Source organism: Rhineura floridana, chromosome 10 (assembly GCF_030035675.1).
Source record: "Rhineura floridana isolate rRhiFlo1 chromosome 10, rRhiFlo1.hap2, whole genome shotgun sequence".
In the NCBI taxonomy this organism is placed as follows: domain Eukaryota; kingdom Metazoa; phylum Chordata; class Lepidosauria; order Squamata; family Rhineuridae; genus Rhineura; species Rhineura floridana.
The window spans coordinates 70,826,126-70,970,304 of NC_084489.1; positions in this window are offsets into that span (position 1 = coordinate 70,826,126).

Here is a 144,179-nt window from a genome sequence, read left to right on the forward strand (position 1 = left end):
CAGCTAACATTTCCCCAATGAAATGTCCCTGTAAGGCTACCCTGTAAGACCAAACACTTTTTTAAAAGATAGAACAAACCAGGGAAGGCTCAGACCACCTTGTAAAAATGTAAATTGGAATGAAACTTGTTCTGGAAGGGTCTGTAGGCATGTGGTCTAATCTGCAGGTCTATATTCCTATCAACGCATGATCCAGCAGGTGCAGAATTGTATAGCAATCGGAAATCTTCCTCCATCACTAGCTGAATCAAAATCTATCTATCTATCTATCTGTCTGTCTGTCTGTCTGTCATCAGCTGCTTTTCTACCCAAAGGCCTTCAAAGATGCTTACAAAATAAAAATATGAGTGCCAAATCACATTACTGCATGGGATAAAAAACTAAGAACACAGAGGGCCAGAAAAATACAATGGTAACTAATACCAAGGAGCTAACCCTGCCCCCACAGAAAGAATCACTGGTGAAACAAAACAGTCTTTGTAATGTCATATTTCACTATGAAAGGTTTCCAGGAAATTCCCAGATGTAATTCCACTATGAAATCAGCTAACCTTGCCCCGGCAAATGAGTTCCCATGGAAAATCTGCCAGGTTTTATTCCAGTGACTCCTATACTGCTACAGTTTCTCTTTTTCATATTTCATGGGCCTCAGATGTCTTCACATTTTCTCTTTTTGCTTACACTTTCACTGCATCCTGAGTGTTGTAGAATAAACTATGTATCCCATGACTGAGAAAGACTATGAGTGATGCACATGTAATATTAAAGAATGAAAAGATGCTATTACAATGGCTGGGATATTTAGAAGTCTGCACCCCAAAATTTGGCACAGGTTCCAAACTTAGTGGAATTGTAGATTTTGTCCTAAATTCTGTTTTAAGCCAAATTTGGCAGCAGCACTTAATTCCCATAGAAACACAGAATGCAGTCAGTTCTAATTCAACATCTCACATGCAAACCATTACTCACTTTTATACTAAAATACAGCCTCTTTCTTCTCTAGCAAAACAGGAGGTCAACACAAACAAGTCTCCTCAGTACAGAGCAGACTGCATGTCTACATAGCTAAATAGATTAACTAGAATTTCTCAGTTTTACTTGAACTATTGCAATCCATCAACTCCCAAACAAATGCTGAGCTATTATGTTCCTAAAATTGCTAATGAATCTTCAAGTACAGAAAAGTTTACCTTTTCCAAATAGGCAAAATAAAGCCTAATTACAAAAAAAGTGTTGGTTACATTTTCCTTTACATAGTGGCTTTAACATGTCAAATGTGGTGATAAGAACATGGTCGAGGCACAGTTGTGAGCAGCATATATAATGTGCTGTGTCACCAGATAATTTGACATGAGATGGATAATGAAGGATACTAGAAAACTGGTGTGTAAACAAAGTATAAATAACAATTCACCACCACCCCTTTGATCTTACAGTTAAGGAACCAATAAGAATATCTGCAAGAATTGGTTGATATATACCCTTGAAGATGACTCAGAAACTTCAACTAGTCCAAAATGCAGCAGCTAGATTACTGGCTGAGGTTCCCTTTAGAACTCATATAGCTCTGTTTCAGAACAGCTGCATTGGTTGCCAGTTCATTTCTAGGCCCAATTTAAGGTGCTCACATCTGTGTTTAAACCTTTAAATGACTTAGGTTCCAAACATCTGAAAGATCGCCTCCTTCCCTACAGACCCACTTGGGTGTTGAGATCAGCAGAGGGGGCCCTTTTGGTAGTTCCGCCACCCCCAGAAACTCAGGAGAGGGCATTCTCTGTGGCAGTCCCTAAGTTGTGGAACTCCCTCCCTACAACTTCACTATACAATTTTCGGCAAATGATGAAGACACACCTTTTTACCCTGGATTTTGACAGCTGAGATGTATATTTTTAGGACTCACCTATTTTTTGTTATGTTGTGATTTTAGTTTGTTTTTAACTATTTTTAATGATGTATTTTAAAACTGTTGTGGCCTGCCCTGGGACCTTTGGGTGAAGGGCGGGCAATAATAATAATAATAATAATAATAATAATAATAATAAAAACTATGTGCAGAGTTAGATTGTCTTTCTTAGGTCATAGAGACTACATCGATCAAAGAAGACACATGTGATTTCACTCTACAGATGCAAGCCCCTTTCCCCAGCTTCTTAATTTTATATGAGAAACAATTTAATTTAAGATAGTACCAATTAGCTGAGCACAAAGGAGGTCCCCTCTTTTATATAAAAAACACAACAAAATTATATGGGTTTTGTTTTGTTTTGTTGCAATGCAGGGTGGCCAAATTATGGTCCAGAAGGCACATGTAGTTATTATCTACGGCTCCCAGGCAGTTCAAACTAAAAAAACAACACTAAAGTGGGAGAAACATCTCTCTCAAGCCTCTGTGCTAGGGACTGATGAATCTGGCAATTTTGGATTCTCCCCGTTTCTCATTCTTCCAGTTGCAAGTTCAGCTGTCCACATTCCCACATCAGTTTATTTTATTTTTTAAAAGACCCACCTCTTGAAAATTCGTCAGCATCATAGTGCACATTTCTTGTAATACACATATTTCATATGCAATTTTGCCTAATACAAGTATTTTTTCAAACCAATTTTCCCTAATACATGTATGTAATTTTGACTAATATGTATACTTTACCTGAGCATATACAGGGTTTTTTTGTACCTGTTATTTGACTGGAGAACTGCATTGCAAAGAGAAGTTGGGATTTTGAAGGATGGCTGTGCTTTGGTTCGTGTATTGTTCCAGAAAGTGTAAATTAAATAAGCTCTCCTTTAAATATGAACTGAATCAAATTTCTCCTCCATCTCTACTCTATGTCCAAGGTTAGAAGCAGAGACAGAAAGGTCATGTGCCAGTCATGAAAAACAGCAATTCCACCTCTCCTCCTCTTCCTCTGTCCCAAATAAGTATGAGAGGAGGATGCACTGTTCCACTTTACTGGCTGCTGCAATGACATCATATCACAAGTTTTGTTTCTCTGTAGTTTACCAGGGAGGTAAGTGGAGGAGAGACAGTCATGTGATTGCGGCTTTGGATGGCAGCTATAGACCTGTTTGGGGATTCATTTCCCTCGCATGATGGCAATCATACGAGGGAGAGTGGGGGAACCCTGCTGAGCCCTGCCTACTCTGGGATGTCATGGTCCCCATCTTTTCAGCCATCTACAAGTTGAAGATAGAGATGGGAAAGAAATTTGGTTTCGACTGCATTTTAAAGAAGAACCTACCTAACTCACAGTTCTCAAAACAATACACGATCCAAAACACAGATGTCCTTTGAAATTCACACTTCTCTGAATTTTGTAATACACTTTTCCAACCCAGAAATGTGTAGAAAGATGCAAGCCCCTTTCCCTGGGGGATAGTGTGCATAAAAAAGCAAATATCCGTGAAAATAAAATTAAAATGCATTATATTAGAGAAAATTGCTTGCAGAAATGTGTTGTATTAGTCAAAATGATATGCAAGAATCTGTGTATTAGGAGAAATGCACACCAAGACGCTTATGGTTTGTTTTTTTAAAAAGCAAGAACTGATGCAGAAATGCTATATTTCTAAATTTAAGTTTGGGAAAATGTATTAAAACTATAGGTGGTGTTCAGTGTTAGTCCTAGTCAGAGTAGCCCCATTGAAGTTAATGGACCTGACTAACTTAGATTCATTAATTTCAGTGGGGCTACTCTGAGCAGGACATAGTTAAATACAACCCTATATTGGCAGGTTTCTCCATCCCTAGTTGAAGGCCACCCTGTTGAAGCTGAGGGCATCTTCTACTCATTGATCCTTCCCACCAGCTCACCCCATTTTAGGAACCTGATTATGCTGGGTTTTAAAAGTTGCAGGTAGTCCACACTCGACTTCAGAAGAATGTTCAACTCATGGAAGTTGAAAAAGACAGAGACTGTAATGAAACAGATGGGACAGGGCTTGGCAATGCACCACCACTTTCCCACATGTGACGCCTGAATGAGGCTTATGTGCCTGTTCTAACATAACGTAATCTTTCACATCTATAATCCACCAGATGCTGAATTCAGTCATTTGAGGTTCAGCTTAAGTTGCTTTGCTGTTCTTGGCTCTGACCCAGAATCCTTTTGTGTTTGGTATCCTGCAATTTTGTGCTCCTGAAATTCTGTTAATGCAAATTTGTTCCCCAGATTTTAGAGCTCTAAATTACCAGGTCTTGTTTCCAAAATGGAATCAATGTGTTAGGGTTTCTCCACTCTTTTCATTGTTATCTCTGAATTTTGTGCAACTTTCAGTAGCATTAACTCATTACCTATATTACTAATGCACATAGGCAAACCACCACCACCAAGAAGAAGAAGAAGAAGAAGACCTGATGTACATATATACACTGTTGTAGCAATATTCTTTGGGCAGGGTATTTTATAAATGTGAAGGAGTGCACAGCACACTTACCTGGGAGTAAACCCTTTGAACTCCATGGGAGTAGTCATGCATAGAATTGCACTCTTCGTATCATAAATTCTTATCCTACCTTAAGAATCTCAGCATTTCTTTTTTAATTTTACTATTACTTACCATTCATATTTGCATACACAAGTCACTTTCCTGTCTAAACAAGGCAATGAGAATGTAGTCCTATCCCCACTTGTCTCGGAGTGAACCCCTTTGAACTTTGTGGTACTTGCTTCTGAGTCCTTATGCTTAGTATCTTCAATTCATTTCATACTTATACTGTCCAAAGTATGAGTTCATCTGACCTAGATTGGTTCCCACATAGGGATCTGGAGCTTCAGTGTCTAATATGGCAGAGTACCCCTCTACATAACTAGTGGAAGCAAACAAAGGAAATACATGAAAAGGATACTATTTGCAGAACTTGGCACATAATTTAATTGGGTTACTTTGAGGCATTCAAGAGGCAGCTGGACAGCCATCTGTCGGGAATGCTTTGATTTGGATTCCTGCATTGAGCAGGGGGTTGGACTCAATGGCCTTATAGGCCCCTTCCAACTCTACTATTCTATGATTCTATGATGCAGAATTTCTGATACAATATCTTAATTCTTTTAGCATGGTGTAGTATACCAGAAGACACCTGCTTATGAACGATGGCCTCTGTGTACTACAGAATCATTAGCTCAGTGGTGCAGCATATGTTTTGTACACAGAAGGTCCCAGATTCCATCTTTGGCTTCTCCTAGTAGGGCTAGGAAAGACTCCTGCATAGATAGTGTCACTAGATAGGCATAACTGGTGCAGGTGTTAGTAGTACTGGTGTGGAGTCAAAACATCCCTTTTGTGGCTTTTTTCATGTTTAAGAGACACAATAAAGTACTTTTTTTGTTTATTTCTTTACTTTCTCACATTTTATTGTCCACCTTTCTCACATCATGGAAGCCAATCTGGCATGCATGTGGTTGTTAGGTGGTCACCCATCCAAGCACTGATCAGCCCCAGACCTGCTTAGCTTCAGCAAGATGGTGAACCATACTATGGAACCTTGTCTAGCTTCCTGATTGGGGTGTCCTCTAAGCTTTCCACAACAACTCCTGTGTGAACCACTCGGAGAGCTTCTGCCATTCATTGTAGATAATGGTGAGCCTCCCTATATCCTAATCACAGAGTGACTTTGGACACTCTAAATAAGCAGAGAGAGAGGAAGCGTAAGCACATGGTGAGCACTCCCTGCCTGCTTGAATGTCCAATGCCTCTCTGATTCAGCCAGTCTTGTCACTTGGCATTCTCTGGTTCATCCTTCCTGGATAGTGGCAAGCTCTGTTTGTGTGCGATATGACAGTAATCAAAATGGATGCTGCTTAATAGTGATGCTGTGACAACAACCACTTTAATGCAACTTCATTAAAATATACATATACTGGACAAATGTCTTGTAAAACCGGAACACCTCACTTGCTGAACTCTATTATCATTTATGGAGGAAGTGGTAAAATGTAATTACACGGGCAATCTGTTTGCTGTTATTCATCATTTGTAAGAGCAGAAAGTGCAAGTGTAGTGACTATTTTTTCAGAGGGTATTAAAAAGATCACCATCCATAGCCAATAGGTTGAAAATGCATCCTTTGCTTGGCTCTTATGTTAAGTGATAACTTATCCTTATCAAGTAGACACATGTGCATTTTTTTAGTATAAAAAGACCAGAGTATTAAGCCACATTATCTGGTGGCAGACCTCCTTAAGGTTATATGTTATTTTACTTATTTTTTTAACATTTATTACCTTCCCTTCAACCAAAGATCCTAGGGCAGGTTACAATCATTTTCAAATACAGCATTAAAAATAATTAAAAGCAACCTAAAATCACAAAATAGGGTGGGTCTTAAAAACATACATCTCAAGTGTCGAACGCCAGGGTGAAGAGGTGTGTCTTCAGCATTCACCTAAAACTGTACAATGAAGTTGCCAGATGCGTCTCAGTGGGGTGGGAGTTCCACAACGTAGGGGCTGCCACAGAGAATGCCCTCTCTCAGGCCACCCCCCAAGCTTCCAAGGGTGGCGGAACTACCAAAAGGGCCCCTATGCTGATCTCAACACCCAAAAGGGTCTGTAGGGAAAGAGGCGGTCTTTCAGATATTTGGGACCTAAGTCATTTAGGGCTTTAAACACTAACATGAGCACCTTGAACTGGGCCCAGACATGAATTGGCAACCAATGCAGCCATTTTAAAACAGGAGTTATATGAGTTCTAAAGGGAACCCCAGCCTGGCTGCAACATTTTGGACCAGTTGAAGTTTCCGAGTCATCTTGAAGGGCAGCCCTATGTAGAGTGTATTGCAATAATCCAGTCTGGAAATTATCAGAGCATGGAACACTGTGGCCAAATCACCTCTGCCCAAAAGGGGCTAAAGCTGGCAAACCACATGGAGCTGGAAAAAGACACTCCTAGCCACTGAGGTCACTTGAGCTTCCAGTCATAATGTTGGAACCAGGAGTACCCCCCCAAGCTGTTGACCTGCTCCTTCAAGAGGAGTACAATCCCGTCCCATCCCCGCCTCCTAGACATGAGAACGCTGGACACTTAACACCTCTGTATTTTCAGGACAGTGCGAATTTTGAAGGATGGCTGTTTTTCGATCCTCATGTTGTTTCAGAAAATGTAAGTTTGATAGAATCACCTTTAAATGCAAAAGGAATCAAATTTCTCCCCCATCCCCACCTGCCACTGTCAAGGGTAAGGAGAAACCAGGAGAAGACCAGTACAGCTGACACCTCTCAGATCTCTTTCAGGAGGTCCCCAGGAGCAGATGTGGCTTGGAAGAGGAATTTTGTCTGACCTGCTTTTAACAGTGGACTGACCTAATTCGACATTCTGGGACTTGCTTGTGGATCAGAACACAACTATCAATGGGACTGCACACTTCTCTATATTTCATGATGCAGTTTCGGTCTCCAAAAGTTTGCACAAAAAGGATGTCTTTTATGCTTAAAAATAGATCTCCTTTAACCCTTTACACAACATATACAACAGGCAGGTGGAGTTGATTGAGTGAGATTGGTGGGGCAGTGCCCTACTTACCCTAGGGGACTGGCCTCCACTGGCTCAGCTAGTAAGAGCCAGTGTGGTGTAGTGGTTAGAGTGTGGGACCTGGGAGACCCAGGTTCATATCCTCACTCAACCACAAAGTTCACTCACTGTCTCTCAACCTAACCTAACTCACAGGGTTGTCATGAGGATAATATGGAGAGGGGAGAACCATGTATATCACCTTGAGCTCCTTAGAGGAAAGGTGGGATGTAAATATAATAAATAAGTAAAAACAAGGTAGTCCCACTTAAAATCCCTGTTCATTAGTCCAATATAGATGTACTTTACACATGAAGAGTGGGATCACAGCAACAGGCTCTACCCATGATCTCCTGGCTCATCTGTACAGAACTAATGAATGAGTAGAGGCAGTCCATCTTGCACCTGGGTTCAGTACCCTCCCCAGTGTGGTTGTGTGAACAAAGCTTTTTAAAGACTGCATCCTATACACACTTACCTGGGAGAAAATCCCACCGAAGTAATTGGGACTTAGTTCATAGTTAGGGTTGCCAGGTTCAAGGCCTGAGACTGATCCTGTATCTTTAGGAGAAGAGAACGTCAGTCAAGTGCAGGTGTTCTTGCAATACTGTAATGCAAAAAACCACAAGGTGGAATTCTCCCTCCCCCCTGCATAACTTTTAAAGATACAGAAGACCTCTTGGTTGCCAGGCCCGGCCTCCAAGAGGTCTTCTGCATCTTTAAAAGTTGTGCAGGGGGAAGGGAGAATTCCATCTTGTGATTTTTCCCATTATAGTGTTGCAAGAACGCCGACACTTGGCTGACTTTCTCTTCTTCTAAAGATACAGGATCAGTCTCAGGCCTTGAACCTGGCAAGCCTATTCTTAGTAGAGATGCACAGAAGGATAAGGCTATCAGTGGATACTAGCCATGACAACTGTGCTCCATCTCCACTCTCAGACGCAGCATCCTTCTGAATACCAGTTGCTGGAAACCGCAGGAGGGGAGAGTGGTGTTGCACTCATGTCTTGCTTGTGGGATTCCCATGGGCATCTGGTTGGCCACTGTGAGAAGAATGCTGGATTAGATGGGCCATTGGCCTGATCCAGCAAGCTCTTATGTCCTTATTGCACTGTAAGTGGGACTACCTATTCTAGATTGGGACCACAATGTCATAGCTCATGTGACTCTTTGGTCAGTCTGTGCCTAGTGGTAGTATAAATGTGTGTTTGTGTGTAGATATATGTGTGTGTATGCTGTTTATTATAATTTCTTTTCTTCTTGTTTGTATAAACATTAGTGTTGTTGTCTTTTGGTAGCACACAGAGATGTAAAGGCCCAAGGAAAAAAATGGGAAAATTGGGGGTGGGGGGAGAAGATGTGGAAAAACCTTTTTTTCCAATTTTTTCCTTCCCCCACCCCCTGGGCCTTCACATCCCTAGTAGCACAGCATTACAGTGATGGCTTTTGTGACCAGCTCCAGGCTGCAATAAACAATTACTATTTTCAGTTTGGCTGGTTGCTGGCTTGGCACTCCGAGGGTTCCTCTGTCCTTGTCTGTGGTGCATTTGGGGTGCCTTCCTCTCTGCTTTCCAGCTCCAGGATGAGCATCCAATTGCACAAATGGAAATTCACTTTTTTGTTCTTGCTTCTCCATCTTTATCCTATAGTTCCTTCTTGTTCACAGCAGATGAAATAAAATGACAATGGGTTTTTGTTAAAAGTTTTAGCAGAACCACTATAAACTGGCTCTGACTGCATTAGTACCAGTGAAAGGGCTTTAAAAATCAGTTAAGAAAGGGAGGGTGTCACCTTAAATACTGTTGTCTCTTTTCTTTTCTTCATTTTTTTAAATGGCTTTATGCATTTATGTCATGCCACTCATAAATAATAAGGATCTAAAAAGGAAATATCGCTTTTTAAATTGCCCTCAAGCAGTCACAGAGCTGTTGAAACATAAGCTGATCCTGGGAATAAAGGCGGCACAACTGACTCATAAACTCACTTGGGATATGGCTGGAAACAGAGAAAGGAAACTCGGATCAGCCAAGTCATATTATAGACAGTCATGTGGCAAAACCATCTGAACAGTTTACCTTTTCAGAAATTGTTTGGAGTTCCCTCAGGTTATACAAAGCAAAATCACAAAGAATATGCAGATCATAGATGCCATCTTCACTATACATTTAAAGCTAGATCATACCACTTTAAACAGTCATCGCTTCCCCCAAAGAATCCTGGGGTCATTTGTTAAGGCTGCTGAGAGTTGCTAGGAGATCCCTACTCCCCACATAGAGTTGCAGTTCTCAGAGTTGTTTAACAATCAAACTCTCTTCCCAGGGAAACCCTGGGAATTGTAGCTCTGTGAGGGGAACAAAGGTTTCAAAACAACTCTTAGCACCCTTAACAAACTATAGTTTCCAGGATCCTTTGAAAGAAGCCATGACTGTTTAAAGTGGTGTGATCCAGCTTTAAATGTATGGTGCTGATGGGGCCATAATCTAAGGCAAAGAGAAGAAATATCTATGTTTTTAATATAGTCCATTGATTGAAACAATCTATAGGGAGGGGTGAGTTGAACAGGGAGGCAAGCACCGTAACAGGCATGGCATTTATCATGTCATTTGCCCTTGTGTAACTGATTTGTCTTTAACAAATAGCTGGTGCCAGTTTGAGATTTCTTCCCATCTGGATAGCAGGAGTGGAGAGTTTGGTGGAGAGCCAAATCTGACTGGGACCATGTCAAGGCAAGGATTAAAACCTCACCATCCAACCCACCCTCCTCAAGCTAGTCATGCAAGGCCGAACCATGTGACAAACACACCATATGTGTGTTTAAAGATACAAAAGACCTCTTGGAGGCTGGGCCTGGCAACCAAGAGGTCTTCTGTATCTTTGAAAGTTGTGCAGGGGGGAGGGAGAATTCCACGTTGTGGTTTTTCCCATTACAGGGTTGCAAGAACACCCGCACTTGGCTGACTTTCTCTTCTCCTAAAGATACAGGATCAGTCTCAGGCCCTGAACCTGGCAACCCTACATATGAAGCTTGGCCCTAAGTAGGGATGGAGGAGAAATTTAGTTCTCACTTAATCTACCTAATTTGCACCTTCTGAAACCAATATACAAACTGAAACACAGCCATTCTTCAAAATCTGCACTTCTCTGAATTTTGTAATGCAGTTCTCCAGCCAAGTAATGTGTACAAAAGTGCATGTACTGGGGTAAAAGGGCACATTAAAATTCATATATTAGTGAAAACAATATCCAGATATGTTATTTTAGGGGAAACTGCTCTGCAGAAATGAACATATTTGGCAAGATGGCATACAAACTTGCATACAAACTTGTGTATTTTAAGATAAATTCATATTAAAATATTGGTGAATTTTCATGAGGACTTTTTAAAAATAAAAATTCACTGACTGATGTGGAAATGTGGAGAACTGAACTTTAGATCAGAAAAATGAGAAACTGGGAGAAACTGAAATTGACAGATTTGCCTCTCCTTAGCCCTAAGCAGTAATTCTGTGAACCAATTTGTAAAACCAGTTCTATAGTAGGTAGGCATCCTTGTGAGCTTTGGTGTAAAGATTGGCAACAGCACAAACTTATGCATGTGTCTGCTCAGAAGTAAGTCCCACTGAGTTCAATGGAGCTCAGTAAGTGTGTATAGAATTGCAACCTAAGAGTAGTGTGCTTCAGGTTTTCAGCCTGGATGTGCGAGGGCATATGTGGATACCGAGAGGGGGATGTGTTGGCCTCATCTTCAAGGTCTTGGGTGCACAAAGTGTTCCTGTTTCCCACCACCAGCTTCACAAGTTCAATGTGATGGTCTGAAGGAAGCTTGTAAGTAAGTTTGCCTAATCTAATTTACAACTCTTCTCATGAACAGGTACCCTGACAAAGCAGGTTCCTGATCACAAGGAAGCTTGTAAATATGTTCAGGCAAGCACACTTACAATCCACCTTTAGACCATTTCACTAAACAAACATAGGCTTGGAGTAGAGGGAGTGTGCTCAGTAACATCGGAGGCCAATGCACACACACAGCCTCCTTTTGTTCACTTCTGCCCTCCCATGTGTACACTAAACACCTGAAGAGCATTAGTGACTTCAGAAGGTCAAATCTGTGGGGCATGTTTGATAGACAGTGTGGCCCTGGTCAACACCTACAGCACACACACACACACACACACACACACACACACAGAGAGAGAGAGAGAGAGAGAGAGAGAGAGAGGAGTTTGTTAAAGGCACAAGAACCTGTTTTTCCCCAATGCCAAACCTAAACCAGGCTGAACCCTTGTGCCAACTAGCTTGGAGTAAGGCCCATTACACACAAAGAGACTTACTTTTGAGTAAAGAAGTATACCATTGCACTATAAGTTAACTATACGGTGAATTTTTAATGAGTACCTGCACTTGCCTAAGCCTTTAAACATTTTTCACATATTGCATTTGCCATTTGGGGAGGAGATTCTTTTGTGTAGTAGTGTTTGCAGAAAATAACTTCTAAGGAGTATCTGATCTCAGACAAATCCACTAAAACTCATCAATCACAGCTTTGACTTCATTCATTAGCTAAAAACTTTGAAAGACAGGAGCAGCCAGACTAGCTCATCTCACTGAAATCACTTGGAAAGGTACCTGCACATTTTGCTTCATAACTTTCTTTCAAGGAGGCCTAGAGACTTACTTTTTTTTTTTAAAGAAAGCTCAGAGTCGGGTGCTCCTGTGGGCTGTGGGCCCAGTACCTCACTACCCCTTGTACCTTTCTCTAGGTGACTTTTGGTATAGAATCATTATTTTTTATTCATATGTAACTTAAAACTCATACAATTAATCAACTAAGATTTATTTAACTGGTTGACTGCCCTAGTATGTATAATAGGCTGATTCCATTCTGAGAGATGTTTTGTAAATATTGGGCGGGTTAACTCAGATACATATGGAAACTGTTCTTCAACCCTGTGAGCGATTTACTACACACTAATTTAAATAAAGCTTAAGATTTTGCATGTTTTCAAACCCAGAACTCATGCTTTGTTGCCAGTGACCGCCACAATGTTATCAGTTTGGTTCTCTGAGTTTGGGTATGTAGCAATCAATCTCAAATAGCCATGTGCCCTATTTTGCAGAGGGCAGTCCTCTGTTTGAAAGGCTATCCAATCCAAGTCTGGTTTAAAGATAAATAACCCATAAGAAGCGAGAGCAGGAGGGGTTTGAAATTGACCATCACCACTTATCACCTGGAGAGAAGACTAAACAGGCATGTAGGCCACCTGGTCACAGTCTTCTATGCTAGAATAAGTTGCATTATATTTCTGTAAAGATGGAACATTTTTATGACTACATATAAATTAGCATATTCAAATTTTATACAAATCTGTGTCTTCTTTGTGTGTGGGGGGCATTTCTATTTTTATTAACAATATACAAGTGGCCACCCTAGACTCAAACCTCTGATTATTTGACTGGGCAGTCTTAGGACTATAAACCGCCCAGAGAGCTTAGCTATGGAGCGGTATATAAATAAATAAATAAATAAATAAATAAATATTAGGAATGTTACTGTCCCTCAGTGCCACCTCACATGCTAGTTAGATGGGCAAGCAGCTCTCCTGGATCTGTGTGACTTGTGCTGTAGATGTTTTACATGTTTTATTAGTTTTGTATAATGTATGTTTCATTATGTATTTTGCTTTTGCATTGTGTCCTCGTCTGGGCTTGTTTTATTGAAGAGCGGGCTAGAATTTTTAAATAAATCAATAATGAGGATGAGATCCCACTGCATAATCCTTGGAAGGAAAAGGTGGTACAAAGAAATACAATTTTACAGAGAGTGGTCCAAGTCTTCTTTGTGATTTGCTGAGCAAGTTCTATTAACATTATTATATCTTCATTTTCACCTTCTTGGGTTTCAATTAGCCAAGCAGATGTAAAAATGTTTTTTAAAACAGTTAAAACATCTACAGCGCAAATCAGCAGGCACTTTCTGTCTTAACTTTCAAACGCTGGCTGAAAACTTTTCTTTGCCTGCCAGGCTTATGCAAACAATTAAGAAAAAATATTTTCCGTTAACGGTCAGCTGGTGTACTGTTTTAATTTTTGTGTGGCTTTTATTGTATTACAACTGTTGTACATTTGTGTGTGTGTGTTTAATTGGATTATAATTGTTGTAAACCACTTTGGTATTTCTTAAGAAATTGTGGTATAGATATATTTTTATAAATAAATAAATGAGATTTAACTCTGGGTTTTTAAATCTTTTTTGGAGGGGATTTAAGGAACACCCTGTAACATGTTGGGATACGCTCTGGTGTCCCAATCCCCATTCCCTGCCCCTACCCAATGTAATGAAGTAGAATGCATAAGTATTTTATGTATACTTATTCCAAAATTTAAATGCAAAAAATATTATTAGTTAACTATTATAATTTAGAATATTCTTCAAGATCACTGGACAATCAGAAAATTTCATTTTTGCATTTTTAAAATAATGCATTTAAGTTTTTGTAAAATTCATAGGGGATGTTCACAGAGTCAAGGGTTCCATGGAAGGCTTTTAAAATACAAACACATAGAGGATAAGGCTATCCTCTGCTTGCTGCTGCTGCTGCTGCTCAGCTATCATCACCGCCCTCTCCCTGTTAGACTTCTGCTCTGCAGGTATCACGCCTTGCGGGACCAGGCCCCCAGGTACTCAAACAGCTGTTGCTGATATCATCTACCTGTCCCTTTCCTGGAGGGGATACATAAGCTGGCTGGCTGAGGTGGTTCCTGCTTTGCAGATTGCCTGACTTTTTGTGGGTCTTGAGTCATGTGCCTGGGAGAGAGGACTGTCAGGATCCCACCTCAGACCACCACATGTCAGGTTCCTCCAGTCAGGATCCTGGGTTTTATTTGTTCCCTCACAGGCTCTAGCACAGATCTCGCAAGATCCCACTGCTAGGCAGCACCACCAAGCACTCCCTGTTTCACAATATGGCCTTGGGACTTTGCCTTAGTCCCCTTCTGGCTTATTGTTACTTTGTGTCTGGGTGCACTTGCAGGCCACAACGTCCCTGTATCTTTGTGCCAATAAAGCATACAGCCCTGGGTTGCCCTGGATACTTGATGATACACTATCTCTTCACCGCTGCCACCATTTGATACTGTTTCTCCACCTTGGTAAATACCCTGCCCACCCTTCTGGTCTGTGCAAGCCCCAGCAAAGGATCAGGCTTTTGGTAAACCAAGAAAATATTTATTTATAAACACCAGGAAATAACAAGATTACTTAAGATATATTTAACAAGCTTATGGTTTCATATATTGTGTTACTCTTTATGTTTCTAGTCATATATAATCTGCCTCAATACCAGCCTAATACAATCCAACCCACAACCAACTGCAACCCACAACAACTGACTCAACCAACAGAACTCTTTCCCAACTGTCATCCTCTCATTTATACCTTCAGCCACTCAAATGCTCAGCCAATCACAATACAGCATTCTCCAGCATTCTAGCCCATGTACTCCCCCCTCTAACTCAATCCACTAACCATGTATACTTTAATAAACCTGCACTACCATATTTAAAGTAATATCTATATACAAGGACATCACAAGGACTCAGAGCCAAGAGGGGAGACTTGAGGGGGGCCCTGGGTAGAGGGAGATATGGTGTTGTGAGGAGGACTTGCTAGGTAAGGGGAACACAGCCCAGGCAGTTAATGACTGTGCCTTGTTCCAGTCCTCCCCACACCCGCAGCTTTGTTGGTTGCCCTCTCAGCCAGCTCTCAGACCTCCGGATGCTGCTCCTGAATGTCAGATCGGTGTATAATAAGATCTTCCTCATTCATGATTTAATTATGGATGAGGCAACCGATCTGGCATGTATAACTAAGACCTGGGTGGGTGAGCAGGGAGGATTCAGTCTCTCCCAGCTGTGTCCGCCAGGGTACCTGGTCCAGCATCAGGGTAGACCTGAGGGTCAGGGAGGGGGGGTTGCTGTGGGCTATAGGAGCTCCAGCTCCCTCTGCAAGCACCCTCTCCATGTGAGTACTGGTCTGGAGTGTTTGCACCTTGTGTTGGATCAGCAGGACAGACTGGGGATTCTGTTGGTGTACCGCCCACCTCGCTGTCCAACAGACTCCTTAGCTGAGCTGACGGAGGTGGTCTCGGGTGTACTGTTGAGATCCCCCAGACAGTTGGTTCTGGGGGATGTCAACATCCATGCTGAGGCCACCTTATCCAGGGCGTCTCAGGATTTCATGGTTTCTATGACAACCATGGGACTGTCCCAATATGCCATTGGCCCAGCACATGTAGCAGGGCATACTATAGACTTGGTTTTTGCAACTGGACATGGAGATGGTGATCTGAATGTGGGGAGCCTTATATCAGTCTCTCTGTCATGGACAGATCACTGCTTGCTGAAGTTTAGACTTACAGTGGCCTTTCCCCTCTGCAAGGGTGGGGGACATATTAAGTTGGTCCGCCCCCAGAGACTAATAGATCCGGATGGTTTCCAAAGGGCTCTGGGGAGTTTTCCAGCTGATAAGACTGGCGCTCCTTGTCAAAACCCTGGTTGAACTGTGGAATACAGAAATGACCCAGGTGGTTGACATGATTGCTCCTGAGCACCCTCTCCTGTGTAGAGCTTGTATGGCTCCATGGTATACCCCAGAGCTGAGAGTGATGAAACAATTGATGGCTTGAGTGCAGATGGAGACAAACTCCTGGTGGATGCAATTATACACCGGTAAGTGCCTATGGTAAGCTGTATTTAGGGACAGTGAGGGCAGCAAAAAACCAATATTTTGCTGCCACTATCAAATTATTAATATGCCGCCCAGCAGAGCTCTTCAGAATTGTCCGGGGGCTATTACATGCTGGGCCCAAGGACCTGGTAGAATCATCTGAGGCCCACTATAATGAATTTGCTAGGTACTTCCAGAGTAAAATATATAGCATCTGCCAGGACTTAGACTCCAGTGTTATAGCAGGTGAATCAAGCGAGGCATCCAGAGCACAGCCATGTCCCGACTTCTTGGATGAGTTTCAGTTGGTACAGCTTGAGGATGTTGACAAGGTGCTTGGACAGGTTCATGCAACCACTTCTGTGCTGGATCCTTCCCTTCTTGGCTAATAAAAGCTAGCAGGGATGCAACAGCCAGCTGGGCCAGGGAAGTGATTAATGCCTCTCTGTGAGAGGGGGTGGTCCCTGGCTGCCTGAAAGAGGCAGTAGTGAGACCACTCCTGCAGAGACCCTCACTGGATCCAGAACATCTTAATAACTATAGGCTGGTGGGAAATGTTCCATTCCTGGGCAAGGTCCTGGAACGAGTGATGGCAGGCAGTTCCAGGCACTCTTGGATGAGACCGATTATCTGGATCCATTTCAGTCGGGTTTCAGGCCAGGTTTTGGCACAGAAACAGCCTTGGTCGCCCTGTATGATGATCTTTGTCGGGAGAGAGACAGGGTGAGTGTGACTCTGTTGATTCTCCTTGATCTTTCAGTGGCTTTCAATACCATCGACCCTGGTATCCTTCTGGGGAGACTGGCTGAGTTGGGAGTGGGAGGGACTGCATGGTGGTGGTTCTGCTCCCACTTGGCAGGTCGGCTCCAGAAGGTGGTGCTTGGGGAAAGTTGCTGGGCACCCTGGACTTTCTAGTATGGGGTTCCGCAGGGGTCAGTTCTGTCCCCCATGCTGTTCGACATCTACATGAAACTGCTGGGTGTGGTCATCTGGAGCTTTGGAGTGCGTTGCCATCAGTATGCTGATGACACTTCACCTTTTCATCTTCTTCAGGTGAGGCTGTCAATGTGCTGAACCAGTGCCTGGCTGCGACAATGGACTGGATGAGGGCTAATAAACTGAGGCTCAATCCAGGCAAGACTGAGATGCTGCTATTGGGTAGTTCTTTTGACCAGATGGTGGATGTCCAACCTGTCCTGGATGGGGTTGCACTCCCCCTGAAGGAGCAGGTTCGTAGCTTGGGGGTTCTCCTAGAACCATTTCTGTCACTTGAAGCTCAGGTAGCCTCGGTGGCACTGAATGCCTTCTACCAACTTTGGTTGGTGCCCCAGCTACGCCCCTATCTGGACAGAGATAATCTGGCTTCAGTTGTCCACGCTCTGGTAATCTCCAAATTAGATTACTGCAGTGTGCTCTACGTGGGGCTGCCTTTGAAGATGGTTCGGAAGCTGCAGCTTGTGCAAAATGCAGCGGCCAGATTGGTAACAGGGACCAGACAGTTCGAACATATAAAACCAATTCTGGCCCACTTGCATTGGCTGCCTGTATGTTTCCGAGCTCGATTCAAGGTGCTGGTCTTAACCTATAAAGCCTTACATGGTTTAGGGCCACAATACCTGTTGGAACGCCTCTCCTGACACAAACCTACCCGTCCACTACGTTTAACATCCAAGGGCCTCCTCCGGGTGCCTACTTGGAGAGAAGCTGGGAGTCTGGCAACAAGGGAGAGGGCCTTCTCAGTGGTGGCCCCCAAATTATGGAATGATTTTTTTGATGAGGTGCGCCTGGCACCAATACTGTATTCTTTTCGGCAACAGGTCAAGACTTTCCTCTTCTCCCAGTCATTTTAGCATGTGTTTTTAAATTTGTATATTTGTTTTTAATGTTTTTAATTGTTGTAAACCGCCCAGGCAGCTTTGGCTATGGGGCAGTATACAAATGCAATAAATAAATAAATGGCTACTAGCCGTGTTGGCTATGCTCTGCCTCCACTGTCAGAGATAGCATGCTTCTGAATACTAGTTGCTGGAAACCACAGGAGTATGATTGCATTAAGGTCCTGCTTGTGGGCTTCCCATAGGCATCTGGTTGGCCACTGTGAGAATAGGATGCTCAGTTAGATGGGGCATTGGCCCAATCCAGCTAGCTTATGTTGTTGTGGAACCCTGATTGAAAAACACTGATTTAACTCAAGAGATAGACAGGAACCAAGAACCATAGGCTTTAAGTGCAAACATTTCTCTGCATATCATACAGGAGACAGTAGGAAGAAGAATAAATATCTGGCTAAGGGCCATTTTCTAATCAATGCTTGTACAATTGTACGCCTAAACCTTCTATGTGCATGTTTAAAATCATAATAAACAAAATCCAGTATAGTGTTAGGCATGATTAAGCCCATCTAAATCCATAGGCCTGAACCAGCAAAATCTGGTTGCACTGTCACCAAGGTGTACACATTTTTTAAAAAGTTGTTTTCAAACACCCGTACAATGGAATTGCATGTGCCAGGATGGGCTGTGGCTCTCCGCCATTTGCACATATGGTGTAGAGATTCTGCCATGCAATGTGTGAAGTGGCCCTTAATCTCTGCAAAAGCGTAGTGTGCCCAGATCAAAGCAGTAGAGCCATCGTGCGGTGTCTGAGCTGCCAAGTATGATCAAGAGAAGATGTCTGCTATAGTAGTTAAAGCGTGGAAGAAGGAGCCAAGAGGACTGGGTTATATTACCAGTTCTACGTCACCCTGGGCTTTCTCCGACTGCTATTTGTTTCAGTTTCCATATCTGTCAGACAGGGGGCAGAACCTTGGGTCTTAGGGGGTGTGAAGTCACTGAAATGTAGGAAGCACTTGGAGGCCTAGACAGAACAGAGCACAAGAAGTGCCTCCACCCCTTTTCCAAAAGGGAATACAATGCCCAGGGTTGCTGTTTCCTAATGGGCTTTTATATGCAGGACAGAGGAGATAGTGTTTCTGATATCTGCGTAAACTGGGAAGACAGAACTTTAGTGCTTTTAGCAGGAGGATGAGATGGAGCCAGACATATTGCCAAGTTCCTATAAATCATCACATTCTGTGTGCAATGTGCAGAAGTCCCCCTCTTCTGTCTGCCAAACTTCGGCTCCTATTTCACAGCCCTAAGGATAATATCAAAATCGCTGCTAGCTGCCTGCTAGCATAGAGCATATTCATAAGTGTGTGTGTGTGTACACACACACACACACATACATAGGAAACATATACATATTCTTGTTGAAAATTAACTGGAGTTTGTGTAAGGAGTTTAGCACATCCTTTCATGCATTTTTGACTCACAAATAAGACTTGATTTAGTAAAACACCCTTGTAGGAGCTACACGTAGAGGAGTCTTGCAGCTTGCCCACCCCACCACCACCACCACCATAAGATAATGGATGTATATTCAAATACTATGAGCAAACATTGCAGGGGATATGTATGCAGTGCATATCTCCCATGTCCTGATCCAGCCTTCTCTCACACGCTCCAGTTCAAGTCACTCATGCTTCAGAGCATAAAAAACTTGCCCCAAGAGAGGGAACAGACATGATAGGGATTTGGAATGTGTACACAGGTCTTTCATTCCCTGCAATGCCCCATCCTACTACATGCATGCATGTCATTGCCAGGTGTGGAGAACATTTGACCCTCCAGATGTTGCTGGTCTACAACTTCCATCAGCCCCAGCCAACATGGCCAATGTCCAGGGATGATGGGAGTTGTAGTTCGACAACATCTGGAGGCCCAAAGGTTCTCACACACATAGAATCACACTATGAGGGGCAGAGAAAACAAGAATCTGATGAGACTTCTGCAGGTGCTGCACATCATGCTCAACTGGATTGGGGCCATAATTTGGTAGCTAACACTGAGCAAAGGAGACACTAGCTGCATAGAATTCTGCAATATTTCCCTTTGGAAAGCTGCCTGTAGGGGCTGGGATATGAGATACCAAAATTACATGGGCTGTATATAGGGTGGTTCTTGTTGTAATGTATTGGAAGGCCAAACCACAATTTGTTGTCTTGGCTTTAGCATTTGTTTATTTAAGCACACCTTTAAACAGGAGAGCTCTGGGTTTGATGAGAGCAGTTAACCCCCCCCCCCAAAATGGGGAGAAATAAATCTACAAATAATATGTACTGGCAGTTTTCACAGCCTAAGAGCAGATTTGGGGTAGGAGTTTCAATCGGGGAAATGGTTTGGATGAAAGAGTAAACACTCCTTTCCCCAGAGTGACTTGCTCTTATAAAAATCAGAACACCCTTGAATCCCCTTTAAAATTTGAGAGAGAGAGAGAGAGATCATTTGTGGCACATGTTATTTGCCCCCAAGAAAGAATTGGGCCAAAATGCTACCAACAATGTTATGGCCCATTTCACAGAATGTAAAATTGCTGTGGAAATGGTGGTGGTGATACTTTAAGGGGGTAGGGTGCATGGTTTTTTTGAGGTGGAAACTTACCAGAATTGGCCACCACAAAACATTTTTTTTAAAAATGGAGGCCCTCACTTGTGGCTACCATTTCCACCCAGCCTCCATAATGACCCTAAAAACAGGACATTTTGAGGGGAAAAGATGGTGGCTGTCAGCCAACTGCTCCTGTAAGCTCCGCCTACTTCAAAATAACCCATCACCCACCCTCAAAATTTTAAAAAAGAGGCAGCAGTGTCACCTTTTTTGCTCCCCCACATTTATATCCCACTTTTCCTCCACCATGAAACTCCAAGTGGCATACATGCAGTTCTCTCAGGGGATCTCCCATCCAGGCACTACTGAGACCTGCTGAGCTTCAGCTGCATTAGATACCCTCAGCCCATGTCACCCTCTTGTGCGATGAAGGAACATAACCAGGGCTGGATTAAGACATGCTGAGGCCCTGAGCCATGTCAAGATTCAGAGGCCCCATACCATAGAAAATAAAGGGAAAAAGTGAGTTACATTATAACAGAAATGATAATGGGGGAAAAAACCATAAATAGTTAACCATTATATTTGCATATATACACAGGCAAAGATGCAATGAAAAACAACTAAATAAAACATACTTCTTGCAAAAAGCTTTATTTGCATTATCAAATACTTTATGATTAGCACATATGAAATTGAAGACCACAGCCCATCCTCTGGCAGTTTTTGTCATTCATTTCTACACAGACTTAACTCCTCACAAGCCACAGCATGAAAGGAGATTCAGATATTACAATGGCACAGCTACACATGCAAGCAGATTATTAAGCAGACTCTCACCCCTATATGGGCCAGAGATGGGGCCTTAAAGGGGCAATTGATGGATTCCACTTATCTCCTTGAAATACACATTTGTCTTGCACGTATTTTCCAATACAGCCCCCTTGCTACAAGACTGTGTGGTGGTATATGGAGGGGTGGGAAAGTGGCAAGGAAGGGTTTAGCAGCGATGATGCCTGGTGTGGAATATGATTTTAGAATGTGTTGGTAGGTTAGCTCCCATTGTCTCCTCTGGAGGTGAGGTTGGGCAACCGGTGGATGATGCAAGTAGTCCAGCAGCCCTGGAAGGGAGGCTGATGGGACTGGGTGTGAACTGGGATGGGGAGGTCAGGGTTCAGAATTTTGGTGGTGGATGTTCTATGAAAGGTTATTTAAGCCAAAGCAATTTCAATTATAATAAATTTTCTTAGTTATCTCCAACATATTTAGAGGCCCCTCATAATGTGAAGCCCTAAGACATGGCTTGCTTGGTTTGTTCCTAAATCTGCCACTAAACATAGCTTTGGATGGGGTTATGCAGGTGAAGGGTTAGACTATGAAGACAGGAACATTAATAATTCTCAGACACTATTCCTTGGAACCATCTGTCCTAGGAGAGAGGTTTCACCCCTACCTCAGTGGTATCCCTGAATGCAGCTCTTTGCTTTATCCCATATAAACAAATTCTAATTCTAGTTCTAATTCTACAATTATGCTCAGCAGACAAGCAGTCACTTTGTAAGGCAACCCTCTCTAAAACCTTGCAGCTCGCCACTGAAACAAGCAGGTATCACATCTTCCAGAGATAAATGCAAGTCAGTTATAGGCACTGATTGATTTCTTATCAAACTCCCTGTTGTAGCAACAGTACAGGACTGTGTTGCTTTTTTCCCCATTCTGCTTAACCAGTAGATGACTCAGACTTACAGACCAAAATAACATCAGACAATTATAGTATTCAGAGCAGTTTATGTGTAATTGACTCAGCTCTGAGTTCCAGCCTTGCTCGTGGGCTACCAGCAACTGAACTGCATAGGACTGAGCAGATTCTTTAAAATACCTCAGGGATGAGTCACTTTTCTCAAAAGAACTCTAGAGTGTGATGATTACCATGGAGATAGTCAGCCAGAAGGGAACTAAGGAAGCTGGTGTTTTGACACAAGCAGAAGCGATACATTTGAGTGAGAAAATGACCACGTATTGAATCAGACTACGATACGTTAAATGTGCTCTCTTGGGCTCTTTTCTTTGCAAAGTTGCAAATTGCTTTAGCAGTTCCAGGTCTGATTGGTGGTGTGGTGGGGAAGTTCACAAATAATGGGCTCATAATACAATCTGTCACTGCTTGCAAAAAGCTCAACTCTATTATGAATTGGGTACCCTTGCCTTAACCTGAAGCTGTCATAACTGATAAGAGGTATTTCAAGAAGGTGCCCTGCTTTTCACTGCATCCATCAGACCAAGCTAATGAGGCTGCTCAAAACATGATTACTTAAACCCCTTACTCAGTCTCTCTTTAAAATGATTCTTCCTTCCTGGTAGCAGCATTTTAGTTCCATCTTACTCTGCTGCTGCTGGCGACTACCCAATCTATGTTTCCCTGCCAATCCAGAAAATCTTCATTTCTACCTGGAACCTAATTGTTACTTTAAAGTATTAGGATTCACTTCTATACTTATTATTAAGTTTCTATCCCACCCCTCCTCCCAGAAGGAGCCCCGGGCGGCAATATGAAGGAGAGGTGGGCCTGTGAGTGGAAGATGGTTGCCACTGGTGGGAAGGACCATAACTCAGTAGTAAAGCATCTGCTTTGTATGCAGAAGGTCTCAGGTTCAATCCTCCATATCACCAGGTAGGACTGGGAATGATACTGAGCTAGATGAACCAATGGTCTGATTCAGTATAAAGCAGTTTGCTAGGTAACAACCACCTATTTTAGGGGACAGTTGCCACCACTGATCCTACCAAAAGCACTGATATCTCATCCTTTGCATTTCAGCACCGATCAGGGTGTCAGAATTCATGATGCACAATGAATATTGGTAGGGTGAACTCATCTCGTAGTACCATACTTCCTAAGCAGTATGACAAGAACATGCATGTCCCATAATCTTAAAAGCCAATTTACCAAAAACAAAACAAAGCAGCTTTGTTAATACAGGGTCACACAACTTGAATGCAGTCCATTCATCATGTTTTGTGGGTCTGTTTGTATAATACTACCACAACGAGGCAATCGAACAGTGTTGAGAAATTCGAGACACAAGGCTAAGCTTCTTGTACGGCCTGCCTGAGCCTAACTACAAGCTGCACATAGAAAAGAAAGTGAAACTATACTAAAGTAATTGCTTTGCCCACTACTTTTTTCAGTGGTATGCAGTACTGGCACTTTTTTTTTAGAGTGACATCATGTTCCTATCTGTTTATAGGAGGCCTTAGTGTGGCTAGTGGTTAGAGTGTTGGACTATGACCTGGAAGACCAGGGTTCGAATCCCCAAACAGCCATGAAGCTCACTGGGTGACCTTGGGCCAGTCACTGCCCCTCAGAGGGATGCAATGGTAAACTCCCTCTGAATACCACTTACCATGAAAACCCTATTCGTAGGGTCGCCGTAAGTCAGAATTGACTTGAAGGCAGTCCATTTGCATTTCCAGTGGGGCTTACTACTGAGTAAGCATGCATGAGATTGTACTGTTAATACATACCAGGCAAAAGTGAAAAGGTGTGTGTGTGTGTGTGTGTGTGTGTGAGAGAGAGAGAGAGAGAGAGAGAGAGAGAGAGAGAGGGAGAGACCTCAGCCTTTGCCTGGGCTGTAGTATGAGGCCAATGGATGAAGCATTAAGAAGAACCAGGACCATACTGCAAAATTGAGACTGATGAGGATGAAGCTGATAGCAAGGGTCACCCCCTGGGCTGGTTGTAACTAAGATGTCAGGCAGGTGGGGGCTGGCTGATGGCAGACTGGGGTTGGTGGGGCAGTTTCCCATTTGCCCCAATGGACCAGCCTCCACTGCAATTCAAAATATGTTCCAGGAATCCCAGCTTCTGTGAATGGAAGGGACGTTGTCTTAGGGACTAGGAGTCCCCTTTCAGCTAATCACTTTGCCAGGTTGATGCCTGACATGACATTGCCTGAACAAGAAAGGAAATCAGACACTTGCCACATAAAATGAGTATGGAAATGTTATTGAATATAATTAATTTATGAGAGAGAAAGAGCAGCCTGGAAATTGGAGCAGCACTTGCTGAGGTTTTGCTCTAACATGCTCTAGATTAAAGACAGAGGCTGACCATTTTAATTTGTACTTGCAGAAGGACATGAATGGAATTACTTCAGTGATGGCTAAATCTATATTCTTGACATTTTTGCCTGGCAGCTCTACTTGATGCTTTTTAGGGCTGAATCAAATATTCTTCCAGATCATTTCTTGCCTCAAAAGAAGTAATGTGAGGGGAATCCCAGACCCCTTAATCCTATTTTTTTCATGGCGGTTCACAACTATTTGCAGCCACTGTTTTCTTCTGCTGCTTCGGAATCAACTCTTTTCCCTATTCCAGTTCCAGCCAATCAATGCTTCAGCTGATAACATGGGTGCCTGTAATTTGTAGCTAATCAGGATTCTCTCTAACAATTACACACTTTTGCAGCTTTTTCTCAGTAATTTGATGTCCATGTCAATTTTTTAATAAAAGCTCTACTCTGGTGTATGGAATAGGCACACGGGAGAGACTTCTGCTGGTGAGGTTTTTATCCCACACTGGTGTTGGTATCGTTTGCCATAAAATGGCATTATTATACAGAATTATTATGTAGCACTTTTGACTTGTCTTTTTGTTGTGTAGTGGAGAGAAAGAAGATCTAAAGTGCCTATGCAATGAATTTTATTTATTTTATTTATTTATTATTTGATTTGCATCCCGCCCTTCCTCCCCGCAGGAGCCCAGGGCGGCAAACAAAAGCACTAAAGACACTTTAAAACATCATAAAAACATAAAAAAATTAAGCAACTAAGGCACAATAACATTACGCTAGCTGAAAAAACTAGGACATATTTGCATCTAAAACATATATATGAAAAATTATGGGATTCATGTTACCACATATCCATTTTCTTTCTGGTGTTAAATACATTGCTTAAGCCAACTGAATTGTTTCTGCTTTCCTTAATGGTGATGCTAGATACATTCTATAATTCTGACACTAAATTCGTAACATTTAACTCGCCCCTTTTCTGAGTAGTGACATATAACAGCTCTCATGACCTCATCTTGTCATACTCCAGAAAACTCCTTAAGATTGTTCTGCCTCCTGTGCTGGTTCAGGAATTTTATTCTAAATCAGCCCTCTCTAACCTAATATCTCACAAGTGTTTTAGACTACAACTCCCAACAGCACTAGCCAGTATGACCAATGACCAGGGATTATGGGAGTTGTAGTCCAAATGTGGGGGGAGGGCACCAGATTGCAGAAACCTATTTCTCCAATGGGGCTGGGGGGAAGATTGCTTATCCCATGATTTACACTGAACTGATACAAGCTGCTGCAGGGAATTTTAAAGGAACAGGAAGCGCAAGAGGCACAGATGATTCCCCTATATGAGGTAACAATAACATCACAGCATCTATCTGGCTCAGGGATTTGGCAGCAACATATTGATTTGGCTCTAAGGGTGATGGTTGTATTAGGACCACACTGCAAAATCTCTCTAACAAAAGTAATCTGTTCAAATGTGATAGTTAGGGCAGAACAACTCTGATAGCATGAGAAAGGCTTATGTAACTTGCTGTTTGCCACATTTGTAAAAATGAGCCAAGGGAATTGCCTGTCAGCGAGAATTTTGTGTGAAAAGTAAATGAAGTATCTACTTGATAATTGATTGCATTTGAGATTCTTAAATATGCCCCAGAACTGTTGTGATAATAAAACCACCCACTCAGGACCTCAAGAAACTGCGAGGATATCAGTGTTACACTTGCATAAGACAACAGAACCACAATAGTTTCAGCTACAGTGAAACAAGAAAGCTAAAATAAAATAATAATAATAATAAATAAAAATAAATAATAATAATAAGCAGCAGCAGCAGCTAAAATCTTTCTGATCTCATAGAATTTCTTGGCTCCCAGTTTTTTCCCATCTTGGATTAAAGAAATAGAGCTGGCGCTACCATGAGGCTGAGTGAGGAAGCCGCCTCAGGCGACATATGCTGGTGCACCAGAAATGGACAGAGATGTATGTGGCACATGGCCTGCCCTGCACTCCCTAAATTAGCCTGCTTCCCTCAGATGCAGTGGAGGATGCTGTCCCATCAACATTGTCAGAGGCAGGATTCAAGTGCTATTCTGGCCAGATTTTGTACGTGGAATTGGGTAAGGCGACATCTTGTCTTTCACCTCAGGGTGCAAAACGTCTTGGGCATGCCTAACTAGTTACAAAGCTGGAAAAGCAAATAAAAAAGACAGCTGAAATTACGCAGCATATTATGATTATCATTAATAACTATCAGAATAGCATTTTTAAATATATGGAATGCTTTACCATCTTTATTTTAACTTTTCCTCACAATTCCCTTGTAAAGTAAGTCACACTTATTATTGTTATTTTCAGGATGGAGACCAAAGGCTCTAATATTGTTGTTTGCCATGACTACCTAGTCAGTTCTTCAGGTAAAACCCCAGTTTACTGGACATAGAACCACAAAGAAAGAAAGAAATGGTAATGGCCTAGTCCCACCTGGTGTGGATTCCCAGTTGGTATTGATGCTAAATCCACCTCTATCCAGTTTGGTTTCCAGCTAGTAGGGATGGAAGGAACTGTCAATTTTGATTCTTTCACATTCTCATTTTTCCAATCTTAAATTCAGTTCTCCACATAAATCCAGATGTGTGAATTTTAAATCTCTGTGTTTTGGTTCTCATATTGTTTTAGAAAGTGCAAATTTGACAGATTTAACTTTAAATTTAAAGTGAATTGAATTTCTCCCCTATCCCTGTCAGCCAGCTTGAGTTCTTTGACATGTGCAGCTTTAAAAAAAAAAAGCTGGTCCAGATGGGTCAATGGAGACACAAACCCATTCTTCTGGCCATATATATATATATATCAAGCATCAAGCTACTTTTAAAGAAACAGGAGCAAGCTGCCATAGCCCCCTGCTATCACTCTCTGCCTTAAGCAGGAAAGAATACATATTTTCTTACATGCTACTGTTAAGCAATACCTACCTCTGCTTATTACTTTTTCAGGCAACAGATAGCCACAGCCCCTCTGGCTCCTTTATTAACCTTAAACAACCCAGCTATGGATTGCTTCCCTGAAGCCTGTAACTGTTTCTCTCGCTGGGGTAAAGTTTGCTGCTACCATAAATCACTGTTTCTATCTTTGTGTACTTTTTGTCAACATACACGCTCTTTGTGATAGCTAGCCAAGAACCAGGCGTGGATTAAAACCAAACAGAATTTATTCAGTAGATGTCGTAAATAAAACAAAACTACTTAATACTCAGGTTTTAAAAGTGTGTGGTTACAGAGTAAGGTTCCATAGTTTCCTGAAAGTTACACTCATTAAGGTTTCCTCAAAGAATATAAGTAAATCCTGCCTACTTTGCCCTCTACTAATCTCCCTTCCAAACTAGCCTCTCTTCCCAAAAACCAGCCCTATCTGTCAACTGTCATATACCCAGATAAAAATCGCCAACCCCCATTCACTCAGCCAATCAACACACAACTTTCCAACTCACTCACTCACTCATCCCTCACTTTCTACTTATCATATTTAACCCGATACAAGCCTATATCAAACATCATCTCTATATCAGCATATATTATCATATATAACATCACACAAGCCCAGTTTGAAAAAAGAGAGGGGGGAGTGGCAACTATAAAACAAAAATGGAAGTATGCAAGGGAAAAAAAGAAAGCAATGCATTGCAAGTATAGCAGTGGTAAAAGCATAATTACCTGCAAAACTGCTGGCATCAGAAAGGGTGCTTATGAATGCGAAGAATGAAGAATTTCAGCAGGTGTGGTTTCCCCCCATCTCATCACGGCTTCAACACCACAATTACCACCTCAGCTGTTAATTTGAGTGTGGGATGTAAGGCTCTGCCAGCGACATATTTCCTTCTTTACTTCAGTTTATACTCTGCCTTTTTGCCCACGGCACTCAAGGTGACTAAAATACAGTCTAAAAGAACAGTTAAAAACCAATCAAAGGACAGAGAGGGGAAAAAATATTTCATTGCAGACAATTAAAGTATATACTCCTGAAGCCTTTGTGTTTATCTATGCTGTTTGGACATATGCATATGGACATAATGCTGTGCCCAAACCTGTCTGCCAATTTCTCAAAATCCTCACCTGACAAAAGAGATTTCAGTTCATTTTCTGCCTCATATGAAGATCATTTTAGAATTTCTTTAGAACTCCAGTGAGTAAAGAGCTGAACTTACCTTATTATTGCAAGGTGGCCAAGAATAGTGTGTATGCCCTGTCCTGGACTATTTATCTGTAATTTGGCAGGCTTAATCCACTCCAGAGGGGCTCATGTGCCTTTACATTTCCTCCACTTTGGCCAAAAGAGAGAGAAAAGTTTATAGCCATTTTTAGATTCCCTATTAAAGCAAATGGGTAACACAGAGTTTCATTTTACACAGAGTGGCTCTGAACCTGAAACACCGACTGAAGCAGAGAGAGGACGCGGCAACTCAGAAACAGGTTGGGTCATTTAAAAATGAACAGATATAAGGTGAATTTTGGCATCTATGCACACACCCCATCTAAAAAGCACAATGTTAAAGTGCACTGCATCATAATTCATTCTCATAGCAGAAGCTTACACAACCATTTTATCACATATAAAACACTGAGAAAATGTATTTTGAGATGTAGCAAATGACAATACTCAGAAATAGATTCTTTGATGGCACAGCAGACTAGGGAAACTGAATAAGCAGAGGACAAGAAAGAGGCCAGTATTGGCATAAAACCTGGTAGTGAAGAAATCAGTACACTCAATTTGTATATATTGCACTGTCAAGGTGTCATTGTGACTGGGTGTCATTTTTAATGACACTGACACTTTTCATGCTGTCAGCAGACAGTGAAGCACATGTATTGCATTGTCAGAATTAAAATGAAAGTTTTAAAGCTATTGGCATCGGGGGGGAGACACCCCTAAGGAGGTCATTTTTGTAAATTTTTAGGAAATGCTAGGGCAGCTCATTAAGCAGAAGACAAATGTAATGTTCTTTAAATCAGTCACTGGTACAAAAATGTTTGCCTTTGTCAGAACATTTTCCTATAAATTCAGCAAAATAGCTATGATGCCAGATCCTGTTCTTACAAGCAAGCAAGCACACACACTTTTTAGCATCTGCTTCATCTACTAAGGGAAAATCAGATTAGTTAGAAGGGAGAGTTATCTGGCTCAATATCCTCTGTATGACGCAGGTGACACACAATTTTTGTTTGTTGACAGAGCACATTGGCAAAGAGAAATCAAACCCTGGAGTGTTTTTACAGATGTTGTTATCCTGTTGGACAGTAAATTGACAATAAAAAAACTGTCTTCCTGCCAAAGGTACAGAGTTAATGTGGAATGGATTCTCCGGGATTACCAAAATTATTTTGGAACTGTGGCTGAATTCCAGCCTTGAAACAGCAGAATATCAAGACTAGAATTGTCATTGCAACTCACCTAAACTGGAAGTTAAGACAGATTTAGAGATTCCTGTTTGGGTATTACTACTGTGGAATTTTGAGGCAACCTAAAAGAATTTGGATGATTAGAAATGTAGGAAATTGACTTATATTGAATAAAACCTTTGACCTGTCTAGCTTAGTATTGTTGACACTGACTGGCAGTGGCTCTCCAGGTTTTCAGAGAGGGCTCCTTCCCAACCCCAGTCCCACTTGGGATTGAACCCTGGACTTTCTGTGTGCAAAACAAATGCTCTACTACTGAGCTACAGCCCTTCCCCATTCTCAGAAGGATTGCATAGAACTTGACTCATGAAGAATATAAAAATTGTGATCCTAACTCCAGGGACAACTACAGCCCTGTTGAAGCACTTGTCTCCATGCATTCGCAGAACCCCCGTCCTCACCCAGTTGCATCCTTAGATTTTTGTCCATTGAGCAGAAGGTTTGAAGGGGGAATTTTCATGCATTTGGCTGAAAGCACTTGGTATCCTCCATGCACTAAGAACCCTGTGCGACTGAGGTTCCTGTTCACATGGAGGATTCTAAGCAAGTAGGGGGTGGAACCAGTGGAGAAGAAGATGTTGGGGTGGAGCTAGAGCACAAGGTTGTACCCTCCCACCACACATCCTGAGGATGCATCAAGGGAAACACCTAGACAGGGCTTCAGATGCAACACCACTTCAAAAGACTTGGATAAGGTCTGTTGGTGCTTTGTCCTCATCACATGTATGAGGGCATGACCAGGATGGATGGTCACACATGTGCATAGTAACAAAGCCCAAGAACAAAAGAGGAGCTCAGCTGGAATCAGACCAAAGGTCAATCTAGTCCAGCATCCTGTTTCTCACAATGGCAAAACAGATTCTTATGGGAAACTTGCCAGCAGAGCACAACAGCCCTGACCCACTGTTGTTTCCATGCAAATGGTATTCAGAATCAAATTGACTTTGGACATAGAGATTCCAATCAGTTTTCATGGCAAATAGCCACTACTACATCCTGTAGCAGTGCGTCCCATAAGTTATTAATCAAATGCATTCATTTGATTCTATTGCCATAATTTTTAATCGTAAGGCCTGGTTGTGGTGGTGAAAGGAATGAATGGGGTCTCATAGGTAGGATTATATATCACCTCTTTCTCTGATGGGCTCCTGCGTCATTCAGGATTGTGGGACAGTGAGAAAGTCAACTGGCACTGCTTAAATTTCACTGCTATTTACATGGTAAGAAAATCACCTTGCATAAGCTGCTTTCAACATTCAAGTTATTTTGAATGACTATTGCATGCATGTGACAAAAATGTACAGCTCTCTGCTGGACTTATGGAAGATCCACTTTCAATAAGCTTCCATACATTGATGTCAAGTATATTCATACATCAATTTTGGCCCAAAGCATCGTCCATTTCCATACTGAAAGTAATATGGTATTTCTTATTCCTTGCCTTGGAGGACAGTATGTTCCACCATGGGTGAGTAAACCTTTTCAGCCAGAAGGCTGCATTCCCTTCTGAGCAACCTTCTAGGGGCCACATGGTGCTTGGAGACAGAGGGAAAATTATGTGGTGGAACAACAAATGTACATTTTTAGCAAACCCATCTCTACCCTCCATCCAGGCAAGTAAGAGGCACCATCAGAGATCCAGGACTTTCCAGCCAGGCAAAATAACTCCAGGAAGGTGCAAGGTAGGGATGGGATCCACATTTTGGTGCCAGTTCGATTTTTGCTCCATTGAACTTTCTTCTGGTACTGCTATTTGCAATAAATACCAATTTAGTTTTTTTTCCTGCAAAAATACTGATATTAATATCAATATTTTTTAAAAATATTATTTTTCATGGTTTTTTAACATATTGATATTTTCCTCAAAATATCAATATTGATATCGATATTTTTGACGCAATTTTTCATTAAAAAAAATCTCCTTCAGCCACAGAAAACTGCTAAGAAAACCCTGATCTGTGAGGACAAAAAAAGCAAATGAACAGGAATTCTGGTGTAAAATTTGAATTTTGAGAAATCCGAGCACATCCTTAGTGCAAAGCAGCAATGTTGACATGGGAAGAGTCCCAAGGGCCAGATAGAGATGCCTGGAAGGCCACATTTGGCCCCAGGGCCTGATGTTCTTCACCCCTGCTTTCCAACAAGAAGGAATATCTTGTTATCTATCAGTGTGTGCCTAATTCAGCTAAGCAGCTGATCTGTTAGTGATACAAATAAGCGCATTCACAATTGCACTGGAAAGCTGGACCGGAGTGTAGCAAGACAATTTTCATTGGGGGGCAGAGACAAAAATTGGGGGTTGAGGCACTGATAACTGTAAAAGAGGTTTCTGGGGGAAAGGTTTTCATAGGTAATGACAAAAATAAATCCCAATTTATGCATTTTAATTAAGAGCAATGGCTTGTTTACAAAAAGTTTACAAAAAAGCAAATAAATTTAAATATGATATTTTCCCCATGCAAAATAGTTGTGCAAACTAAATAACAGTGACTAGGAAGTAAATGTATATCGTGAAAGTCATTCTACCATAATGATATAAACTGTTAATAAATTCTAATGCACCGTGATTTCTGCAAATTTGTAGAGGAACTGTTCACTTGAAATTCTTTCAAATATGTTACTTTCAAACGCCAATATTACTAAGTTTACTTTTCTCTGAAGAAGCATCGGACACCTGTATGGTGTCAGTGCATGCTTCAATGTTGAGAATGAATTTTCACACACAGCTGTAGATGCGCCAAAGGTGAGTCCTGTAGCACACAAGGTATGCATGCGTGGAAAGGCTTTCTTGTACAGGCACAATGTTTTAGTAAGCTCATGAACTGTGAGTTTATTTATTTATTTATTTATATCCCGCCCTTCCTCCCAGCAGGAGCCCAGGGCGGCAAACAGAAACTCAGGAGTTCAGTTCTCTTGAGGCAGCTGCATCCTGGAACTAACTACCGTGGTCTCCTTTGCCATGCTAGGAAAGAAATTACGAGAAGTTTCATTTTATAAATTAAATTAATACCGATAAACATCACTTTTCATAAGAAAATACTTGACAGCATTTGTAACAGAGGAACTATGCGTCTCTCCGAACTACAGGTGCTAGAATTAACTGTACAATCACACAACTCCCCGCTCTGCACGGTACTTAACGGCTGCGGGGTGAGATTTGCGGCCTGGGGTGAAGCCCTAGCCGCCATTTAGAGGAAGGGCAGGCGCGCCAGGACTGGCATGATGTCATCAAGGCGCGCCGCGGGCAACGAGCGGCCAAGCCTATTTAAGCTTGTGCCGGCCCCTCACCCTCCTCTTCTTCTTCGGCGAGCGACGAGAGGACAACAAGTGACATAGCAGAGAGAGCTGCAGGACAGTTGGTGTTGGTTGGGCCTATTAGGCCTAATTGGTTACCCCCAAAGGGGGTTTGGGGAGCCCCAACAGCTGTGGGTGGTAGCAGTGCGGCGTGGCTGTGACTGGGGCAGGCCTCGTAAAGGGGCCTGACCAGCGGGCCTTGTAGTGGGGCCTAGCAGCGGCACGTCCAATACCCCCCCTACCTAGCAGTTGTGGAGGGGTTGATTGAGGCTTTTTATTAAGCAGCGTGACATTAGTGCTGCCGCTGGTTAAAAGAAAGACACAGAGCATACTAAAAGGAAGTTTAAAAATAAATGAGACTATACTGGATATACAAACAAAATTAAATATAGTCATGCTAATACACTGGTTAAGGACAGACTCATGCACATAAAGGGAAATTAAAAATAAATCAGAATAAAAGGGACGAACAAATGAAATTGTATCTAATCCTTCTAGTTTAAGTTCCCTCTGAGCACTCCCCCCCCAACAGGTTCAGCTTAGCCCCCCCGATGATATACACAGGTTGGTTCTTTATTATATTATTACAGGGTGGATGCATGATGTGATGGCAGAGCCCTTTCGTGAGGCTTATGACTTCTTACTAGGCCCAGGCATAGGTACAACTTCTTGCTAGGCCCGGGCATGTAGGAGGTTTGAAGTACTTAATTATATGATTATTATACTACATACTAGTATATTGGTGGGGCCTAGTGAGCCTTTTTAGCCTTTGGGCCTTTCATAGTTATATGATAATAAGGGCGGAGATAACAGTTTGCTAGAAAATGTCCAAATCGCTGTATCTTAAGTGAGCGATCCTTTTGCATTCCAAGTGTTAATTTCAAGCTATTTGTTCACTCTGAGACAAAAGAAGCATTTACCTGAATTTAGTTAGGAATGGAAAGTTTAGCAGATGGTAATCATATTGATTGGAGAATAGGAATAAAGAGGAAAGCCCGATTTGCCTAATAGAGATCCCTCATATATCATCTTAGTTGATGGCAGCAATGCGCACGCTGAATGCCATCAACCAGGATGGCGGCAGAGGATTCAGTCCCTTGCGGAAACCTCGGCCGCCATCTTGATTGATGGCAATGCTGCGTGCGCGGTGCGCGCAGCCTTGGTGAGCAGCGGGGAGAGGTGGGTGAAGCGGGGAGGATGGCAGGGGGGTGGCGGGTGGCTCAGAGGGTCTTGTCTTGCGATCTGTGGGATCGCGGAAGGGGAGCAGAGGGGCCCGGGACAGGCTAATGCCCAAGGGGAGCGGAGGGGCCCTGGGCAGGCTAATGCCCAAGGGCTCCCACATTCCTGGAGCCGGCCCTGGCCTGAAGACGATTCAGAAACTTCAGCTAGTGCAGAATGCTGCGGCCAGAGTTCTTACTTGGACGAAGAAATTTGACCATATAACACCTATTCTGGCCCAACTGCACTGGCTACCAATATGTTTCTGGGCCAGATTCAAAGTGTTGGTTCTTACCTATAAAGCCCTAAACGGCATTGGACCACAATATCTGATGGAACGCCTCTCTCGCTATGTACCGACCCGTTCACTGCGCTCGACGTCCAAGGCCCTTCTCCGGGTCCCAACTCATAGGGAAGCCCGGAGAACAGCAACTAGATCTAGGGCCTTCTCCGTGGTGGCCCCCGAATTATGGAATGCCCTCCCAGATGAGATACGCCTGGCGCCTTCCTTGTTATCCTTTCGGCGCCAGGTAAAAACCTACCTCTTTGCCCAGGCATTTTAAGCTTAATTTTTAATTTTAATTTTAAACTTAAACTGTAATTGCAATTTTTATTTTAATTTGTACTCTAATTTTGTTTTTAAATATGTTTTTATAATTGTATACTGTAATCCACACTTGTTCGTATTTTAAATGTGGTTTTATCTTGTTGTACACCGCCCTGAGAGCTTGTTGCTATAGGGCGGTTTAAAAGTGCAATTAAATAAATAAATAATAATACAGGATCTTAGACTCTTATTGACATAGGGCTGCCTTTTAAGGTCCAGGCAGACTCTTCCCCCCTTTACTGAGGATTGTGGCACCAACAACGAAACATCATTACCTGAAATTACATTTTAGTTAGGACTTCTGATATCATTACCTGGAATTACATATAGCATGCAACTGTTGCATTGGCTCATCTATTTTGATATGTGTTGGAAAACCTGCTATAGTGCAGCCACATATTGGTGACAGCAACACATCCTCGGCATCTGCTGCTCTTGGATTTATGATATCATTTACTAGAAAGGGATATAGGATGTTAATTTTGCATTTTGGACATCTATTATGATAGGTGTTTGGAAGCCTACAAGGGGGAGGCCGCTGCAGTGGGCCAAATATGGGTGGCAGCGCCATATCTCCAGTATCTGTGCTTTGGGGAACTGGGTTAGCTGCACTAAAATGGTGGCTGGGAAAGTGTGCTTACTCATAAATTATCTCCTTTCTTTATGTGAAACAGGGAAATATGAGGCCAGTGACCCTCACAGCAGTGAGGAGAAGCACCCAGCAGTAGCTGCTCAAGGAAAGCGTCCCTCCCCTGTTAAGCTCGAGGTACTGGGACCTTGCCTGCAGACTGCCCAGTTCCTGGGGAGGTTTGTTTTGTTATGGGGTTTTCTTTCAGTTTCTGGACCCCATATTGTAGTCTCAGGGCTTGCCTTAAGGGACTGCACTCTTAAATTTGTCTTGGGCATAGACGCAATGGCAATCAGTAATGGCTTCCTACCAGTGGGGTTACAAGGGGATTTATAGCTGCTGGGTTTTTTGCCTTTTCAGTCAATTCTATGAGGTAGAGCATTACATATGGGCTACTCTATTCTTGCACGGAGCACTTCAGCTCCTTCCTTGAAGGGGCTGTCGGGACGAGAGGGTAAAATATTTGGGTGCATGTTAACACCTGATGTCACAGATTATGGAATGGCTATGTAACTGGTTCATCTTAATGGCTGTGTCAATGGACCATCCTGCCCGGTGTTAACCTTCCTGGGCATACCACCTAATTCACCACCAATCATACTCATGTGGTCAGTCAGTAAGGGCTTCATGCCAGTTAGGCCAAGAAAGTGTTTCTTGTCTGCCCTCCAGGTATTAGAGGGCACTGGGGGCAGACGGTGATGCAGGTTGGCCTTCCTACACACCCTATGGGTGTGTTCAGGGCAAGGGGTTGGCAGATTGGCAGCCCCTTGCCTGGCAGGGGTTGAATCGCCCCAATAGCTGCAAGCAGGCTTTGCCTGACTCACCAGGAGAATCCCACACTTATGTTCCCCTCTGTAGGTTCGTTATGCAATGTGAATTTGGTTAATAAAGTGGCCCGTTATTTAACCCAAATATATATTGTGTCTGTGTCTTATTTCACCCCTGGGCCGCAATCTCTCTTCTACAGAAAGACCCTGAGCCAGCCAGCTAACACTGCATCCGACGGCTCTACCAGCAAATGCCACACACCCTATTTTGGTAGTATGTAAGTTCGCATGAGAAAAGTTAAATAAGTTAAATTATTTATAATGATTTGCACAGTTGGGTGGAGGTCTACAAGTGTTGCAACTAAGGCTCTAGCCACATTATACTCTTTAAAACCATTTTGAAATGGAACCAGCTTCAAAGGATGGAAAAGATATCTTTTTCAACTTTAACAAACTTGGGAAGAAATGTCCCCCCAGACACACACGATATTCCAGCTCCTCCTTGCCTGGACTAAGTTAATAAAGGGTCTCATTAGCCTTCCTGGGCCTTGGAAAGCCAGCTCACTCACCTCCCTGCTTCTTCTCAGGTCCTGCCCTGGACTCAGCTAGGCTACTGCACCGTCTAGGCCCAAAAGCCTAGGTACACCCACCAGATGCACTAACAGCACCCATCACTTACAGACAGGGCTGGCAGTAGCCTGTCTGGGCCTGCAATGCCCACCCTCATGTGCCACTTACCTCCCCAACTGCAGTGAATGCTAACCGCACTGCACACACATGCCTTCCATCAACCAAGATGGCAGCGGGGGCTTCCCTAAGGGGCTGATGCCTCCGCCACTATGTGCGTGCACATGCCTGCCATTAACCAAGATGGCAGCAAGGGCAGCAGGCCCTTAGGGACGTCTCAGCCACCAACTTGGTTGATGGCAGGTATGCACACAAAGTGCACATAGCATTCACCACAACGGGAAAGGTAGGTGGGGCATGCAGGTGGTCATTGTGGGCCTGTGCAGTTGTATGGGAGGGGGTGCCTGGGAGCTCTTTCTCTGCAATCTGCAGGGGTGTAGCTATCCAGGGTCTCAGGGGGGCTTAGACCCTTTACTTTTTTGGGACCAGGGTTCCTATGTCTCCAGCATCCTGTGAGCATGAAAGGGGAGTGTCTTAGCCACTGAGAAGATCTTCTAACATGCTTCCTTCAACTTTCCTGCTGATTGGAGCCAATCAGAGTGAAAGGAGGTGAGTCAAGCACTGAGAAAAGTATTTCATGCTTATTGGCTCCTAGGGATGTCTATTGGAAGAGAAGGCATTAACAAGGATTTCATTCTCAGCCCTGCATCAAAAAAGGGGGAGGGGAGTGGCTTTGACTAATATGAAGGGACCCTGAACTTCTGAATTTGCCACTACGCTACTGGCGATCTGCGGCAGGGTCAGGAGCCGATACTGCTGCAGATTGCAGAATGGGGATGCTACCATTCCACCCTAACGAGGGGCCGTTTGGAGCCTTCGGCCAGGGCCTGAGCTGGCCACCCTCTGGTGCTGGCCCTGCCTACAGAGGCTGCTTGACCACTGTAGGAGAGGGGGATATCAGTATTGCCAAGAAGAAAAATTTTTGCCCATCAGACCCATGTCCCAAATCCACCAAAATCTGACCTTAATGCACTATCACACTGTGTTTGATAACATTTTTGCATTATTGTTAAACACTGTTACGTAGAATTGCTTGGATGAAAGAATTTAAAAGTACTAGCAACTGTTGGTATGTTGTATTTAAGTTTGGAACTGCAGATATTAATACTTCTGAGAGAAGTATGGAGGTTTTGCATTCCTGGTTTTTTTAGGTTTTAAAAATGCTGTGTGTATGTTTGGTTGACTACTCTGAGAATAGGATAATGACTAGATACTTTGCCTGATCCAGCAGGCTGTTCCTGTAATGATTATAAGATGTAGTGTTTATACAAAGAATACCAGTTTTGGAATCACCTTAGTAAATACAGAGGTTCGTCATTGGTGAGGTAGGTGCACTCTGTGCATGTCTAGGCCACTTATTTCTAAGGTTTATAGTTCCTCGTCATCATGTCTCTTTGGGTGGTGCTTAGGCTGCATCACATTTTGATTGGGTAGAATATTGCCTGACATTTTTACTTCTCGGTAAACCAATTGGCAAGAACCTCCTTGTCTTTATACCTTGCAAAAACAAGCACACCAGAGGATCTTGACACTTGACTTAAAAATCTTCCTGTCACTGGCTCATTGTGTTGTGTAAGGTAAATTGCTCTAGTATCCTTTCAATCAAAGGGGTAACCAACTAGCCATGACTTAGAGCAAAAGTGAAACAATAGTTCAGTAGCACTTTAGAGACTGTACATAGGAACATAAATACAAAAAAAAGAAATATACAAGAAAATATCCAAAAGTAGAAAATTTTGAAAAAGGCTAGATTTTGGCTAGACACCAGGAAATGCATAATAGCGGGGGGGGGGGGGGAGGAGGGATGAAATTGAAGTATTTGTAAAAACTGCAAGTTCCTGACCATAAAATGTTTGTCATCCACTAGATTTCCCAGTAGCCACTAGACAGGAAAACCCACCACCAGATATGCACCTAAAAACACTAGATTTTAGTAGGAAAGTCATCAAATTGGCAACAATGGGGGAGCTACTCTGCAATGCATAACAATACTGTCCTTCCCACACTGCCTTCCTCCAATTGCAGACCCTTAGGTTTGCCAACTCCCTCACCCATCCATCAATATTTGTGTTGACTTCATTCACACGTTTACCTCTTCTATTTGCTGTGTTTGGTATCTACACCCTTTTGTCCATGAGACAAATATATTGTGGATTCTTGAGGAGAACTTTATTGAGCACATCCAGTCACATTCTTGGCCTAACCCCTCCTGCCAGTTTTCCCTCTCCTCAGAGCTCCTCTCCTCAACTCCTGGGCCCTGCTCAAGACATATGTCTTGAACTCAAACTTATTATTCAATAAAGGCAAAAAACCTTGCAGTTTAAGAACATACCTATAGCCAACAGATATTTCTATCAAACTTTAAAAAGCAGGGAAATTGGGCAGCTATAGTGAATTCACCAGGGGAGTAGGAGTCCTGACCTCCTCTCTGATATTTTACTGCCCTAAAATTTGTAAAAATGCAAACACAATTTGGGTTGGTCTTTCACAGTCCAATCCACTTCCTGTGTAGCTTGGAAGAATTTGGTAAGATGTGTCCTATTTCCCTCACAAAGCTACAATGCCCAGAAGAGGGGCTGACTGCTAAACCACTCTGGCCGCTGGAGCTCTGTCAGGAGAACAGGAGTCCCCTAACAACTCTCACTAGGGTTGCCAGGTTCAGGGCCTGAGACTGATCCTGTATCTTTAGGAGAAGAGAAAGTCAGCGAAGTGCAGGTGTTCTTGCAACGCTGTAATGAGAAAAACCACAAGGTGGAATTCTCCCTCCCCCCTCCACAACTTTTAAAGATACAGAAGACCTCTTGGCCCTGAACCTGGCAACCCTAAGTATACAGCCATTCTTGTGCCTGTATAATTAACAGAATACAACACAATGTTCACATTCCCTTGGTAACTTTGCCCTGTCCCTCTCTTTGGATGCCTAAACTGTATTTCTAAAAGCTCAAGTGAAGTTTCAAGTTACTGCAATGCTAGAAATTTGGGGAGTTAAGGAAAATTTCATTTGTGGGCAGAATTATCATTTGGCAGGCAATGCCCTCATTTGCCACCCTGTCACTACACCCCCAAAGCTGGGCAACCCACTTATAGCTGCTGTGTGTTTTGTCTTTTTCATATTGCCTTGCTTGAAGGAAAGATTCTGAACAAATCCCTCCCAGTTCCATCCATCACAGCAGTGGTTTTTTTGTGGACTTTCAAGAGGAAACGTTGAGGACTTTCCCATCCCACTCAGAAGAAACTGAATTTTTTTTGGGGGGGGGGATCTAAGATGCAACAATAAGAGTTTCGTAGAACTAACACTGCTTCATTAAACCCAGATGGAAATGGTGTGAGGTGGTTGTTTTTTGCCAATCTATTTTTAATTTTTAGAATTTTATTTGAAAAGCTTATTCATTTTCAGACTTTTTGATGCACCTCTGAGTGTTCTAAGGGATTCACATACTATTTTCCAAATACCTTCTTAGTCCTGTGATTTCGCTGAGTTTTCTTCTGCTCCTGTTTTTGCATGTTTAGACCCAGGGAAGAGAGCAGTGCCACGACCTTCCAGCCTCATCAATCACTAGTACTAAGTAGGAGGCTCACAGCCTACACAGCTACTTATTTTATGCTGACTGGGAGATGGATCAGCAGTTTACCTCTTGTTACAATCCAAACACGCAGTTTACTCATACCAATTGTACTATGTAATAGGGAGAAAAATGCCTTGCTATCCACATGCTCACCATATTAGCTGAACAGTGGGATTGTCACTCCCCCAGAACTGAATCCCCATGCTGCCTGTTAGGTTATGAAGTACTGAAATGTGGCTGTTGCAGTAGGGCAGTGCTATGAAGTTGCCCTCCCAACACTGTTGGTGCTGGTGCTTACCAGGATAGTGCCAGGTGGCAAGGTCAGGGCTGCATAGCCACATTGGCAAGAGTGCAAGGTCAGGTCTCCCAGGGCACCCCCACAACCTTGACATCAGCACCCACCTCTCCCCCGTCATAGTAAGCTGAAGCAAACACTAGTGTCAGGAGGGTAGTCCCATTGCATCAGCCACTTCTGGTGAAGTCACAGAAGAGAAAGGCACCTTTTCCAAAAAGTTCAATTCTCTCATCTGTGGCCTGAATTAGGATAATGGATTTGTATCCCACTGCAGGTGTTAACTAATTTACCCAACCCAGGATGTTTGGGTTATCCTCAAAACTGTTTTTGTGAAAGGTCACTGTGTTTTTTGCATACCTTTAAGTTTTAACATAATTGACACAGCTCTGACATCATCAGAAGCTCTGGGGTATGCAAGAGATGTTCACAATACAGCTACTTCCCACCACCACCACTTACTTTCTAGGCTCAGTGCTGGTGTGGGAAGAGTTTTTCACCTGACATGGAGCTTCTGGTGTCACCAGAGTAGTGCAGGGAAGGCACTACTTAAGAGCTCCTTCTGTGCCGTTACTTACTGGAGAAGAGCTCAGTCCTAAGGAATTTAGGGCCCAACAGCACATTACATGGAATCATACAAAAATATGTAAATGAAACCAATGTTGAATCAAAGTTTTCAGCCCCATCTACGCTATATATTTAGAAATGTATCATACTACTTTAAGGAGTCAGGGCTTCCCCCAAAGAATCCTTTGAATGGTAGTTTAGGGGTGCTGGTGAGAGACTCCTATTCTCCTCACAGAACTACAATTCTTGGAGTGGTTTATCAACCAATCTTTCTTCCCTGGGAATGCTGAAAATTGTCATTCTGTGAGGAGAATAAGGGTCTCCTAACAACTCTCAGTACCCTTTATAAACTACAGTTCCCAGGATTCTTTGAGAACAGCTGTCCCATACCCCTGGGGGAAGGGGCACATCTTAGAGGCCCTATTCCACAGCTTCCATAGTACCCACCTGACAAGATAGTCAAGGCACAGACTCACATGTATATCACTGTAGCTTCAGCTTTATTACAGAGATATTTCTTCACACTCTCCGTTACAGACCTTGGTTCCTTCTACAAACCTTGAGCAGGCCTCCCTTTCTCAGGACTGCTTCAACATCCCAGGGAATAATCTTTCCCCAACATGGGCTAGTGTCTTCTGTCTCAATGCCCTTGGCAGATTTAAGTCAAGGACTCCTATTCCCCCCCCTTCCCTCTTTCTGAGACCTTCTATATCCCCCTTGACTTCCTTCACTCCCTTTTGCCTAAGGCCCAACAGCTGGGCTGGCCTCCTCCTTCGCTGTCAGGCAGCTAAGGGAGAGGGCCTCACCCTCCTTCTCCCATGGAGTCTCCATGCCGAATGAGGTCTCCTCAAGAGTCAGTGTCTGGGTGTTGCCTTCTGGTGGGGATTGGGGTCTATGTAAGGGGCCAGGTACTAGCCTCACACCGGTGAGCCCTGGCAGCCCATCACAGCAGCCACAACTGTTTAAAGTGGTATGATACTGCTTTAAATGTGTAGCACAGATAAGGCATTCAGCTGAGTTTCCCCCCCAGCCATTTACAGGTGGAGGGGTGAAAATAAACCCAATTGGGAGTGGGGGGATGAATTACACTTTTTTTTTTAAAAAAAGTGTTATTGGGTTGTACTTACCACACTTACCTGAGACAGCCAAGGGTGCATTTCTTCTTCTTTATTTATTTTATTTATTAAACTTTTATACCACCCGACTAGCAATAGCTCTCTGGGCGGTGAACAACAAAAAATACAATAAAATTACACAGTAATACAACAGATCATATAAAAAGTACAAAGTCTAAAATCAGATTTCAACACATTTAAAATTAAATTAACTTAAATTAAAATGCCTCGGAGAAGAGGAAGGTTTTAACTTGGCGCCGAAAAAATAATAATGTCGGTGCCAAGCGCACCTCCTCGGGTAGTAATTATGGGGTGGGGTCGGGCCTTACAAAGCTGTCCAGAGGGTACAAGAGGCATGCTGGAAACTCCTGACCCAGCTGAGGTTCTTGTTGGTGGAGGTGAAATTCATCCATGAGTGAAATTTACCCACTTCCCATAAGGAACAGAAATATCCTCTGTTTCACTAGGAGGTGAATGGTTCCCCAAAACTGGGGGAGGGAATTTTGGTTCAGCATTGAAACCTTGGTGGTTGCTTCTCCTATGCAAAGCAACTTTCAGAAAGGGCAATTTCTAGTGAAGAAATAATGGTTGGGGAGACAGAGGATGATTAATTTTTCTTCCACTTTCCATTTTCATGTTGTTATAACCCAGAACATTTTCCTACCTGAGGGAAAAGGCAAGATGGTGCCCTCCCCATTCCAAATAGAGAAGCTGACTGGAGTAGCAGCTGAATCTTACTTCAACATTGGTGGTGGGATGGCATTCTCTGCTGCATTTGAAGCAGCAGGCTAGTTTAGAGAGGCTCGGGGCAGTCCACATGGCATGGCAATCGCCTCACTCTGCCTAATGGTTGGGCTGGCTGTGCTGGGCTGCCAGGTTCCTGGCCTGAGACTGATCCTGTATCTTTAGGAGAAGAGAAAGTCAGCCAAGTGCAGGTGTTCTTGCAACACTGTAATGAGAAAAACCACAAGGTGGAATTCTTCCCCCCTGCACAACTTCTAAAGATACAGAAGATCTCTTGGTTGCTCAGTCTCAGGCCAGGTACCTGGCAACACTAGCTGTAACCCACCACTACTACTTTTCCACCTGCACATTCCAGGCAGGTGTTTGCCTCATCAACATGTCTGGAATCCTGTTGGTTGAAGGGGGTGGCACACAAATGGTAAGTTGGGAAGAGTTAACCACTCCCTTCCATTTCTCCACTTTAAATTTCCCTTTGCAAGCTGTTTTGGCCAGAAAAGCAATGCCACCATCGGGCATTGAGTGTTATGGCTTGGTGCTGAACTTTGGTGTTGTACTGGACTAATTTCTGAGTAAATATGCATAGGAGGGTGCTTTTTATGTCAACGTTGTACAGCAGCCCAATCATTTTAATGGAGATACTCCAAAGGAGAGAATAATGCATGCAATCTGAGACATTTTGTACTCCATTGGATGAAGTACCAGAAAACATGCAAGTAGGAGCAACTGTTTTGGCAGGGAGTGGCCTCTATAACCTCCAGTGGCTATTTATATGTATTGGGGAGCGGCAAGCCATTAGCCTTTTGTACAAATTGGAAAGAGTGAAAAAGAGCATGCCGTTCCTAAGCCAAATTTAGTCTGAAAAAGAATTTATTTTAGAGATCGTTTTAATGTTTTGATTTTTTTTTTAAAGTCCTCAGTTTGGCCTGTTGCAGTTCTCTTTTAGGCACACAGAGGGAAGAAGACTCTGCCTGAATATTAAATCTGCTGACTCTTTCTGACTTTTTGCTGTCTGCCTTTTGGCATCATAAATCCTTGTAGAGTAAGGAGGGGGGGGAGGAGGAGGAGAGAGAAGAAAAAGCACCAGCGTGTGTTTCCATGTAATGAAGAGAATATTTAAACCGATAAGGAATGGAAATGGCAATTTTCCCCTCTGTCCTTCCTTTTCCTTTCTGAAGCTTGTTGACATAGAATACTTGAAAGACTCATATGCTATCCTGTTTGCTAGAAAGGATAAATTATTTATCCCCTAGCAAGCTTTTGGTTTATGCCATTCAATGCAGAAAACACACACACACACAAACATCTCTTCAGGAAGAAAAGTTCATAATACTTCTAGGGCATTTTGCCCAGGGTTTTTCTTTTCTTTTTTTAATTTTCCAGATGGAAACTGCTTGTTTTTTGACCAGTGGATGTGGATATGTAAAAACAGCAACCGCTAACACATTTCAAAGACATACAGTGAAGAACGTAAAAACAGTGTCTTTATGCCTCATCTGGGGGATGGAGAGGGGTGGAGGGCAAGAGAAACGACCTGAGTGAAGGAGTAAAAAAGAATTTTCCTTAGTGCATATTAACAAAGTAGTAACATGTAATTCTCCTTAGTACTTCTTAACACAGATTTAGTGTTTTTACTCTTAAAAAAACACAAACCCAAATCCTTGGTCCTGTTCCACCACCTTTTTCTGCAGAACTAACGCAAAAATTGAGTAGTAAAAAAAACAACCCCTCTATACCAGTGTATACTAGTTGTTAGAATGTCAAACTAGGACTGGGAAGACCTCAGTTCAAACTCTTACTCACCTATGAAACTCCCTGGGTGACCTTGAGCCACTCATTATTTCGGCCTAACCTGCCTCAGAGAGTTATTAAGAGGATAAAAGAGGACATCTACACACCCTTCACCTATTTAGAAGAAAGATGGGAAACATATATAGTGAGGTTTTCTGTTCCAGTTAATAGCACATGAGCTAGACTAGTACCATTGTGGCAGCCTTACATGAACTTCCTTTGTCTTCACATATCAGTAATGCAAGGAACTAGCATTCAAATTTGTCCTGCTGTTTGTTAGAAGAGGAAAAAAATGGTGTATGGAGAAGGAGCTCTGGGTAAACATCCCAGTAACTCAGATGAGCACAAAATGGAAGGGCAGAGCAATCCTATGTATAGGAAGCTGGTGAGGCTACCACCAGCTGAGCAGGCCGAAGCCTGGCAAAGAAAAAACAAGACTTCAAAATAGAATTTGACTTACACCACCCTTTTTGCTGGCATATGTTCTGCTGGGTTGCCAGGTCATATGACTGAGCTGACACGTTTGGAATAAGTGTAAGTCTCTCCTTGCCACACCCCATACCCCAGGACTTATGCCACTGTAAATTCTGCTGGTTTAAGTTCTGCCTACTGAGCCCTTGCTGTGCCAGCCTTGCCCTAGCACCATTAATTCATGATTTTTAAATGAAAAAAAAGAGCCAGAAAAATAAAGCTTTAAAGTATGTTGTCTACTTATAAAATGTTTGCAGGTGCGGTGGTCTTTTAGAATAATGAAAATAACAAATCAAAACATTGGCAGGCTAATAGGGATGGAAGGAACTGTCACTTTCAGTTTCTTCAGTTTCTTATTTTTCTTACCTTAAATTCAGTTCTCCATATTTCTGCAGCAATTTGTGGATTTTTTAAAAAAATTCTCATGAGAATTATTCAGCATTTTAGTTTGAATTTCTCCCAATAAGCACATGAGAATGCAGACCTCGTATGTATTACGGAAACCTGGCTGGATGAGGCCTCAGCTCCCATACTTGAGGCCATGTGTCCAGCGGGTTTCCAATATGCACAGCAGCCGAGGATTGGTAGGCGGGGAGGGGGGGTGGCAGTTATTTATCGGGAGTCCTTGGTTTTCACCAGACCCCCTCTCCACGAGACCAAGTTTGTCGATTGTATGTACTGGAGGTTGGGACCAAAGGGCAGTTTAGGGATTCTGCTTGTGTACCGCCCACCCCGGTGCACAGCAGACTCCCTGACCGAGGTGCTCGAGGTGGTCTCGGCTGTGCGGTTATTTACCCCAAACTTATTAGTTTTGGGGGATTTTAACGTGCATGCCGAGGCCGCTCTCATTGGAGCCCCTCGGGATTTCATTGAAACCATGACTTCGTGGGAACTGCACCTAAGTAATATGGGTCCCACCCATGTAGCCGGTCATACTATAGACCTTGTGTTTGTCTCGGGAAAGGAGGGAAGTGTTCTGAAAATGGGGACGGTTACTTCTAGCCCTGTGTCATGGTCAGATCACTATTTGGTGAATATGGATCTCTCACTGCCACATACCCTTTGCAGGGGATAAGGACCCATTAGGATGGTCCGCCCCATACGTTTGATGGAGCCTGAAGGATTCCTGAATGCGCTGTGTGAGTTGGAGCTTACTGAAGGACACCCGGTCGAAACCCTGGTGATGGAGTGGAACAGGGAGATCACTATGGCAATAGACCGGGTGGCACCGAAACGTCCTCTCCCCCTGAATAGAACTCAGACTGCACCCTGGTATACACCACGGCTACGCGGTCTGAGACAGGAGGTGAGACAACTAGAGCGCCGATGGCGGAAATCTTGCGCTGAAGACGATCGAACACTGGTTAGAGCGGCAATAGCAGCCTACCAGCGGGCAACAAAGGCAGCGAAAAGGCAGTTTTTCGCTGCCTCTATTGCGTCGGCAGAGTGTTGTCCCAGGAGGCTGTTCCAAGTGGTCCGAAGCCTGGTTGGTCCAGCTGCTCAGGAACCTATGGAACAATCAAAAGCCTCCTGTGACACATTTGCCAAACACTTTGCCGATAAAATCGAACGCCTAAAGGGCAAGATTCCGTACGCCGTGGTTACAAATAGTGCTCCAGAGGCGGCCAGTTGCATTCCGGTCTGCTGGGATCGGTTTCGCCCTCTTCTCTCTGATGAAGTGGACAAGGTGTTCTCTACTGTGAAGCCAACCACTTGCTTATTTGATCCTTGCCCTTCTTGGCTCATTATGAGCTGTAAAGAGAGACTGGGCAAAGGGATCAAGGTAGTGGTTAATGCGTCCTTGGAGGAGGGTGCAATGCCATCAGCCCTCAAGGAGGCAGTGATAAGACCTATTTTGAAAAAGCCCTCCTTAGATCCCCAAGAATTGAACAACTTCCGCCCAGTCTCTAATTTACCATTCATGGGCAAGGTGATTGAGCGAGTGGTGGCTGAACAGTTACAGACACACTTGGAGGAAGCAGATTATTTAGATCCTTACCAATCGGGCTTCAGGACTGGACATGGAACTGAAACAGCCTTGGTTGCTCTGGTAGATGATATGAGGAGGGCGCTGGATAGAGGAGAACACACTTTCCTCGTCCTCCTGGATCTCTCAGCGGCTTTCGATACCGTTGACCACGGTATCCTTTTACATCACCTGGAGGGATTGGGAATAGGACGCACTGTTTTACAGTGGTTCTGCTCCTATCTCTCCAGCAGATACCAACGGGTAGCATTGGGGGATGAGGTTTCAGACCCTTGGCCCCTCAACTGTGGTGTGCCACAGGGTTCTATCCTCTCCCCCATGCTATTCAACATTTATATGAAACCGCTGGGAGCCATCATCAGGAGTTTTGGGCTGCAGTGTCACCAATATGCGGATGACACGCAGCTCTATCATTTAAATCTTCACCAGAGTTGGCTGTGGATACCTTGTCCAATTGCCTGGAGTCTGTAAGTGGATGGATGGGAAAGAACAGGCTGAAGCTGAATCCCAACAAGACTGAGGTGTTACTGGTGTGGGATAAGAGAAGGTTGGGAAATTTAGACTTGGTACTTAATGGGGTGAGATTACCCCTAAAGGACCAAGTCCGCAGCCTAGGGGTCATATTGGACTCCCAGCTGTCTATGGAGGCTCAGGTTTCGGCAGTGAGCTAGGCAGCTTGGTACCAACTTCATCTGGTACAGAGGCTGCGACCCTACCTTCCTATACATCTGCTCCCATGAGTAATACATGCCCTGGTCTCCTCTTGATTAGACTATTGTAATGCGCTCTACGTGGGGTTACCCTTGAAGACGGTCCGGAAACTGCAGCTGGTACAGAATGCAGCAGCTTGCTTAATAAAGCAGACCCGTCGCCGGGACCATGTCACCCCAGTGTTGATAGAACTACACTGGTTGCCAGTGTGTACCGGGCCCAATTTAAGGTGTTGGTACTTACCTTTAAAACCCTATACGGTCTCGGCCCAGTTTATCTGAAGGAGCACCTCCAGTATCACCAAATATGCCGCCAAACAAGATCTGCTTCACAAGACCTTCTCTCGGTCCCACCGATGAAAACAGCTAGGTTGGTGAGGACCAGAGAGAGGGCTTTTTCGATCGTGGCCCCCACCCTTTGGAATTTACTTCCATTTGACCTCCGACATGCCTCCTCCCTGATGGTTTTTCAGGCAGGCCTATGGGATTTCTGGGGTGGGTTAGGTTTTTATACTGTATTACTGAAGGGATGGTCTTAGATAATGTGATCTTAATATTGTGATTGTTGATTTTATGTGTTTTATTGTGTTTTGTATTTTATGTTGTTGTACATCGCCCAGAGTGTCCGTTAGTTCGGACAGATGGGCGACTAACAAAATTTTATTATTTATTATTATTGTTATTATTGTATGTAGTTTTGATGGATGTGCACATTTTTGCAGTAAAATGTATTTTTGCATGTTACTCTCACTAATAAATTCATTTTATGCACATTTCCCCATATCATATGCATCTTTGTAAACATTTCATGGCTGGAGAACTGCACTGCAAAATTCAGATAAGTGTGAATTTTGAAGGATGGCTGGGTTGCAGTTCTCATATTATTTCAGAAGGTGTAAATTTGATACATTTGGCTTGAAATACAAACTGAATTGAATTTCTCCCCCATCCCTACAGGCTAATACCTTCATGAAGACAAAACAAAAGGTTAAAATAATCATCAGGCTAGATGTTAAGATAAACAAAAATAGCAAACGGATACAGGTGGTTTTGGCCCCATCATGGACCGTGGAGTAAAATTTCAGAAATGTAGAAAATGCGGTTTCAGAAATAAAACAAACTTTTCTTTCAAGACTTGTAAGATTGTATGTGTGGGATGGGTGTGGGAGGACGCAAGTGTTCCAAGTTCTTATTGGGCCCTGCAACACCTATTGGGCCTTGTGCATGTACTGAAATGGGCCCACACACAGAGAAAAAAGTCTCCAACTACAACTATACTCACACTGAAACTAAGCTCTAGTGTTTCTTAAAAAGTGACCCAAACGGAAGGAAATTCACTTCTCACTTCATCTAAAGATTCCAGGTTGATTAACCAGATTATCAGCTGTCTAAGTAGCTGTAAGGCACTACACAAAATAAAAAATTTGCAGTCTGTATTTGGACATGTTAAGCTGTAATGTTCCATTTCTATCAACCAAGCCAATGTTAAGAGAAGCGGGAGGGTGTGAAACTTGGCATTTTAAAGCCATGTTGACAGCAAAACTGGAGGCTTTTGAAACTACAAATACTTTTTCTGGTGTAAGTTTCACTCTTGAGAAAACTGCTGTGTTCCCTGCTTCCTCAGGAATCAAAACAAAACTCTTGGCATACTTGCAATTACCCTCTTTTTCCTTCTTCCTGGTGTGGTGTGATGTCATTTTGGCACAAGCTGAGCTATTGTTTCACCAAAACTCCTTTAAAATGTTCCTTGTGTGCTGGTAGCAACGTACAGGCTAAGGCATTGGATGGGAATGGCTCAGCGCAGTGACTCCCACTTTCCTTTCAGCTAAACACCAGTGGTTAGGAAATGTCCACAGGATGCATTCTTAATCCGTTTTCCTGTCACCACCTCAGTACCCCACCCTCTTTTTTTTTGTTTTCCCCTCTTTTTACTAATTCTGCATGACAGCAGAGTTTACAGAATAACACTTCCTCCATATCTCTTGCTCCTTACAAACTGTACAGCTATTGGCACTGGTACATGGACATTCCAATCCTTAGAGAACAAAGACAGTTTGTTTCTCTCATTCTGAGGTAAACGTACAGCAATGGAAAGTTTCCTTTTTTTTTTTGTAGCCTTGCATTTACTACTACAGATGGAGTATGTTGTTGCCATAGTGTTATTGTAATATTGTTTACATGGAAACATTACATTTTGTTCATCAGTAGATATGGTGGGTACAGTGCTCCAAAACTAATTTGGCTTCTGTGAGGATATGACTGTTATGTAAGTAGATGTGTGAAATATATACTGTAGATTATAATGAAGTAGTAGTAGCAGCAGCAGCAGTAGTAATAACAATAATAGATTGAAATATGTATTACCAAAGGGATAAGTAAAAAAAATAGGTTAGTGTCATGTTTAATGAAAAACGTGAGCTCCTGTGACAGCAAACGCCCCCCCCCCCCCCAGTTTAGTAGTATTTCTGAGGATGGACGAAATTGAATGAAAATATTTGCTCACTCAGAATGCGTGCAGGAAGCAGTGCCCTCACTCTGATTTAGCATTGAGAGACTCATGACAGCATCATATAGCTAAAACTGATTGCCTGGAAGTTGCCTGATCCCTGATTGGCTGGACAACATAACCAGCAGGAAGGCAGCAGGAATAAAGCAGTATGAAAATGTTCAGAAATGAGGATTTTTCTGAGCACAGTTTTTTTGTGGGGGGTGGAGTAAGAGGGGTTCCACTTATCTTGCCCCTTCATCGCAGTCAGAATGGCATAAATAGTTCTGCTCCGTGTCCAAACAGGTTACTTCTGACCATGATAGAAGACACACAGTGGTTCACAGGGGAAGACATGTTCCCTCAGTTATGCTAGGCCTACACTGTATAGGGATCACATAGATCCAAGTTTTAAATAAACTATACCTTATTGGATTTGTGGTGATGCCCTGATTGTTAAGGCAAACAAGGTCTGCTATTGATATCACTGTAATCAAGACTTTGTCCTATATTTTGTCAGGAGTACACAGTTCAACATTATTATTTTTATTGTTATTGCATTATCCCTCCACCCAATCTGCTTGAGGTAATAAAACAAAACATTAAATCATAAAAATAGAACCATTATCCAATCTAAAACTTGAACAATAACAAGAATAAAAATGCAAAACTAAAATACAAAGCTAACTTTCATATATAAAGAATATGTGTATGTGAGAAGGGTGCTGTCACAAGCTTTTTTCAACTATGAAGAGTGCACCCCCTTTTAAGTGAGTAATGGAATGCTTTGGGCAAACATTTTGGGGGTTAGATATTCCCCAGGATCTGATTCCTTTGAGGGATGAGCCCATTCACACAGACGACCTGAGTGGGGGAGAGAAATCATATAGTTAGATCAGAGGTGGTCTTCCATTGACCTTTCACTCCCACCTAGATATCCTACTTTACCTGTGCTTACAATGGCCAAGGAAGGCAGTCCACTGCCAAGTGGGTCCATTTGTAATTCAAGCTCTGTGATCCAGGACTCTAAGATCTTAACAAAGAGAAGACAGAACTGCAGCCAAATAAGAAATCTCTCTACCACTCCTTTGATAAAGATATATCTTTATCTATTTACCTAGTGGGGATCTATTTACCTAGTGATTAGGGTTGTCAGGTATCCAGTTTTTGCCCAGAGACTCCAGATTTTTGGGGTGTTCTCCAGGTGTCAGGGTGAGTCACCCTCACGTCCGGACTCTGAGCTTTCTTTAAAAAAAAAAAAAGTTTCTATGTGGTCTGGTTTCCAAGATATACACCAAAACAGCAGCGCCCCCCCCCACAACTCCAGTTAAATGAGCTCGTAGCTTGCTGCTCTAATCCTGCCCTTTCAGGTTTGTAGCCAATAAGTGAAGTCAGGGTTGTGATTGACAGGGCAGTAACTAGAGCCCTTTGCAACTCAGAAAACTTGTTTTTTCCTGCTTTTCTGAAAATCTCATCAATATAGCTTTCAGTCTTTTTGCCTCCACACTCATAAAGAAGACTCAGGACACATACATTGGAATGACGTTATATTTTATTAAAATATAACAACGATTTTGGAGAACATGCAGGCCAATCAACCAAATCCAACCAATTCAAACCTTCCAGGCAGGTGACTCCTTTGCCTACCTCAGGGGGGGATTCACCCCATCCCCCCCTGGGGATTTAACCAGCCATTGCCTGTGGCTCCCCAGCCAAGGATGAGGAGGAAAACCTCCCTCCTTGCTAGGCCAGCCTTGGGTGTGTACCGAACCTGAACATCCGGTCTCCACTGTACTGGCATTCACCGAAATGCCCAAGCCAGACCACCAGGGGCATCCCCAAGTTATACCCTAGCCTCATGCCCAGGTGATTCCTAGAGAGTACCCCCAAACCCCAGAATGCCTCAGTACATAGATTCTTACCCCACAACCTTGTCACCTGCCCGGACTCCACTCCACAAGAAGCTATCAGTCATGGCTTGGTCACCTCTACCCACCAGGACAATGTCCTTAAAGACCCCTCTGCATGTCCTCCAAAAACATATCACAGCCCATATCAGAAAGGTGAACCCCATCATCCCTAAACAACCATGAGTTGTAAAGCCCACCCCATGTCTAGTACCAACTTGTGAACACTCCTGTTCACCCATCACCTAGTCTGGTCTATCCTGTTAGGATTGACTGCTCCCCTCCACACCTGCCTTTCAAGCAAATCGGACCAAACCACAAAAACCTCTGGAAAATGGTGCGATATCCAATGGAGATCGTGTATTACCCTATGCAGCAAGTCCACTGCCGGCCACTGCACCAGGTCATTTTCGCCCAAGTGAATAAGAAGGACGTGAGGAATGGGACCCTCTGCCCATATCCGTGACAAGGTGGGGGAGATGTTCTCCCCACATCGTTCCTCTCCTCTCCCACCAACCAACAGTTGCCCAAGCTGAGAGGCATAGCTGCATCCGTGCTGATGAAAAACTTGCCCTCTTGTGGGCCCAAAAGAGGATGGAGTGCCCACATAAAACTATGTGTGCCGGGCTTGGAAGGCAGCTCAAACCTGCAAACAAGAAAACAAAAAGACAATCAAGAACAATGCTAAACTAAAACCTCACATAGGCCTTGAATGCTGCAGATAGCCATCTATGAACGGCCTGAATATTTTCCAGAGGAAGGCCCATGAGAGCCGCAGCTGTAGCCACCCCAATCCAGAAGGAATGCAACCCGTATGCCACAGGATCTCGCCCACTAGCCAACGAGGCCTTATGCAATACAGCCCAGAACTGGAATTAAGTCAGTGTGGACCCATCATGATGTACAAACAAATAACCCTGGTCTGCTGCCCTGGACAACAGATATGCCCTCATTGCTGACGCAGGGCATAGTACCAATAGTGGTCATGAGCCCAGCCTTATCGCATGCCCTCTGCCTCTCTGGTCGGTCTTAGACCGTCTCAATGTCCTTTGAATTGAGAATTCCAACAGAATACAGTCACCATACCTGAGGGCCTTGTGTGAGACATTGTGTCATGAGAACGCAAGAAACTCACTAGGATGTAGAGCCCCATAGAAAGCAGTATGTGAACAGGAGCACCTCATGGTTGGAAACACACAGCCTACAAAACTCAAACAATATTTGTAGTATGACATCTGGAGTGAAAGACCTACACTTATCAGGCATGGCAGGGGAAGAACGCCCCCATCCCTCAAGCATCTTCTGGATCTGGAAGTCTGAGGTATACTCCGGAATTCCACCTGCCTTGGGTGAACTCTAACGCAAACAAATGCCCTGCGATGGTGCCAACTGCCCTGCCAGTCACCCACAGGGACACCATAAACTACATAAGATGACCCACCAGGATAGGCCACTCCAGTGACAAGCTCTGCTCCACACAAAATTGGTGGAATTCTGTACAGATGCATTGATATGCCTTCCTTGTATTTGGTGCCAAGCCTGCAATTATGGCCACTTGCACCTCAAGTTCCCAAGGCTGCAAAGATGGGCTGGCATCAAGACTGGGTTGGGGGAGGCGCCTGGTGCTAACTCATGGAAATGCTCCTTCTGGAAACGAGACAGGGCATCAGCAAGGGCATTTTGTAATCCCGGAACGTGCCGAGCCACAAACATGATGTTAAGTCACAAGCACTGCAGAACAAAAGCCTGTACCAGGCACATCACCTGCATCAACCTGGAAGACTGGTAGTTGACCACACACACTGTTGCCTGGTTGTCACACCAAAAATGCATGGTGCGATTCTCAAAGGTCAGATGCCACAGATGTACAGCCACTACTGATCTCGGAAAATTATTCCAAAACCAGCATCCCCCACAGCATTGGACATGACTTGGAGTTTGGCTTCAATAAGCAACCCATCCCTCCACAAGGAGATACCATTGTACTCCTCAAGGAAGGTGAGCCACATCCTCATGTCAGCCCTCATACCTGCTGACTCCCCCCGTGTATATCATCTGTTGTGTTGTTGTACCTGTAACAAATGGAGCCGACCCACTCCCTTGTCCTGTGTTGCTGCCACAAGTGGTTGGGTGTAAGTGATGGTGGCATTAGGCATGCCCAGCTCATCTGCAAGAGCGTGAGAGGAGGCCAACACTGCAGACTCAGGCACATCCGATGCAGGTGGAGCCACGCTGACCACTGACAGTGTGGCTGGAAACACATGCACAGCTGTAGCCAGAGGGGCAATTGTAGTCCCCGGGAGGGGGTCATGTGGAGCCACAGGAATGCCAGGCACCCGCAAAGAAGACTGTTGAGGAACCTTCTTAGGTTTGGTGGCCAGACCCTGCTCCAGATGTGTCACCCTGTCAACAAGATCCCGAAGAAGATTAGCCCTGGAAGCCAGCCTGGCAGACTTTTTCACAGGTGCTTAAGGTGCCTTTTTCACCGGTGCCTAAGGACTAGGCAATCACCTCAATCCTGGCCACGAGGGCTCTCACCGACCCCCAGTCCTTCTCTTCATCTGAGGACGAAGGCTGCGCCTGTGGACGTTTAGCCCCCTTTCTCAGGACCTTAACCCCTTGTTTTTGTTTAACGTTTTTAGGCAACATTTTGCCATGTAGCAGGGGTCCCCCCTGACTGCTGGTCAAATGGTTGTATTCAAGACTATTATACCTGCTAGGTGGAGCCACTAAGCTAGTACAACCTGCCCTAAAGGCAGCACTGGCTGTACAGAATAACCACAAAACAACAACCGCTTGTGTCCAGCTATTGACAACAACCACTTGTTTCTGGCTACTGGCACTCGGGGAGGGGAAGCCCACCAGAAGCCTCTACTCCCAGGCTCTACAGGCTCCTACATCCCAAGTTCCTAAGCTGCCAAACCAGAATAACAATGCTAATGATAATAACCAATGGGTGCGCTGATAGTGATAACGATGCTAATGATAAGTGAATAGAGAGTAATAACAGTAGTAACCCTGGATATCAACAGCTGTGCCAACCCACCCACCCCGACCCCTGGGAATTGCAACCACCAAAAAGGAGGGGGTAGGGATAATTATACTGGCAATAAGGAGATCAACAGAAATAGCAGCCCTGAATCACAACTGAGCAACCCCCCCACCAAAGGTGCAATTAGAACTAATCAATGGGGAATCAAATTAGGAAGGCTGAAGCCTGGGTGTGTGTGGAAGGCCAAAGGCCTGTACGGGGGGGAACCTACCCTGCCCCCCCACCCTGAATCACAACAACTGAGCAATCCCCCCACGCCAAAGAGGGCAGTTAGAACCAGCCAATGGAGAATCAAAATAAGGAAGGCCATAACCTGGAGGGCTGTGGAAGGCCAAAGGCCTGCACGGGGGTGGGACCCACCTGGGGGAGGACCCACCCAGGCACCACCGCCCTAGTCCACCCTACTGCTGGTACTTATCTGAAATCCAAAGCTATTGCTTTCCCCTGGGATTGCCGAGGCCCAGAGCAGGTATCTCCTACCACTCGCATGCAGTCATGCCACACATCCCCCACAGGGAAATGGGACACTGGGCTGCAAGGCCTTGCCCCATGCTCTGGCGCTGTCACCGCCCCCACAGGGGAGAAGGAGGAAGTGGGGAAAAGCCTCATAAAGGCCTCTCAAAGGCCCAGCCCCCCACACGGATGCTGCTGGGACCCGAGACACTGAGCCACACCGCTACATTGCCACTCCTGTGGGCAAGACAGGAAAAAAGGCCTAAAAAGCCCCACACCACAGCTCTGCATCGCTGCCGCTCCACCTCCCCCACAAGAAGGAGGAGGACGAAGGCCTGGGAAGCCCAGTCCACCCAGGTGACAGCGGTCACAAAAGGGGATCAAAGAGGGAGAGTTGGGGGTGGAGCTGGCTTTTAAGCCCCCTCCACCCCCTTCCTAATTGGGCCCCCAGGCCCCCATGTGGGCTCGCTCCCTTCCTTGGGACAAACCAACCCAAGTCTTCTTTTGGAAGGAAGGGGGTGGAGGCAAACACGCCCCCACTTTGGCAGGAACATTCTTCTCTCTTGTGTGCAGGAGTCAAACAAGTTTAAATTTTCCTGGGTTGTTCAAGAGGGCTCAGTTTTGAAAACCTTCCCAATACTTGCTTTAACCTAATACTTGCTTTTCTGGGAGTAAAGCTGCAATGCTAATCCCACATACCCAGAGTAAAACCCATTGAATTCAGTATGACTTACTTTTGAGTAGACATGGTTAAGATTGTGCTGTAAATTTATAGGACTTTTGAATGAACATAGCAAATAATTGTATTTATGTTGGAAATTTTTCTCTTCTTTTTAAAAGCATTAGGCAGGGTTTACATAGGTATCTCTGCATTTATTATATAGGAAACTAATACTGATTTTATTTTTTTACAAAGTGTTCTCCAATGACCAATTGATTTTGACAATAAACTATTATATGAGTGTATGTATTTTTACATCTTCACTGTCTGTGTATATGGAGTCTTTTTATTTATTTCTTTATATCCCGCCCTTCCTCCCAGCAGGAGCCCAACAACCCTGTGAGGTAGGGTTGCAGACTGGAAACCAAGGCAGCTCACAACAAGACATAAATCCCTTTAAAATCCAATAACCATGAAAACAAGTATAAACAGTTGCAAAACATCTTAAAGTGGCATGATTCTGAATTTTGGTTTGGGTGAATGAAGTTCCTTATCACTTGAGGTTGCAGTTCTCTGCACGCTTCCCTGTTTGAGTAAGCCCCCAATGCATACTTTGGGACTTGCTTCTGAGTAAACAAACATAGGATTGCACTATAAACATCTTTACAGGTTGTGTAAATATTAAACATACTCGATAGCAATGCTTATATAAATATTTCTTCATACTATGTCCTGATAAGAATCTGATTTCACACTGTGTAGTATTACTTCCTCTACATTTTAAGTGTTCCCTTCTTCCTTGGGGGTGTTCATGGTTCCCCTCTGCTGAGAGATTAGGCTGAGAGATGGTGAGTAGCTCATGGTCACCCGGTAAATTATGGCTCATTTCAATTTTTAAAAATTAATTAAAATGATTTACATGCAGGCAAAGTTTATTAAGCAGATCGACACAATATGTTTAAAGCACATCCAACTTGGATTTAAAGCACATGACTTCCCCTAAAGAATCCTAGGACATGTAGTTTCCCCCTCACAGTTGTAGTTCCCACCACCCTTAAAAAACGACAATTCCCATGATTCTGTGGTGTGATTCATGTGCTTCAAATATGTGTTGAATGTGCTTTAAATGAATGGTGTGGATCTGCACTAGGTATGATGTGCATTCATTAGAGATTTGAAAATAACAATTCTAATATATATATATTTAAACGGGAAGGGTTATAGTTCAGTGGTAGGGCACATGCTTTGCATGCAAAGGTCCAAAATTCAATTTCTGGAAAAGACTATTGCCTGGAATCCTGGAGAGCCAATGCTAGTCCATGTCATCAGTACTCAGCTAGATGGCACCAAATGGCCTGAGTTGGTATAAGGCAGATTCCTTTGTTCCTAAAAATGGAAAGAGATCCAAGGGCCACAGTAACTCTAACATTTATTTATGTATTTTAATTACAACATTTATATACCACTTTATTGTAAAAAATCTCAAAGCAGTTTATAGGAAGTATTAAAACAAAGTTATTGGCAAAAACAGTTAAAGACAGGTCTTTATTTATTTATTTATTTATTTATTACATTTATATACCACCCCATAGCCGAAGCTCTCTGGGCAGTTTACAGCATTAAAAACAAATATACAAATTTTAAAACACAAAAAACAATTTAAAAACACAATTTAAATTTTTTAAAACAATTTGAAAGCACATGCTAAAATGCCTGGGAGAAGAGGAAAGTCTTGACCTGGCGCCAAAAAGATAACAGTGTTGGCGCCAGACGCATCTCGTCAAATAGGTTATTCCATAATTTGGGGGCCACAACTGAGAAGGGCCTCTCCCTTGTTGCCAGACTCCCAGCTTTCCTCGGAGTAGGCACCCGGAGAAGGGCCTTGGACGTTGAGCGTAGTGGACAGTTGGGTTCATGTTGGGAGAAGCATTCCATCAGGTATTGTGGTCCTAAACCGTGTAAGGCTTTATAGGTTAAAACCAGCACCTTGAATCGAGCTCGGAAACATACAGGCAGCCAATGCAAGTGGGCCAGAATCGGTTTTATATGCTCAAACCGTCTGGCCCCTGTTACCAATCTAGCTGCTGCATTTTGCACAAGCTGCAGCTTCCGAACCGTCTTCAAAGGCAGCCCCATGTAAGCACATTGCAGTAATCTAACTTGGAGGTTACCAGAGCATGGATAACTGAAGCCAGGTTCTCCCTGTCCAGATAGGGGTGTAGCTGAGCCACCAACCGATGTTGGTAGAAGGCACTCCGTGTCACCGAGGCTACCTGAGCCTCAAGTGACAGAGATGGTTCTAGGAGAACCCCCAAGCTACGAACCTGCTCCTTCAGGAGTAAACTCAGACTGAATCCTGATAAAACAGAGGTTCTGTTGGTGGGTGACAAAGAGAAATTGGGGGTTCCTGATTTGATGCTCAATGGGGTACTACTGCCCCTAAGAGATCAAGTCTGGAGTTTGGGGGTCATTCTTGACCCCCAGCTATCTATGGAGGCGCAGGTAGTGGCTGTCAGTTGGGCGGCACTTTATCAACTACATCTTGTCCGAAGGATACGCCCTTATCTCCCGAGCCACTTGCTTCCCAAAGTAGTACATGCTCTGGTCTTATCCCAGCTGGATTATTGTAGTGCCTTATATGTTGGTCTTCCCTGGACTACGGTTCGTAAACTGCAACTAGTGCAGAATGCAGCGGCTTGCCTGATTAAGGGCAGTCGTCGCCATGACCATATTACCCCAGTCCTTAAGGAATTGCACTGGCTACCTGTGGTTGCACGGGCCAAATTTAAGATTCTGGCTTTAACTTATAAGGCTCTTCATGAGGCCAGCCCACTCTGTTTAAAGAGTCGCCTTCACTCGTTCCAGGGGCGCAGGCTTACAAGATCATCCTTGAATGGCTCACTTCTTATACCTCCAGTAAAAGAAGCGAGGTTGGTGAGGACAAGGTCTAGAGCCTTTTCTTTCGTGGCTCCTACGCTTTAGAATTTGTTGCCAACTGACCTCCATCAGGCCCCTTCCCTGTTATGCTTTCGGCGGACTTTGAAGACCTGACTCTTTACCCAGGCATGGGAAGGGGATTAGGCTGGCAGATTGCAGTTCTTGAGGGGTTTAAATTCAAATTTAGGCTGGCAGATTGCAGATCTTGGGGGGTTTAAATGTTTAAGCTTTTAATTTTTTAATCTCTAATTTTTAGGATTTTGATTATGTCTATATGGAATGTACTTGTGTTTGGTTGTAAGTCACCCAGAGTGGCAGATTAACCTCTGCCAGATGGGCGTCTAACAAATCTCACAAATAAATAAATAAATAAATTCAGGGGGAGTGCGACCGCATCCATGTATTTAAAAATATTCGAAATAAGAAAACCAACAATGAGTTAAAAATAGATAAAAAACATAATAGCTTCTACATGCCTGGGTAGACTTGCCTAAACAAAAGGGTTTTAGCAGGTGCCAAAAAGAGTGCAATGAAGGCACCTGCTAATGTCAATAGGCAGGGAGTTCCAAAGCATAGGTGCTGCCACACTCAAGGACTGATTTCTTACAAGAGCAGAACAAGTACTATCTGGCACATGTAACATGGAAGGCACACCTTGAACTTGGGCTGCTAGCAAATCAGCAACCAGTGCAGATTTCAGTGCAGAGGTGTTATGTGCTGATAGGGTCTCACTCATGTCAGCAATTGTGCCATAGCATTCTGCATTAACTGCAGCCCCTGGGTCAGGTTGTGCTGCATGGGGATTTCTGTGACCTTGGCTAACTGGCTGCCAGGATTTTTTTAGTTGTGGTTTTTGGTTAGGAATCCTGACTGGTTGTGGGATGCTGAGTTTTCTGCCTTATACATAGGAATCTTGTTGTGGTTGGTATGGTATTGCATATGCAAATCATCACTGTCTTTTTTCTTTTTCTATTTGCATTTCATTTACATTTATCCTCTCCCTTTTCATCCATAGAAGCAACAACAGTGGTTCCATGCGCTCCACTCAATCCCTTAAACCCACTGATGATGTGCCTTGTTGTTTGCATGACAGTTTGTTTCTTTCCCAATAGTGGTAAAAGAGAAATCACATACTGGGCAGCGTGGCTGCAATTGTTGTTGTTCCTAAGCTGATGCCTATTAAGGTAGACCAAACCATGTGTATTTTCTCTCTGTCAATTATTATTCACTGAATTGGGTTGGCTGTCAAAGTGAGTTTATAGCAGCTCACAGGGTAGACAGAAAAGAGTAGAGAATCTTCTTACTCTTGCTCATTTCTCAGACCTCTTTCTGAAGTGAAGGGTCAAATATGTAAAGAAATTTGGAGCAGCCATGTTAAAAGGTAGGGGCAAGGCATTCTAGGTAGGAGGTTGCCACCCCTACTTGGATATGGATATCTTTGCAGGAGGATCCCTGGTCAAGCTTACCAACAACACAATCCAAACCATATCTACTGAGTTCTATGAGGCTTAGTCCCTTAGTAAGTGTGTTTAGAATTGCAGCTTTTGGGGGCATCCATCTTTACTCCTGAGTGCTCCCATCTAACATCTCCACAACACGAGGCTCCTTTCTTCCTACAATGGCCTTCTGGTGACTGGTCTGGCCTGAGGGCACTTAAAACCCTTTTTGCAGGAAGCCAGCTGGCTATATTAAATGTTCCCCACCCAGGCTCCATCTTTTAGCTGAGATTCCTATCTTAATTGCCAATCAGAGAAATGTTTTTGTTTGAATTGTATGCACCAAACAATTGTGGTTGATGCTTAATGTATCATGCTTAATGACATCTCTCAGACCTGCCCCATGACATCACTCAGGCATGCCCCTATGACATCACTAGGGCCCACCCCATGACATCACTCAGGCATGCCCCTATGACATCACTAGGGCCCACCCTCAAAATCTCAGGGTTTGGGGTGCTTCTGACCTGTCAAACCTACTAGTGACCCACCAGTAATCCATTACTGTTTTGTACCCTGGAGGACCAGAGAAGCCAGAACATATGCACTGCCTTCTCCCCCCCCCCCCCACACACCTTATGGGCTCTGTTTTGATGATGTAGGTAAAAGGGTCAACAAAAGCATGGCCTTCTTTTGTTTCCTGTTAGTCATCTCAGTTTGCATTATTTAAAGGCCTTAAGCCTATGAAAGCAGAATCCTTCAGTGTGTGCCCTTCCCCCGGCGCCTTCAACACTAACAACATAAGAAGAACCAATATTAAAAGAACAGTGGCAGCAAAATGTATACTACATAAATCCCTGGTGGAACAGGGCAGTTTTCACTGGTCTTTTAATAGTCAGGGGAGATGCATCCCCACCCATTCCCCAAAGGAGGGCCTTCCATGTCTGCAGCACTAGCACCGAGAAGGTCCCACTCCATGCCTGCAAAGAGTGGATCTCCCTAAAAGGTGGCACCCATCAGCAGAGTATGGATCTCAATTGCAAGGGGCTTCATCATATCAGTTAACCTAGGTCCTGCTTAGCCCATCTGCAAATGAAACAGGGTGGCCTCAGTTTAATGCAGAGCTTTGAGTCTTGTGCAAACAGCTTGGCAATGGTGTTTGAAGGATGTGGGAAAGAAGAAAATCTTGCCACCTACTATAAAATGCCAGTGAACAAATCCTGAATAAATACTTCATCATTTCTAAGAAGGGTTTAAAAAAAAAAACTGTTTCCCCTCAGTGAGCTTCTGGAACCCCTAACGGAGTTCTGGCTGATTCCCATATGAATTCATTCCAGTAATAATAACATAGCATAATGGTAGTTTCCCATCAGCTCTTTGGAGCATAGCATTAACTTCAGGAAAAAGCGAGTAAATTCCATTGCCAAGCAGAAGCTCTGAAGAAGAATGAAATCTTCATGGTGTTTGGTTCATGGGGAGAGTGGAATGTTGACCAAGTTCATCTAAGCAATACAAAGAAAGGAGAGTGGGAGAAAGAGGGAAAAAACTCACTCTGGACTTCATTAAAATAATTTGTTTTTTCTTTTCAGGGGCCTGACAGGCAATTTCTTTCCACTGACAAAAAAAGCAACCCAAACTAGAAAATGCCATGTAATGCCTTAGGAAGACAGACTTATCAAGCAGCTGACTTGTCAATAGCTGTACAGAAGACAGGCATTTTCCATTATACCTAAACGTAAATATGTTAAGTTCTCTGGGTCTCATAATAATATCCCTGTGTGTAATACCAATTAATAACCAAGGGCACATTCCATCTGCATGTGGGATCCTGGGAAAGAGAGGGACAGCTGGACATACGTAAGGGTGATTATCATGGACCTTGGCCACATTCACACCATACATTTATTCCACCATTATACCACTTTAAACAGTCATGGCTGCCCCCAAAGAATCCTGGGAAGTGTAGTTTTGAAGGATGCTAAGTGTTGTTAGGACAGCCCTATTCCCCTCAGAGGGCTACAATCTCCAGAGTTCATTGGAAAGAGGGATTGACTGTTAAACCACGCTGAGAATTGCAGTTCAGAGAGGGGAATAGGGGTCTCCTAACAACTCTCAGCACCCTTCACAAATTACACTTCCCAGGATTCTTTAGGGGAAGCCATGACTGTTTAAAATGGAATAATATTGGAATAAATGTATGGTGTGAATGTGGCCCTCCCTTTGAAGGTAATGACACACTGCACACCCACCTGAAGGCCTGTGAAGGACAGAAAGAAAAAGGGCTCCATGGAGCCCTATGGGATAACCTACCATATAGGAGAGGCTGGAACATGCCAGATATTTGTTTCATTGTACATTTTCATAATCACTGTTTTTAATGTTTTGATGACATGGTGTATTTTAATTATGCATGGAAATATTTTATAATTAGTTTTACACTTGTAAAAAATTAATTGATTGTGTTTGATGGATGTGAGCATGTTGATCATATAAGGATATCTTTGAGTGAACAGAATGATATGTATGTCCAGCTCTAGTTAGATGAATTTTTTATATAGGGGGCTGGGAATTTAATTGTATTGGTTTGTTTAATGGTTTGATTGATTGATGTATGGCGGTTGGGAAGTGAGTTGATTTTCTCTTGCCTAATTGTCTATCATGCTATTTTAAAAGGTTGAATTTATACTATTTATCTGATTGTAATCAGTTGTAACACTACTTTATATGAAACTGAGGCAGTAGAGTCACTGAGGGCCTTGTGACCACAGACAAGAACATATGAATTGGCCCTTTTAACTTGCTGCACCAGGCAGGACATGTGATGGGGCTAATCAACAGCTGTCAGAGTGGATTGATGTGATCAGGGCGATTTACATATCACGTGGCTCTTGAGGTAGAACCCCGGGACCACAGAAAGCATGGGACCGACCTCCCTATTCAGGCCAGAGAGTGTTGGTTTTCATCCAGTGTTGGTTTTTCTCTTCACACCACCATACAAATTTCTGCAGCTCCTACCCTGTGAATATTAGGCCACATCTGCACTATACACTTAAAATATTCTTACACCACTGTAACGGCCATGACCTCCTGTAAAGAATCCTAGGAACTATAGTTTGTTAAGGATGCTGAGGATTGTTTAGAAGACCTCTATTTCTCTCACTGAACTACAGTTCTCAGGGAATAGAGATGGATTATTAAACAACTCCGGAAATTGTAGCTCTTTGAGGGAAATGGGATCTCTTAACAAGGCCAGCACCCTTCACAAACTGCAGCTCTCAGGATTCTTTGGGGGAAGCCATAGCTGTTTAAAGTGGTATGATGCTGCTTTACATTTATAGTGCAGATATGGCCTTAGGGAACAGATGTCAGTAGGGTTAAAGGGGGCATATCAGGGACAGTTTAGGGTCATGCCAGGGGTGGAACAAGAGTAGGTTTGGATCCCAGTCCCCCCAACATGCCACTTAAACCAGTATGCTTCTGAATACCGGTTGTCGGAAAGCATGGGAGGAGAGAGTGGTGTTGCGCTCATGTCCTGCTTGCGGGCTTCCCATTGGCCAATGAGAGAACAGGATGCTAGACTAGATGGGCCACTTGCCTGATCCAGCTGGCTCTTCTTATGTTTGTATGCTCTTATGTCCTTATGCTCTTATGATACTCTAAGCCACTTCAGGAAGTGTGGCTGGCTACTCTTGCCACTCTTCCTGGAGGGGCTCCTGAGTGGCACGAGCTTCTAGACACGCATGTAGGAAGTGGAGGGAAGGACCATAGAGGGGCTCATATGGAGCAGCCTTTGGGGGAGAGGGAGGGGTGGGGTGTCAGGAACAACCTGGTCTAGGGCAGTGCCTCTGCTTCCAAGTGAGGCATGAGAGAGCCTCAGCTTACAATGAATGGCGTATTGGGTTCTTGTATAATAGTATCATGCTTGTTAAAGAGGTTTCATGGCTGCAGAAAGGGAATTATATCTGTTGCCTGTAACCAGCAACTTTCTAGCCTTTTTTTTTTTTTTTTGAGCACAGAGAGACACCAAAAAAGCCCTAGTAAAAATGAGGCGGAAACAAAAAGCAAGGGCACTTTAAGACAGTAAAGACAATGCAGGGAATAATGATATAAAGAGTATGGAAAATAACTTGCAAGTTTTTGAAAACATCTGGAATGCATTTTCTGGGATGTCTCTGAATAAGAACATAAACCACAGGAGAAAAGTCAGACTAAGAATTACTCAACTCCTCTCTCTCTCTCTTTATAGAGGGGGATGGGACTGCTCATCTGCATTAACTAACATTTTATTTCACCCTCTTAGGGGATTCAGTGATGCATAGACAATAAAATGCTAATTGTCAGTCTACATTTTAAGAGGCTGATTTTATGGGCATGATTCCTTCTCAGTCAGGTGCAGCTCAAAGAAGCCCTTCTCCATCCCTTCCCCCTCCTTTGGTGCATACATGGGCTTCTGTGCATCTCAATGTGGTGACCATTCCTTGCAACAAGATGGCCATTGCTCAATGCCAGAGCACATCCTTGGCATGCAAACGGTCCCACGTACAACCATTTCTGCAGGATTGGATAATTCACCGGGGGTGCGGGTGGGGGAGCCTTTTCTGTAATAGCACTTGCTTTCTGAGGCAGGTTCTGTCCTTGATGTCATTCTGGCACCTCCTTAACACATTTATTTAGCTAGGCTTTTTGCTGATGTATAATCCCATTTTTTAGTTCTTTTATAATTTCTTTCAGATTACAGCTGCATTTAAGAACTATATTATTGTATTTTCTTTTTCATGTGTAAACTGCCTCAAGACCTTGGTAAGATATAGTATATAAAAGTTTTAATAATAAAAAACTAAATAATATAGAGCACCTTCAGGGCTAACCCTATCTCACCCATCTGGATTTGTGGGATCCCAGAGTTGGTGATTTAGGAAGGCTTCCCTACTTACCAGAAAGGGTATGTCTTGGGGAAATAGGTAATGTGAACTGATGCCCTGTCCCTGGGCAAGGGCAGACTCATCCAAATGATCTGTAGGTAATGCCTGCAGGAGAAGGAAAAACTAGCTTCCCATGTTACACAGGATCATAGAAAGCTGTTTTATACTATTGGACCATCTAGCCCCATATTTTTGACACTGACTGGCAGTGACTCTCCAGGGTTTCAGGCAGCAGTCCTTCCTGCATACACACCAATAATTTAAAGCACATTATTTCCCTCAAAGAATCCTGGGAACTGTAGTTTGTTAAGGATGCTGGCAATTGTAGCTCTGGGAGGGGTAAACTACAGTTCCTAGGATTCTGTGGGGGAAATAAGGTGTTTTAAATATATGGTGTGTATGCAGCACTAGCCTTGCCTGGAGATGCCAAGGATTGAACCTGGGACCTTCAGTATGCAAAGCAGCCGAGTCACAATCTTTCCCCTATGTTTCCTCTCGATGTGCTTGGAAATAAATGAGGTCCTAATTCAACCCATTTACCTGTGACTCACCTCCTTATTTCTGGTTCTGTACACAATGTCATTTCACCCTTAAAAAGCTTAGTAAATTATACTTCATATATTTTAGAGCGGGACATAAAAGAGGAAGTGGTCTCCAAGATGTGCAGTGACCATGCCATTTATTGTTGTTGTTATGTGCCTTCGAGTTGATTACGACTTATGGTGACCCTGTGGATCAGCGACCTCCAATAGCATCTGTTATAAACCACCCTATTCAGATGTTGTAAGTTCACGTCTGTGGCTTCCTTTATGGAATCAATCCATCTCTTGTTTGGATTTCCTCTCTCATCTTTCCTTTATCTCCTCTCCTTTGCCATTTATAGGTCAGAAATATATTGACCCATATTCACTTTATATAGTGCTCTTTCTACCCTTCTCCACTCCTTTTTCTGTTTGCATGATCCAGACAACCTAAACAGTTTGAAGTCCCATTGATTTCAGTGGGAGTCCAGAAGAGAACTCTCACTGCAAATCCAGTGCAGATTGCCATCATACATCTTGTAGTAGCAAATCCCATAATTTAACCATTAACTGTGTGTGCTTCCTTTTGTCTGTCCTGAATCTTCCAACATCATCTTCCTTGGATGGCCCTACTTTCTAGTATTGGGAGAAGAGCAGAAAAACTGGAATCAATCCATCTCTTGTTTGGCCTTCCTCTTTTTCTACTCCATTCTGTTTTTCCCAGCGTTATTGTCTTTTCTAGTCAATCATGTCTTCTCATTATGTATCCAAAGTAGGATAACCTCAGTTTCATCATTTTAACTTCTACAGATAGTTCTGGTTTAATTTGTTCTAACACCCAATTGTTTGTCTTTTTTGCAGTCCATGGTACCCACAAAGCTCTCCTCCAACACCACATTTCAAATGAGTTTATTTTTCTCTTACCCGCTTTTTTCACTGTCCAACTTTCACATCCATACATAGTGATCAGGAATACCATGATCTGAATGATCCTGACTTTAGTGTTCAGTGATACATCTTTGCATTTGAGGACCTTTTCTAGTTCTCTCATAGCTGCCCTCGCCAGTCCTAGCCTTCTTCTGATTTCTTGTCTATTGTCTCCATTTTGGTTAATGTCTGCACCAAGGTATTGATAATCCTTCACAAGTTCAATATCCTCGTTGTCAACTTTAAAGTTAAATAAATCTTCTGTTGTCATTACTTTAGTCTTCTTGACGTTCAGCTTTTGTGCTTTCTTCTTAAACTTTTATCAGCATTCGTTTCAAATTATTACTGGTTTCTGCTAAGAGTATGGTATTGTCTGCATATCTTAAATTATTTCTCCTGCCAATTTTCACACTTCCTGCATCTTGGTCCAGTCCCGCTTTCCATATGATATGTTCTGCGTACAGATTAAACAAGTAGGGTGATAAAATACACCCCTGTCTCACACCCTTTCCTATTGGGAACCAATTGTAGGTTGAGTATCAGGACAATCAGATGCTGTGGCACCCCCATTTCTTTTAAAGCATTCCATAGTTTTTCATAATCTACACAATCAAAGGCTTCTATAAAGGGGATACACAGACCTTTCTCACCCACCATGCATCAAATTTATTTGTTTATTTATTTATTGCATTTTTATCCCATCTTTTCCTCCAAGGAGCTCCAGGTGGTGTACATGGTTTTCCTTCTCCTCCTCATTTAATCTCCACAACAACCCTGTGAGGTAGGTTAGGCTGAGAGGCAGTGATTAATTCTGGAATTAATTTTTAGAATTTCTTTTAGTTAAAGCAGAATTCAGGAGGAGTTTGTTGCAGGGGGGGGAGAGCCATCCAGCAATAATAACAAATGAACAGAAGATAGGAAATTGGCTCATCTTGAATTGGTTGCCAAGTTCTAGACAGAAATAGTCAAATCACCTTCCTTCTGAGGTTTTCCAATGAAGTTATTCGAACCTGCCCAAAGTAAGCACTTGGAGAACTGCAACAGTTATTTGGTTGAATGCTTAATGAACTGAAGACACTTCACTAAGAAGTGTGTATAGGGCCAACATATCATTGGGCATCTGCCAAGATCCATGCCCCAGTAGGAGGATCACTGACAAACTCGACAAACTCTCTGACCCTGGTGCTCCTTCTCCTTCTTGCCGTCATTGCTTGTTAACTTGCATTCTCTAAGGAAGTGAACAGTGGCACACAGGACAACAGCCTCTGTTCACCTTGGCCTCTCCCTAGAGTGGCCACTTAACACATCGCCAAAAGAGAACCCAAGCAGGCACAGATTTGCAGATGCTAATTTATGCATGTATGTATTGATTGCAAATGTAGAAATTATTGCTCTGATTTTAAACAGAGCGGTGATACTTCTCACCATAATGGTGAAGACTGTGATCAGGTGGCCTGTGTGTGCTTGCTGCCCAGGTGCTCACTGTTGATGGGCAACTTCAGTGCCCCTTGCTCTTTTTTCTTATGGTTCTTTATCTTGAAATCAGACTTGTACTGTACAGTCCTTCAAACAGATGATATCTTCAAATAGAGGACTGCCCTCTGATGGTCCTCCAAAGATATGAGTGTCCTCTGTACATGGTTATCCCACCACTGTCTCCAGGCACTGGTGTCGACTGGCTCAGAGGAAGAGGGCAGGCAAATGAAAAACAGCAACACCCATGAAAGGATGGAGCAGAACCCCATGAAAGCATCTTACCCAAAGACCACCCAAAGGCTGGAGCCAATGCTGAGTGCCTATACCATACCCTGAGGGGGGGGGATTTAGAGTGCCGAGGAGGGTGCAGTCCATGATCTTCATTTGCATCTGACCATGGACTGTTGGGTCTGTCAGATTGCCAGTGGTAGCTGATGCCCATTGGGACTGGTAGGGTAGAAGGCAGGGAGGCCCACAGTAGGTGGAGCCAGAGCCAATGTCAGGCAGAACCAACTAATTCTAGCTTTGTTCCCATCCTACTCCCTGCTGAGCTCTACAAGGGCAACACTGAGACTGAGGAGGAGGAAACTGGCAGTGCCATTCCCTGGATTGATTGTAAGGAAGAAGGCAGACAGGTGGGTGCTGGCTGAGGGCAGACTGAGGTTGGTGGGGTACTGTCCCATTCATCTTGATGAACCCTGTCAGTGCAGTTTCTCATCAGGATTAAACCCAGGCACCTCTCTTTAACAATTCATGCCTAGCTGAAATCTGACTTTCTTCCCTGTCCCCCCTGCAGTCTTCCATCTCCTGCCTCTCCAGTCAATCAACTGATTCAGTGGTTGCTGAGGTCTTCTAAAACAGGGGATGAGAGCAGAGATGTGGAGATCCATGCATCCACTGTCACTGCCTCTGCACATATCAGCCCACAAGTCAGACATCTTATCACTGATGATAAATCAGTTTTCTCTGCATCAGTTACTTTGATGGATCCTTCAAGACAAAATGCAATGGCATCGGACATGTCCAACGTTCACATAATTTCTCACCACGCTGCCCCGATTTGCTGCCTGCCAGTCTCTGGCTCACTCCGACGGATTGGTATTCCAGAATAAGCTCCAGCAATTCTGCAAAAGAGCAATGGCAGGAGAGAGATTCTTGGCCGCCTGTATAGCTGTCTTTCCTCTCCTTCGGCATGTTAATTTGTTATTTATGAAGTGGTAGAATGTTGGTGAGGACAATTGGAGCTAAAAGGTGTAATTCATTTATTCCCTGCTTCCTTCCTTCCTTTCTAACTTTCCTCCCTTTGAAGAGGATTGTGGCGAGTGCAGAAAATAATTCCCTTCAAAATGAAGTAACTGACACTTCATATTTATTACAGCTGTAGAGCCTTCAAGGTAGATGACTAATAATTTTTCATCTCCAGCAATGGTTTTACACAGAATGCTTCAAGGGACAGAAAGGATGATTAACAGACCATACATTTCCATTGAATCAGGCAACCCATACTCTCTTTCCCTCTCAAACTATTTCATTATTCACTCCCAAGAAGGAAAAGAAATAGAAATGTTGCTCATTGTCCTCAAATTATCTCCTTTTGTTTGTGTTCTCTCTCTCTTCAAGCCATGGCCAAAAATTTTTCTTAAAACATTTTTAAGCACAATTGCAGGGCTATGTTTAGCCAAGAAAATAAAGGAATACTGTATACCAAAACTATGAAAGAACAATTGCATTTTCCAGTGGTTAGGAAGTTAAATTAAAACTGATGATATCTGGAATTAATTCCCTGCTCTGTTGCAAACTGAGGCAACTCATGTGCAGTCAGATTTTCAATTGACTTTTCTTTTCAGTCAGTTGGCCTACTCAGGCTAGCTCAGTCTCTAATGTTCCAGAATGCGCAGGGCTTTCCTCAAAAGGCCATCTTTCTTTTGCTGCTTGAATCATAGCTGACAGCTCTCTCAAAAAGAAAAAAAAAGAAAAAGAAGTCTAGTCTTATTACAATCGGTCCTTGAAAATACAACCACAGAGTCTTCTTTTTAAAAAAATCAACTTATTTTACATACTCAAGTAATGGATGTTTTAGCACTTTCTTAAATTTGTAAGGAAATAAGAATTAAAGGATGTTCATGTGTAGAGCCTGGCTGGGAGTCCAGACTCTGTGAGTTTGAATCCCCGCTCGTGTCTCCTGGGTGTCAAGGGCCAGCTAAAGATCACCCCCACGGGGAGTGGCTCAGGGGTTACGTGCCCTGCCACCTGTGCAGCCGTGGGCAAGCTGCATAGTCCCAAGGAGCCCAGTTGCCCCCCAGCTGGCAGTTGCAGACAAGGAAGGGGCTGTCTTGTGCAGCTGTGGCAAGCTGAGCAGGCCCTAGCCAGCTGGGGAGGACTAGCCTCAGAGGGAGGCAATGGTAACCCCCTCTGAACACCGCTTACCATGAAAACCCTATCCGTAGGGTAGCCATAAGTCGGGGTTGACTTGAAGGCAGTCCATTTCCATTTTCATGTTATTTGCCCTTCAAAATCCTAAACACCAGGGGTGGCTAACCTGTGGTCCTGCAGATGTTGTTGGACAAAAATTCTCATCAGTCCCAGCCAGCTTGGAGAATGGTAATGGATGATGGGAGTTGGAGTCTAACAACATCTGGTGGGCCATGGGTTACCCACCCCTGCTAAACACACCTATCTGTATAGCACAAGTCACTACACATGACATTAACTGTGTAATTACAAAACATGTCTAGGTTTGGTTTACTTAATTATTTAACAACAGGTTACGGAACACTTTTTTTGTGGGATCACAGTACCCAGGAAGAGGAGTTTTAACCTCACCTTCCCCAGCTGTGGATTCTGACAAAAATCATCCCATGTGTAATGTTTAGAAACAAAAGCTCCCATTGATGGGAATAATAATAAGACAGCTTGCTGTGTATATTTCAAGACACAATTTAGATTAATGGGGGAGTAGGGTATGATTTGAGACCCTATAATAGTGTAGGAAACTGTCACTTCCAACCCTGGGCACATTATTAGGTTGGCGATAAAAGTTCAAGCTGTCAGAGTCTGAGCAATTTTCCATGCATCTCAAGCTCTCCATTGGGGGTGGTTGTCTGCAAATACTTATATTGATTTCACTCCAAAGTGCATAGGGCTTTGAAAAGCCCTCACACAGTGAGGTGCTTGAATTCGGATGTTAATGCTGAAATGGCTGGCTGGATGTAGACTGGTCATATTGTCACTTGGCAATTACAGCTGTTTTGAAGATTGATCACCATGAATTCTGCTGCTTAGTTTTTAGTGCCTGGAATAAAATCTGATTTGTTCATTTGAGACAAAGTCTGAATTCAGATCCTCATCACGTTGTGGACCTTTGCAAAAGGAAACACATAAAGAGCTTATCAAATTGTTAGGGAGCAGGGATGGGGAGAAATTTTATTCAGGCCACATCCACACCAGACATTTATTCCACTTTAAACAGCAATGGCTCCCCCAAAGAATCCTGAGCAGTGTACTTTGTGAAGGGTGCTGAGCATTGTTGGGGGAAAAAATGGAAATGGACTGCCTTCAAGTCAATCCTGACTTATGGCTACCCTATGAATAGGGTTTTCATGGTAAGCAGTATTCAGAGGGGGTTGACCATTGCCTCTCTCTGAGGCTAGTCCCCCCCAGCTGGCTAGGGCCTGCTCAGCTTGCCACAGCTGCACAAGCCAGCCCTTTCCTTGTCCACAACTGCCAGCTGGGGGGCAACTGGGCTCCTTGGGACGATAGATCTTGCCCACGGCTGCACAGGTGGCAGGGCACGTAACCCCTGAGCCACTCACTGCAGGGGTGATCTTTAGCTGGCACTTGACACCCAGGAGACATGAGCGGGGATTTGAACTCACAGAGTCTGGACTCCCAGCCAGGCTCTCCTCCCCACTGTGCTATAGACCATCATTCCTCTCACAGAGCTCCAATGCCCAGAATTGTCTGGGAAGGGGGGCTGACTGTTAAACCACTCTGGCCACTGGAGCAGCCAAATAATGTGATTATTAGGAGAAAGCCACGCTATAATGCTGATGAATTTTTCATGAGGATTTTTTTAAAAAATCACAAATTGTGGGAGAAATGTGGAGAATTGAGTTGAATATTGGGAAACTGAAAAACTGAGAGAACCGAAATCAACAGATCCTTCCATCCCTATTAGGGAACATATGACATGATCAAGTACTAGGCCCTCATGATGAGTTCCATGTTGTAATACCATTGTAGAGATCTATAGGGCTATACCAAACATCATTAACATAGAAAGCAGCCTTAAAGTTCTTGGTCCATCTAGCTCGGTATTGCCCACACTGACTGGCAGTGACTTTCTAGAATTTCAGTAAGGGTTATCTTCCAGCCCTACCTGGAGAAGCTGAGGATTGAACCTGGGACTTTTCCCAATTTCAATTTGTGGAGAGGAGGATAGCATTTTAGGTGAGGGGGGATTGTTTCTGAAAACTCAGATAATGAGAATATAGGCCTGTTTTAATACTGTTTGGGTTGGGGCTTCCATTTCCTCTGGCTGCTGCTTTTTCAGTGCTATTCCATCTCCAATTTATTTCTTCATTCTGAACTAGTCATATTAGATTATACCCAGTCAGGGATCACGTAGTCAACAGGATGATATCATAATGCTACATCTGTCACACACACACAAAAATCAGTAAATAAGCCCATAACCCATAACTTATGACTATGTCCCTTAAGAACAAAATAGTCTGAGGGCAAGTGAAGATAATTTAATTGAATATGCAAATATTTTTGGAAGGAGTGCTGAAAATGGGAGGCAACTTTTGGCTCTGTTGGAAAATGTTTATGGAAATGATGAGCTCAGCAGTTTCTGTTCAGACCTAGTAGCTTCTGTTGTCACTGCTGCATTAATAGCTCAGTCTAGTGATGCAAGTTCAAATTAAAATGCAATTAAAAATACAGATGCAATCATAAAAACAGCAACAGAATAAATCAAAACAGCAGCAGAACAAAAAATAAAATGGCACAGAGATTCAAAATAAAAACTTCAATCAGGGAAAACAAAGTTAATCCGTATAGAAGATGTAGCTAAACTAGATGGTCTTCTCCAATCTCCAAAAGTCTGAAATTGACGAGACAGGCACCCTGAGAGACTCCTGAGTGACAAAACTGAGAAAGCCACATCCCATGTACTAGCGATGGTGGAGAGATTCAGTTCTGTTCACATTTTAATGTCTATCAGTCCCTTACAGAAACCTTGGCCACCATCTTTATTGATGGCAACCCTGCGCAAACAGCAGAGAAAGGTAGGTGAAGCGCGGGGGATGGCGGGCAGCTCAGAAACTCTTCTTGCGATCCGAGGGATTGTGGAAGGGGAGCGGAGGGCCCCTCAGGGCCCCCCCAGGGGCTCCTAGAGCTGCGGGGCCTCAGGCCAGTGCCCAACCTGGCCGCCCTTTGGAACCGGCCCTGTGTGCCAGTGTGTGCATTTACCTAAGTAGCAGGCTTTTATCCTGCATTAGGATCACTGAGACTTAAGACTTAGTGAAATAAGAAAAGCCACTTTATTTATAGAAATACATAGTAGATAGAAAGGCATACTGTACCTACTTCTAACTAACTAACTAAGTTGGAGGTGCAATGCCCAGGCTTGGGGGTTGCCCTCATGGCTCAGGAGAGAGAGGGAGCAGAGACAAAGGTGTCTCCTCTCTCTCGGACAGTCGAAGAAGAGAAGAGAGGAAAGGGCGGAAGGAGGAGGGGCAGATAAGCTCCCTAAGAAATATCAGTCAAATGGCGGAAGTCAGTCACAGCATCACAGGTAAAGGTAATCAAACCTATCCATCTGGAGGACCCTAACTCTATCTCCTTTCTTGAACATAAACAAAAGAACAAAACAAGAGTTGCTCTTGCCCCACTTCCAACAGTAACCCCACTGTAAGTATTGGGCCTAAGTTAGTCATGCCCATTAATTTCAATGAGACTACTCTGAGTATGGCTAGCATTGGATACAATCCTTTGCCTCCACTGGAGGATGTAAGGTGTTGATATCACACCTTTGCCTTCCCCCCGCCAAAAAACAAGATATGGGAGGGGTGAGTTATCATTAGCAGAAGCCAGAAGTGAGGAACATACAAAGTTGCTTTGTATCAGATCAGACTGCTCGTCCTTCTGGCTTAACATTACCTACCTCAGGGAAGGGGAACCTTTTTGCCCACCAGATGTTGTTCAGTTCCATCTCTCATCAGCTCCAGCCAACACGGCCAATGGTCAAGGAGGATGTAGTCCCACAACATGTCAATGATGACCACAATATATTTTCCCCATAAGATGTAGCAATGCCAATCAACTTGGATGGTTCTAAAAGAGCATGAGACAAATTCATGGAGAATGAGGCTACTATTGGCTACTAGCCACAGTTGGTATGTACTACCACCACTATCAGAGGCAGTTGCTGGGAATCATAAGTGAGGAAAGTGCTGTTGCATTCAGGTCCTGCTTTTTGGCATGACCACTGTGAGAAGAGGATGTTGGACTAGATGGGCCTTTGGCCTGTTCCAGCAGGTCTTTTGTTATGTTGTCACCCACACCTGATGTGCCCTAACTGCCTGTCTGGTAACTATCCTTTACAACACCTGCTAACAGATGCATTAAACAATGAAAAGGGTTTGAATCTGAGATTTTTTGCCTATGCTCTGCTACTGAGTTAGGCAGTTTCCTCTTATGGTTTTAATCTTCTTGCCAGTAATAGGATGCCATTCTGTGGTGGAAACCATGGAGGAGTGGAAATTATAGTACCTTTTTTGCTAAACCAGAGGAGCTGCCAAGATTGGTGACTAGGTAATAATTTTCAAGCCAAGTCAGAGTGACATGACAGGTTCAAAAATATAATGTGACCTTTTCTGCTGTTAGCCTGCTACTTTCAGTTGGGATTACATGACAAGCAGAGTCGGCTAGATCAGATTAGCTTTTACTGTAAAACACATGGTGGGGTGTGTGGGTGCGTGGAGTGGGGAGGGAGAGTAATGAGAGAGTTGTCATAGATATTCTGGTCTTAATAATGACACCAGTGATATAAAGGACAGGTGGCCAGATTATTTATTCCAGGGAAAATAACGTCAGCAAAAATAAACTTGCTAAACTATGTTCCCAGTCCCTGTTAAGGAACAGTGAGTTCTAAAACCATCTTTAGGTTTGCCGTGGCTTGCCGGCAGCCTTGGGTCATTTTTAAGAAGCAGGAAATGTGGTCATCTTTATTAATCAGGTGGTTTAGAAAATAATCTTGAGGAAAGGAAACAAGCCAATGGAATGGAATGGAATGTAGTTGGCTGGGGTCAATAGAATATAGGACTCCCCACAACATGCTGAAATGATTTCATCTCCTATACCATAGGATCTGTGCCATAGTTGCTTCCTGGCACCATGAATGAACTATGTAAGAGATCCACTGCTGTTGGTATTAAGAAGCGATTAGGCTACTAATATTTCTCTCCAGTGCAACAGAATAACAGAATGATGAATGAGCCTCACTGTATCACCCTTAGGCAACAGAACACGAGCACATGAAACAGGTAGCGTTGGGGTTTTTTAGTCACCATTGAGGGTGGAGAAAAGTCGGCACTGAGCCAGACTCGTAAAAATGGTTTGCGTCAGCTAGAAACTATAATCCAAGGCATGGGAAAGGGCTATTCTGTGGTTGTAAGTTAAATTTTTTAAAAAAACTCCAGATTGACATGTGCACAGTGGGTGTGAGTGGTCATTGCTGTGAATCAAATACTCTTTCAGCCTGTGGATGCTTAATATAGGTATTTCAAGTAGTTTTTTCTTTCCAGATGCAAATGGGAGGGAGAGAATGTCTGTGTGGAGGAGAAGGTATAAAGAGCATTTGGCAGGTTTGCAAATCAAATCTGATTGGGTCTTTGTTTGATCTTCTTAGCTCAAGTTTACCCCAGCCGCGCCCTTCTAATATTATGCTTGTGGTAGGTATGGGAATCAGTGAAACTTGGGCTCCTTCTGCACCAGTCTAGTAATTCTCTATGATGGGGGCCACATGGAGGAACCAATGCCATAATTCCTCCCCTTACCAGCATCACTCTGGTTGCCAGGAAAGGTGACGTTGGCATGGGTGGGGAGCAGGAATGGAAGGATCTGTCAATTTTGGTTCTCTCACTTTCTAATTATCCACATTTCTGCAGTAATTTGCAATTTAGGCTGCTTTCACACATGGGACTAATAGCGCTAGTTTAACCGATTAAAAAGGTAGCACTTCCGTCCCGATTTCTAAAATCCCTTTCACACTGCAGTACATCTTGCGATAAGAAACAGTATTTTTTCAGCTGATATAGCGGCATTTCGCTCAACTGTCTTTCACACAGCTTGTTTTCGTCCCTCACCCATGCACACTGTTCCCCACTGTGAAGGAGGTCTAAGGTCTTGTCCCATTGCCATGCAAGCCCTCTCCTTTTAGCATCTGACTTTTAAAATTGTTTTAGTTGTATCAAGATGGGGGTGTGTGGGAAATGCTGCTGCCATCTGCGCCGATGCCGGAATACCGGTACAACGTTCATCAGGCAAAAACAAAAAACAAAAACCCTGCGCAACCAAAGGGTGAGAATGCACTGCATGCTGGGATGCCTGTCATGTGAGCGGCAGCAGCTAGCGAAAAACTCCTGCGATCTTCCAGGTTCCCAGCCTTGCTAACGGATTATTTCTGGTATCATTTATTGCAGAAATTAGCACTATACTTGCACTACATTCCACCAGAATCCCGGAGCTACCCGGTATGTCATGTGAAAGCTCAAATATAATGTGCAAATTACCAGGTAAGAAATCGTCAGAATAACAGAATAAAGTGCAGTGTGAAAGCACCCTTTAAAAAATGCAGGAAAATTCATCAGCAGTTTAGTGAAAATTTGTCCTAATGAACACATTTTTGTCTGCAGTTTTGACTAATGTTCACATTTTTGCAAGCAATTTCTCCTAACATAATGCATTTTGTATGTTATTTTCATGAATATACTCATGGACATGCGCACATTCCCCTAGTAGATGCATTGGTTACTTGAGTGGAGAACTGCACCGCAAAATTAGGATAAATATGAATTTCAAAAGATGGCTGTGCTTTGATTATCAGATTTGAAACACTATGTGCTCCGCCCCTGCTTGCTTCGCTCGCTAACCCCACCTCCTGTCACCAGCACTCCCTCTCACAGGTTGCCAGCACTCCCCCTCGCTCCCCTCCCCCACAGATCACCAGGCTTCCCCTCCTTCCCCTCATGGTCACCAGTGCACACCTCTCCCTCCCCCAGCTGCCTCCACCTCTCTTGCTCACTCACCCATGCCACCACCACCACCAGATACCCTGCACACTACCACCACCACTGGGCGCCTCATGCAGTAGAGACACCACCACCACCTGGTGCTTTACGTGCTGCCCCCAGGTGCCTGATGTGCCACTGCCAGGTGCCTCATGTGCCACTCCCAGACATCTCAAGCACTACCGCCACAGCCGCCGGACACCTCACACGCTACTGCCACCACCAGCTCTGCTGGGTGAGTAGCCATCACCACCAGGTGCCTTGCATGCCGCCACTGCTGCTACTGTTGCCACTGCCACCACTGCTGTGCAGCCTTACCTTGCAGTGTCATGGTACAGAAGTGTTCATGCGTAGCATGATGCTGAGAAAAATATAATATAGTAAGATATGGCTTTAAATGTGAACTGAATCAAATTTCTCTCCCACCCCTAGTGGAAAGCATCCATAGAAAGGGTTTCTCTCACGGGAATGATGTTTTCACTGCCATTGGAATGTAACACCCCATCTCCCATCAAGTGCAGCAAGGGTGAGTAGACTTACATAGGATTGGGAATTCTAATTGAAGCAGGGAGGACTTTATTCTGGATTAGTCAATCCAGAACACTTTGGCTCCACCCACCATCGTATGTGGCTCTGTCCACAGTCAGCATGTAGCCCCTGGGGGAAGGAAGCCCTCTACCAGAGGAAAAAAACCTGCCCACTCCTGTAATTATTGAAGAAATGTAAAGGGCACAAAGTCTCCATGGTGGTTTACAGCAGTGCCTTGAAATCCATGCAAATAAAATAAATCAATTGATAAAATAAAATAAATCAATTAAATCATTTTGCAACTTTTTTTAAAAAAAGTCTTCAAAGCTTTAAAAAAAATGTTTTTAACATTATTTTGTTTTAATATATTTTAAAGTCTGTTTTTATGATGTTTTAAAGTGTTTTTAGTGCTTTCGTTTGCCGCCCTGGGCTCCTGCTGGGAGGAAGGGCGGGATATAAATCAAATAATTTATAAATAAAATATGCAAAATTTTATGCAAAGTTATATAACAAAAATATGTATATTATACATATGTATAAAACAATCAAGCCCCATGCTGTACTACACTTCTGCAGCAGAAATTTGTGCATTAATGTGTACATATCTTTATGCAGTAATATACATTGTTTGATGAATCTGTTTATGTGCTGTTCACTTTAGGAAGTCTGGTGTGTATCATATTATGTGTATAATAATGAATGTAATAGGTGAGAATTCTTTGTATTTTTAGTAGAAAAAATGCTTCTCCTCAAGGTTAAGGCATGAGATGAGAGTGAGAGCAAAAATAACATGCAGATAAACTTGACAGTCAGATTTTCAGAAAATTTCATCCCTATCAAGGAATTATTTCAGTGGGTACATACATAATAACATGAATTCCTGGGCAGCTGGGGTACATAGGAACTTTACACCTTCTTTCCAATAATATCTCACAAGCATGTTTCATGGATGACTCATCCAGCCAAATAAGACGTCTTCACAGATCCACAGTAGAAATCATTCTGTAAATTCCAACCACTGTGCTAAAAACTGGCTCATTTCTTTCATTCCTGGGAATTCTCTAATTGTCTCTCGTGTGTGTGCTACTCAGTGACATATATTTAGATAATAAAGCCTAACAAAGGAGAAGTAGCATTGGCATGAAATATGTATGTGGAGTGAAGTGCAGCCTCCTTGTTTTTAGATCAGGAAAAGCTTCAGCATAAATAGTAAAGAAATGCTTTAACTAGTCATAGCCATGTCATTCAGTGCCAGGAATGTTACCCATTTTTTGAAAAAACAAAGAATGAGAGTAGTATTTAAAAAACCCTACCCTGATCAATTTTTCAGCACCACAGAGCTGTGTTCTAGTTAACATGCCTGAAGCTTTTAATGCAGAGCAGAAAAGGGGTGGGCAACTTCAGGCCTGAAAGCCAAATGCAGCCCTCAGACCTCTCTGTCTGGCCCTCAGGACTATTCCCAGGCCACGCCCCTCCATAGGTCACACCCATTGCCTGGCCACACCCCTTACTGGCTCTGTTCTATCCCCCTCTTTGAGCGCTGTTGCCTGGCTGAAATGTGCCCTAACTGTGACAATGCATCATGCTTCCTGGGAGGAGAGATGTCTGTGTGAGAGTTTGCATAGAAACCTCTGGCTGGAATGTAGCCTACTGTATGAAAAGTAAGAATCACATTTGCTGCTCCACCCACTTTTGCCTGTGACTCCACCCACCACCGGCATGTAATGTGTGTTCCATTTGGAAGCCAGCTGTCACAGAGGAGGTGTCAGCACCATGGATAGCTCTGAGTGAGCAACTACCTCCTATAGAGGTCAAGAGCATACTGAAGCCTTTTAAGCCTCTGCCTCTAGACTACCTCAAGTAGGCTCCAGCCCTTGAGGAGAAATTCAGCTTCTCAAATGGCTGATGCTCTGGCCTGAAGAGAGGTACTCCTCCTACATTCCATAGCCTCCCACCTGGTGTGTGCCCTGCACCACTGGGCACACAGTCAGGTAATGTTAGTGGCATTGGTTTCCTCATGCTCAGGGTAAGGTGCCTGTGAAGTTCCTGGCTCTGCCCCTACAAGCACTGGTGGTATGGGAGGCTCTTCTGGGGACTCCTGCCTGACAGCCTCAGGCACAGTTGTCTCCTAATCACTAGGAGCTGACTCAGAGCCCTGAACTTGGCCTGGCTCCTTAGCTGATGCCTCAGGAGCCTCCAACTCCACATCGGATTGCTGCTGGATCCAGGGGTCATGCCATGTTGTCCTGGACCATGGACCATGAGGGAATGTGGATCTTGGGCTGAAAATCCCCACCACTGGAGTAGAAACTTCACTATGAGGTTTGTATGCCTTTAGTTTGTGTATATTTGTACGCAGGTAGTTTGACATTTCAGGCATTAAACCATTTTATTGTGTATATAAGCTAGTATGATGGACTAATAATTTGGCCAGCTGTACATGGTGTACCCAAGGAATAACTGGGAATGACTAGCCCTGTTTCTTCCCCTCTCCAAATAGCATCTTTTCATTCTTCTTCGGTATGAAACTGGGAGTCCTTCTTGCTTTGCAGACTTGCTGATTTTTTTAAAAAAATGCAGGAATGTTAATGCTGACAAAAGATCCATAATTGAGAATGTCACCCCCACCAAAAAAAAGAATTATGAGAATATACCTTTGGATGTTTGCCAACAAATTAAATTTAGAAGTATTTGTTTGCAAATCATTTTAGTTCTGCTATAAACAAGCATTGTTCCTATGACAATGATGTAATATTCTATTAAATGCCATAGCTTCAAAGGAACATGTGGTTTTTATTTATCATGAAATTTCAACAAACTCTTTCCTTACCACCACCCCATAAAAATCAGTTGCTATGCACACTCTGGAAACCCTACATCCCAGTATATAAAAAGTCAATTATATATATAGACAAGCTTCATGCAGTACAATCATTCAAATTAGAGGCTGGTCAGTTAGGATGAATGGGGCACTGCCCCCCCCCAGCCTCAGTCTCCCCTCAGCCAAGCACACCTACCTGCCTTATTCCATACAACCAGTTCAGGGGTGGCCCAGGCTTTCAGCTTCCTTCTCTTTAGTCTCAGTTTGGCCTTTAGAGAACTCCGCAAGGAGGCGAAGTTGGAATTAGGCCACACCATTTCAAGCGCTATTGCAGTCAGGGCTTCCCCCAAAGACTCTTGGGAAGTGTAGTTTGTTAAGGGTGCTGAGAGTTGTTAGGAGGCCCTCTTTTTCCCCTCGGAGAGCTACAATTCCCAGAGTTCTCTGGGAAGAGGGACTTACTGTTAAGCTGTTCTGAGAATTGTAGCTCTGTGAGAGGAATACGGATCTCCTAACAAGTCTCAGCACCCTTCACAAACTACACTTTGCAGGTTTGTTTGGGGGAAGCTATGACTGTTTAGAGTGGAGTAATAGTGGAATCAATGTACAGTGTGAATGTGGCCTTAGTTAGGTCCACCTGTTTATTGGCTCTGGCTCCACCTACTGTTGGTTTTTCTGCCTTCTGCCCTTCCATTCCCAATGGGCGTTAGCCACTGCTGAAATATGCTGTAAGATGCAGCAACTGGGTTGATATACAGCAAGAGGAAAGCAAATAGTACCAACAACGTTCTAGAATTATGTATTTAATACATTTTCTCCCCACCTTACTGATAAAAAAAATTATCTATGGCATTTTTATCATGGCCTTCCCCCAAGGATGTCATACATTATTCCCCCTCCCCAATTTTATCCTCACAAGAACCCTACTAGGTAGGTCAAGCTGAAGGGTGGCTATTTGCTCAATGCCATCCAACAAACCTCATGACTGAGGGTAGAGTTAATTGATAAATTTATTATTTGTGAATTCTGTTATGAACTAACCTGATCTGCACCTCACAGAGTAATGTGTGGTTCAGAACTTAATTATTTGCCTCCTTTCACATTTTTTGGATTTTTCAATGCAATCCTAGGCTCAAAAAAGAAAGGAAAACACATCAAAATAAGCTTTGAATTTTATATTTTGGGTGAAAATATGTTTAGAAATGCATGTTTTGAGAGAATATACATTTGGAAAGAAAGTGTTTTGAAAGAAAATATAAAATACACATTTCAATGTGAATTTTACACACAAACACACAAAGTGCACACCAGGCATTTACTCTTCTTTAAACACTCATGGCTTCCCCCAAAGAATCCTGGGAAGTGGAGTTGGTGAAGGGTGCTGAGTGTTATTAGGAAAATCCTATTCCCCTGACAGAGCTCCAGTGGCCAGAGTGATTTAACAGTCAGCCCCTCTTCCCAAAGAATTCTGGGAATTGAAGCTCTGTGAGGGGAATAATGGTTTCCTCTCAGCACTGTTCACAAACAACACTTCCCAGGATTCTTTGGGGAAAGTCATGACTGCTTAACGTTGAATAAATGTCTGGTGTTGATGTGACCAAAATGTGGAAAGAGGATGGGATGGGATAAACACATGCAAAAGTGGCACAGGATGGAAGTAGAATTATTCATGCATCAGTTTGAGTGGGGATTTGAATTAGACTCCCTAGATTTGAACTAGAACTACATTCTAACCTCTTCACCACATTGGCTCCAAGGCAATATTCAAGATTAGGAAGTTGCCTTACACCGAGTCAGACCTTTGGTCCATCCAGCTCAGTATTATCTACACTGACTGGCAGTGGCCCTCCAGGATTTCAGGCAGGCGGATACTCTCAGCCCTCCCTAGAGATGTTGAGGATTGAACGTGGGACCTCCTGCATACAATGCATATAGCTCTTTCCATGTTCCAGTAGCTAAACACATTGGGTTAAGTCCAGATTTAGCTTGATTTCAACGGGCCTACTAAGCATGACTAAGTCTAGATCCAATGCATCAAATATTAACACATCAATACAAGTCAAAAATGAAATACAAGAAAGTGGAAGTTGTCATTGTGGTCACACACCAGATCAGGCATGCATCCCTCATCTTCTGGTATCCACAGGGATGCCTAACAGGGGAGGGCTTTAGATCCTCTGAGTCAGACCACTGTGTTGTGCTGTAACATTTTTTTTAAAAAATGGCAGTTGCGTTAGTCAAAGAACAACACGTTAAGAATAGCAGGCACCTCTTTGTAAGAGAGAAGCTAATGTGTGTGGGGGGGAGAGACAAATGTTCAATCAGTGTTCTTTCATCTGACTGTGGGAAAGCATAAAAAAGGGTGCATTGCTGGTCGTCATAGAAGGAGGATGATTCAGAGGCTTCAAAAGGCAGCTATGCAATTGTATTGTGAGTAAAAAAAAGTCTCTGGGAAATATTTTTCTTTGGAAGACCAGGAAATGCCTGACAAAACTGAGCAACGGGGTGCCTTAAGGTGAAAAATTTCATTCAGTCACCACCACCATCCACACTATAGAGGAAAGGATGACTGGAAGATGGAAGATGGCAGACAATAAGCTGCAGGAAGAGAGTCCTTTGGAACATTATGGAAGTTGGAGCTGTGGGCTGCCCCCCTCTCCCCTGCTCCAAAAACCAAGATTCTGCTTTCCTAAAAACCAGCAACAATTTCATGCAGCTGTTCATTAGTTAGCACAGACACCAAAGGGGGAAAAAGCAGAGATATTGTATGTGTTAGATTAGCGTTTTGCCACTGTTCCGCTGTTTGTTTTCCAGATGGTGAGTTGCTTTCCGTCCTGCATTTTACATACACGGGGCTGCATTTCTTCCTTTTGCAATGCTGGTGGCTTTAGCGGAATGGCATCAGGAATGAATTTGGCCCGTTCTGCATCATCACTCTCCCCCCCCCAACCTCCACAGATGGTTGTTCTCATGATTATTTGACTGACACTGATTATTGCTTCATCAGTATATTGTAATTCACAATGAAACATTTTACCCATTTCTATTCACCTAGCCTGGGCTTCAGGAGCATCTATGAATAATGCAATGATGTGTGTATTTGTGTGTGTTTGCATCTGTATTGTATTAATTCAGGTATATTTGCTGTCTGGTTCAGGAATGCAGAGTAATAAGGCTCACTTTCTTCACTGGCAGCTTTGTTTTAGAACTGGGGTGGCTAACATGGTGCCCTCCAAATATTGTTGGACCCCAGCACCCACTAGCCCCAGCCGGCATAGCCAGGGTCAGGGATGATGGGTTGTTTTGTAGTCCAACCACATCTGGAGGGCACCATGTTGGCCTCATGGAGGGTAAGGCTGTCAATGGCTACTAATCCTGATGGCTATTTGCTGTCTCCACTGTTGGAGATACCAGTTGCTGGGAACCACAGTGAAATGGATTTTGTGATGCAATTCTCCAACCAGCGTTAACAAAAATGCATGTGTTACGGGGAAGTGTATGATGTCAGACAATGACATCATACATGCATGAACCATGAAAACAGACAACAATGCATTGCATTAGGAGAAATTAAACCTGCATACAAGCATGTGTTCATTAGGAGAAATAATTAGCAATGTTCACTATGTCAAAATGGTAGGTTGAAGGAATGTTGCGATGTCACAAATGGCCAAAAACCTTAAGGCTTCAATCCCTGATTGTATTTGTTTCCTCTCTCTGCTGCTAGACCCAGACATCACCTCCCTCACATCACAGTTTGAACCCTCTCTTAAGCATTCTAATTCTCTTTCCAGAACATCAAGACTTTTCACTCTGCCACAGAATACCCATAGGGCTAAAGGAGGATCCCATAGCAGTTGCATAACTTTGTCATTAATAATAGGAATTAAAATGCAGGAGGGCACAGCAGGAGTGTTCTCTACTGTTGCTTTTGTTTGATAAATTGTAAGGATGAATCTACAGATTCTGCCACATTCCAGAATGACAACAATCCATGACCCACCTAAACAAATGTGTGCATGTCATCTTAAGAATTATTTATCAGTCCTGGAACGTTTCTTAGCAATACTATAAATCTAACTAAGATTGTTGCAAGGGGGAAAAAACAGAAAATCCTCTTTTTCTCCATTTATGAGCCCTACCTAGCCATTTTCTCCATAATGACTAATGTGTTCCAGTATATTGCTTCAGTGATTGCCAGGTATTATTTCACCATTGGCTGAAAGCCCTTTGTCACCCTTGTTGGATGGTCTACATGGCAAAAAGATGCATCCAGAGTAGCACTGGAGTGTAAAGACAGAAGGCGGTATCCAGCTAAAAACCGATCTGCTAGCACAAGGATTTCCGCTTGTAAAATGGACCGTCCTGTCCCTGTCCTCTTCCCGCACCACCGTACCCTCCCCAAATATGCTCCTGAGTGGTGGAGAAAACCCCAGAACAGATTTAGGTGAACATGGGAGGTATGTGGAAAGAGGAGATGAGGAGGAAGTACCTTTGCAGTCAAAAGTCCTTGTGTGAGCAGATTGCTTTAGCTGGATACCCAGAAACTAGAACTTAGCTTCCTGTAGGAATTCTAGCTCCTAGATTTAAGAAAATGCAAAGCCATTCAGAGTGAGCACAGGCAGTCAGGTTTACTACAGTATACATGAAACATGTGGCAATCTGGTTGGCAATCTGGTTGGCAGCATCTCACCAAGTGGTGAGAAGGAATTTTACTACTGAGTGCATAAGAAGAGGTCTGCTGGATGAGGTCAAAGACCCTTCTAATGTAGCATTATATTCTTACTGTGGTCAACCAGATACCTGATCTGTTAGGATAAACTGAATAAGCTTACTTGGTTGTAATGACTGGCACAAATATGAACGCGTACTTGTCTCGGAGATACGACTTTGTTGAATCATGTAGTCCTCCTCTGCAGTTGTGATGGCTGGCATACGTCACCCTGTGGATCATTTGTGGCTATACAGTTCTATAAGACAATGCACCCACTCATCAGCTTCAGTTGAGGGTATGGGTGGGGAGCCGCAGGGCCTGGGGTCAAATGTGGCTCTCCAGCTCTCTCTATCCAGCCCTCAGAACTCTTCCTAAGCCAGGCCTGGAGGCCGGGCCTGGCAACCAAGAGGTCTTCTGTATCTTTAAAAGTTGTGGAGGGGGAAAGGAGAATTCCACCTTGTGGTTTTTCCCATTACAAGGTTGCAAGAACACCTGCACTTGGCTGACTTTCTCTTCTCCTAAAGATACAGGATTAGTCTCAGGCCCTGAGCCTGGCAACCCTATTTTCCACACTCTCAGCTGTTCCCCAGTCAGCTGAGCAGCACAGGGGATATTACAGAAAGAGACTTTTCCCACTTTTGCCTCTGGTAATGCCCACAATTGGCTCTGGCTGAAAAAAGTCTCCCACCCCTAGTTTAAGGTCTCAAATCAAAAGCTGAAGTTTGAAGAGTTCTGTGATTGTATGGGCACAAATCTCTACATTTCTGAGTGTTGGGATAACAGGGAAGTTCCCATATCCCCTGGTGAACAGGGCCTTCTCTCAATCCCGCCAACAAAAACAGCTAGATTGGTGGGAACTAGAGAGAGGGCTTTCTCAGTGGCGGCCCCCACCTTCTGGAACTCCCTCCCACAAGATCTACGGCACGCCTCTTCCCTAAATGTCTTCCGAAAAGCCTTAAAGACCTGGCTCTTTCAACAGCCCTTTGGGATTTCCGGGGAGGGCTAAATGCTATGATTAAATGCCTCATGCTCTGTATTATTATTGCTTTTGCTGTCGCACTGTTCTATTTTGTATTTTGTATTATTGTATTGTGTTTTAATTTTTCACATGTAAGTCGCCTAGAGTGGCCATTGGTCAGATAGGCGACACATAAATTATATTATTATTATTATTATTATTATTATTATTATTATTATTATTATTATGTTGTGCTGCTTGATCTTACTGACGTTGTCTCCAGGTAAGGCTTTGGGGTCAAGACATCTGCAGTTCTGCTATAATGAGAGAGATTCAGATATCAGTGGGCATGGTCAAAACCCCATCCTATTTACTAACACAGCCAACAACAGTTCTCAAACAATGACATCACCTCCCTCTTTATAGTCACAGTTGCACAGATAATTTGGGACATGTCATTTCATCCAGTGATTGTGAAGTATCTTAATCTGTTTACCACATTCTGTTTGCAGTGGCCAGGGATTCCCACACTCCCTGTGAACAGGGAATCCCTTTTGCTGAATATGCGCGATGGACATAAAGGAATAAAAAGGTGCTTTCTTTCCCTTCATTGCTTGTTCCATTTACTTGGGCTTGTTTGTAATTTGACAGTCCTTGATGATGTTGGAAAGTTGCCAGTTGGTAGATGAGTGTTGCATGATGTAGAGAAAGGAGACAAAGGGCTAATGTAGAAAAACGCATGTTAAGTCCTGTTGATTTCACTTTGAGTGAATCAAGTATGGGTCAAGTATGTACTTAATGGTCCAGACAAACTTAAAGTACAAAGTTAACTTATGCCAGCTTAAGACAACAACATTTTATTTATTTATTTATTATTTAATTTATATGCCACCCTTCCTCCCAGCAGGAGCCCAGGGCAGCAAACAAAAGCACTAAAAACACTTTAAAATGTCCTAAAAACAGACTTTAAAATACATTAAAACAAAACATCTTGAAAAACATTTTTTAAAAGCTTTCAAGACATCTTTAAAAAGAAAAAAAAGGTTAAAATGTATTGTTTTTTGGGGAAAGGGTTTAAAAACCTATTAAAAAGCAATTCCAACCCAGACGCAGTGTGGGATAAGGTAAGATAATGTTAAAGTAAGAGCACCTTTTGAAACTTTGTGCTTATACCCCCCCATCTTCAAAAAATAAATGGCCCTTTCCACTGCATCATTCCCAAATAGGGTAGAATAGCCATTTTGGTTCAGCTTACTGCACATATATTTGAAAGGTATTTTTGATCGCCCAAATAGGCATGTGAGCTTGGAAGCTATGATTCATAGGAGTCCATCATCGTTTACAATGAAATCTCCCTTCCCAAGCAAGGTTTCTTTGAAGAATTGATACAGGTTTCTTGGAAGTGATTCATGAAAATGAGGCAAGGATGGGAGATGTGACTAATCTGATTTCTTTTTTTGAAGTAGCTCAGTGGGAGTGGGAGATAGGTGTTAAAATATTTTCAGATGTTCTGGCTAGGAATGGGTGAATCAGTTTCTCCTTTTTCCAGTCTTCAGTTCAGTTCACCACATTTTTACAATTTTTGCAATTTTGTAAAAAGTCCTCATGAAATTTCATCAGTTAGTGCAAATTTCTTCTATTATACATGTTTTTATATGCAATTTTGCTTATTGTACACATTTTTGCAACAGAATTTCTGCATATATAATGCATTTCTTAATGTTGTGTTCAGAAACACATGCATTTATATGCACACTTTACCCAAGTATATGTATTTCTGCAAGCACTGTTTGGCTGGACAACTGCACTGGAAAAATTCAGTGAAGTGCAGATTTTGAAGGATGGTTGCATTTCAGTTCGTCTATTGTTTTGGCAGGAGTGCATTAGGTAAGTTTGCCTTTAAATGCAAATAGTACAAAATTTCTCCCCCGTCCCTAGTTCTTGCAAAATGTAACAAGAAATGATCGTATAGGAGCCTGTGTGCCAAGCCTCAGAACACCGAATGCTCCAGCAGGCTCAGGAGCTGATTTCTGAGAAAGCATCTGGAGAAACAGCATTATGCTAAGCTGGGAGAATCATTCAGACCACCTGCACTCCACAGCAACTTGAGGATATCTTGTTCCCTGCCAATTTGCCAGGGTGGTGCATCAAGGAGCTTTGCAGATGAGGTCAGCTCATTTGGAAGTCTTGGCAGGCTTCCCAGGAGAAAGACTGAACAGTGGTGTGTTTTTGTTGGGGTTTTTTATTGTTGTTTTTGGACCAGAGCATGCAGAGGGGGAAAAACCACCCCAAGTGCTAACTTGCAAGAATGGTTAGAAAAGGTCAAACTGTTTTGGAGCCTGCATGGAAGTTGTGAAAAGGCCTGTTCAGCCCAGTTCGTCTTTTGGGCCTGGGACACTATTGATGGGATTGTCAGGGCTGGGTCATGGGCAAGCAGACTGAGGTCAGCCAGGTGCCCAGGGTCCAGGAGCCATGGGGCAAGCCAGCAGACATGGCTGAAGAACCAGTCAAGATCACAGAAGAAACAGGGCTCAGGATAGAGGAGCAAGCTAGAAGTCAAGGCCAACAAACAATGGAAGCTGCAGGAACGTGCCAGAGCTCAGGAACCTTGTTGCTCAAACAAGGCTCAACTGAAACAGAAAAATCTTCCTGCTGAGAAAGATGCAATGGCCAGCTTAGGTGGGTGGGATCACTATATTTCTTCATTGAGAAAGCTTCCACTTGCAGGTCAGTGATTCACCACCTGGGATCACTGCATACAGATCAAACAGCTACAGATGGGGCAAACTGTGCCAATCAGCTTGGAATTTGCCCTAGAACCTCCCCACAACCTCCCCCACAACCTCAAATAGCTCAGTTTGCTCTGATAGCAGTTCTGAACCAAACTGGAACTTTAAGGAGGTTGCAAAGCAGGCACAGTAAATTATGTGCCCTGAGGAGGGCATGGCCTGCAGAATTTCAAGGGCGAAATAGAGAGGTCTGGAGAATTCAGTGCTTTTTTAATGCAACGGTACTCATCAGTATGGGATACTGACACCTTTTTTTTTTTGGCTGCCCATGGCAGCCATTTTGTGCTGGCGCCCATGGCACTTTTATCAAAATAAGAGTAGTGGCATCTCATTTGTTTTTACCAAAAAAGACACCAGGAGGATCACATTCCCCCCTCGGAGGCTGAGGTCCCCCACTGCTGCTATAAATACAGACACTTTTGTAGAGGATTGAACCAGTGGATCCTTAGACCCAATTCATAGATTTCCACAGCTGTTCCATGTGTTTGGTATTACACCAGTAATATTTCTTGACTGATCTGTATGGTAAAATCCCATAATCCATGACACGGAGCTCAAAGATGGAAAAAACCATTTTTTTGGTTTTTGAATGAGTACCATATTTCACTCATTTTTGAAGGACTTAGTTCATCACACTAAATTCCAATTTGTGTGTTATGTGTGGGGTGATAGCCCACCAAATCCTGCTTCCCTAGACTGGACTCCATATCATGAAAAGTGAGATATGGCCATCCCAATTACTATCAGGTCCTGCATGGACAAAAGGGAGATAATGGACCATAGCAATTTACAGGAGATGGTGATCCATCAGTTCATGCTATGGCAGGCCTTGTGACACATGAAGCTGAACACTTCCCACTTCTCATTTATGGTGGACTGCCAAGAGCCTCTGATTATGGCTGACTTCCTGGGGCTTCAAAAACAGGGCATCAAGCACCTGAAAGGCCAGATTGACTGTGTTCAGTATGGGAGGTCACACCAGTTTTGGAGTCCTGGAATAGGACATCTCTGTTTGCAGGATTGCCTGCATATTTATCTGAACCCCAGGGTCTTCTCTGTGAGACATGAATAATCAACATAAGGGTTGCAAGCTCTTTCTTGAGTGGAAATGCTTTCCATGTAGGAAGTGTGTAGTAAAATGTGAAGTGGCCTTCACATGGTTGGATTGCTGGGGTTTTGGAAACTAATGGAGCATCAAGGACGTGTGAAGGTGCATCAGGTGGAGACCTAAGAACATCAGCAGAGCCATGCTGAATCAGCCCAAAGGTTCTTCTAGTCCAGCACTGAGTTCTCACAGTGGCCAGTCAGATGCCAGTGAGAAACCCACAAGTTGGACATGAGCACCATAGCACTGACTCACAGAGCTATAATTCCCAGACTGGTTTAACAATCAATCCCTCTTCCCAGGGGACTCTGGGAATTGTAGCTCTGTGAGGGGAATGGGGTCACCTAACACCACCCAGCACCCTTCACAAACTGCTTTTAAAAAGTTCCTATGCTGTCTTAGGTTCCATCTATACTATACATTTAAAGCAGGATCATAGAACACATTTTTTATTCTGCTTTAAATGTATAGTAAATGTACCGGGTAGATGGAGCCTAAGACTGCATAGGAAATGTTCAAAACAGTTGTGTCTGAATAGAAGAAGCTGATATGGAGCCAGAGCATTGGCTCATCTACACTGACTAGCAGTCACTTTCCAAGGACTCCCATGCAGAGATCTCCTCTTTGGTATCTTGAACTAACAATGCCAGGGATAAAATTTAGGACCTTTTGCATGCAAAGTATGTGCTCTATGACTACACGATGGCCCCTCCCTTTCTGCTTGATTACACCAGGTTTTTCTAACATAATAATCATTTTCTGTTCTCTTCTTGCACGTGTGCCTTAGCGAGAAGGTCAAAGAGGGCATTTCTGTGATGATTACCTCCCAGCGGTCATCTAGGATCATTGGCAGCCTTTCATTTATTTTCAATTTAAGCCCCTTCACCGACAATTTAGAACTTCTGTCAGCAAAGCAACACTTAATTGCTTTACTTGTGAGATCCAAATTGTCACCAAATGCATGCCTGACTGTGAACCCCATTATATGCTTCCTAATAAGCCCCATAGCTGCCTGTAGTCTGTTACAGTATTTGTTTTACTGGCTTCTAGCACCATTTACTGGTCTACAGCAATGTTCATAGGCTAGGAAGGAAGGAAGGAAGGAAGGACAAACAAGCAGGGTGATAACTAGAAGACATTTGAGGGGCAAATGTTTGGTTTCTTCAGAAGGCATCTATTTGCCTTCAAGAAGGGATACAAAACCTCACACACACACTGGCGGTTGGGGTGGCAAAAGTGGTTCTCCAGGCCCAGAGGTTTAGTTGTCCAGGGTCTCAGGAGGTCTTAGACCCCTTACATTTTTGGAAGCCAGGTCCTGGTAGGATCCTTATGTCTCCAGTGTCCTGTGAGGCAATCAGCATGAAAGAGGAGTATGTTAGCACCTGAGAAGAGTCTTCCAACTTGTTTCCTTGTTGTTTCCTCCTGATTGGAGCCAATCCAGAGCTTGGAAAAGTTACTTTTTTGAACTACAGCTCACATCAGCCTAATCCAGGAGCCATGTTGCCTAGGGCTGATGGGAGTTGTAGTTCAAAAAAGTAACTTTTCCAAGCTCTGAGGTGAAAGGGGTTCCTATTAGTTCCTCAAGGACAGTCAGTTGGTGACAGTAATTCAAGCCTGGCCAGATTATTCTATAATCTTAGAAGGTTGTATGATTTTAGAAGAGGGTGTGGCTGTGACTACCATGAAGGGACCATGCACTTCTGAATTTGCCACTACATTACTGTCCAGGCTTCTCTCTCTGGCCCTCAGAACTCTCCCCAGGCACACACAGGCTACATTCAGGCTAGAGATGAGATGCATTGGTCAGTGCCAGTTTGAAAGCATTCCGTTGACCTAACAGGCTGGTATTCATTTGAGTTCACTCTTTGTCTGCTAGCCGCTGCTTTTACCGATCCATTTCCCCCCCTCACAAAACTGATATTAATATTGATATTTTGAAAGGAAATGTCATTAAAATGATCATTAATACTACTATTTTAGAGGTGGATTTTTTTAAAAAAAATCCGTCTTCAAAAATAGCCGCAGAAAATATCCATGAAAAATTACAATTATAGAGAATAAATGAATGGAAAATTCAGTACCATATATGAATTGGGCAGAATTCTAGCACATCTCTAATCCAGGTAGCACTTTATTCCATTTTCTCAACATTTCCTTACCTGTTAATTTTTGTGTTTTATGTGCTCTTTCATATGGTGTAAAAGCCACTTCTAGAAAACTAGCAGAATCAACTGGAAGTTTAGCACTCATTTCCGTGTTAATTGCTTCCAGGGAAAAAAAAATCTTTTTACAACCCTGGACAATTGCAGGAGTTTGACATTTTATTTTTCCTGTGGATTTCTTGGGATCACATGACCACTGTTCATGCAAGGAAATTTGGGTCAGTATTCCAGCATACAGAAGCATGCATGCGCACAAAGGGTGTGGGGGAGTGGCAACATGTCTGATGACCTCTGCTGTTGTGGAATACCATGCGCATGACCTGGTGGCATACTGATGAAAAAAAAAATCACAGTTCCGTAACACAACAGGTACTACTGCAGTGTGAAAGGAACATTAGGAATTGGGACAGAAGTGCTAGCATTATCATGAGGAAACCCCCACATCTGAATGCAGCCCCAGCCTTCCCAAGCCACATTCCTTACAGGCTCCATTTTACACCCTCCTTGATTTATTTTGCCTGACTGGAATGTTTCACTGAACACTGATAATGCTACTTACTTGCCTAGATGGAGGATAGAGAAGGGTATGTGAGTGTGGGCAGAAAACTATCCTACTGTGCAATGGGAAGATTCACCTTCAATGCTCTCCTCACTTTTGCCTCTGTAGCCCTGCCCAGCACTGGCATGTGGTCCCTGGAAGGTTGCCCAGAAGGGAACCCTTAGGGTGAAGATGGTTCCCCATCCCTGTCTCAAAGTAACAGTCTGTTCCTTTGTCTTCTCTAATGAGTGCCACCTGGCTCGACAACAACATCTCTTCTTGCCTTTTAGTGGTGCTCAGTTTAATGGTACTCAGTTTAATGGTGTTGTCAGATGCTAAAACCACAAACTTACAGCAGCTTATATATATAATATATAATATATATGTGTAATTGTGTGTGTGTGTACACACACACACACACACACACACACACACACACAGATCGCCTTGCAATTAAAATAGCTACTGCAGGTGCCAAAGAAAGACAGAAGAATGTGGTTAAGCCAAAAACAACGTCTCCTAACTGGAAAATAATAGTCACTAATCTCTCAACAGGCTTCAAAATAGGAGTTTCTCTGACTGAAGAAAAGCTCATGCAGAGCGCTGCTGGAGCTTTTTCACAAACGACTGCCTCATTTCTTTCAGCCATGTAGAAAGCTTCATGTACATCATTTTATTGCCATGGGAGTGACCCTCAGTCACTCTTGAAGGGAGTGAATAAGCTCTTATAAGGCAGAGAGTAGTGTGTGTGTGCAGGGGGAGCACTAGAGCTTCCTCACCCACAACACATTGCTGGATCAGAGTATGTACCTGAGCTGCTACAAACACACATCTTTTCTGGTGTGTGTGGGGCTTTCACGTTGGGCTATTCCAATGCCATTTTCATATTGATATCTAGAAGAGGGAATGAGGAAAGGCACAGCCCAACAAGATCAAGAAGGCATGAAAGGAGGACCAAGAACACAGATAATAAATCCAAAAGCAATGCAGCTGAGATGAACTCCCAAGTTGTACTGAATAAGATGATACAAATGATCTGGATTGATGGAAATTCCATTTTCAACTGAAATTTTAGCTCTCTTCCAGCATTCCGTTCACACATTCAGTGAATGGACACATGTAGGCCAAAGGGTGTAACGTAACAGAGTCTCCACAAATACATCTGTACACATGGAGGACTCTATCCAAGGGATCCATAGCTCTGCCACTGCTTGGGTTCCTGAAGACATGGATGGAGCTCTCCAGGGATACTGTTATCAGTGCAGGGGCTCTGCTCATGTGTTTAATGAACATACATATGTGCACAGTCAAAGCCTCCCTCCCTGTCCCCCTAAATGCACATTCATTGAATGCACCAGCTAAAGTCCTGGACAAATGTTCAGAAATTCACATGCACAACTGGAACTTTTCTACTGTATCTTTCAGTAGGACTTCAGAAGTTAACACTCCCCCCATTGTTTTGCGGTTTCAGAGTCAATTGCTTGATATTGTTTGTTACCCTTGGTTGTTCTTAACATATAAATACATTTATCTCTTTCATATGCACTGTCGGTGTTGAGTCTTCCTTGCATGTCTATTCACACAGCTGTGGGGTGGGTAGGTGGAGGGGGACTGAACTCCTGTGCCATGTGGTCCTTTTGGAAAACGTAAGCCATTGGTGGGTAAAGGACAAACTGAGGCAGAGCTTAACAGAAGAACCTGCCTTACATTGATATTTGGTCTATCCAGTGCCAACTCCTGTCTTCTTGGACTGGTAATAGCTATCCAAGGTCTTTGCCAACCCTGCTACCTGACATTCTTCAAGTCAAGGATGGGGGAAAGTGTTGCCCTCCAGATGTTCTTGAACTTTAGCTCCCATCAGCCCCAGCCTGCAAGGCCAATAGGGAAGATGGGTGTTGTAGCCCAGGACCATATAGAGGGCAACAGGTTCCCGTTCCCTGCTTTAAGTAAAGATACTGGGATGGAATCTGAACTTCTCTACATGTTCTGTCCCTGAGTTATGGCCCCTCCCTGAGATTATATAGGCAGAGAACAAAGGAAGAATAGAGGGATGAATGAACTGACATCAGTGACACAGGAGAAGGAAAGATGGCACAGACTCTGAAATGGAGCCCCAGCTCAGAATAGGTACAGCAGCCTTTCCCAACCAGTGTGCCTCCAGATGTTGTTGGACCACAACTCCCATCAGCCTCAGCCAGCATTGCCAATGGTCAGGAAAGATGGGAATTGTGGTCCAACAACATCTGGAGGCACACTGGTTGGGAAAGGCTGAGGTACAGCCTTAGAGTTGGCCTTGGGGCTATTCTAATAAAGTGATCAGTGATACTCTACATTTTTGGGGTGTGTGGGGTGTGTGGGAAGGAGGAACCACACATTTCTGTTTAACATCCTGTTTCTTTTAATGGTGTGCTGTCACTTTGCATTTCCTATCCATGTGCCTATATTTTATATTGCAGGTTTAGTCTAAAAATATGTTTAATTGCAGCATGCCTGTTACTGGGGGGCGGGGGAAATAACCAACCAACAGAGGGAGTTAATTTTAATGATGATTGCTATTTTAATGGGTGAATATTTTTAGCTAAATCTGAAATGCAAAAAAGGTTTGATGGTTTCGTGGGGCAGACATGGAGAGGTGGAGGGAAAGAATCTTTAAAATATCTAGCAAGGCACAGATAATACATTATATTAATTCAAATTAAAGGTAGGTATTTTTAGAAGGGGCCAGCCATTGGCAGTAAATATTGTGCATAAATCAAGCAGGATAAAGGATGGAAGTCTTTCAAATAAACGTTAAGAGCCCATCCAGACAGCTCTGATACAGACTTGATCGTTTGACACGTCTGGCCAAGAATCACAAGTACTTTGCTCGACATTATCATGTCCGTTTTACAAGAATATTAAGCATCTGTCAACTTTCAAAGAGAGAGGAGATGGCACTCCTAGAACTCAGAGAGATCTGTGTACAATGTGTACACGGCTCGGCTCTCATCTGCTAAGAGAGAATGGGATTTTCCAGAGAGCGGCATGTTATGAATCACCATGGCTGGCAACATGTTCCAATAAATAATCTCTGTTTGTATGAAGGGTAATGTGGTGGTTGCAAAATGCCAGCTCCAGTGGCCTTTGACCCCACTATCTGTTCTCTGAACTCCATTTTGAGGTGGTTTATTTTCACAGTTGAAATGTTAAATGAAACCATAATATTTACTATTCCACATTTGTTCAATGTCAGTGTAATATATTGCTAAGCAACACCCAGCCATGAAAGAGGAGAGACACTTTTCATTCAGCATATCAGCTAAGATGGGCAGGCGCTGAATGAGGGCCTAGCTCAAAAATCCCTTATTGAGCTGCATATTTGCACCAGAACCAAAATTATTCATGAAGGCATTCATTTCCACCTTTAAAAACATTTAGGTGAATGTGATGTTTATGAAAAGGAGGCAGATTCACATGGCCTAGCATAGACTGAAGCTTTGCATTTACCCAAATAGCAAGCATCCATAAGTATGCCCTATGGATGCTTCTTCACATGGAAAGTTAAAGCATAGATACTATGAAGAGCAGGTGAACAGTTAATTTTAGTTGTGGGACAAGCCCACATTCAATCAATCCCAAATCAGCTATGAAATGTCTGAAAGTCCATTCTTTCTTGGGGAGCGTCCCAATCTGGAGCAGTCCCAACTGCTCAGCATCGGGGTCTGCATGGCTGGGCACCTGCCAAGAGCCCCAGGACTGTGAAGGGCCCATTACCAGCTATGCTGACCCATGCTGCCACCAGCATTAATTCACCTTATCCCCACCTTACATGTGCTTTATTGGTGAGCAACAGGGGCAGCCCTGCAATCCACAGCGGCCACCCATCATGTTAATAAAAAATGCAATATCCAATCCAGCATGGATAATCTAGCATGGTTTGTGGCATCGCAGATTGGGACTAAGAGTATTAGTATTACGGAGACCTGGCTGGACGAGGCCTCAGCTCCCATTCTTGAGGCCATGTGTCCGCCAGGTTTCCATTATGCACAGCAACCGAGGGTAGGAAGGCGAGGAGGGGGAGTGGCAGTCATCTATCGGGAGTCTTTGATTTTCACCAGGCCTCCGCTCCCAAGGACCAAGTTTGTTGATTGCATGTACTGGAGGTTGGGCCCGAAGGGCAGTTTAGGGATCCTGCTTGTGTACCGCCCGCCCTGCTGCACGGCAGACTCCCTGGCCGAGGTGCTGGAGGTGGTCTTGGATGTACGAACACTGACCCCAGAACTGTTAGTGTTGGGGGATTTTAACGTGCATGCTGAGACCACTCTCATTGGAGCCCCTCGGGATTTCCTGGAAACCATGGCTTCCTGAGAACTGCACCTTAGTAATATTGAGCCCACCCATGTAACCGGTCACGCTCTCAACCTTGTATTTGTCCTGGGAATGGAGGGGAGTGTTCTGAAGTTGGGGGCTTTTTCTCTTACCCCCGTGTCATGGTCAGATCACTATCTGGTGAACTTTGACTTCTCGTTGCCGCACACCCTCCGCAAGGGCAAAGGACCTATTAGAATGGTCCGCCCCAGGCGCCTGATGGATCCGGATGGATTCCTGACTGCGCTGGGGGAATTGGAACCTGTTGAAGGTCGCCCGGTCGAAACCCTGGTGATGGAGTGGAATGAGGGAATCACCAGGGCATTAGACCGGGTGGCTCCGAAACGTCCTGTCCCCCTGAACAGAACTCAGACAGCACCGTGGTATACACCCCGGTTGTGAAGTCTGAGACAGGAGGTGAGACGACTAGAACGCCGGTGGCGGAAATCCCGCTCTGAAGATGTTCGGACACAGGTTAGAGCAGCCATAGCTGCCTACCAGGTGGCAATAAAGGCAACAAAGAAGGATTTCTTTGCTGCCTCTATTGCATCCGCAGAGTGCTGTCCCAGGAAGCTGTTCCAAGTGGTCCGAAGCCTGGTCGGTCCAGTTGCCCAGGAACCCTTGGAGCATTCTAAGGCTTCCTGTGACAAATTGGCAAGGCACTTTGCTGATAAAGTCGAACACCTAAAGAACTCGATTCCGTACGCTGTGGATGCAGTGGAGGATCCAGAGTTGACCAGTCATAATCCGGTTCAGTGGGATCAGTTCTGGCCTCTTCCTTCTGAGGATGTGGACAAGGTGCTTTCAACGGTAAAGCCTACCACCTGTCTGACTGATCCTTGCCCATCATGGTTCCTTATGAACTGCAAGGAGAAATTGGGCGAAGGGATCAGGGTGGTGGGAAATGCATCCTTGAAGGAGGGTGTACTACCACCGGCCCTCAAGGAGGCAATTATAAAACCTATCCTTAAAAAGTCCTCCTTGGATCCCCAAGTCTTGAACAACTTTCGCCCCATTTTGAATTTGCCATTTTTGGGCAAGATCATTGAGCGAGTGGTGGCTAACCAGTTGTCAGCACACTTGGATGAAACGGATTATTTGGATCCATACCAATCGGGTTTCAGGACTGGACATGGTACTGAAACAGCCTTGGTCGCTCTGGTGGATGATATGAGGAGGGCATTAGATAGGGGAGAATTCACCTTTCTTGTCCTCCTGGATCTCTCAGCGGCTTTTGATACCGTTGACCACGATATCCTGTTAGACCGCCTGGAGGGATTGGGAATAGGAGGCACTGTTTTACAGTGGTTCCGATCCTTTCTCTCTGACAGGCATCAACAGGTAGCATTGGGGGATGAAGTTTCAGACCCTTGGCCCCTCATTTGTGGAGTGCCACAGGGCTCTATCCTCTCTCCCATGCTATTTAACATCTATGTAAAACCGCTGGGAGCCATCATCAGGAGTTTTGGGCTGCGGTGTCACCAATATGCTGATGACACACAGCTCTATCTCTCTTTTAAATCCTCACCGGAGTTGGCTGTGGAAACCTTGTCCAAGTGCCTGGAATCCGTGAGTGGGTGGATGGGAAGGAACAGGCTGAAGCTCAATCCTGATAAGACCGAGGTGCTGCTTGTGGGTGACAGGGGAAGGTTAGGTGTTGTTGACCTGAGGCTTAATGGGGTGAGTCTACCCCTGAAGGATCAGGTCCGCAGCCTCGGGGTTGTTCTTGATTCCAAGCTGTCCATGGAGGCTCAGATTTCGGCAGTGAGCTGGGCAGCTTGGTATCAGCTACACCTTATATGGAGGCTGCAACCCTACCTCCCTATTCATCAGTTCCCACTGGTAGTACATGCTCTGGTCACCTCTCGATTAGACTACTGCAATGCGCTCTACGTGGGGTTACCCTTGAAAATGGTCCGGAAATTACAACTGGTGCAGAATGTGGCGGCTCGTCTGCTCATAAACAGCCGCCATCGTGATCATATTACGCCAGTATTATTTCATCTACATTGGCTCCCAGTTATTTTCTGGACCAAATTCAAGGTGTTGGTGTTAATCTTTAAATCCCTATACGGTCTCGGCCCAGTTTACCTGAAGGAGCACTTCCAGTACCACCAACTAAGCCGCCTGACTAGATCAGCCACGCAGGGCCTTCTCTCAGTCCCACCGACGAAAGCAGCTAGGTTGGTGGGGACTAGAGAGAGGGCATTTTCAGTGGCGGCCCCCACTCTGTGGAATTTCCTTCCGTTCGATCTTCGCCATGCCCCTTCCCTGGATATATTTCGCCGAGCCTTAAAAACTTGGCTCTTTGGACAGGCCTTTGGGATCTCCGGGATGGGCTAAAATTGTTTAAAATTGTCTATTGATTGTCCTACATTGTTTATACTGCTGCTATTTAAAATGGTTATTGTTGACTGCATTGTATTTTATGCTGTATTTATATTGTATTGTATTTTATTCTATTTTAACGTGTACGTCGCCTTGAGTGGCTTCGGCCAGATAGGCGACACAAAAATTAAATTGATTATTATTATTATTATTATTATTATTGTCAAGGGTATCTTTGCAACTCACCCATCTCGGGACTCAGTGGAGAGTGAGATGAGTGACAGTCCCATCAGCGAACATGTCCAGTATGTTTGTGTGGGTGGTGGTGAGGGGAATGAGGTGAGTCAATCACATACATGGAAACAATTTATGGTGGCACTCAGCAGCACCAGTCAGGGGGCCCAGGTTGGCATCAGCTGGGCACTCATCAGTGGCATCATGTGGAGAGTCCACTGAAGTCTGCATCTTTCAGGGCCCATGGAGTACCTTACAAGCTGCTTCTCATGAGCTGTATTATACAGATATCTGCATCTAAAAGGCAGAAGTAGAGGATCAGGTCTGAAAGGTCCACATCTATTTCAAAAGTGTCTTTTCCTTTTAAAAAAAACATGGAAATGGTCGCCAGCCCTGGTTGCTACTTCTCTGTGTTAAGTCACAGGTTGGAAATACATGTCTGCCTTTCATGAACTCCTTGGAGAAAGAGAGGGACAGACAGACAGACAGAAAGCAACAGATGGAAAAACAGACAGACATAAACATGCTATATAACTGACAAGACATACAAGTGAAGAAAGGTTGCACCAGGATTCACCACCCATCCATATGGTGTCTACTGAAAGGATAGGTAATACTGCTGATTCTGGTACTCTGATACTTCTTCAAAAATCTGGATGGCAAAAACACTTGATTCCAGATTATTAAATCATCTGCCTTTATCAAAATTCTTCTGGAGGCACTCTTGGCTGTGCAGCAGAATTTTAGAGTTCATCTGTCATCTTGTTTGTGGGGAGGGGGATAATTATGAGCATGCTTATTCTCACAGTACTGGTTCATCTATCTTTAGGCAGAGGTGTGATTATCAAGAACACATGCTTGCTTTTAAACAATCATGTGCAAAATAATTCCAACTCAAATTGGGTGGAAAATGGTAGCAATACCTTGGCTATGTCTTTATCCAAATATTGCTCAAAAATACTTGTAAAATAACAACATGGCTTTTTTCTTTCTTTCCTAGGAATAAGGTATTTTTTTTAAAAAATGAAAGAAAAGGAAAGATGCATAGACAAACACACATTACTGCAGTACTTCTGCTTTGTCAATAAAGTGATATATCACCTCCAACATCCTCCAGACATATCTGCAGCTGATTGGCCACCACCCTTTCATTTACCTTGCCCAGGAAGGGCATATTAGAGACTAGATGGTAGTTTTCTAAAACCTCTGGAACCAGGGAGAACCTCTTCAAGAGGGGCCACCCACTGCCTCTTTCAAAGCAGTGAGCAAAACTCCCTCCTATAGTGAGGCATTGAACACTCCCTGAATCCATTCAGTCAATTCCCTCCTACTAGATTTTACCAACCATGATGGGCAAGGATCAAGGGAGCACATAGTTGGCCTCACAGCTGCAAGCATCCTGTCTACATCTTTCAGCTTTCAATATTGACAAAATAAGGCTGCTTCTGTTCCCTGAAAACATCGTGATTCACTATGAAAAGTGAGCAACAGGCATATATGCTGTATAAAACATTTAATACAATAATACATTTAATACAATTGTGAGGATAAGAAAAATCATATAAACAAGGGAATTAAATACATAACAAGGAAAGCAAAGAGTAAAGAGATCGTTCCAATTATATAAGGAACAAGAGGTCAAAGAAGGCAGTGCTTAGACAGAATGGAGTGACTGTCATATCAGCAGCTTGGAAACTGTGACCTGGAGGTTATATGGAAGAGCAATCAATTAAATGAAAAAAATCTCTGATGAGAGACTTGACATATTTTCTCCACTAAACATGAAAGGAGAGCAAATGCAGCCTCAAAACCACAGCTATTCAGAATCTCAAAATAAAAGATATTTATTTATTTATTTATATTTCTATCTTACCCTACTACAGTATAATAGGGCAGTCAGGGCAGCTTACAATAAAATCGAACACATACATAATAAAATTGTATATATACACACATATATAGGGGAGTGTTACTGAAGGAACTAAAGAGGTAAAATTAAAATAGAAGGCTAAAATCAGTTCAGGCTCTATCTTCAGTTCCTCCCAAAGGCTCTCCGGAAGAAGATGGTTTTCAGAAGTCTCCAGAAAACCATCAGGGAGGGAGAAGAGTGGGCTTTTTGGGGTAGGGTATTCCAAAGCTTGGGGCCACAGCTGAGAAGGCTCTCTCCCACATTCCTGTCAGTCTAACGTCTTTCATTCCAGGCACGCAGAGGAGACCAGAGGCAGATGATCTTAAATCACAGGCAGGTACATATGGCATAAGCTGTCCCTCAGGTACATTGGTCCAAGGCTATTTAGGGCTTTAAGGTCAGAACCAGCATTTGGAATTGGGACTGGAAACAAATTGGGAGCCAGTGGAGTCGATAAAGCACAGGGGTGATATGCTCCCTGTGCTGCGCTCCAGTTAACATTCTGGTTATGAGGAGGAAGGCTGTGGCAGGAATGGAACTTGGCCTCTCGTTCACTTTCTTTTCTACTTCATGATCCCTCCTGAGCTCCCATTCCATGATGACACTGGGAAGGGTGGGAGTTGGTACCTCTTTGTAGTAAAGATAAATAAATGCAAAATGGATGATAGTCAACATTGTGTGAGTGGAAGGTAAGTTCATGCAAGGAATCTTTCCCTCTCCCTCCTCCCACCTGCAACTCTCTGCACCTCCCCAAAAACCTCTCCCGGTGGCGGCTGGTGCAGGGCCGGTGCCAGACATGACTGGGCCCTTGGGCACCAGCTTGCTCTAGGGCTGCAGCATTATACAACCCAGCACCCCTCCCAATACAGGTGGCATGAGGCTAAAAAGCCCATCCATGTGCCCAACCTACCTCTCACATTGGTGTGTATGCCACACGTGCACAGCGCACACACCTGCCATAAACCAAGATGACGGTGAGAGTATCAACCCCTTAGGGACAACTCTGCCATCATCTTGGGTAATGGTATGCATGCATGTGCAACGTGCATGGCATGAACACTGATGGGAGAGGTAGGTGGGGTGCGTGGGTGGGCTTATTCCGTGTTGGGGGTGCCACACCATGATCCGTGGCAGCATCAGGCTACAGGACCGGATGCTGCTGTGGAATGGGAGCCCCACTCGCCCACCTTAAGGAGGGGTCCTCCAGGGACCCCTATGGGCCACTGGGGCCCTCAGCCAGGGCCAACCTGGCTACCCACTGGCACTGAACCTAAGCTGGTGGCTCCACATCAGTGGGGCAGGGGAATCCGCTCTGGATCTTAGTCCAAACATTCTGGGATCTGTGTTCACATCTTGGCTGGAAAGCAAAACCTGGAATCAGATCCATTTTGAACAGATGGCTAGATTCTAATAGATGTTGATGCATGTAAAGGAAGAAGATATATTCTGGGAAGCAACCTGTATATCTTAAATGCTAGGTGCTGGTCAATTGTGCAACATATTTTCACCAATTTGAATTATATTCACAAAATATAGGAATTTCACACACGCAGACACACACTATGGGAAAAGTTTTGGTTGAATTTTCAACTCAGCATGAATACAGGCTAATGTGGGATCATGCCCACTTGTGGGTACTGGCAGGGCCGGCTCCAAAGGGTGGCCAGGTGGGGCCCTGGTCAAGGGCCCCGCAGCCCACAGGGGCCCCTGAAGGCCCCCTTGTTATGGTGGTGGAGTAGCACTCCCCTTCCGCAGTGAGCCTGCTGCAGATTGCAGGGAGGGAGCAGCCTGCCCACTCGCCGGCCCACCCATGCCTGCTCGCTCACTTTCCCCTGCACCCGCCCGCTGGCCCTCTGCCCCCTCGCTCCCCCTCCCCCTGACCCACTTGCTTGCTCCCCCTCTCCCCTCACTCGCCCGCCCTCCCCCAGCCCCTGCTCACTTGCTCACCTGTCATCTGCCCCCCCACTCACTCACTTGCCTGCCATCCTGCACCCGTCTGCTCCCTCGCTTGCCCTCCCCTGCCCGCTTGCCCTCTCCCCCGCTCACTTGCCCTCCCCTCTGCCCCCGCTCACCTGCTTGTTCGCTGGCTCACCTGCTGTCTAGCCCCCCTCATCCACCCAACCTCCCGCTCCTCCACCCACCTGATAGGTAGGTGGGGCATGTGTGTGTGCGGGTGCCCAAGGGCCCCCTGCATTCCTGGGGCTGGCCCTGGGTATTGGTCCCTTCCCTGCCCCGTAACTATGTTCAGTGAAAAATATCAAAGATCCTACCTGAATACAAGGTGGGCATGCATATGCTCCATGCCTGTGATTGAGTAACTGCATATGCCATGGACGTAATCTTATTTATTTATTTATTTATTATTTGATTTATATCCCACCCTTCCAGCAGGAGCCTAGGGTGGCAAACAAAAGCACTAAAAGCACTTTAAAACATCATAAAAACAGACTTTAAAATACATTAAAATCTTGGATTGGCACTGATCTTCATATTCTAAACTGGGGATTATGAAAACTAATTACATGAATATATACAATATTATGTCCTCAGTCTCAGGCAATGATGTGGAAATTAAAGAAACCTATATCAAGGCAGGCCAAAATTGCATTCTCAAAGCTTACCTGAACTATAATCTGAAGGGGTACAATGCATAGATCAGAGGAAGATGACTTCTTTTCACATTTTATCCCCGAGGCCAGAATCTAAGACTTTACAGCCTCAAGTCCCCTTCTATATCACAGTAGTGATCTCCCAAGGTTACTCTGTTGTAAACTCTTTGCCAGGACATGGCAATGGACATTTGGGAGAAGGATCACAGCTCAGTGGTAGAGCATCTGCCTTGCATGGAGAATTTTCCAAGTTCAATCCGAGGCACCTCCTGGTAGGTCTTGGAGAATTCCCTGCCTGAAACCCTGGGCAGGCTCTGCCAGTCAGTGTAGGAATACTAAGCTAGATTGGCCAATGGTCTGCCTTCAGTATAAGGCAGCTTCCTATGTCATTCACATCTAGAGGTCATAGTGTGGTCATTTTAAATTCCATCCTGCTCTTAACTGTGAACTGGAGCTTGTGCAGGTACCTATTTGCACCAAGATTTAAGGGGTGATTTGAGCTATACTGTCAGAGCGATTATTTTGCTACCTTGGAACTGTCCCAGGTCCTTCAGATGTAGCTCTTTCTCTTCCTACCCTGCTGGTCCTGCCCTGTTTCTGCATTCGTATTTCATTTAAAATGCAAAAAAACCCAAGTATTTTGAACACATTTTCTCTTGAAATGTGCATTTTTTAAATGTATTTTATCTCAAAACTCACATTTCAATGCTGAGAAATGCATTGCAAAATTCAAAAAAGTGCAAAATCTGAAGAATTCATTCACCCATTAGTTTAAGACATGAACATCAGGTCAGTTTGTCTCAGAATTATTTTTAAAAAATTGAATTCCAGAAGCATCCCTATTATATGCCAATACTCAGAGATGGGTTGAGCAGCTAATCCTGTCCCCTTTCTGTCTTATTGGCACCCAATCATAAGCCTGTTCCATTCCATTGTATGCATTTTGTGGGCCCTTTTTACGTAAAATACCCACTTTTCAGTACTTTTTAATGTCCATAAAATAAGTATTTTGTACACATCCTTTACGTAAAATATGTATCTTTATGCACACTTTTTAATGCCTTGCATTAAAATGCATTGCAAAATCCAGAGAAGTATGTAATCTGATTGAGAGCTGCCTTCTGATCCATAAGGAGGTTTTAAAACATTCGATCAGGTGAGTGTGGTGCAAAAAGCAGACCAAAGGGGGAAAAATCCTTTCCTATCAGACTCACCAGTATGTTACCAAGGCTGCCTAATGGCATCAGATGCATTTTGATGCAACACAAATACAAACACAACACAACACGAATAGAACACAAACATGAATTCATAGCTTTTTGCATCTAGTGCAACAATTTTCCCACCTTGTTCTGTGTGCAAGAATACATTTGATTTTAAATGCAAATAACTTAGGCTGCAATCCAATGCACACTTACCTGGAAGTAAGTCCCATTGAACCCAATGGAGCTTACTGCTGAGGAGACATGTATTAGATTGCACTGTTAATAGTTTTTTCTTGCTGTTATGGGTGATATAGCTGTATGGTTGTGTGTTTTTTAAAAAAGAAAAGATTTAGGATCAGCAAAAAAATTCTATTTTCCTCTTCCTCTTCTTCTTTTTACTATATAAACTAGTGCCATGGGTGTAGGGAAGCATTCATAAACTGAGATCTATGAACCAAATGGCAGAACGATCAATAAGATGTAAGAGGGCAGTAAAAGCCCAAACATGACTTGGTGAATTAGAGGCTGGAAATATATAGTAAACACCTTCAAGCAATCTAATAAAGTGAATCTCTCAACAGAATAAAGCTGTTATAAATGAAGTCAAAATAAGAGAGCAGACCATAGTGGAGAGAAATAGTACAGAAAAGAATAATATGTGTTATGGATAAACAGAACTCTCTGGCTCTGTTATTTTGACTAGACTGGAATGTTGCAATGATGGGAGTTCATATCTATCACTGGATATGGTTATCCATGCTGGACATCTTGAAAGACATTCCTGACGAGTAATGGGCAACCCTACTCCTCCTTTGAATAAGTTGTACTGTTTTTTCTACAGAATCAGAAAAGAAGCTTGCCTTTATCCAAGCCAAACAATCATTTCCATAATTCCTTGCACATTATGGCAGTGAGCCAGATGCTAGGATCATTGGGAAATGTAGGCGGTTGTTGCTTCCAGTAATCCTTAGAGCAAGGATGGAGAAACTGTGGCCTTCCAGGTGTTATTGGATTACAGCTCCTATCATCTCTGACCACTAGCCATGCTGGCTGAGGCTGAAGACCACTGAAGTTCAACTACATCTGGAGAGCTGCAGCTTCCCCATTCTTGCCTTACAGATAGCACATTCAAGCAGGGTGAGGGAAGGGAGCTGGAAGCAAATGGGTGGAAGCATGTCTAAGATGTGGAGGAGGAGAATTCTTCTCTGGTTCAGGTTAGAATCCATGACAGAGAAGAATTCAGGTACTTGAGATTATGAGTTGTAACAGAAGTCTGTAAAAAGTACATGGAAGGGGAAAGATGCAGCTATGCAGAAACATGGTGAGTGGAGAGCTCCAGATAGCCTGAGTGAGGAGAGAGAGTTTCTCTTCTCCAGCTTGTATCTCATCTGCGATACTGTAGATCAAAGGACACAGACACTGTGATCAGACCATGGATACTTTATCTAGATCAAGTTCTTCCCACTTCAGTTCCATTCATCAGCTACTAAAGAGTGCATGTGGGTGACTTTCTTTCCTTGAGGTTTTTACTGTACACTCACAGAGCACAGTTGATTATCAGGACTTCCAAGAATTACACTCACTTACAGTAGAATTTCACCTCTTTCCCCTTGCCTTGGTTGCCTTTGTTGCTGCTCCATTAAGAGAGCCTGCCAAAATTGTTACACAGTTTTAAGTACCGGCATATCAGATGTGACATCATCCTGCAAATTGTTCTAAAACTAAACTACAAGCGAGAATTCTGTCAGCCCTTTAATTCTTGTATAAATGGTGCAGAATTATCTGTTTTAGGGATCAGAGGCTGTCATCAATCACACAGGAGATAAAAATCTGAGCTGGAGACTGAGGAGCAAAACACAGAATATAGCCACAACCTCCCAGATAACACTCACAACTATCTGATGTTTTGTAGCTTGTTGGTCCTCCTCCTACCCAGTGGTGGCTACTGGCTCCATGTCAGTGTGGCTGTGGAATCTGCTCCAGGTTTTAGTCTGAACTTGCAAGGAGCTGTCTACCAAGAAAGCACCTTGGTCAGCTCCTTGAAAATTTGGACTAAAACCAGAGTGGATCCCACTGCTCCACTGACATGGAGCAACCAGCTGCCACTACTCCTAAGACATCAAACAGAGATTTGGTTCCTGCTCCTAGTACATGTCATACTGTCACATGTCATTTTAATAAAGTTTGAGTCATTAGATGACACTTCCAAACAGCCATCCGAAGTGGGGTACAGTCCTTGAACAGTTTTACCATCGTGATTGTAGTTTATACAACATCACCAGAACATGATGTTTAAATGAACAATCCATTGCTCCCACACCATCAAGAAAGACTCGAGACACAAAGATTGGTAAAATGTTATAACAATAAATTTTGGAGAACCGGCAGACCAAATCAACCAAATTAACTGAATTAAACCTGTTCGGGCGGGTGAGTCTCAATCTACCTCCAGTGGGGGAACATCCCCTTCCAGACCCCTGGGCATGTCAACAACCATAGGCTGTGGCCCCCCAGCCAAGGATGTGGATAAATCCATCCCTCCTTGCTAGGCAAGCCCTGGGTGGTCACCCACCCTGCGCATCAGGACCCCAACATATCAGCATTCAGCAGAATGTGCAAGATAGGCCCCCAGAGGCACCCCCCAGGTGCACTCCAGACATAAAACACTGGGCGTTCCCCAAAGGGTGCCCCTAATCCCATAACTGCCTCAGTTTATCTCATACTAATCCTCCAGCCTCCTCACCTGCCCAAACTCCATGCCAAGTGGCAGCAACTCCCCACTCAAGAACTCAGTTAAATTGAGCCCCACAGTATGGAGTAGGCAAACCAAAGGGGAGGCTAAGAATGCCTCCCCCCCAAAAAATCCTACTCAGCCTCTAACCATCAACTAGCTAAGCTCATACTGAAAAGGTGGGCGGGCGTGTGGGTGCAACAAACAGCAGAAGAGGGAGAGCAGAGGGCAGAGCAAGCTTATACATCTTGTTCTCTGCCCCTGCCCCACTGGATCTGAGGGGACACGTGACCTCCCTCCTCCCTTGGACTGAACCATCTGAGTCTTCCCTGCAGAAGGAAGGGTGGAGGCAAACACACACACACCCCACTGAAGATGGGAATGGCATTCAGAAGGAGAAACACATATACGTTTTTAAAAGGGATTTCAGTACTCTTGGTACCTCCTCACGTTAACCCTTCTGTTGTTCTTAGCTTGTTCTTAACATTGTCTCAAAATCAGTGAAATGAATTACGGGGACAGTTTCTGAAAACAATTACCAAAATAGAGAGTCCTCTTTTGGCATTTTTTTTTTGTTGGTGGTGTTGTTTTTTTGGCAAAAGTGCTAATAAACCATTTCTTATGGTGATCCATACTGTCCTTATTCCAGTGGGCTTCATTTGCGCTTTGTCCACACATCACATACGGCTACACATGGCAATATAATGTTGTCACAGCCAGTACGTGATTCCCAACTGGCTAGAATCACTAGAAGAGAAATGAAAAAGAAAAAGGGAAATGGCCGCTGAAGCAGCAAACAGCCACACACAAAAAGGGTGCTCAAGAAATAACTGCTTTCAAGATCAAAATGGAAACTGGAAAATATTTGGCTCAACTCTACTCAAAACTCCATCTTCATTATACCTGTTCATAGTTCTTTCCTCCAAAGGGAGTATTCTGAAAGCTTTGGTTGGGAACATGGGATGCATTCTTTCTCTCCTTGTCAGGCAAGGGAGCTCATGTTCTGTTTGAAGAACTAGGGCTGGAGAATCGGGCATAGCCCTGTCACTGTTCCTTCTGCAGCCCTAGCTTCAATGATGGATAGGCAAATAGAGAGTGTGGGAGGTGAAGCAAGGGTGTAGATTTGGGGAAAGGTCTGTAACTCTTCATCCCTTCCCCATTACTCTTTATGAGCATCCTACAAGTAAGACTGCATGCACACCACACATTTAAAGCACATGACTGCCCCCAAAGAATCCTGAGAACTGTGGTTTACCCTTCACAGAGCTACAATTCCCAGCACCCTTAACAAACTACAGTTCCCAGGACTCTTTGGGGGAAGTCATGTGCTTTAAATGTATGGTGCGCTTACAGCCTAAGAAAGGACCTAACCTTGACATCTCTCCCAAAGGAAATACCTTCTCATTTGCATATGCAAATCCTTACACTGATGACCTTCAGAAACATCATTTCAACCTGGACACACTGATTACTGAAAGCTCTCTAACATGACTGCACCCAATGTGCAACATGGAAGCTAATCTTTGTTCTGCTTGTGCATGTAACATGCAACAGCTATACTCTTTGACAGCATCTTGGACTCCCAGCCCATCTGTTCTACATGGCACAAATTACTACTGTTATCAGAACAGTTGGCCTGCACTTACTTTTATTCCTTTAATTCTCTTAATTTTTTTGGCAAATGTACCATACCTAGGGGATAGCTTTCTAGAAAACAATGATCCATTTCCTACGATCAAGACTGTTTTCTTCCAGCCAAGATGATAACTGAAAAGGCCTTGCTTAATTTCCTGCCTCTAAGCCATCTGCATAAGAAAAATAAATAAATCACGCTTAATTTGACACCAATATGATTGGCATGCTTTTTCTAAAAATAAGTATGGAAAAAAGCACGTGCAGAGGCAGTAGTGATTTAAGTTATAGGTAAAGTCTAATTGGAACAGATGCTTCATTCTCACACAGGGTAGGAAGCGTTCCATAGGTCCCTGTTGGTTCCACTTTACCCTACCCTTCCTCCAAGGATCTCAACATGGTATATGTTGGGGGTTAGCCCATTTTATCCTTACAACAACTCTATATGAGTAAATTAGGCTGAGAGATGGTGACTAGCAGTGCAATCCTAGGCATGTCTACTCAGAAGTAAATGCCACTTTCAATGGGAGTTACTCCCCACAAGGTGTAAAGGGTGGCAGCCTAATTCAGAGTCACCCAATGTGCTTCGTGTTTCAGCAGAGATATGAATACACATTTTTTTCACTCTACCCACTATACAAGCATGGTGCTGTTTTTGTTTAAGTCTGTGCCTGGCTCTTTTTGCAGATTCACTGCCTGCAGGGTGCTGAATTTCAGAAGACTATGAAAACTCTAAAAGTGCTTTGTGGTGGCAAGCCAAAAGCCCCGTTATATGCATGATTGTGGCACATGCACATGAGCAGCTGGGTGTGAGTTGGAGTTAGCATGGCCTACATCAGGAGTAGCCAATGTGATGCCCTGCAGATGTAATTGATCTACCACTCCCATCAGCCTCAACCAGCATTATCAATGGTCAGGGATGATGGAAGTTATAATCTAAGAACATAAGAAGAGTTGGCTGGTTCAGGCCAATGGCTTATCTAGTCCAGCATCCTGTTCTTCTCACAGCGGCCAACATGATGGAAGTCCAAAAGCAGGACCTGAGTATAAAAGCACTCTCCCCACTTTTGATTCCCAGCAACCTGACATTTAGAGGCATACTGACAATGGAGGTAGACCATGGTCACCTGGAAGGCACCACTTTGGCTACACCTGGCCTAAGTCTTACTTGTAGTCATCTGTTTTGGAAACCAGTCCTGTGTACTGCTCCACTGAAGCAGTGCCTCAAAAGATCCTGCATAAAGTTATTCATTTCAATACAAGCATCCATTTCATCTTCTTTGCACTGATGCTGGGACCTGACTGCAGTATCTGGCATTGACCATGCTGTGCTCGTGATTTCTCCCGATTCCTCCATGTCATATGATGTATTGCATCCCTGTTATGTACAAAAAAGGGGCAAAAGGAAACTGCACTCACCCAGCTGGTAAAATGATTGGCCTATAGGGCTGCCCCATACTTTGCCAGTACTTCACTGTCTTAGATTCCAGTTTGTTGGCAAAATGGTGGCCCAGTTTGTCTCACCAGACTACTACTCATTTCATTTTTGTTATGTCCATGTTGATCTGTGATTTGGACATGTATTATACTGCTCTAGTGGCCACTTTTGCTGTACACACAATCCATAAGGCACCATGCTAAAATGGCATTGTAGGTCAACCCACGGCCGGTGCCAAAGGGCGGCCAGGCAAGGCCCTGGCTGAGGGCCTCATGGCCCACAAGGGCCCCTAAAGGGCCCCTCATTAGGGTGGAGGAGTAGTGCTCCCCTTCTGCGATCTGCAGGGAAGGAGCTTCCAGGCTCCACCTAACTCTCTCCTGTCTTCTGCTGCTGCGCATGCTGAGTGCGCAGGGCTGCCATCAACCAAGATGGTGGCAGAGGCTTCTTTAAGGGGCTGATGCACCTACCACCATCTTGGTTGATGGCAGGCATGTGTGCGCCCATGCGCGTAGCATACCGCACATGCCTGCCATCAACCAAGATGGCAGTGGGGGTATCAGCCCCTTAGAGAAGCCTCCGCCACCATCTTGGTTAACGGTAGCCCTGCGTGTGGTAGGTAGACAGGTAGTTGGACACGTAAGTGGAACAGGCAAGAGCCATGTGCCCGGGGCAGGCTGGTGCCCAAGGGCCCTGGCATGCCTGGTGCCCAAGGGCCCTGGCATGCCTGGTGCCCAAGGGCCCTGGCATGCCTGGTGCCGGCCCTGGGTCAACCCTCCAATGCATGCTGATTTAGTCCTACCAGTCTCAGCCAGAGTTACTTCGCTTAAGCCCATATAAGACATAGGATACATTTATTTGCATTCATTCTGTAATAGCCATCTATGACTATTCAGTTTGGTCACAGTTCAGGTGTGTCCCTTTCTGATTTATTTATGGCATGAAAAGCTTGTCTAGGAAATGGTCTGTAGCACTGTAAGGTCATGCAAGAGTCCTCTTGGCAGAGGCAGACGTTCCAGCTGTTACAATGACATTCCCAATGCAATGAGGTTTGTTTCAGTGAGCAAAAGTCAAAGGATTGAAGGATATTTCTTTCCTGCCTTTAGATGTCCCATTAACTTTGCAGGCATTGATTAAATTGTATTGTGTTTAGTGACACTATCTTGGCAAACACCGAAGGTTGAGAAAACCTACTATTCTTTTGTACCCATCCAATATTTGCAAACACCAAAGCCACATCAGTAATATTTGTCTGCCAAGCAACACTAGAGTCTTCTGCACTTGCCTCTATTCTTACTATCGGCACAATGCTGGCTTTTTCTTTTTTAAGCAGCAGGGGAGGGAGGGAAGCGCTGACTTTTGTTCAGTTGTGAAAGTCTCAGAAAAACCATCAAGCACATCTTGATTTCTTCATCCTCCCCACTCCCCACTGCAAACAGCAGTCTTTCTGTCATTCTCTAGATCAGCCTTTTCCAACCTTTGGGTTCCCAGATGTTGCTGGACTACAGTTCCTATAATTCCTGACCATTGGCCATGCTGGCTGAGGCTGATGGGAATTGTAGTCTAGCTACATCTGGGGACCCAAAGGTTGGGAAAGTCTGCTCTTGATGATGGGTTGGATGGTGACACACCCTCTGGCATTGACTGGCTGGACTGCTGTAATGTCACAGAGGATGAGGCAGGAAGAAGGGACTTTAGTCATGATTGGCTGAGTCTGAGCTCTTTAGATCTGCCTTGAAGCTTTCCAGAAGTTGAGATCACCTTTAGAGGCCCTCTTCTGGAAACTCTCACCCGTGGAAGTTATGTGGGTGACTGACTACCGGACAGAAGGCCTTTTCTGTGGTTGAACCCCAGATATGGAACTCTTTCCCAAGGGAGATCCATTTCACATCTTTGCTGCTACGATTGGGTAGCAAGTTTCCTTGGCCTCGTGGTTGTTAATGTTGGTAGTTCAGTTTAATTTATCAATGCCTTTAGTTTGCTTCCCTTTGCTCCTTGGGCTTATCTGCCCAGCTCAGGCTGCATCTGTACTTTACATGTAAAGTAGTATCAAACACTTCAAACAGTTATGGCCTCCCTCACTGAGTTCTGGGAACTGTAATTTTTTGAGGGTGCTGAGAGTTGTTAGGAGACCCCTCTTTCACTCACAGAGTTACCATTCCCAGAGTGGTTTAACAATCAATCCCGTTTCCTAGGGAACTCTGGGAATTGTAGCTCTGTGAGGGAAATAGCAGGTCTCCTAATAACTCTACGCACCCTTAACAAACTACAGTTCCCAAGGTTCTTTGGGAGAAGCCATGGCTGTCTAAAATGGTATGATAATACTTTACATGTATAGTGCAGATGGGGTGTTAGTCTTTAGATGGTTTACACAGACTGCTGAATTCGTTAATTCATTATGTAAAATTACTTTTACATAACAGGGTTTTTTATTGTGTTTCCTGCTCCGTTTGAACGTTGGTTTATTGTTATTTTAATAAAATTTTATAAAGTTGCCCTGAAAGCCATTTGACAGAAAGGTCTCTCATGTGAACTGTGAACATCAGCACAGAGGCTAGGCAAAAAGATTGAATCCAGGGGTTTAAGAGAAGTGGAGGCAGGACTATGCCGGACACAGAAGCTTGCCGAGAAAATTAAAGAAGCAAAGATTAGATTAAGGCAGGGGTGGGGAATGTGGCCCTATAGATGTTGCTGGACTCCAACTCCCATTGGTCTCAGCCAGCTTGGCCAGAGGTCAGTGCTCATGGGAGCTGGAGTCCAACAACATATGGAGGGCCACACGCTCCCTAACCCTGTTCTAATTGGCATCTGCATTTGTCAGTCAAGTCTAGGAGCATCTGGAAGGACACAGGTTTTCCAGCCCTAGATTAGAGATGGGAGGAGAAATTCAATACAGTTCGCATTTAAAGCCAAATCTATCACATTCACACTTTCTGAAACAATATGAGAACCATAACGTAGCCATCCGTTGAAATTTGCCCTTATCTGAATTTCGCAATGCAGTTCTCCAACCAAACAATGTTTTCAAAAAGGCATATATTACAGGAAACTGAGCATGGAAATGAACATATTAGTGAAAATATCAGACAAAAATGCATTATTTTAAGAGAAATGGCTTGCAAAAATGAATCCATTAGTTAAAAACCGCATACCAGAATGTGTTTATTAGGAGAAAATCATACAAAAATGCTGAAGAATTTTCAGGATATTTTTATATATATAAAAGAAGTTTTTTATAAAAGAAGCCGCCCTGGGCTCCCGCTGGGAGGAAGGGTGGGATAGAAATCAAATAATAAATAAATAAATAAAGTTTGCAAATAGCTGAAGAAACGTGGAAAACTGAATTTTAGAATGGGAAAACGTGAAACTGAGAGAACAAAAATTGACAGATTTTTCCATCCCTACCCTGGATTAAGGAGTGGCACAGAAGAACAAGAGGAAGTGGAGAAGCCAGAAAAAGTCATTGGGGGGAGGTGAGGTGAAGGAAACTGAGAAGGAGACTTAGTAGAGAAGCTGGGAGCTACGGATGTAAAGTGGGCTCTGAAGTTTAAATAATGATTTGAAATAACCAGTTTTGACTGCAGGCTTCTAGTGCTGCTACTAGAAGATTGGAGGGTGCCCTGGAGGTTGCAAACATTTGGATTTTGGAAGAGCTCAAGAGAAGTAAGCTCAGGGGACAGCATCTGGGACTGCAACTGTGTGAATGGAACTCAGCTACCCTCCCACACAACAGGAATCCCACCAAAAGTATGTGCTGTGTATGGGAGGAGACGGGGGGGGAATGTTTGGAAGATCTCTAAGGAAACCCTGCTACATTATGACTGCCAAAGTATAGAACATTGTACAGCTTGTGACTAGAATTAACTTGTGACTCGGATGAGTAAGTCAAGGTCTATGAATGATCTTAATGCTGCAGGGAATTAAAAAAATAACTAAGGGGAAGTAAGAAAAAGAAAGCTCTGGGGGGAAAAAGCCCATTGTGTAGCTGCTTCTTTTGTCTCATTCCAAAACATACTATAACTTATTTCAGGCATGTGGGTTCTTCCAAGCCACAGAAACTACAAATTGGTGTGTTCTGGGCTACGATTTAGTGTACTGTTCCTCCCCACACTCCCAATTTTTGAACTATAAGAAACACAACTGATTTTATAATGCTGTTTTCTGACTGGAGAGTCAATTGACAACTAATGTCTGAAGGCAGCCTTTGGACTATGGGCTTATCCACATGGGAGCATAACTTTGCGCTAAAGATGCTGTTTTTACTTCCATTTTCTGTTTGCACTGTCCACAGTAAGGGCTCAATGCCAGCTGCAAACACGGTGTTTTCTAGTCACACTGGAGGGAAGCATCAGTCATGCAGTTTCCTAAAGACCACACCCTCTAATTTAATATTTCCACTCCCTCTGGTTACCTGGCAACTGAGCATGCTCAATTTGTTCTACCAGTAAGTTTCATTTAAAAAACAAACAAACTTGAAGTACTATTATTTGTATTTTCACTGGTACAATACAGATGAAATACAGATCTTTGTTTGACCAGTGTTATGCTTTTGCACACAAGTGAGGGGGGAAAAGAAAAGAAAGGCACCGTTTGCAGCAACATAAAAAACCATTGCAGAATGGGGGAGAGCAGCTGTAGGTTGCAGGAAATAAAATGAATGAATGGAGGAGGAGGGAGTGGGCATGGAGAAGGGAACAATTGATGCACCCACCGAAAGGCATCGGAGCAAAGCATCTGCAAGCCCTAGAGATACAGAGTGAAGACGTTTTTTCCTTCCCTTTTTGGATTATCAGAGAATTGCATTAGCACTGATTTACAGGGGGGAAACTGTGTGATAGCTTCTGTTTGCAGTAACGTCATGTGAACCATGCAAATTAAAAGGGGATGCAAGTAGCACTAGATGCACAGTAAAACCCTGTGTAGATGAGCCCTACAACTGGCTGGGGCCCATGGGAGCTGTAGTCAAAACCTCTGGAAGGCCCCAGGTTGGTGAAGGCTGTTTCAAGGCATCTCATGTTCACTGGTGGTAGCATTGACTGCACTTTAACACTCTATCCAAGAAAATGATGACCCATCTGTTTATTTCTCAATGTTATAAGCTGACTACTTATATTAACACTATATCATGTTAGGATTATTTATACTTTTTGTTCAAAAACATATTATATATTGTGTACTATGCATTATCCTTGGGGTAGGGCTGTAGGGCTGTGGTAGAGCATATAAATCCCAAGTTCAATCCCTAGCATCTTCAGATAGGGCTGGGGGAGACTCTTTCTTGAAACCCTGGAGAATCTCTGCCAGTCAGTGTAGACAGCACTGAGCTAGATGGACCAATGGTCTGACTCAGTATAAGGCAGCTTCCTATGCTCCTATGATCCTTCCCTTTTTAAAATAAAAATATCAATTTAAAACTTTTAAAAATTAAACAGGAGCAGCAATTCTATATATGCATACTCAAAATAAGTCCAAATGTTCAATGGGAATTTCTTTGAAATAACACAGGCTGCAACCTACATATACAAAATGTTCCTTCATGACAGACCTGGGAGGTAGGGTGCTGATTTTACAGATCAAGAACTTGATGCTAAGTGAAAGGATTCACCCTGGCCACCAGCTGAATTCTTCGCTAAAATGGGATTTCAATCCATAACCCCCTGGTCAGTGTGCAGCCTCTAACCTGTACAACTGGCCAATGACAGAAGACAAAATGTTAGGCAAATTAACCTGATCTATTTATCCAGGACTGGCATCAGCACCTGGTTTGGGTGACTGCCAGGACCCCTACAATCTCTTTTATTTTTTTGTGTGTATATATATATATATATATATATATGTCCTACTCAGAGTAGACCCATTGAAATTAATGGACCTAAGTTAATCATGTCTATTGACTTCAGTGGGTCTACTCTGAGTACCGTGTGTGTAACTCTATGCTGTGAAATCAAGCACAGAATTTCTTAATTAGAGATCTTCCAAAGATTTTTTTTTTAAATCTCATCCTATATACAATGTATACTTTTCACGTAAAACTGTTCATCTGTTAGGTGGGCATGGATAGGAGTCGAGACTCAGAGATGAGGAACCTGGCATATAAAACGTCAGAGTCTAAATCCTCTGACACTATCTTGGGTACTACATATTCTTTGCTGATAAGGATGAGGCTGTAACATCTGGCTTCCCTCTCCCTGACTTTCTGGTGATTGCATGGCACAGATGGGGTTTAAATAATTCCTCACGTATAAATACGTGGATCCCTCCTTTACTACTTCAGATGTTTCAGCTGAAAATTAAACCCTTACATTCATTCCAAATTTCACCTTAGGAAAAATCCAGTGACAATGTAATGATATATGGAACCCCAAAGACATTGTGTGCTTTACGTCATGCACAGAGCTTGGAAGATTACTTTTAAAAAGTAATAAATTACAGTTACAGTTACCTGGCCAAAAAAGTAGTAATTACTGTTGCAATTACAGGTGCTCTGAAAGTAACTGATTACTTTACTTTTCCTCCAAAGTAATCACTACAATTACATTTCAGTTACTTTAAAAAAACAGTCTACAAGGTGCTGGCCTTGGCTGCTGCACATCTAAGTAGCTTAAAACAACATTAAAAATAAAAACACACATACAGAGGTAGTAGAATAATTCTTTTTATCCATACGATAGCAATGGTGGTCTCTCCACTGGTAAGGGTGGTGGGGAGGGAGGTTGAGGCCACTACTCAGATCTTTGCACGTCAAACCAAGTGCAACCCCCCCACTCATCCAGCCAGCATAATGCCTCTCACTTAACTACCTCCCAGACCCTACCCTGCCACCAACTAAGGGACACTCACTCAAGCAAACATTTTCCCCTGAGATGCAAAAAAGTTAAAATACTGCAAATGCCACACAGTAGCCAGAGAGGGTGGGGGAGGCCACTTTGTGTGCCAAGTGCAAACACAGTCTTCTCTCTCTCTCTCTCTCTCTCTCTCTCTCTGTCTCTCTCTCTCTCTCTCTCTCTCTCACACACACACACTCACACGTTGTCATCTTTCATCTCCACAGTTCTTTATCTCCATTCTGCTACTGCCTCCTTCTCCTCCTTTATCCATGTTCTTGACCTCTAGCTCCTTTTTCCCTCCACTCCATTCTTCACCACCACTATCTGTTTTTTTAAATAATTGTTTTCTCCACTCCACTCCACCCTGTCTCACTCTCCTCTTCCTCCCTCGTTGCCTCCTACCCATTCACAGAGCATGAGGAAAGAGAGGCACTGCACAGAAGCCCAGTTTGAGGCACATGATTTTCATCCACAAATCAGAGGAGCAGAAGACTTCCCCTGCTCCCCCCCAAGTAATGCCCAAAAGTAATTCTGGAAATGTTACAATTACTCCACAAAAGTAGTAAAATTACTCCTAGTTCTATTACAATCAAAATGTAAAGGAATTACCCACTCGTTACTCAAAAAAGTAATGGATTACAAGTAAGTCGTTACTTGTAACTAGTTACTTCCAAGCTCTGGTCATGCACTTCATCTAGGCCAGGGATGGGAAATCTCTGGCCTAGCCAACATAGCCAGTGGTCAAGGATAGTGGGAGCTGTAATGCAACAACATATGGAAGACCACTGGTATAGATGCATGGATCATTACAAAGCACACAGCGGCAAGGAACCACACTAGCCACTCAAGGCTCTAGCCTCCTAGATTATCTTTTTAAACATGATAAACAAAGAGAGACAACCTTGGACTGCAGATTCAAAAAGGGATTCATTATTTGCTGTGGTTCACAATCTGGCCAGATCAAATCAGGTGAGTCTGCTTTGGAAGTCAGTTTAGCAGATTCCTCCCATATCCCAGGTGACATGTTCTCCATCCTGATCTAGATCCTTCCTTGATAAGAACATAAAAACATAAGAAGAGCCTGCTGGATCAGGCCAGTGGCCCATCTAGTCCAACATCCTGTTCTCATAGTGGCCAACCAGGTGCCTGGGGGAAGCCCGCAAGCAGGATCCGAGTGCAAGAACACTCTCCCCTCCTGAGGCTTCCGGCAACTGGTTTTCAGAAGCATGCTGCCTCTGACTAGGGTGGCAGAGCACAGCCATCATGGCTAGTAGCCATTGATAGCCCTGTCCTCCATGAATTTGTCTAATCTTCTTTTAAAGCCATCCAAGCTGGTGGCCATTACTGTGTCTTATGGGAGCAAATTCCATAGTTTAACTATGCACTGAGTAAAGAAGTACTTCCTTTTGTCTGTCCTGAATCTTCCAACATTCAGCTTCTTTGAATGTCCACGAGTTCTAGTATTATGAGAGAGGGAGAAAAACTTTTCTCTATCCACTTTCTCAATGCCATGCATAATTTTATACACTTCTATCATGTCTCCTCTGACCCGCCTTTTCTCTAAACTAAAAAGCCCCAAATGCTGCAACCTTTCCTCGTAAGGGAGTCGCTCCATCCCCTTGATCATTCTGGTTGCCCTCTTCTGAACCTTTTCCAACTCTATAATATCCTTTTTGAGATGAGGTGACCAGAACTGTACACAGTATTCCAAATGTGGCTGCACCATAGATTTATACAACGGCATTATGATATTGGCTGTTTTATTTTCAATACCTTTCCTAATTATTCCCAGCATTTGGTATAGCAGGAACGTCTGCAGGGAGGGAGCCTTCACATGTATACTTATATGCACAAAGGCTTCCCTGGCATCTAGAGCCCGTCCCAATATTTGGAGCTCCAGATCCCCAAAAAGGCTTCAAGTGAATAACTAATACACGCAACCCCCCCCCCATCCACACTGTATGGGAAACATCCAGGATGGGGCAACTTGGTGCAGCCCTGCTCCTTGTTCCTGTGTTGATGTACATGGTAGCTAATAACACCTGAACAGCAGGGCTATGGAGCTACAGTAGAAAGAAATCACAGCTCTTCCAGTTGAGGAATCTTAATATTCTTACATTATTACTGCAATGGTAGATGATCCAGAGGAAAACCAACACCCCACTTTCATGCATAAAATGTGTAAAACTTTTGGGGACTTGCTGACTCCGATACACCATTTTAATCCCTTACACTTGCAGTTTACTTTGATAATGTCATGGATTATATGATCCAGTATCTTAAGTTATCACATAGAAATCTTGCAAAATGCACAGAAATTTGGACATTTCAAAGCTGCCAAGGTGGATGGTGGCTTGTAAATGTCTTTGCTTTAATTTTTTTAAAAGCTGGTTCTCAAGCATAGCAAACAAGGATTTCTGCAGTATAAAAATCTGTTGGCCAATAGCAGGACTGTTTGCCCAGCCTTGTTCACTCTAGTGCAAACATCCAGAAGAACATGACTCTCTGTGCTTTGTCTTTATGTAATTTATATATGCAATTATTCAAGTTTATAGGATCTGGAGCATGAGAGGGGTAATACTCCTATAATGTAAATACTGAAATGACATACGACGTTTTCAGCTGCCATCAAATGAAAACAGTGAACTCAGCCAGCTAGTTATCTCAAGTACAGGATGGATGAAACTGACAATTTTGGTTTCTCAGTCTGTCATTTTTTCCAGTCTTAAGTTCAGTTTGCTGTACTCCTGCATGGTTTGCACCTACCCCTGCCACCTGAAATCATCTGACTGAAGGCTTTCTCCGTGCAAAGAGAGACCATGCATGCAACCTCGAGCTCTTTGGAGGAAAGGTGGGCTATAAATGTCATAATAGTTGTGGACCATGGCCTTAATCCTCTAGAGAAACTTGAGGAGTTTGATCTTTTGTGAATTCTAATACCAACTAATCTGATATACACCTTCTAGACCACGGGTTCCCAAACTATGGTCTGTGGACCACCAGGGTTCTATGAACTTCATTTAGATGGTCTGTGGCATGTCTAAATGAAATAGGTATGTGGAGGTTTGTATTTGTATTGTATTTGTATTGCTTCTTTTATTTTTATTACTGTATTACAGTTTGAATTCTATGGAACGCAAATTAACACAATAAAATCCAATATAAGAAATAAAAACAATGCAAATACAATTAAAAATTATACCGTATCTAGCACAGCACATTACAATTGCTACAATACAGAGAAAAATCATTAAGTGGTCTGCCAAGACCATCAGCAATTTTCAAGTGGTCGGTGGGGGGAAAAGGTTGGAAACCACTAGCCTAGACTAACGTGCAAACAGAAATTTAGTTATCCACTTCTCAAATGTTCCAACAGAGTTCTTGCTTCAAATAATACAGCTTTTTTTTAACAAAATAGAAATGCCTATTTATTTGGAGAAAATACGCTTTAAAATATTATTTAAACAATATTTAAATGCACTTTTCTGCCAGTTTTACAGGTCTCTGGCTATGGACTGAAGCTGAAGCTAAGCAGGTCTGAGCCTGGTCGATGCCTGCATGGGAGACAGCCTGGGAACCACATGTATGCTGCCATGCGTTTCTATGATGAAAGAAAGGCAGGATATAAATGTAAGAAATAAATAAAAATAATACAGATGAAAACATGCAAAGGTGACACAGACTGGAATTAGACTGATTCATCTATCCTTATAAAGCACTGTTAGAAAAGCAGCAGGTTTTCTGAGCACCTGAGACAGTTTTGATAAGATGATGATGGCGGTAATAGGAAGAGGAGTAGCAGAAGGAAAGGCACTGTATGTTGCTTTTATATTACCCTCGTCTTTGACACCCGAGAGAGATATTTTGAGGACCTATCTTATTTTTTGTGACGTATCTGATTTTAAGTTGTTTTGAATGATGTATTTTAAACTGCTGTAACCTGTCCTGGGGCCTCAGGGTATTTTATTATCATCATCATCATCATTAGTAGTAGTAGTAGTAGTTAGTAGTAGTAGTAAAAATCAAATAACAGATACACAAGGTCACTGACCCAAGGGGCTTACAGTCTAAGACAGACCCAGGGAATCAACAGGGGAAGGAGGCAGGGGTAAGCAGGAAAAGAATATGTAATTGATTTCAATTACATGTACTTTTGGCTAATATGAGCTCAAAAAGTAAACAAAGCATGCAGAGCAGGCAAGATCACAGACCGTGCTGGCAAGCCTTCAGAAACAAAGTCCCTGAAATCCAGTAACCAACAATCTTGAAAGGATACATCACAGTGAAAGGAGAGAATGTGTCAAGGGTTATAATTTGCAGATTGAATGCCTTGGTAACCGTTTAGATAATTCATTTAAAGCAGAGAGTTGTTTGGTATTTCTTTCCCTTTTAATGAGAAGTGATATGGAGTGCAAGTCTTCAGAGCAATTGATGGAGCTGCCATTTTCTGCTCAATCTGAGAACACCCTATGTTGCGTACCAAATTTGTATTTGCTCATTTCTGCTTTAGCCTTGAAATGAGGTCTTCAAGAAAGGAAGGGCGGGGGGAACTCTGCTTCCTATGGATACCCATGAAAAAAGACCCGATGTCAGGAAGAACACAAGATTCCTGTCTTTAGCTTACATATAGTTCAGTGCATTCATTTGTCTATGGACTAGGTTCCACTCTCCATTTGCATTAGAGCACTGGGCTGAAAAGATGTTTGCTAACTTTGGATGGAAAAGAAATGGTGTACGCTGTGGTCTCCATATATCTCACCAGAAAAAAATTAAAAATAAAATTTAAATCTCCAAATAAATTCATTAGTGTACCAGAAACATAAGAAGAGCCCTCCTCGATAGACTATGTCCTTTCTCCAGCAGTGACCAGTCAGATGCTGCCAAAAAGGTAATAAGTAACAGTTCTAGGGCTGTATTCAACATTAGTTAGAATAGAGCTGTTAAAATGGGTCTGCTCTGAGTAACAATTAGCTGGCCACAACCCCTACTCCATTGTTTGCTCCTAGCAATTTGTATTAATCACAGACATAATACTTCGGAAGGTGGAGGTTGGTTCCATTTAGCTACCAATGTCTCATAACCACCCATCACCCACAAATTTGTCTGATCATGTAAACCAGTCATCATCACCATATCAGAGATTATAAATGGATTATGTCCTGAGTGAGGTACTTTCTTTTACCTCTCTGAATTTTAATGCCAGTCATTTTCATTGGATGATCTTGAGTGTGAGTCTCATGAGAGGGTGAGAAATAACAGAGCTGGAAGGGGCCTCAAAAATTATCTAATCCAACCCCCTGTCAATGCAGGAAATCCACAACTACACCATTCCTGATAGATGACCATCCAGCCTAGGGATGGGGGAGAAAATTGATTCAGTTCACATTTAAAGGCAAATCTATCAAATTTGCACTTTTGGAAACAACATGAGAACTGAAACACAGCCATCCTTCAAAATTATCCAAATTTTGCAATGCAGTTCTCCAACCAAACAGTGTCTACAAAAATGCATAGATTAGTGGTAAGTGTGCATAGAAATGAATATATTAGTGAAAATAACCAATGAAATGCATTTTATTATGAGAAATTGCTTGCAAAGATGTGTACATTAGTCAAAACTGTGTCCAAAATGTGTTTTTTAAAGGAGAAATTTACACTTGAATGCTAAAGAATTTTCATGAGGATTTTAAAAAATAAAATTTGCAAATTTCTGCAGAAATGTGGTGAACTGAATTTCAGATTGGAAAAATGAGAAATCGCAGCAACCAAACCTGATAGATCCTTGCATCCCTAATCAAGCTTCTGCTTAAAAATCTCTAACAAAAGATAATGTGCCACCTTCCAAGGCAATCCGTTGCATTGTTGAATAGCAACATCTATCATGTCCTCACTTGATGATATTATTTTTCTAAGCCCCTCCCCCCAACAATTTGGCTTTTCCCAAATAAGGAAGATCCTCCAGTCGACCTCTTGATCACCATGACTGCCGTTTTCTGTATCCAGCTCAAGTGATTCCCTTTGAAATCAGGTGCAATTTGGATTCATCAGTCTAGGAATGGAGATGAATTATATTGTTCCGTTCTTGTATCAATTTGATACGCAATGGGGCTACATTCCTCTGGCTTCCCTCTCTTAAGAGCTGAAACAAAGCAGTGACATTTGAATGCCTGCTGCTTGCCTTGTTTGCAGCATTTCAGATTCTGCTATCTCAGTCGGTCTACAGAAGGCTAATTATTTGTATCTCCTAGTAGAATACATGCATACATTAGAGCAGGATCTGCTGGAAGGCTGTGTGTTCTAATTAGCATGCTATCTCTTAAGTACATGCTTTTCTGCCACCCTAGAGAAATTAAAAGGAAAAGATTTAGATAGCAGAGAGTTTCCCAAAGTGGCAGAATAGCATAAAACAGGAGCAAAGGAAGATCAGTCCTAATATTGGCAGCCTACTGCTAAAAAAAAGAGGGGGGTGCCTTATAGCAAAAGCAGTGCTTTCTGAAATAAAAGCATGCACTGCAGCTCAAGGTAGAGGGAATATGTGAAGGGATCGGCCAAAACTACTTGCTCATTTTGAATTTATTTTAACTGTTTGAACAATTGGGCACCATGTGATCCTTTTAACAGCACAGTCCTAGGCATGCCTACTCACATGCAAGTCTCTTGAGCACAACGGCACCTGCTCTCAGGAAAAGGTGTATAGGAATGCAACCTAAAAGGCTTGGAAGTAGGTTAGACAAATTCAGCAGGAGGACAAAGCTATCAATAGCTGCAAGTTATGAGGGCTATGTTCAACCACCTGCTCACAGGCAGCATGTCAACAAATACCAGTTGCTGGAGAGCAACAGTAGGAGAGGCCTATTGCCTTCAGGTCCTGCCTTTGGGATTATCATTGTTGCTGTTGTTACTAGTATTATCATTGGAGAAGGAAGCCAGGTCTACATCCCAAGGAGCTTACAGTGCCACAGGAGAAGCATATTTTAAAAAGCAGAGCTCCGATGTTTCTTTAGGAAAAGTCTACCTTATACAGGAGCAGCAGTTCTGTCTCAGTTGTATGCTGTGCCTTTACTGAAAGGTGCCCAGCCCACTCCAGCAGTTGCAAGGACACATCCTTCTCTTTCACTCTGGCAGACCAGGGAACACTGTACCAGAGCTTCTTGTGATAGAATCCTCTGCGCTAGAGGATGGCAATGTAACATTGTTGGGCAAAGGGAACAGTTGGATATGGTTCTGGGGCTGGTCCCACATGCAGTTCCCCTTGTAATTCAGAGTCCTCACTCCTGAAGAAGGGGAATCTGATCCCACCTCCCTGCTCCCACACCATCCCAGTGAGCAGCAGCAATGCAGCTCTCAGAGTGGTGCAGCACCTCCCTGCCCCACTGTGCCAGCTGCTTTTGGAAGAGCACCCAGCAAAATGCACCCCCCTTGTTTGGACATTTTTGCACCCCTCTGTCAGCGAAGACATTTTTGCACCCCTTGGAGGAACCTTGTTGCTGAGGTATCCAGGCCAGTGTTCCCTGTCACCCCAATCCAGTTGCACATAGTTTTCTAGTTTGGGCAAAATGGGAATAGGGATGTTCTATGAATCTACATCTCATCAAAAACAATGCAGCATGGATCATTGACATCTTGCACTGCATCGGTCCCAATGTGATGCATGTTTGCGTGGACCTATGAATGTACATCCCCACCTGCATCTATTTCAACTCATTATTTGTACCTACCTGTGACTTTATAGAAAGAAACATGTAATGTGCATAGCTGATGAGCAACAAAATCACCAGCTCAGCACAGCAACACAGGGAGCATCAGCATTGGCACCTGGGCAACAGGGATGCATTCTCTCTTTCCCCTCCCATTCACTGGAAACACAACCAGAAGGGTGTTTGCCCATAGTGATGACAGCAGAAAGCCACATCTCATTGGCTACAGTTTGCTGTGACATCATAATTTTCCCCATGCAATACCTTGTTGGTTGAGATTATAGAATGTAAAGGGTTTTTTTAAAAAAAAATGGTCAGGGAAGCATCAGTGATAAGCAGAAGGATGCCTGTGAACAGGCATGAAAATTGTGTGGAAGATAGTAGATTCATACAGACACCCCACGCACCCCCACTGTATGTTTCTGTATAGATCAGAAATGGAACCTTAGGAAAATTGGTAGAGCACTGGTATAAACAAAATAAGCTATATTGTATTGAGCAACTAATTGCTATATATCAAACCTAACCATTGCTGTAATTTTTCTGCCTAATAAATCTTTTGTTCAGCCACAAAATATATAGTATATTAATGTCAAAAACTAGAATTGCCAGGTCCCAAGCTTGCTTGGAGGCAGTTTTCTCTCCATGCCCAGATCCTGGAGCACTTAAGGATCCTGCTCTTCATTATGTTCTGGGACTGAGCCAAGGTGTTGAGATATAGTCCAAGACTAAGCCCAGGTGACCTCTATATATCTGAGCTGCTTCTTTGCTGGAGCAGGGTTATTTTAGGTACCATGCTGCAAACAAACATACACACATTCATTCAGCAATTCATCAAATCACCCATATGCTTCACACCATTCCTTTCTTGAATGAACATTATAATAATTGATTGTTACAGGCAGAAGTCAAGTAAACATTGCTATCCTTAACAGTATGATCCCCATACGCACTTCTCTCTACATGCTTTACAACCTCTCTGTTCATTCAGTCTTAGGCAGGCAACAAAGAAAGGATGTTGATGTGTAATACTTTGCATGGGTGCTGGGCTTCATTTAGCTCGGTAGATCAACCGCAAGCATCATATGAACATAAGAAAAGTCTGCTGGATCATTGACAATGGTCAAGGATGATGGAAGCTGTAGTCCAAACACATAAGAAACTGCTGGATCAGGCCAATGGCCCTTCTAATCCAGCCCATTCTGTTCTCACAGTGGCCAACCAGATGCCTATGGGAAACCCACAAAGAAAACATGAACACTAGAACACTGCCCCTCCTGTGGTTTCCAGTAACTGGCATTCAGAAGCATAATTCCTCAGACTACAGATGGAAAGCATAGCCAATATGGCTAGTAGCCATCGATAGCCTCATCCTCCATGAATTTGTCTTCCTTCACTACATTAAAAAAACCCTCCACAATCCTATAGCAATAGGATCTGAGCACAAAAGCACATCACTCACATTTTATCCTCACAACAACCTTGAGAGGTAAATAAGGCTGACACAGCGACTGGCCCAAGGCCATCCAGTGAGCTTCATGGCTGAGTAGAGATTTGAACCCTGGTCTCCCAGGTCATAGTCCAGCAGTCTAACCGCTACACCACACTGGCTCTCAATACTGAATAAGATGGACCAATGGTCTGACTCAGTATAAAGCAGTTTTCTGTGTTTTGGTGCTATAAATGTCCTGTTTTCAGTTTGCCTAGGACAGCAAAAACAGGAGGCTGTCAAATGCTTGACCTGCCATAATACATGGCTAAGCAGGCCACCTTCAGCTTGGGTGGGTCACACATTCTGAAGCCTAGGCAGAGCTAAAGCCGCCTCTTTGAGAGAAAATCTGTCCATCTTTTCACAGCTCTGTTCTGTTCAATAAATACAACAATTACACCTGGGCAGAGACCTAATTATAGAAACATGGGCGGAGGGGAACACAGAAGGAGCAGTTGTTGACTTGCATTGTTGACTTCTTTCATGTCTGATTAGCGATGGTGCTGACAAGTGTTTTGACATGGCAGGTTGTCAGAACATTGGAAAGCAAACACTTGGATACGAGCTTGAGGACCACGGAAGTAATTTGAAAGAATAAGGACTGTCAGAGGCAATCAGACAGACACACGGATCTTTATTGCAGGTGTCACTGAACAGTCCCCAAAGTGACACAGTAATAGACAGAGAATCACTGGGGACTTCACTCATTTGTTCCCCCCCCCGATTTGCTGGCTGCTCTACCCACAAAGGCACAGAGAAGGTAACCTTTGTATCAAACCAAATGCCAGGACAACATAAACACTCACTTATATATATATATACACACACACACATACACACATACATACATACACACACCGGGCAGGCTCTCATGTTCCCAAGTTGGCTCCCACCCTTAACAAGGCATTAATTATTCGTTTTTTATTCCATTTGTTTTCTCTAATTTTTCCTTCAATTTGTGGAAACTTTCATCAGAGACAACCCCCCCCATCTGTTGCATATTTGTGTTTTTTATCCTTTTTTCATTATGGAGGGTATGACTCCTTTATAGTCAAGGGAATGAAACAGAGCTTTGTATTTAACAGAACAGATTAAGGACGGAATAACAAATTAAATCGGAACAGCACAGAGTGGATCTGAAATGGACTGGGCTGTTTCCAAACGCTGCAGGTAACAGATAACACGGTGATTTTTTGTGGTTTCTGCAAACCTAGGGATGTCGGGGAATTCTGGTGGAAATGGAAACAGAAGTTGCCAGTGTTTGCTTATGCATCCCATGTCCAGCAAAAAGGACTGGTCTTTGCTGTTGTTGTTTTCACTCCACAAATGATATACACTTGGTTACTTCCTTCCCCCGCCCTATTTGCATTGTGTTCCTTTGCACTGAAATGAATGGTGTTGAATAATGAAATAATGTGATTAATTATGTAAAATTCTGCCACAGTGGACAACAAGCCCAATAACTGAGTCTTTGTCAGAAACTGAACTGCAGTGGAATGGAAACACCACTGCATGCAATGGACATGGGTCAGAATGGAAACTGATCCCTTCTTACATCCCTATGTACAACTCTACTATTTGATTTTCAGACTCAGAATTGTATGCTCCAAATGGCAACAGCTCTCTGGGGACTCAGGCAGAGGTGCTGCCACTTGTTCCTGAAACCAGAAGTGAACCTGGGACCTACATGCCATCTGATTTGAGCAATAGCTCCCCCTATGGTATTTGTTCCTTCAGTTCAGTCATCCTGAATCAACCCCAAAAGCCTCCAGTTGCCTTAAAAGGCTCTGCCCATTCTCCCTTGCTACTTCTGCCTTTTTGTTTTATACTGCCAATCTTTCTCTCTCTTCCTTCAAACCTCTGATCAAAGTCCGCCTGTACCATGAAGCTTTTGGCTTGTCCCTTTGTTGTTCACCCTGAGTAAAATAGAGAGCCAGGGTAGCACAGCAGTTAGAGCATCAGGACTAGGATCAAGAAAGTCCAGGGTTCAAATCTCCACTCAGCTGTGAAGCTTGGGCCAGTCACTGTCTCTGAGCCTAACCCTTACAGAGTTGTCATGAGGATAAAATGGAGGAGAAGTACTAGATATGCTGTCTAGAGCTCTTTGGAGAAAAAGTGGGATAGAAACATAATAAAATAAATCAATAAAGCCTTAGCATGCCTTTCCCTCCCTTGCCTCGCTGGTGCCCCACTGATTTGTGAAGATAATGCAGGAAGGGTAGAACACAAAAATAATAAAATTCCAAGCATGCATACAAACATGAGTACTACAAAAAATGAAAGGATGCATACATACATATATTGGGTCAATTCATTCACTTCCCTAAATGTCTCTTAGAAGGGTTAGTATGGAAGCATGAATGCTCATGTGGCTTTGCCAGACCCACAATGAACAAACAAATGAAATATGAGCTGGTCTTATGGGAACCAATAATTAAGAGTTATGCTTTTTCCCCGTCATGCAACTCAGGTCCCTTTCGTAATTGACAAGTACAGGTATGTTCTTTTGTACGGTATCTCTGTTACTGATCACATGCTACAAAGTCTTCTTGTGTGGTTTTATGAAACAACAATCTTGGTTTTTGAAGGTCTCCTCCTGGCTTCTTGGGGGCATTGCCACAACTGGGTTGTGGCAATGCCCCCCCCCCAAAAAAAGACAGAAAGGCAGCTTTGAAAGCCAAGCCTGAGTTTCAGGTTTCAAGCCTGTGATCAATACTAGGGATACAATGCAAAATAAAAGTACCTACCAATTACAGTGGGGAACCACAGTTCCGCTTGCATTCGAAGGGTGAGAAAACGTATTACATTCTTCTTAATTATTAAAGACTCGCCCGTGGCATGCTAATAAATTGGCGGGGTCACAAAGGATGCTGGCAAAATGTTGACTGCACTTCATAAATCTCCTGTGTATTGGGGAATTACTGATGCCTCCAGGAGAGAGAAACACAAACGGCTTGTTCAATGTCAGTTTTGCAGCGATGGCAAATACTTAAGCAAATAATGAGAGAGAAAGTGATGCATAATTAAAGGTTTCTTCCAGATAAACCCCAGCTTATGTTTTTTTTAGGGTGGCAGCAAAATACATTTGCACTCGTGTATGTTTCCAGAGGTGTCATTTTCGCACGTCTGGCTGCACAAATAGAGTCTAAGTACATAGTGCATTATTAAGCAGGGAGATGCATTTCAAAGCGAATAAGATTACATACCAATAAGTCAAATATTTGATTTTAATAACACAGAAGAATTGTAAGCCATGAAGCCTGGGATAGATCAAATCAGAGGACTCGCAGATGTTCGAGTCCAAATTATAAACACATGCTACCAGATTCCTGATCGAATTAACAGAGCTTTGTTTCATGTACAGTTGTGAATGGGCTACTTGGGTGTGGAATCCACAGCTGTGTTGCTGCCCAAGCTTATAGTCAATAGTTTTGCACCTGCTTGGTGTACTTTAGGCTCAAAGTGGTGTGTCAATGAATCTTAAGTTTCTTCAAAGTTCATCAGGTGTTATTCAGTTGGAAGATCCCAAGTATGTTGTATGTTTAAAAACAAGATGTCTGCCTCAATAAGCCAATGGGGACAGACATTCTGTTTGCCATACAGTCCCTGGGAGGGGCAACATATCATCTCCCCGGGGCATATACATTTGCAGCCGCATTTTGAGCATTTGAGAGATGGTAGTGTCAGCAGCCACATTTTCTAGCTGCTTGGATGGAATCTATATATCAATTTAACAATGTATATGTCTATGTATATATCTATATCTCTAAAAGGATTTCTTCTGAGTGAATAGGCAGTAAAGTGGCAAATGCAGTTAGGGATGGGGGAGAAATTCAGTTCAGTCCACATTTAAAGGTGAACCTACCTAATGTACACTTTTTGAAACAATGCATGGACCAAATCAGGGCCATCCTTCAAAATATGCACTTCTCTTAATTTGGTAATGCCATTCTCTAGCCAAGTAATGTCCACAAAAATATATGTGTAAAGTATATATAGATATGCATATATTAGTGAACATAACATACAAAAATGCTTCATATGTAATATTATGTTACATTATATTTATATTACATTAGGAAGGGGCTGGGGCTCAGTGGTGGAGCATCTGCTTTGCATGCAGAAGGTTCCAGGTTTAATCCTCAGCATCTCCAGATAGGAAATGCCTAAAATCCTGGAGAGCTGCTGCCAGTCAGTGTAGACAATACTGAGCTTGATAGACAGAATGTCCAACTCAGTATAAGGCAGATTCCTATGTTCCTATGAAAATTACTTTACAAAATTGTGACTATTAAGCAACATTGCATAAAATTTGTGTATATTAGGGGGAAATGCACTAAAATTCTGATGATTTTTTTCATGAGGACTTTTTTAAAAAAAAAACATTGGAAACTGATGTGGAAATGTGAAGAACTGATTGGAAAAAAGAAAAAGTGGGAGAAAAGTGAAATTGACAAATTTGGCCATCCCTAAATGCAATTCCATGTAAGCACAATGGTTGCACATTGGGGTGAAAAATCCTAATTTCACATATACATGAATGGGGACTGAGCTGGCAATGACTGACCAAGAATGATACATTGGGGACATAATGGATAGTGCTACACGTGTCTCTGGGAACTTGCATGTGTGCACACTTCCCACATGACCCTTAAACATGCTTGTGAGAGGAGGAAATCTTTCATGTGTGTTGACTGCACACTACCCTCAACGTCCAGGGAGTTCAGGATCCAGGAATTCACACCTGCACCAAGATCTCAAGTTGAAAACTGAAGCATCAGATTTATTAAAGTGGGACAGGGAAGGGAAATTAAGTCACACAGTAAACAGTGTAGTACAGTATATAGGGCACCAGTTCAATAATGCCTCTCACCTAATTCCCTACTACATTCACAACCCTAAGGTAGAGAAAAAATTCCCAGAAAAGAACACAAGAGAGAGAGAGAGAGAGAGAGAGAGAGAGAGAGAGAGAGAGAGAGATGGCAATGGGGCACTTTGATAACAACAGTGGAGCAAAAGTGATGGGAGCATGCCCATTTAGCATGAGACTCCATAAGACAGGAAAAGGTCAACGGTTTCCCCATCCAGTGCTCAAAGGAGCCTTTGCAGCTGTAAATGGGCAGTGATGTTGTGTGTGTATAGGTTGACGCCCATACCAGGTGCCCACTACAGGAATTCTATGCCTTTGGTTCTCATGTGATTTCAGCTTCCAGGACTCATGAGTCCTGATGTTCCATTGTTCTAAGGACACAGTGAGAGGGAGAGAGGGCTTCCTACCTTGGAGCTTCCTGGTCTGGTGCCCTGTGTTGAGATTTTCTGGAGGACTGACTCTGCATATGCTTGTAAGAATAAAGGTCTACCTTTTTGCTTTAAGCCTGTGTCATTGATTACTTAAAGGACCCCCAGCAAAGATCCCACAGGAGAAAATAAAAAATTCTCCAACACTCCTTGCAGAAAAGATAGTGTGTGATGCATGTGTGGGAAGGATTCCGGCCATGCGATATGTGTGTATGGAAAGAGTGAAGGATTCCAGCCATGCAGTATGTGTATATGGAAAAAATCCACCTGTTGTGCCAGAATCTGCCCCCCCTTTTTTTGGAGTTTTCTCTCATAGTGATGCATGGTAGAAAGGGGTAAGGTGAGTAGTCCCTACTGTAATCAGTTAAAATTCCTTTGAAGCTTTATGCTTGATATTACAATCATGCCTCAGGTGGGCTGTTTGTATGCTGGTCCCTGGTTTCCCTGGGTAAAGGAAGCCACAGATCTGAACTTACAAGATCTGAACAGGGTGGTTCATGACAGATGTTCTTGGAGGTCGCGGATTCATAGGGTTGCCATAAGTCATAATCGACTTCCAGGCACATAGCAACAACAACCCTGGTTTCCCAAGAAGTATTTTTTTTCTTGGTGGGGGGAGGCATTATCTTATTTGTCCAGGTATGTCATAACTCAAGGACTGGTATCCATATTTTATAATAACAACAACAACAATAATAATAATAATAAAAACATCAAGACAAATGTAAGAACAAGTCTCAACTATTATAAAGAAATGTGAGTTACAATGAGGGTATCAAGGGAAAAGTCTAGAGCAAATGTACATTTGTAAGTTACTCAACTAAGAAATGTTATCCCAAAGTCTCTCTGTGTATGTGGAGGCTTTCTACGTTCAACAGAAACATTAATGAATGAAAAGGAGGGAAACCAAGTAACCTCAAATTGTTGTGGTTTTGGATAGCCTCGTGCTCTGCGGACTGAGCAGGTAAGTTTCTCAGAGAGGGCCAAGGTCCAAATATGATTACATCTAGTGTCACGCATGAAGTCCAAAAAATTTTTCCAAGCGTTTTCCACAGTGGATCTCATCACCACCAAAAGGAAATAAATCAAGTCCGTATGCAACAGTCTTTGGTGTGGAGTAATTGACAACAAAGCAAGGGAGGAGGATTTGGATTGTGCTGTAAGGAAAAGCTGATTAAACACCTGATCCCAAAAACTGCTAACAAAGAGACAGGGCCACCACATATGCATGAGAGTACCTCTGGTATGCCAGCCCTTCCAACAGTTGGGCAAAATAGTCACATTTATATAGATCAGTTTGACCGGAGTCAAGTGCCAACTATGGACCTTTAACACTGCTTCTCTTACTGATGCAGAAATTGTTTTGAATGAGAGAATGTTTGGTCTGGTATCAATTCACCCAGATCCCCCTCCCAGGCCAGTTTTAAACTATTCAGGAAAGCCATAAGTAAGCAAAATAAGCATAGAATATAAAATGGAAATTATACCCCCTCGATGGTCAGACCGCTGCAGGCATTCCTGTTCAAACAAAGTTAGCAAAGCCCGCATCTTGCACTCACTCCCCAATTTCACTGTAAAGCCAGGAACCCTCTGCTTTAGGAAGGGAAGAGAGCAGCTGTATATTGCTTTTTAGGGTTCCATTAGAGAATAGATCACATAGCATTTTGATTCCTGAACTTTTCCAATCTTTTACTTGCTCAAACCTCTCAGGTCTGCACAAAACCAGATGGTGCAGGACAAAACACGGGAAGGAAGGAAAAGGGGACAGTCTCTGGTATCACCGCCTCCACACCTTAAGGGTCAACAATAAGAATGGGTTACCAATAGAATTGAGGTTTGATGGGATAAGGAACCAAATGGCAACATGTGATGTCATGGAAAGGGTTTATTATACTCCATCAAAACCCAATACACTGATTCCACATTGTTAAGTACTGGAACCAATTATCACAACTGATGGGCTTCCCAATAGAGTTACAAATTAGGAATGCCTAGGCCACCATCTCTAGATTTCCTATACATTACTTGCCCTCCCAGACGTACTACTTCTGCTTATGACAAAAATCTAGTAGAATTTTTTACCATTGCTGCAGTATCCATCTCGATAGGTGGATCCTGTCTTTGGCAAGGGGCAATGCCACCTCCCGAGGTAGATTGGATTTTCCTTCTGAGTCAACCTTTTGTTTAGCCATTTTTATCAATTCCTGTACTTTTCAACATAGCAGAATGGAGAGCCAAGCAGCCTTGCTCTGGAACTTAAGTCACTGTGTGTATGTGTGGGATCCAATTCAGGTTTTAGTCCAAAATTTCAAGGAGCTCTTTGAAAATTTGGACTAAAACGCAGAGCAGATTCTACTGCCCCACTGACATGGAGCCACCAGCCACCACTGATTCCCAGCATGCCTGCCTGATCTCCCCACTTTCCAACCCCATGTCTGGAGACTAAGAGTGGGCTTCAGGTGGCTGCCATGTTATAACTGCTCAATGAAGATGCCAACCCAGTGTGAGGCAGCTGTGGAAAAAGAAAATCCATGTTAGGGATTATTAGGAAAGGGATTGAAATTAAAACTGTTAATATCCTAATGTCATTATACAAATATGTGGTGCAATCACACTTGGAATACTGTGTACAGTTTTAGTTACCTCATCTAAAAAAAATATTGTAGAGGTGGAAAAGGTTCAGAAAAGGGCAACCAAAATGATCAAGGGGTTAGAGCAACTCTCTTATCAGGAAAGGTTACAATATTTTTCTTGTTATATCCCTTCAAGAAAAAAAGCAAGGAGCAGGGAGGAACTGAAATTGATATATTCACCCATCCCTGGAGGCAACACAGGCTGCACATACTCTGGTCTCCTGACATTTAAGGGGAGATCGCTTACAGCATTTTCCATTAGCTGAAGTTTTTGAGTTGTCCTCAAGGGGAGCTCTGTATGCAGTGCTTTAAAGTAGTCCTAGCACTTAGCTACTGTCCTGAAGAGTGTCTGGCAAATGGACTAATCAACAGGATAAGGCGGATCCTTGTAAAGAGCTAGGTGATTACTTTTCATTATACTTTTTCAATGAAGAAAATTGAAGATCTATAAGCCTTCAAAACCATTTGCTACTTTTGATTCCATTACACAGCCTTTGAGATAAATGAGAGTGAGTCATAGCCACCTTAATTCTGTCCCGAAACACGAGGCTGGAAAATGTATTGTGACCTCTATAACATTGAAAATGAAATGAAATGGACTGCCTTCAAGTCGATCCTGACTTATGGCGACCCTATGAATAGGGTTTTCATGGTAAGCGATATTCAGAGGTGGTTTACTATTGCCTCCCTCTGAGGCTGAGAGGCAGTGACTGGCCCAAGGTCACCCAGTGAGCTTCATAGGTGTGTGGGAATTTGAACCCTGGTCTCCCATGTCGTAGTTCAACCCTCTAACCACTAACATTAGAAGAAGTTTAAGGTTGCTGCTCACATTGCCAAGAACTGAATTCAGGGTTCTGATAAAGCAGAACCATCGCTGGAAATGGAGGACTGGAGAGATTAAAATGTAATATATGCTACATTTCTGCAGCTGTCCTGCCCCAATTGACAATGGGCATTTTGCCATACAACACTGCAGATAGGAAGAGGCAACAACACCAGTGGGAAAGCTGGACTCCCACAGGAAAGTGGAGGGAACTGATAGAATCGCATGTTGGTGGCCGTGTCTACCGTTGGGAGACAGAAAGAGATCCAGAATGACAGCATTTCTGTTCTCAGATGATTTGCTGGAATCAGCATAGAGCCAACCAACCGACTCTTGAGATTTGCATTCCTCATGATGCAGGAGGATAATTAGGGCAAACAATTCAGACTGGAAAGCCAGTGCAAAAAGGACAGTGACAAAAGGGCAGGAGGTGTTACAGTTCCAAGTATAATTAACAAACATCTTTGAGCCTTTGGAAAGATTCCGCAGGATCTGGATGGCTAGGAGCCTGATTAGCCATTTCACAACAGCATGAGCAATATGTCCTTACGATAGCAGTAGTGACAACGATACACTGAGCTTTAGCTGTGCTTCTCAGCCTTGTAATTAAAAGCTCTTTCACAGAGCCTCAGTTGAGACTGACAAGGAGAACGCCACTTCTACAATCCAAAGCACACAACCTCTCCGAGGTTCCATTGCAGTGTGTGCAAGTCACCCAGTTGTGCAAGCTCGATTGTTATTATCTCTCTTGATACCAGCCATTTGAAATTAAAATTCAGTGTTACAGCCTTTCACACGGTTTTCAAAGGGCTACCCATCACGCTTCAAATAGAGACTTTACTTTCCAAATATCTTTTTGGCAGACATTCTATTCCCAACGAAACAGAACCCTTTGTTATATTTACTGGAGAAGCAACAACCCCATCAAGCCAGTGCTTGTCTTGACTGCAATTTAAATGCACAAAAGTCCCCCTATGCTAGATGCCTAGAGATAATCAGAATCTGAAACCAACTGTGTCCGCAGGCAACTGCAAAGAAGGAGCACTCTTTCATTCTTTCATTCTTTTGTTCATCATAAGGCATTAGAAATGGGCCCTGCTCCAGCAGATAATTACACATTTTGCAATAATTGCCACTATGTGCAGGGAAAGAAGGAAGAGATGGTTCCTGCAAACAATTCACGAATGCCTTATTGCATAGTATAGATATTTGTGATATTTGTAAAAGTCATGTTCAGAGCAGACCTTCTGAAATCAATGGACATAACTAACTTAGCCCATTGATTTCAATGGATCTACCCTGAGTAAGTTGGATGCAACCCATTGGATGCAACCCTGCAGCTCCACTGGTGCAACAGCCTTCCATGCACCCTATAGAGCTTACTCTTCCTGTTCTGTCCTCTCATCTCCAACCCCATGTGCACCTTCAAAATCAGTTCTAGATGATTGTGGGATCCTCCAGAGCTGATTTTGGGTGGTGTGAGGGGGGAGGGAAGAGAGAAAATGGAAGTCCTCTTGTGCTATGAGAATCCTGCTGGTACAGCATTTGTTACAACCCATTGGCTGCATTTTAAAAAATCTCCAAGTTCCAGTAAGGACTTGCTTACTATTAGTAAAGATTTAAGAGCAAGCATTTACTAAGCTGATCATCAATACCACACTGTAGAATCTTGCCTTTATCTGGTGCAGTGTTAGATCACATTACTTGTGTGTGGGGGGGGATGTAGGGATAGGGGAGAAATTGGTTTCAGTTCACATTTAAAGGCAAGCCTACCTAATTTTCACTCTCTGAAATGCAAACCGAAACGTAGCCATACTTTGAAATTTGCACTTCTCTGAATTTCACAATGCAATTCTCAATCCATGAAAGATGCATAAAAATGTACATACTGGGAGTAAAATGTCAATTTAAATACATATATTAGTGAAAATAACATACACAAATGCATTATTTTAGGGGAAGTGCTTTGCAGAAATGTGTATATTAGGCAGAGTTGCATACAAATGTATCTATTAGGAGAAATTCGCATTAGAATGAGGATGAATTTTCATGAGGATTTTTTTTAAAAAAAAATCACAAACTGATAAGGAAATAGATCTTAAGATTGGAGGGAGGAGAAACGGAGAGAAATGAAAATTGACAGATCTGCTGATCGTTGGGGAGGGTGGGAGGGCATGGCACTAGCAAAATGATTTTTTTAAAAAAGTGAACCAGCATTTTAAAGGTGGCCCATGATTTTGAGTTTCCCAAAATTCTCCATCATCCCAAAGAAAAAATGGGTAACGGGTCCATTCTGCCTTGCTGTTGAAACAACATTGACAACAGCCAATTGCCAACTTGGACATGGACTGGCAGCTGGGCCTGATCTGTGGGGGTTAGATTGGTGTTAATTTCTGAGGCAATTGTCATTTTCCTTCACCAGCTGGCTGCAGGATATCGAGGAGGCTGAGCTGACCCAGGAAGGATCACACGGGGTCCCAGCCAATGATGTTTGAATTATCACCATATTTAAGAATGTTTCTATCCATTTCCCAGATTTTTAATGCTTATTGTGTGTATATGTGAAGGGGGGGTTGCCTGTGGACCCGACGAGTGTTGGTTATTGCTATAAACTTATTTATAGGCCACATTTTTTGAGCTTAGTCTACTAGGGTTGCCAGGTCCATGGCCTGAGACTGATCCTGTATCTTTAGGAGAAGAGAAAGTCAGCCAAGTGCAGGTGTTCTTGCAACACTGTAATGGGAAAAACCACGAGGTGGAATTCTCCCTCCCCCGTCCACAACTTTTAAAGATACAGAAGACCTCTTGGGGTCCGGGCCTGGCAACCAAGAGGTCTTCTGTATCTTTAAAAGTTGTGCAGGATGAAGGGAGAATTCCACCTTGTGGTTTTTCTCATTACAGAGTTGCAAGAACACCTGCACTTGGCTGACCTTCTCTTCTCCTAAAGATATAGGATCAGTCTCAGGCCAAGAACCTGGCAACCCTATAGTCTACACAAAGCAGCTTATATCATTGAAAAACTCACACAATAGAATACAGCACTGCAAAAGCGAAACCATTTATAAGGCAGCAATACAAACTTTATTTTTCAAAACACACAGCAGTTAAAATAAGTAGCACATTAATACAAACCCTGGCAGTTAAAAAGCAATGCATTGCACAATAGCTCTCCCAATTAATATCTTACAACAAGGCCTAACTTAATGCTCCCCAGAGTTGAGGTCAACCATGGTTCTATAGGGAGGACTGCTTAATGGGGGAACAACACAGAGAAGGCCCTGTTCCTTGTGCCTGCTAATGTCATGATCCATAAAGTCAGATGTATAAGCAGGGCCTCTGAGGCAGATATACTTTATGTACCCAGGCAGGCTCAGTTCTGTTTTGGTGATCGTTCAGATAACATGGTCCCAAACTTTTTAGTTCAGGGACAGAGAGCTCTTTACAGGCTGAGGGCTGCATTCCCACCTGGGGAACATCCTGAGGGCCACATGCCCATGGTGGGTGGAGCCACTGACAAAAGTCGGCGGAGGAATCAATGTACATTTTGACTTTATTTCTACATATATTTCCACAACCTCTATTAGGGCTAATTAGGGCTATTAGAGCCAAATCATTTTTGGGCCTTGGCTGGGTCGGGTTCAGACAGTCACGGATCACTATGGGTCAAATTGGATGACCCAGAGTGACCTGGGGCTCCCAGGGGGCATGGCATGAGACAGGAATAAGAGGTAGCTGCTGCTCTCCTTCCTGTCTGAGCACCCATAGAATCACTAATTCTGATGAGCAGAGGCAGTGATCCTGCCGGGATGTGGATGCTAGTTTGCAAGGGTCTTTCCTGCAGGAAAACCCCTTGCAAACCAGCATCATGCAGGATCGCTTTCTCTGTTCATCAGCTCATCTCACAGGAAAGCCCCTGCACCCTACAGGATAGTTCCCTCAGCTCAATATATGATAAGCACGGGAAGTGATTCTGTGCAGAACTGACCCTGGTCTCGGTCAGGAGGGTGGAAGTAGACACAACATCTCCTTTCTCTGCTCCCTCCTGGCCATACATTTAATTAGGTTTTTTTTTTTAAAAAAAAACTTATTGAACTTATTTGGGAGTGGATCCAAGCCGGGATGAGTAGTTTCTGGTTTAACCAGGGTAGGTTGGGTGGGGCATCCAATTGGAACCAAATAGAGCATTGGGAGGTCTGTGCACAGCCCTACTCTCTATCCTCCATCCAGACAAAGCATTAGCAGAGTTTAAGCACACATTCCAGCCGGGCAAAAACACTCAGGGTGCAAAGCAAGGATAGTGGGGGCGTGGCCTGGGCAGAGGGGGTGTGGCCAGGGGAGAGATCTGAGTGCAAGTTAGAGAAACCTATAGGGCAGCATTTAGCTCCTAGGCCCGAGATTTCCCACCCCTGGTTTAGAGCTCTAAAGGTCAAAACAGAAACTTTGAATTGGGCCCAGAAACACACCGGCAACACATGTAATTTATGAAGACTGGAGAGCCTTGTGCTGCAGTCGTCCCACTCCCTAGACAAATGAGCCACACTCCTTAAAGAGTCCTCTTCTTGTTACTTGTTCCGTCACCACTGGCTTCTGTGAGGCAGAGTGAAAGGAGATGCTGCTGAGGACACAACAGAGGAGTCTGAGAAAGGAAGAAGGACCACATCCTCAGTATGGGAGGGCCCGGGAAGTGGAGTGGCCTGTGACTCTTCCTCATTCAGGTCTTCCTTGGGGTGCTGCAAGGGGTCAGATTTGGGGCTCAGGATAAATTGGATACTGGGCAGCCCTGCTTTCCAGTGGTTCTTTTCCTATCTAGATAGCCCTTTCTGAAGTTTGAGTTGGGAGGATTTCTGACTTGTCTCTACGGATGGGTGAGAAATTTTATTCAGTTTGCATTTCAAGACAAATTCATGAAACTCTCACTTTCTGAAAAAATATGAGAACTGAAACGCAGCCGTCCTTCAAAATCTGCACAGTTTAGAATCTTGCCGTGCGGTTCGCCGACCAACCAATGTGTACAAAAATGCGTACGTTAGGGGAAAGTGTGCATTAAAATGAATAGATGAATGAAAATACCATTAAAAATGAATTATAGAACAAGAAACGGCATGCAAAATTGCATACGTTAGTCAAAACTGCCTACAAAAATGTGTTTACGAGGAGAAACTCACACTAAAATGCTGGAGAATTTTCATGAGGCTTTAAAAAAAAAAACCCAACAAATTGCTGCAGAAATGTGGAGAACTGAATCTGAGATTGGAAAAAGGAGAAATGGAGAGAACCGAAACTGGCAGATCTTTGCATCTCTACTTGACGCTGGGTCTTCTACGCTTTTAGGTCCCACAAAGTTCTATCTTTAGAGTGATAAATGCATGATGCCCAGTTCTAATTATATTTTTTTCATCAAGCCCAGGTAAGGTGGCGGAAGGTCTAAATCAGTGCCTTGCTAATAGTAGTGGACAGGCTGAAGGGCAAGAAACTGTGGCTCAATCTAGACAAGAGAGAGATACTGTTAGTGGGTGGTTTGTCTGCTCAGGTGAGTGGTGTTCAACTTGCTCTGGAAGGCAGGGCGCTCATTGATCCATCACTGTCACTAGAAGGACAAATGGCCTCTCTGGGTTAAAACATCTTTTACCCTATGTGTACAGCGATAGCCTCATTTCAGTGATCCATGCCCTAGCGACCTCATGTTTGGATAACTGCAATGCACTGTACATGGGACTGGGCTTTGACAATGGGCCCGGAACATCAGCTGGTACAGTATGGTTGCAAGATTTCTAATTTGGACTGGGTACAATGAACGTTTTATACCAGTCCATTGACTTCCATTTCCAGACCCAAATCAACTTGCTAGTTTAGATCTTAAGGCTGGGATCTTGGTGCTTGAAGGATCACCTCTTCTCACATGTACCGGAGATCTTTAACTGCAGCCCTTCTTTCAGTGGCCCCACCAAGTGAGGTATGGTAGGTGGCAAAGAGTAAAGGGCCTTTTTAGTGGTGGCACCTCATTGTGATATGTTTTCCCCAAAGAAGACTATCCAGCACCTACCTACATTAATGATTTTTTTTTGCATCAAGCTCAAAATGAACCTGGACTTTCTGCATCCTCAGCAGATGCTCTGCCACTGAGCTACAGCTCTTCCTCCAACTTGATTTGTTTTCATTCTGTGAGCCATCTGAGAACTTCTTCCTCTAGGGCAGTCTATAAATAATGTAAGCAGGTAGGTAAGTAAAGCACTATATATTTAAAGCAGTATCATACCACTTTAAGCGGTCATGGTTTCCCCCAAAGAATCCTGGGAACTGTAGTTTGTAAAGATGCCGAGAGTTGCCTAGGATACACCTATTCCCTCACAAAGCTGCAATTCCCAGAGTGGTTTAACAATCAATCCCTCTTCCTGGGAAAGTCTGGGGATTATAACTCTAAGAACTCTTAACTAACTACAATTCCCAAGATTCCAAGGATTCTTTGGGGAAAGCCATGATTGTTTAAAGTGGTATGATACTGCTTTAAATATGTAGTGCAGAAGGGGCCTAAACAAAGAGTGACAGAGAATTCATGAGAATCTCATCCATAAACTTTGCTGAATGCAGGGCCTGTACTGTTCCATTCTGTTTAGATACGCATGCAGACAGCATTTAAATCTTCAAAGCAAATCCTTAGAGAGATCTGTGAAG